We start from the raw sequence: 119,186 nt of genomic DNA on the forward strand, positions 1-119,186 counted from the left end.
CCGAGGCAAACAATTCAGAGACTCAGACTTCTTCTCTCACGCCAAAGCCTAAACGCTACTTCCCCTTTTTTTTTCTTCTTTCACACCAGACTACTAGAGCACCAGAAGTTAGAATTCTAGACGTTGTCGCCAATGTCCTAGTCTACTTCACATTCTCTCTTCATCTCATTGTTATATTGCCCACAAATTATTAAACCCTAATTTATAAATTTATGAAATTGAAGAGAAACTTCCGAATCATAAAGACAATTCAACTTATCAGAGTGATGTAGACTTCAATCAAAGTAAGATATTTACTAATTTAAGTATATTGACTTGAAATTTGAAGATTTGGGTATTTCTCATCTATGATGTTTTTTTTTTCTTTTGTACTTTTCAAGGCAAAATCAAGAGAAAATGAGTCACAAAAAATCGCTAGACGCACACGCATTACGAACTATCAAGTTTCAATGTTTATACTTACTATAATTTTATTATTATCTTATTTGAGATAAAAAAAGATGACTTATAAGAAAGGCCCCTTTTATGAATTTTGCACATGCCCCTGAAATCTCAGAGCGGCCATGACCTCTCATGCTCCTGTTATCGAAGACATGTTAGCCACCAACCTTAATGGGTGAAAAGCAGTAAATGGAAGCTTTATTCGGATTTGGGTTTTCAAATCAAATTGAATAGCTGGCTGGAAGAAATGTGGAGAAATTTGCTATTGCAGCTCGCTTAAATGCCTAATAGGGCTTTATTGGCATTTGCCCAAAAGTTATTTCTCTCTCTCTTTCTTTTTTATTATTTCTCTCTCTCTCTTTTCCTTTTTTTTATCTCTTATGTTCCCTTTTGCCCGAAAAAGGGTATCTCCCTCTTTCTTTTTTCTTTTTTTATTTCTTTCTCATTCTCCTTCTTTTCCTTTTATTTTTCTCTCTTTTACTATCTTTCTCTTTCTTCCTGTGCCTATCTTTCACTTTGCCCAAATGGGCTATATATTATATTATATATTAGAAAAGACACAACAAAGAAAAGAAAAAGTTGCCCGAAGTCTTCATTTTTCCTTGCTCCAAGAAAAGAGGGTTGATCTTGGATGAACGGTTGGGAGCTTTCTTCAAAGGCCGTCAGGGCTTGATCTTGAAGAATTGTTGTGTAGATTTGTTGATGTTATTGATCCAAAGGGTCGTCGGGGCTTGATCTTAGGATGAACAGTTGTATGGATTTGGTGATGTTGTTGATCCAAAAGGGTCGTCGGGGCTTGATCTTAGGATGAACAGTTGTGTGGATTTGTTGATGTTGTTGATCCAAAAGGCCATTAGGGCTTGATCTTAGGATGAACAGTTGATGAATAGATCTTCAAGGGCTTTTGGGCTTTATCTTGAAGAACGGTTGGATGTGTGGATTTGTTGATGTTGTTGATCCGAATGGCCGTTGGGGCTTGATCTTAGGATGAACGGATGATGAACGATGAATACTTTCTTCAAGGGTCGTTGAGGCTTGATCTTGAATTGGTGGAAGTTCTTCAAGGGCCGTTGGGACTTGATCTTGAAGGAGGATTTGACGAAGAACGAAGAGGGCTTTCTTGATCTTTCGGGATTTGTTTAAGAGCTTTAGAGTTTCAAAGCTTCAAGGATTTTGGATGTGTGGGGAGTATTCTCTTCCATTTTGGGAGTAGAAAAATGTATTTGTGAATTTTAGGATGATTGATACCTTGATGGAGAAGCCTATTTATAGGCTTTGAGAATGAATTACCACCATCCATTTTTTTTTGTGAAGTGAGTGGATGTTGTAGGTGAAGTGAGTGTATGATGTTGGTGAAATGAATGGAGGTTGTAGGTGAAGTGAGTGTATGATATTGGTGGAATGAGTGAAGGTTGTAATTTTAATGCGTTGGTGAAGATTTATTTACCGAAATTTCGATGTCTACAAATGCCCCCACTTCAAGACGCGTCATATACATGTGATTGTCACGTGTAGGAGATGCGTTTTGAAGTCCCTTAATGTAGATGTCGATCTAAGGGCCATCGAGACTTGATCTTGAATTAGGCTGGAGATTTCTTCAAGGGCCGTTGAGGCTTGATCTTGAATTGGGCTGGAAGTTTCTTCAAGGGCCGTTGAGGCTTGTTCTTGAACTTTGTTTGAAATTTCTTCAAGGGCCGTCGAGGCTTGATCTTGAACTTTGTTTGAAATTTCTTCAAGGGCCATCGAGGCTTGATCTTGAAGGTTGAAATGGACCACAAAGATCTTCACGTGGTAGATGATCTTTGGCTTTAGTAGTGGATGAATTGGCACGTATTTTGTTGTGCTTGTTGACTTTCCATAGCTTTGATCTTGAACTGGGTTGGAGGATTTTCTGGATTCCTCCAATTGTTGACTTTCCACAGGCTTATTCTTGAACTGGGTTGAATGACTTTCTGGCTTCCTCCGATTGTTGACTTTCCACAACTTATTCTTGAACTGGGTTAGAGGATTTTCTAGTTTCCTCTGAAGGTCTAAACTTACTCTTATTTTATGTGGAGCTGAATTTGATTCAAGGGTGATGAACACTTGATTTTGAATCGTACTTATGATTTCTTCAAAGGTCGTCGAGGCTTGATCTTGAATTGGGCTGGAAGCTTCTTCAAGGGCCGTTGAGGCTTGATCTTGAAGGTTGATTCGAACACATGGCAAGCAAGCACGAGGTGAAGGTGACGGCCTGTTTCTTTGTTCAATTTTTCTAATTCACACCTGAGCAGTTTGGTCAATGGTATGATCTTCAAGAGTGATGGGCTCTTCTTCCAGTTGGTGACTTGATCTTTTAAGATTTGATTCAAGGGTGGTGAATCGACACGTGCAGCTCACAACCCCTAGTGAGTCGAACCAAGAATTTGAAGGTCAAAACGAGTCCACCAAACCCAGAGTGATTGCAACCCTAATATGAGATACTTTTGACTTTGAAGAAATAGCGGATGAATCGGCACATGCTTTGTTGTGCTTGTATCCACATGCTTCAATGTATCATTTTCCCTTGCCTTATCTGTTCTTTGGGCAGATGTGGTATCTTCTCTGGAAGCATAAGATGTTGAAACAATGGGTACTTAAAGAGTAGTGCTAGGTAAGCAATCAGGGAAGGGTTTCAGGTAGTCGGTTCCTGACTGGGAGTTTGAGTGGAGGTTCCGACATATTGCTTACTTTATCCTTGTCTTTGCAGGTAAGAACAAGGATAAAGAAAATGACAGGGAGATTGCATGATATAAGATACTCTTGCTTTCTACCCTGATTATATGAGATACTTTTGCTTTAGTGTCATTTGTTTGCAGAGGTATTCCCGGAAAGGAAGAAAACTGAGTATTTCAAGAGGCTCGGCTGGGAGTGTACCCTCGGAGGTGAGGAATGGTTGGGCATTTTGCCAGGTCTACCTTGCTATGGACGACGAAGGTCGACATATATAGGAATTTTTCAACAGCCAGTAGCAGCACTATTCCTTTACTCTTGTCGGCAACCGTTGAGTAATTGAAACAGTAAGATTCAAACATTTTCGACTTCGTCAAAAATCTTTAAAAAAGTTGCCCGTGCTTTCTACAAAGTTGAGGTTGCATGTGAAGGATGGTGACAAGTCCTGAAAAGCCGGTTTTTTTGAAATTCGGAGAGCAATGCCTCTTCGATCCTCGAACCGGTGGCCTTGTTGCCTCTTCGATCTCTGAATAAACGGCCCAGCTTTTGAAATTCAAGGAGAGGTGCCTCTTTGGTTTCCAAACGGCCAGGTTGCCTTTTTTATTTCTGAACAGACCCTGTTGCCTTTCTTTTTATAGAGGCAATAATCGTGTTCAAAAACACACTTAGAGAGTTGCTACCTGTTAGGAATTTCCCTCATTTTGTATTTCTAAGAATTCGACTTACACGACCTCTTCTTCTTTCATCATTTTTGCAAATGGCTTGCCCATCTGATCTTCGTCTTGATTTGAATGTTGGGGAATATGTTGATATGTTTTCTCCAGACAACATATGGCGCCCGTTCTTCTTATCCGCCACCAGTCCTCTTGCAGTTGGGGACTCTGTGATGAAGAATGACATAACCACTACGGTGGTAGCTAGAAATCTTTTCACCCCCAAGGACAATAGGATCATTTCCAAGTGGTCTGATGAGCTGGCTGTTCAGGACTCTCTGGCTTTCAGTGTCCAGTGTGCAGTGTGCGGGCTCTGTATCGAATATGGGCCAACGCCTTCTTGCTCGTACTTGCCAGGTCGAATCCTTGATGGCTGAGGTGGTGAGTCTTAAGCAAGAGATTAGAGGGCTTAAGCGTGAAAACAGAGAGTTGCACATGCTTGCCAATAGTTACTCGACGAGCATGAAGAGAAAGTTCGACCAGCTGCAGGAATCCGAAAGTCAGATTCAGATTGACCATCAGATGTTTGTGGCTTTACTCCAGAGGCACCTATTGCCTTCGTCTTCTAGAGTTTTACCGAGTGTTGAGGCTCCAAACAATCAACCTCCGGCACCTCTACTTCCTGGACTTCCGCCGAATGATGAGGCGCCACCTGATCAACCTTTGTGAAAAATCCCTCTTGTTTTTTTTTTGTACAAAGAAATTGTAATAAGATTGACTTTCATTAGTCAAGTATTTAATAAAACCCTTATTTTTATTTTGATATGACTAAACTCGAAAATTGAATGTTCGAGCTGCCTACGTACCCCTCCAAAGAAAAGATCAAGTCATAACGTAATTCAAATACATTTTTTATGCCGTACGCATTTTATGCTCTTGCGGGCCAGGAGCGTTTGGTGCCGCTTGTAGTTTCAGCTTGTGCAAGCAATGAGCGTTTGTTGTCGCCTTTTATGCTCATGCGAACAATAAGCTTTAGTTGTCACCTTTTAGGCTCGTGCGGACAAGGAGCTTTGGTGTGGTTCGTGCAGTTTAGGCTCGTGCGGACAAGAAGCTTAGTGCTATGCGGTTTAGACTTGTGTTGGTGATGAGCTTTATGTCCTGCAGTTTAGACTCGTACGGACAATGAGCATTGTTGTCATCTTTTAGGCTCGTGTGAACGAAAAGCATTGTTGCCGTATGCAATTTAGGCTCGTGCAGGCGATGAGCTTTGGTGTCGCCTTTTATGCTCGTACGGAGAAGAAGCTTTGGTTGTCGCCTTTTAGGCTCGTGCGAATAAGAAGCATTTGTTGTCGCCTTTTAGGCTCGCGCAAACGAGGAGCTTTAGTGTAGGCTCATGCAGACGAGGAGCATTTTTGCCGTATGCAATTTAGGCTCGTGCAGGCGAGGAGCTTTGGGTGTCGCATTTTAAGCTCGTGTGAACAAGGAGTATTATGTGTCGCATTTTAAGCTAGTGCGAACAAGGAGCATTGTAACCATATGCAGTTTAGGCTCGTGCAAGCGAGGAGCTTCTTGGTGCCATTTGCAGTTTCAGCTTGTGCAGGCAAAGAGCGTTTGGTGTCGTTTTTTATGCTCGTGCGGACCAAGAGCATTGGTGCCGTCTTTTATGCTCGTGCGGACCAGGAGCATGTGAATTTGTCAAGCGATCTAGGAAAGTCGTTCCTTACAATCTTCATAGCAATGAGCCTTGACTGAGTAATGGAAGAAGTCTTCTAGGAAGAGGTCACACATTGTGGTGGGGATGGACGATCTCTGTGTCAATACTTCATTATCTCCAACACTTTCACATTGTTCTAAAGGTTGACAAGAGCTGTTTTGCCCCCTTTCCGACTGATGAACTTGTGGAAGATATGGTTGCTGCTTGTCCAATTTCTTCGAAGCGATCTTGGAGAGGCATTCCTCGCAATCTTCATAGCAAGGAGCCTTGACCGAGTAATTAAATAATTTTTTGAGGAAGAAGAGATCGCGCATGGTCGATCTTTGTGTCGAAATTTCCTCATCTTCAACACTTTCACATCGCTTTAGAGGTTGAAGAAAGCTGTTTTGCTCCCTTTCTGATGGGTGAACTTGTGGAAGAGATGGTTGCTTCTTATGCAGTTTCTTTGGAGTGACATAAGTTCATCCTTCAACTTCACTGGACTTGACTGTCATGGTTTTGGAGCATGCCCCCAGCGATTAAGGTGAAGATTTTGAGTTGACAGAGCCGGAAGTGACGTCTTCTTTCAGGATTTCGTCTTCTTTGTCTTCTTGGGCCTCCTCTTCAATGCGGTCCTCTTAGGTTTGTTGGAGTGAAGATTGGCTGGTGTAGATGATGGTGCACCTCCTTATCAGTGGTCATTTTGTGTCAACCTCCAAAGTTGCTTGGCACTTCATCCTTGAAGGAATCAAGCTTTAAACATTGTCTTTTCCTGCTAGACTGTCGAGCTTTTCTTCCTTTGACGTTGTCTCCCTATTTCCAGAAAACTTCATGTTGTCTTCAAGTCTTTCCAAAGCTGACTGACGAGGAAAAGAGCTAGCCATCTTGCTTTGCTTCTTAGGTTTTGACAACCTTTCAAAAAAAGAGCTTTGGGATGTTGGCTTGTTAAGCCTCTTGAAGACGAAGGTTCGGTTTTGACCACTAATGTGATCAAGTGCTGACGATCTGGGTCTTGAACGATTCATCCTATCGAAGATTAACATTCGAGATGCGGATTTAGGCTCTTCTTGATCTTGTTCAATGCTCACGCTGATGTGTTGAGTGCTAGCATTTTTCACTTTGCTTGAAATCTTCACGGGTGTATTTGGTGTGAAGCCAAGTCCAGCTTTGTTGTTGTTAACTCCGTAACCATGCTTCTTCAACTTTTTTTGAGTCTCGGTGAAGTCACGTTCTTTATTGTTGACGGTGTTTGAAACCTTCTTTCCAGGATTCAAAGAAGAAGCGAAGTCGTACCCAGCTTTCGACATAAGTTTGTAGGCGTTTGGATCAAAACCTTCTTCGGTCCTCTTGGTTGGAAGAAAGCTTGGTTCCACCCCCTTTGGTAGAGCTTTTACGAAGCTTTGTGGTAATCTTGCAACCTTAACGTCGCTTAGTTGTGTCAGAGGCAAAACTACATTCGTCTTGAGCAACTTTACATTATCCCTTTGCTGCTGTGCATCGGCTTTGCTTGCTCTAGTTTCGAACGGGGATTGACCATTCTTTCTTCTTGACATCGGGATGTATCGGAAGACGGGTGTGTTTGATCCATTTGAAGGCGTCCTGCTCCCTTTGGTTGTTGCAGGTTTAACAAGCTCATCACCATTCTTGCTTGAAGACGGCATAGCTTCTTCTTCTTGCTTCTTGGGCATGGCTTGCCACTCCTACTTTTTAGGTGTTGCTTTGCCCGTGGATTTGATCTCTTTTGGAAGAGCTTCGGGCACCATGTCTTCATCCATGTAGAACTTAGCGTCTGCGAAATGTGATTCAACTTCGGTGAATGGTTTGGTGTCACCATAGATCACCTTCACTCCTTCTCAGTAGAATTTTAAGCATTGGTTAAGGGTGGACGGTACTACTCCATTCGCATGGATCCAAGGCCTTCCTAAGATCAAGCCGTAGGAAGTTCTTGCATCAATCATGTGAAATATTGTACTTGACTTGAGTTCACCAATAATTATCTCCACTCGGATCGCTCTTTGTCTTTCTTGATTAAAACCTTGGATTAGTAGACAACTTAAGGACAGTTCATCCGCCTTGATGCCGATTGTAGTCATTGTTGACTTTGGCATGATGTTTATTGCTGATCCACCATCCACAAGCATGCGGTTGACTTTGTGCTCCCTTACGTACCAAGAGACGAAGAGATGATGATTGTGAGGCTTGGATCCTAGTAGCAAATCTTCGTCGTGAAGTGGATTGGGTCCTCGATGGCACAGCATGTGGCACATTGGTGCGAAAATTTACTTAACACACAAATTTAACCCTCTTTTGACAATTGTAGCATAAGTACAAGTAGGGATCGTTCTGGACCGGGGATTAGGAGGGCTTGCTAATAACCTCTAAAATGACTCAAAAACATAAAACTAAACTTAAAAAATACTTAACAAAACTCACAAGACTCCAAAGCAAACTCAAAATACTCAAAACAACTTAAAACAACTAAATAAACTTAAACTAGACACTAGGAATGACTTTGGACGAAAATTGACTTTTACTTTAATCAAAACATTTAAAAACACAAATTAAAACAGATTCTAACTAATAGACACACTAAAGTAAAGGGGGATTGAGTTTTGGACGAAGTTGAAACAAACAAACAAGTATGAAAAACTAGACAGATTGTAAAACAAATTTGAGAAATAAGATGATGGATGGGATAGCTAAAGGCTTTTTCTCCACACATGACATGTATGCAAATAACTCGATTTCCAGTTACTACTTCATTGAATTATGAACGACAATGCTCCAAATTAACCGTGACATCACTAGTTAAGTCTCAGATTTTCCTTGTTTTATTGGATTGGATGACATCATTCGACAACCCAAAACATTCTTCTAAAGTTCCCTACATGACATCATAATAGAGATACAATAAAAGATCATTACGTTTAATGAAAATCATAAGTATTGACAAAGCACTTGCAACTATGACATCATGTCACTCATGCTAGGAATTGAACTTAACGCGATCGTTTATAAGCGACCTTCACTACATGTGAATATAAGTTTGTAACGATTATGTGAAACTTCCTTATATTCTAGCAACAAATTTATGCATGCCAATTAAGTGTCGACCCTTAATTAACAAATACAAATAAGTTATCAATCAAATAGTTAAGCCAATTGCATTCACGATTCAAGAGTTCATAACTGGAATTTATCAAATTATATTGCACACATAATCATGGCTTTGAAATCACCCCTAGCCAAGAGGGGTTTAGCCACTCATATTTACAACAAAACAAAAGGAAATGAATTTAAACATTAGAAACAAAAGAAAGAAAACACCTAAACGCTCCAACGATCCAAGTTGGACAGCAAGCACGTCCAAGCACTTTCCTTCCCTTCCTTTGCTACGGCACAAAGTGTTGGTGAGTGTTTGAAGGTTTGCTTGTATGGAGGAATGGATGTGAAGATGAATGGATGTGTTTGGGTGAAGGTTGTATTGAAATGGGAATGAATGATCTAACCAAGTATGAACTCCATTTATGTTACACACACTTCCTTTTATAGAGGAAGTGCAAGGCAAAGCATGGGTAAAATGGAGTGGTGTTGAAATGATTCAAAGGTGAAAGTGAAGTGATGATTGATGCAAGAATTAAACATGGATGGAGTGCACGGCAAAGGTTTGTTATGGTACAAGGAACCCTTAATTTGTGTCCTAAAATGCATAGGAAACCTTCAATGTTGTTGGAACTTAGGGACATTTAGGATTTAGGAAAGATCAAACCAAAATAGAAAACCTTGGCTTAACTTTCCTACTTCAAGTAGGAATCCTCATCTTTAGGTCTTCAATTTCGTCCATTCCTTTAGTTCCAAGCATGTGATATTTATCCCAAGCCCAAAATTGCTCCAAAAGGCTCCAAAATGCACATTTTTGCATACTTTGTCCTTAGAACCTGAAATTGTACAAAAATGACTTTAAACACTAAAACTACTAAGGAATAACAACATAAATGCATGAGAACAAGCTAACTCAGTCGCATAAATATGCTCATATCACACATTCATGTGGCCGAAGCTTCAAGCCTTCGTTCTTGCTTTCTTGCACTTCGTGATCATCAGGACTTGCCAAGACTGCTGCCAGTGCTCTTCGCATCTTCTTTGGTAATCGTAGTGCTTCCTCGATGCTAAAGTGTATTTGGCAGACCTTCTTCAAACGTGAAAGTTTTTTCTCCTTCAGTGGCGATAGCTTTGCCTTTTGAGGGCTCTTCCATTTCTACTTCGACCATGTGACATGCAGTGATAATGCACTGTTGGAAGAAGTCATCCTGGAAGTACTCGTGCAAGGAGATAGGAATGCGTGGCTCTTGCTCCATAGATTCCCTAACATACGTTGGCTTAACAGCTTTTATGTTTCTTTTGGGCTTCCTACTGTTGCGGCGATGGTGCTTTCTCCCTTGTTCCACCTTTGGTCTTGTGACTTGTGGTTTTGGTTTCCTTGTTTTTTTATAGGTCACCAATGTCCATCCTTCTTCATCATCGGTATGTGCATCTTGTTCGTTTGCCCCCGGTGATGGTTGCGCAGAAGGTATCGTGCAACTTGAGCATTGATAGGAATGGTCAGGTGTCGCTTGGAGAGGCACGGGATCGAATGATCCAAATGCAATTGTAGTAGTATGTGTTGCGGTCGTGTCTTCGAGGTCGAGCTTGATTTTCCCTTGTTGTGCTAGCTTCATAATGAGTTCTTTGAGGACGAAGCACTTGCTAACAGGATGGCTCACAATACGATGGTACTTGCAGTACCTAGGATTGTTCACGTGATTGATTTCTTCAGGGCACTTGCATTCTGGTAACTCAATCACCTTCTTTTCCAGCAAGTCGTCTAACATTGCATCCATGTCTGAGTCAGGAAAAGGGTACGCCTTCTGCTCCAATTCCCTCAAGGTGCTTTTGTACCTGTCTTGGGTGCGAGGAGGCTCACCTCTCTTTATCTCCTTTGCTTTGGTTTTGGAGGAGATCTTGATAGGCGCAGAGGAGGTCTTGATGGGCGCAGTGTTGACAGTAAAAGCTTCATTGGCGGACTTCTTCCCAGTTTTATCTACATTTAGGGCAAACACCTTATCCTTCTTGATGGTGATTGGCTCTTTTTTTCATGGTGAGCAATGCTCAGCTCCATGTCGTGGGCACGGGTGGCTAACTCTTCAAAGGTCGATGGTTTAATACCTTAAAAGATATAGTGTAACCCCCATTGCATGCCTTGGATACACATCTCGATTGAAGAGATCTCCAAGAACCTGTCATTGCAATCGAGGCTTAGATTGCGCCATCGGTTGATGTAGTCTATGACTGGCTCATCCCTCCATTGCTTCATGTTTGTCGGCTCTAGCATGCTCACAGTGCGACGGGTACTGTAAAAGCGGTTGAGGAATTCCCTTTCCAATTGCTCCTAACTGTTGATAGACTCAAGCTCCAGGTCCGTGTACCACTCAAAAGCATTTCCTTTCAGCGAGCGTACAAACTGTTTGGCAATGTAATCTCCTTCTGTCCTCGCGTTGTTGCAGGTCTCAATGAAATGGGCGACGTGTTGCTTTGGGTTTCCCTTTCCATCGAATTGCATAAACTTTGGTGGTTGATAACCTCTCGGCATCTTCAAAGCGTCAATCTTTTTAGAGTAAAGCTTTAAGTATAGTACGGAGTCATGTGAACTTTCTTCGTACTGCGCCTTGATGGTGCTAGCGATCATCTTCTGCAGTTGCTGGATAGAAAGAGATCCCATGAGTGCCGCTGCTTGGTCCAGCTCTGGCTTCACATCGGCTTTCTCCACCAGAGGCTCATCTTCTTCGTCAGCTCCTCTCTTTAGTGGATTACTCTTTAGGTCTGGTTTCTCGTCCTGCTGCGCGTCCAATTGATTAACGCGTGCAACGATTTGTGAGTATTTTTCTTCCACAATCCGTGTTAGCCTTGCGATCGCTTCATTGATATGAGCCAGCTGCTTATCGATTGAAGTCGCTTTAGTGGTCATGACTTGCATCGCTGAGCTGCTGCTTGAGTCGACATCGGAAGGCATGGAACCAGAGTACTTCCTTAGGTTTTCCTCCCTTAACGCCCTTAGCGAAGCCAGGGTGATCACAGGTTCGTGCCTCATGTGCTCTTATTCCTTCGGCAGAGTTGATGCAGGGGTAGAAGAGGTGGCAGAAAGAGCTCTTGCCTTGCTTCGAGTTGTGACGCCCGAAGTGACACCACCTGCGGTGATGACGCTTGTGTTCCTTGCATTGGTTGCGAGAATAACTTGAGCCTTCTTTGATGCCATTTGTGCTTTTTGCGGATTCAAAGATAGAGATGAGAGGTGGAGAAATGTCCCACTAGGCATGCCAAATTTGTGAACACGGAAATTCCTGAAACAAGAACAACGTGTACAAAGAAATATTTCGGTCAGGTTGATGATTTTGGGGTTACGATCTCTTTTAACTTGATCCTCTAATTCGATCTCCGTAAGGTGTTGATTTATGGATGTTGTTGATCCAAGGGCCGTTGAGGCTTAATCTTGGATGAACGGTTGGGAGCTTTCTTCAAAGGCCGTCAGGGCTTGATCTTGAAGAACTGTTGTGTAGATTTGTTGATGTTGTTGATCTAAAGGGTCGTCGGGGCTTAATCTTAGGATGAACAGTTGTGTGGATTTGGTGATATTGTTGATCCAAAAGGGTCGTCGGGGCTTGATCTTAGGATTAACAGTTCTGTGGATTTGTTGATGTTGTTGATCCAAAAGGCCGTTGGGGCTTGATCTTAGGATGAATAGTTGATGAATAGATCTTTAAGGGCTTTTGGGCTTTATCTTGAAGAACGGTTGGATGTGTGGATTTGTTGATGTTGTTGATCCAAAGGGTCGTTGGAGCTTGATCTTAGGATGAACGGATGATGAACGATGAATAATTTCTTCAAGGGCCGTCGAGGTTTGATCTTGAATTGGTGGAAGTTCTTCAATGGCCGTTGGGGCTTGATCTCGAAGGAGGATTTGACGAAGAACAAAGAGGGCTTTCTTGATCCTTCGGGATTTGTTTGAGAGCTTTAGAGTTTCAAAACTTCAAGGATTTTGGATGTGTGGGGAGTATTCTCTTCCATTTTGGGAGTAAAGAAATGTATTTGTGAATTTTAGGATGATTGATACCTTGATGGAGAAGCCTATTTGTAAGCTTTGAGAATGAATTACCACCATCCTTTTTTTTTGGTGAAGTAAGTGGATGTTGTAGGTGAAGTGAGTGTATGATGTTGGTGAAATGAGTGGAGGTTGTAGGTGAAGTGAGTGTATGATATTGGTGAAATGAGTGAAAGTTGTAATTTTAATGCGTTGGTGAAGATTTATTTACCGAAATTTCAATGTCTATACTATTAGCTGCCAGGTTTTACTATGTGTTCACTTTAGTTTGTGGTTGAGAAGTAGAAAGTTTGGAGCTTCATTTAAATTTGGGTTCCTGGGTTCCCTGCCCGAACTGAAAAGTTAAATATGGAGGAGCATTGAAAAGTCAAGGCTGCACTTTACAACTGTGGCTTGATGGCTTCCATTCAATATGCCTTTATGTTATGGTGGACTTTCAATTCATATTCTCATTTTGAACGTGGAGGGCTATGCAAAGGAATGATGATTTGTTTTTTTTTTTAGAACTTTAACGAAAAACTTCCGATACTGTTTATTTTAACGAAAAATCATATTTTTACACTAAAAGGCCAATCATGGTACTATTCATTTTACCCTTTATTTTGTCCTTATCGTTAAAACTCAAAGTTTTCAAACCTTTTTCATTAGTTTTTCTTTTTTTTATTACTATCGACATTCAACACTTAGAAAATAGGATAATGTTTGAACCTAAAACATAGTAGATTAAAGAAGAAAAATCTAACAATCAAGCCAATTCACCTTTGAAAAGACACATAATATCCAATTTTGGTAAGTTGTAACAAAATGGCTAGCTCCCCTTCATTGTGTTTTGCCCATATGGTTAGCTCCCCCTCATTGTGGCTTTGTCTCACAAGCGGTCATGTCCAAGTGTGGAGTTAGAAATTTATGAGTTAAAATTATTTACCGATCTCTGTGTTTAGACAACAGGATTTAGAAATTTGGACTATTTGATTTAAATTATATGGTCATCATTAGCCTATCTCTTAGCCCACCCCATAGAAAACAGGAGGTGGATTGCATGCCCTCTCATTTTCATACTCTCCCCATGCTCTCATATAAAGTATAGTCACGGTTAAGTCACGTTAACATTTTATATTAATTTTTTATAAAAATAATAAAACAAAAAGTAATAGGAATCTAAAATGTTGACGTGGCTTACGTGACCACACAAACAGGAGGGGATGGGGAGAGTATGGAAATGGGAGGACAGACAATCCATCTCCTAGAAAACAAAGTCCTTGAACAATCCGGATCTCTCTCTCTTAAATAGCTCAGATTTCTAGGTCCGGCTGCTCCCAACACAAAGATCCGGAGAGAATCTCAACTCGGAATTCACATAGGGGTGGCCTAATTTGTTTTTCTTGTAGTATGAAGTGAAATTTAGGTGTTTGGGTAGGCTAAATTCATGTTTTGTCAATTAGGCTTTAATTTTTCCACCACATCCTTACTTTAACACAAAATAAATAAGAATTTTTATTGACACTCCAAAAATTTATTTTACTCTCCAAACTTTCTATAATTTAAAGAAAAATACATTTGTAAGAAGACATAATAGAATTTTTAGAATGCTAATAACAATTGCCAGAAAAGTTCATCTTTGAAAACTTGGGTATGCTAAAGCCAACCCTTGGTCCTGTGTCTCTCGTTCTGGCCGTGTTATTTCACACATAAAAAGTCTCACTTCAAGCTTACCGAAATTTTGATTTGAGTTCATTTAAGTGTTTGCTAACGATGTCAGTCATTGTTTAGCTCACCTCGTAAAATTGGAGAGTGGTACTAGATTTGCACTTCAATTTTTTCTTGTAATTACTTTACTCCTTGGCAATCTTTTAGAGGAGCACGAACTATAATATTCTCCTCCATACCTTAATGCGTATTTGTAGGTCGTTCTTTTGGCAGCGAGTTATGAGAGAGCTTCGAGGAAAGTGAAAAACAAGTCTTATATCCTCCATGAAATTTAGTAAAGTGCTATTTTTAGTTTGTATATTTTCAATATATATTTTTTGGTATTTCTCTAAACTTTTACAGGAATACAAAAGGTTATTGTCAATTACCGATAAAATTCCCACTTCTTAGAGTTAAGTTCTACTCAAATTTAATTTGTTGAAGACTAAATTCACGTATTACTCCATGCTTGACAATGATGACCAGTCAAATCAAGACATCAAGGGGAGTCACTCATCAAACGGAGTTATTCATCCAGGGGTCTTCGACAATATACATAGGCTATACTGGACATAAGTGTGTTATGTTTTTTTTTTCTCTTTGACTAGGCTTTTATCCCATTGAGTTTTTACTGGCAAATTTTTAGTGAGGCAGCATTGCATCCAAAAACTAATCATTATTTCATAAACATGGAGCCCGATTTTATGGCTCAGGTTTTGTCCCACTGGGTTTTAAGGAAGGTTTTATCAAGACAACTATCATTAATAGACAAACATCCAAAGAGGAATGTTGTAAATACTATTAATTGTGTAGTTGTCCACTTAGTGCCAATATGATAATAATTAAGAAAAACTTGTGACAACCCGTCCCTAATTTTTCAATTTTAGTATTTTAAATGTGTGAATTGACAAAAATACCTCTAGTGACGAGACTGTTGACTTTCGTGGACCGCCATTTCATGACACGTACAAGCTACTATTTTACCGTATTCTCAAAGTACACGATGGTACGAACGCGTGGGCGCACTCATGTTTTTAGGCACTGTTAGATTTAAATTTATTCACATTTTCCACATCACTACACTTTATGACTTCGTCATCTTCCAAGTGCTGGCTAGCACAACTCGATTCGAAATCCTTGCGGACATTCCGGATCGGGGTATGTCACTAATGAAAAGGGTTTTAAATCTTTACATTTTAATATAAAAAAATATCCACTAACTTTATTTAATATTAAGGACAAAATAATTTAAAAAAAATAAAAATAAAAAAACTTAAAAAACCAACTTGCATTGGGCGTGTCCCCCCGCCCCCCCCCCCCCCCCCCCGGCTATCCATACTCCAATTTTTTTTCTCCCATTGTCAACTACGTTAATAATTTTTTTTTTTATTTTGCTTAGAATAAGAAAAAGACTTCAAATTGAATCACATTTGCAAGTTTTATTTTTGCAGTATTGTTTCCCAATAGTATCAAGATGACGAGAGATTTTTCAATATACCTGGAACACCAGAGTGATATACCACATGTCTTTATACAAGTTGTGAGATTCTTTAAAAAAATAATAACATAAAAATAAAATTTCCCACCACTTACGTAATAACACGTAATATATCACTTGTGTTACAGGTACGAGGAAAAATTTCTCCAAGATGACACCCAAGCTCAAGAAATTGGATGGGGAGCTACATTTATTATTGTAGGTGTGTAAAAAATATGAGGAAATTTTAATTTGGTAATTAAAAATAGTTCTTTAAATATAATTATTGAGAACATAATTTTCTCAAGGTTTTGAACTAAAGGATCACTTATGGGTTCATTGTTTTTGGCGCAATAGGTGCTTTTACATGACCAAAATGGTCTAAGTTTCAAACCTTATGAAATTAAACCAAGAATCAAACACTATTTATAAAACTTGACCAATAAGTAGACATTATTCATGAAACTAGACTAATAAGTAGACACTATTTATGAAACGAAAACAAGAATTAGGCACTATTTCCAAAACTAAACCAATAGGCAGAAACTATTTACAAAACTGGACTATACACTATTTATGAAACTGGACTAAGAACTAGATAATATTTATGAAACATGACCAAGAGCTAGGCACTATTTATGAAAGTGAACCAATAACTAGGCACTATTTATGAAACCGGATCAAGAAAAAGACACTATTTATGAAACTGAACCCAATAACAATGCACTATCTATGAAACATGATCAAGGATGAGGCACTATTTATGAAAGTGGACCAAGAATTAAGCACTATTTATGAAATTGGACCAATAAATAGTGTAGTACATTCACTTTCATAAATAGTGTTGAGTTTCATAATCGGTGTCTGTGATGGACGCAAGAGTCCCTCGCATTAGGTTTTTTTTAATTGTGTGTGTGTGTGTGTGTATATATTAAAATTGTGTCATTCTCATTAAAAATTAAGTTCTTTTATCCTTTTTATTAAAATTTAAAGGTTTTTTTTAATTAATTTTTTTTTCTTTAAATAAAGTTATGGCATGATTTTTAGTTAAAATAAGCTTAGCCCCAAACTCTTTCCATGAAAATTTTCAATTAATTATTCATGAACCTTTGTATATAAATCGTGTGAGATGGAAAAACACACCTGGATTTTCTCCTCCCAATATTTCTTTTGTTTATCTCTACTAGCATTGCGCACACCCGCGATGCGTGTGCAACTAAATCTACTTTTTAAGTTGCTATACTTTTTCAACAAAAAAAAAAAAGAAACAAAGGGTTGCTATAATTTTGTAAGATGTGAACAACAGCATCGCGTTTTTATTAGGAAATGTACGTGAGCAAGAGCACAACAAAATAACCCCCTATTCTATTATTTTTAGGCTATGACTGAAACAGCCTGAAAATACCGTGTCAAATAAACTAAAATGCTTTTAAAATGACTGAAAACGTTTTTAGAGAAATTCAAGCTGTTTATGGGCACTACAATTCATCAAAGATAGTGGCCATAAGGCTGAATACTGTAGAAGAAGACTGTATACTCCATATGGTAAAATGATATACCTCTGCCCTTTTCGGGCAAGAATGCTAGATCCACCGAAAAGTACGTATACTCGTTATGGTGAAATGAAAAATATAAATAATTTGCATTAAAAGCAACGTACTGAGGTTGTTGCTATTTTTCTTTTTGGGTATAGGAGTTTCTATATAGACATAATGAAACTGCTCTTCTTTGTTTAAATCCAAAAACTTACTGCTCAGATTGTTGAAGAGAATCGTAGAGAGTTGGTACTAAGAGCTACGTCCTGCTCTTCTTCCCTATGAAGAATGGCAGCACAGCTGAATATCGTAACATACCTGCAACTTTAAAACAAGCATACGGAACTTGTAGTGTTCCTACAAGCCTTCCCGATAAAGCAAACATCGCATCAATGAGGAGCCATGATACAATTTCATATTTTCGACCGCACTTTCTCGATGAGCTCTCTTCTGAGGATTTTCCCCGATGCTGACTTGGGGACACTGTTTATGAATGATACTCTTCGTAGTCGTTTGAAAGATGCAACCTGCCACAGGAGCAATTTTTTATCAAGGAAATCAAATTGGATCCCAAATAATCCTTTGAAGTTTCCTACTTACTTGACTAGCAATAAAGCTCTTGACATCTTCTTCAGTTAGAGAACTATTTGGCGTACGTACACAATATGCAGCGGGGACCTCACCAGCTTCAGCATCAGGGAACCTGCAGGACGGAAATAAACCCATCATTCAATTAAGTTCAAGAGGAGGCAGTTAGGACAAGTTTTGTATGTGGCAAACTCACGGGATGACAACCGCATCTAATATTTCAGGGTGAGAAACTAGCAGCCCTTCAAGTTCAGCTGGTGCCACCTAGCAGAGGACCAACCGAGCAAGGAAAACATGATTGAATAATTGCATATGTGTAGAGAGTACGAATCCATTATGAAAAAACACAAACAGAAAGATAATAATTAACTTTTAATCGAATTCTGACAGCATAGCAACCATGATCCACCAAAGTATCTAGTTGCAGAGACAACTATGTTAAAGGAAAATTGGCATGGGGTTTTTTATGCATAAAAAATAGCTTTGCAGAGATAACCAGCAGAAATTTCATGCAGTAATTGTTTAAACTCTAGCAAAAGAATTTACCTGGAAACCTTTATACTTAATGAGCTCTTTGATTCGATCAACTACATAAAGTTGTCCGTCTTCATCAATGTATCCAAGATCTCCTGTGTGTACCCAACCATTTTTATCTATAGTCTCGTTGGTGGCCTGTGGGTTGTTGAAATACCCTGAAATGAGTTTAGTAATCATGGTGTTATAAATTTTTATACCAAAAACCCCATGACACACAAAATAAACTTGAACAAATATCCTACTAATATCTGCACAAGAGGCGAACAAAACAACCAAATTGGAAGCAAGGGTTTGCAAGCTTGTTATATTTGGCGATTATATTGACCCGAGGCATCCTTAACTGACAGTTCTCAATGAAACAGAAAGGAAGAACTTTTCAATGCTAGACAAGATAAATGGTGAGGTAACTGAAATTCAGATGGAAAATAAATTATTGCATGCTTCTGCATTGTTAGTATTGCATGATATTTAGTTAAGGCCAGCAGACCCAACTTAAATTTACACCATGGAAACATTTATAAACATTCCGCATCAGCTCTTCAGTGAGGTAAAGAGTGAACATTTTGCGGGAAGAGAGTGTGATTTATATTGGCAAATGCAATGCCCTGCTTGGGATGAACAAAGCATCAGCACTAGAGCTTTGCTTCTTAAATAATTGATTAGGATACTGAAAATCATAATCATAAACCTCATATGCCACATGAAAATGCTACCGCACTGCACCAATTTGAACGATATCATTACACACAAAAATTGTGACTTCTCTTATATGTTATGCAATGAGACTTCTCTTATAATTAAATGCAGAATAATTTCTTTCTGTGAGACGATTAATACGTCTATGTGTGCAGGACAACTTTTGAATGTTGACAAACACACTTACCAGTCATCATATTAGGCCCCCTAACCCATATCTCTCCCAACTGTTTGGGAGGTTGAGGCTTCAGTGTATCTACGCTGACTATCTGACATTCAACTCCCGAAACAAGCATGCCAGTTGAACCAGTATGTCGAGACCCCGCTAGTGTGTTCTCCACCGAAACAATTCCACAAGTTTCTGTCATACCATAGCCCTGAAAAACCAAGCAAACTTCTGAATCAGTGAAAGAAGTTTTATCCTCCCAGCTACTACATGAAAAAATTTTAACTTCGCGAATGAGGTTGAGAACCTCAAACTCTACCGCCACCCAATTTTCACATTTGACATCAGTTGAATTGTGGCATAAACTGTCATCCACTTACTTCAAACTTTGTGCTAAATTTAATTAGCTACTCAAGGAATTTTGCCTACTCACAGATTAGAAACATGCAACTCTTATAATTTGACTATATTTTAAACTACTCCAATTTATGAAAGGGGATTCGAACTTGTTGTGTAAAAAGACACATGACGACTACAACACATGACTGCTTGAAAACTGCACTTGAATCAAGAAAATGTAGCCTATAGCCATTTGGTTTCAATCAAACACCAAACTCTAAACACAATGCCGATATCATAAAATAACCGAACCAAAGGAATTAATCGCACTTCCAAGTTAAAAACAATCAAAACCAGCAAGATAATTTAGTACCTGAGCTACTACACCTTGAGGAATAATTTTAGCACACTCCTCCATCAACTCTTTCCCCAACGGAGCTGCCCCTGAACCGATATGCTTCAACGACGAAAGGTTAAACTTCTTAACCACGCTGTTTTTCGCCAGAGCAAGCACTATAGGAGGCACAATCCACAGGTGTGTCACCCTATACTTCTCAACGGCCATCAAAACCTTCTCGAGATCGAATCGCCCCATCGAGACCACAGCATTGCCCTTCTGCAGCTGCCCATAGGTGATAATTGCCAGCCCAAACACATGGAACATTGGTAGAACACAAAGAAACACATAGTGCATCTCCCCAGAAAGTTCTTGATCCATTGTGACCATCAGAGACGAGGCAATGAAATTCCTATGTGTCAAAACTACCCCTTTGCTGACCCCTGTTGTACCTGAAGAGTACAACAGGACAGCTGTGTCGGTCTGCTTAATGTTAACCGATGGAAAATCGGACACAGATCCAGCAGACTCGATCAAATCATGGAAAGTTCGAATCTTTGAGGCTGATCCAACGTGGGATTCCCCCGAAAAACCCGTTGATCCTAAGAACACTGTTGGGAGGTTAAAGCCCTTGACTTTATCCCAGAGCTCCGGGACTGTTATAACCAGCTTGGGATTAGAGTCCCGGACTTGCTTGGACAGCTCTGAAACAGTGTAGAGCGGATTGGAGGTGGTGGCAATAGCGCCGGACGCAATAATCCCGAAGAGACAAATGGGGAATTGGATTGAGTTGGGGGCGAAAATGAGGACGACGTCGTTTTTCTTGATACCCAGATTGATTAAGCCATGGGAGACCTGGATAACTTTGGACTTGAACTGCGAGAAGGACAGGGTTTCGGAGGACTCGCCGTCGATGAGCGCGGGCTTATGGGAGTAGGAGGAGGAGTTTCTGAAGAGGAAGGAGACCATTGAGAGATTTGGGTCTCTGGGTAGGACAAGCGGCGGCCGAAGTGACCGGAAAATGCCATCTCTGCCGAACCCAGATTTCTCCATTGAATTGCGCTGGAGAAGCCCAACTGGGTAAGCGGGGATTTTGGGTTTCTGGGATTTGGATAAGGTGATTTGTGATATATGTGATATGTGATGGAGTATCACACGTATCGAGGTGTATTGATTGCCTTCTGTTTTTTTACGGCAGAAAGGGATATGGAGAAGCTAAACACGGCACAAACTCTTGTTGCTCTATGTCGATATATGACAATTTGCGACAAGACAAAAGAGATATGGAGAAGCGGCAAGTATTTCGTGTCGGATCGAAAGACTCGGTCACTCATTCAGTACTTCACGGCGGAAGGGTGGCAATGGAACGCCACGCATGGTCCGGAATTTTTGCTTTTTCCTCTCTTCGGATATGGTCATGGGTTTAAACTTCTGTTTTTAATTTTTGTTAATTTTTTTATATTTTTTGTTATTTTTTCTTTTTAATATCTTTTTCTTTCAGAAGTGACAAGGAAAATAGCAGACGGGCGGCGAAACTGATGGGATTTGTGCAGTAGCAAATGTAAAACAAATCAGCAAAGTTCAACGCTCTTGCATACTAATTTCAGACAAAAATATAACTACATGTGAAGACTTTTAGGTAAGTGGGTCAGAGTAATGAATTGTGACAAGTATAGGTTCATAGGTTCATTAACCATATTTTTCTCATTTTCGAAGACAACTAGTGAAATTTTCTCCGTTCTTCGTTAACAAGTCAGAATCTTGTGCAGTAGATTCGAAACTAATTTATTTTTTCACATTCTTAATGTAAATATATCTTTTTTTATTTTTCTTTATCTGGTTTACTTGTAAGTTTTACTTTTTTTTTTTTTTTTATCTGATTTACTTGTAAGTTTTACAGAGTACACCTTATATACTGTTTTTTGGCAACCCTCTCAATAACTAAGAGATCCTTTAGAGGAACCCGATGACTAGTTGAAGTCCGTACTTCAATTGAGATAATGACAAGTCATTTCACCTTTTAGTTGGGACTTTAAGTGGTTCTCAAAAAAAGATAGCAAAAAAAATTATTCCTAGAGTTGAGACTAAAATGAATGTTTAAACCAATGCTTCCATCGACTTGCTCGATCTGCGATTGGCAGGATTGATGAATTTCAATGGAGGGGGACTACTCCTGGGCTATTGCTAGATACTCTTATGGAAGACAAATCTTTATAATTTTGTTTGTTTTCTCCCTTGGTGTGAGGATAGGTAAAGTTAGTTGTTTGTGCGGGATGCTCTTTTTTCCTTCGATCGAGTTAAAAGCCCCAACAAGGTTTTTATTGAGTTCCATTTAAGCATACTATCCTCCACTTTGTACGTTTTATTTTATATCAATAAATATCGTACTTCTCTAAAAAAAAAATAGTGCTTCCATAGATTCGATCGTGGCTTACCATTATAATTTCTATACCTGCTTATTTGAGATCATCTCATGGATAAATAAAGAACAAGAATCAAAGAAAATGTAGTGATTTAAATCAAGATTTATCTGGTACGTCATCTAAAAATCATATAATTTAGGGACACATATGTCACAAAAAAATATTATAATAAGTGTGGGTTAGTTTTTTTATTTTTTATTTTTTATTTTTTTTAGCAAAGTGTGGGTTAGTTATAACAAAGAAACCTAATTATCTATGAATTCAGTCATTAACTTGCATATTTTTTAAATAGTTTTTCTATTTAATCACCACATCAATTATGGTTAATAAGTTCTATTTAATCACCACATCAATTTTCTCCAATATTTTACTCAATAAATATGTTATCAAAATGTCTGTATTTGTTTGGCAATACCAAAGCAGTACCATCACTTGTCCGCGTTAGTTGACCTAACATTGACGTCTTCTCCTTGTATTCCATACTTGGCTCCACTTTTCTAATTGCTCATATGTTTAATTTAAAAATGTTCCTTTGGACGCAGTGAAGCTTATAACTTAGGGATTAGGTTTTGAGTTTTGGACTCCCAACAATCCGGAGCTAATCTCTAAGCCATAAAGGTTACTTGATGCGGTATATGTTCAAGTCGAAAACAAGAAAAATAGATAAAAGTAGCCAACAGTTATACTAAAATCTATGATAAAGGTTACTTGATGCGGTATATGTTCAAGTCGAAAACAAGAAAAATAGATAAAAGTAGCCAACAGTTATACTAAAATCTATGATGTGGATGTAAATTTCTTTCTCCTTACTCTTGAACAAAATTACACCTACAAAACAAATAACATCTTAGGTCAAGGCCAAGAGCCTCATGCACGCCTATGATGAATGGGGAGGAGGGCTTTGGCTGAAGAATCTTCGATGCCAAAGTTAGAATTTAGAAAGAAAAGTGTTTGAAGAGTTTTTGGGAGTTTTGTAAGAGTGGTGGAACTTAGGTTTTTAGAGAAAATGAGGTTGAATATATAGAGCATGGCCGATCCCCTTAGGAGAGAGGGTAGCCGGAATCTTGTGTATTTTTTGGGTGCGATTGGTGATTTAATTGGCAATTAATGGATTAATTAGGTAATAAATCCATTAATTAGCCAATTAACATAATTTAAAAGTAATGTTTTGGAGGTTATGAAATAATTACTTTGTGAAGAATATAGGGTGAGGATGGATGAAATAATTTTGAATTTGTTACCTATTTGGGCACATTTGACTTGATTGAGAGATGATTGTCCATTGCTCACTCGTAGGAATCCCGATGTGCCTCGAGGGTAATTTTGTCCTTTTAACCCGAAAATCCACGTGTCACCTCTTGATTATTTTTTGCTCCACAAATGCCCCCACACCTGTTGGGCTGCTCGCAGGAAAGGGCAATAAGTGTAGAGATCTTCTTGCTTGAGGAAGCATAAGATTGTTTCCTATTTTGATGTTGATTCCCTCTTTAATTGGAAATTATATCCTTCTAGGAAAGGGAAATAAATTTCTCTCAAAGCCTATTTAAGTCCACCTTATTAAATCAACTTTGGAGAGCAATTTATTCTACCCTACAAGAGAGAGAAAGCTTAAAGGATATTTGTTCCCCCTCCTCTAGCAATCTTCTACATCTTACCCGTGCAAATGACCGTCTTTCGTTGCTTTCTCCATCTTCTTTGTGCCTCACCAAAGTAAGAAAATTTTAATTTTCCTTGTCTTCTTCTTGGATAGTGCTGTCACGGGGCAACCGTAGGGGTGGTGCGGCACGTCGGCTGGCAAAGGCCAGGAGTCTGCTCGGCATGGGCCAAGGAGGTGTTATGGCAAGGACCATTGCTTGGGCCGCTTGGCTTGGCTAGTGCCAAGGGCTGCTTGTGCGGCTAGGGCCGGGAATTGAGGCACTGGGGCACAGTGCTACGCAAGTTGCATGGTTCTTGTCCTTTGGGCTCTTGGTCATAACGCGGGCCAACGCCGCGCTATTGAGAGAAATGAAAAGGTCGTGGGCCTCATGGGCTGCTAGAATGCTGGGCATGTAGGCCTTCTGCATGCTGGTCCAAGAGAAAAAATGAAGGAAAAGCCAGTATGGGTTAAGCTTCCCTACTGAGTACTGTGAATGGCATTGGTTGCTTAGTTCTCTTCGCCCGGAGAATGATGGGCTGCTCTAGAGTGAGAAGGTAAAGAGGATCGAGGCAGATGCATTGACTCGTGTGAACACTGTCATGGAGCCTATTATGAATGAAGGTGGAAAGAAGAGATCTTCCCTGCTTGCTCAATATATGCCGGTTAAGAAAACTGAAGACTTCCTCCGCTGCTTGTGAAGGTCCGCCTACTGCCGAGAGTCCTGTGATTGACATGACTTCTTCCAAAAAGAAGAAAAATGAAGCTACTAGATTTGAGCATGTCGTGCCTACCATATCGAGAATGGCTTGTACGATTACTGATAGTATTGCTCAGTGTAGAGGTCTTGTCATACCCTTAATGCCAAAATCTGGGCCAAGACGTTCGTTAGGAGCAAAGTTTGATTCTCATTCGGAAAGGCTTGCTATTATGAAGAGCAATAAGGTGGACTCTGTTACTAAAATGGTGTTAAGGCCAACTCCCTCTACTGCTGAAACTGATTCATCTGTTGGGAAGGAGGAGGCTACTCGCGTGGGCAATTGTGAGAAATCCATTAAGCCTGCTTCTGGGGAGGCTACTGAGATCTGTGTACTCTTGAAACTAGGTCTTATTGAAGACATGGACGTTTGTGCCAAGTTTGTTGATGGCATTTAGAAAGGTTTGTTTGCCCAAGTTCCTTTGCGAATCATACAACCCAACATAGAATGACTACTCTACTTGCTATGATGTAGATATAGCAAGGTTGCTAAGAAGGTGGCAAAGAATATGGTAGCTAAAGCTTATTCCTCGGCCGATGAGATAAAGAGGTTGGATTCTGAGCTTGTTGCTTTGAAAGGGTCTAATATTTATACCTCCACTTCTCTGCAGCTTAAGACCGCTCACCAAGACATTATTGACTTGAAAACTAAGCTTGATGCGATCCAAGTTAAGTATGAAAGTGCAGAGAATGAGATTGGATGTTACATACCTCATATTCAAGATCTTGAGTTTACAATTTCTGAGCTTCGTTTCACTGTTTAGGCAAAGGATGAAAAGTTGATTGCTTCTTATAATTAAGTGATCCACTTCAAGAGAATCGTCAATAGGCTTGAAGCCCAAGTGTTGGAACTTCAAGGTGTACTGAAGATCAACGAAAGTCTGAAGAATGAAGTGGATGATTGCAGCGCATCCGTGTTGGTCTGCTTGATGAGGATGAGCAGCTAAAGGGTGAGAATGATAGGCTCGAGGTTTTGAGACCTTCTCTATTTCTCCGGAAGACTTACTTGCTTTTACGTTTGAGGCTTTCATTGGTAAAGTAGTTTGAGAAGTTGGTGCCTAGGTTGGGGCAGCCGAGGGTGAAGTGCTGGATGATGCCACTGCTAAAAGCGTTGCAGCTGCTGAATGTGTGGTGACCGAGTAGTCATGGGATGTCCAAGGTGATGAAGTGTAGTCTTCTAGGTTGCCTTTAGGATTTTCTTCATTTTTCCTTGTAGCTCTTGTTTTGCTTGAACTCCTTCGGCCTTTGCTAGTTGTTTATAAAAATGCTTCATTTGCTTTTCTTCATCTTTACTTCTTTTGTTCATGCCCTAACCTTTAGACTTTATAGACCAGTGGCAGGCGTGCTACTTTTCTATAAGGAGACAGGCCCGCGTAACTTATGCAGTTGTAGGTGTTGGTGTAGAACTTTGTAAAGTTGTTAGCCATAGGTTTAGCAGCTGGATGCCTTACTTACATAAGTTAACAAGCCCGCGCAACCACTAGGCTGTTAACCTTGGCTTTGTCCAATTTCCTAGGTTGCGTAGCAAGTATCACAACACTTTAGGACTTGGTGTAGGTTGTTCTGCGCTTGGCAGAGGTGAAGCTTATCGACTGTGTAGCATGTCGACGGTGGATAAAACTTTGTATATGTACGCTAGTTTGTTTAACCTTTCACAAGAATGTGCGGTTGTATAAGTCTAGCGTGGTTTTATGTTCTAGGGCAGCCGTCTATAGGGTGTACTGCGTAATGTGCCTCATCCGTCTCTAGGGCCCAGTTCCCCACGGATTAGGCCAAGAAACCCAAAATCCTTCAATTAGCTAAGCCTTGAAAAAAGACCATTATGGCTACTTCTAGGAATCCCGGCGCAAGCCATCGTGCTTCTAGTTATACTAGGGCAGCCTAACTCATCCACATCTGCATATTAAAAGTGTAGAGTTTATCCTTCTGTCTTGGAAAGTTGACCCATGTGGGTGTCGGGGAATTGGTTTACCCTCTCGTACTGGAGAGCAATTAGTTTACCCTATCGTATTGGAGAGCATGGTTGGTCCATTGGGGGGCGCAATTCCTAGGATGAGTCCCTAAGAAGGGCACAATCATCTTTTGAAGTGCATGAGTGATCAGTTGTTGTAAGTATTCAACCGAGCCAAGTTGTGATTACTTCTGAATTCCTCATTGAAAAACGAGTGAAACGAACGAGAACTTAGCTATAAGGTAGGAACTGCATAACAATTGGATAGTCATCAGCTTGTGAGGTGGTGCCCATCGAGCTATTTGAGTCTTCGGGATTTTATGTAGCGGGAGGTCACACATGGTACTTACTCAGATTATAGGCACTTCACTGCTTTTCGATCTTTTTATTGTTTCATGGTGGTAAAGGTGTAATTACTCTTGCCGCCTACTCTGCTGATCTTGTACAGACTTTCCCAAATGGGATCCATCTTTTTGGAGCCTTCTCTGCAGATAGTGATGAAGGCTTTTTTTAGGACTAGATCTTCGGGCTGGAACTGTCGGATCTTGGCCCTTTTGTTGTAGCTGGAAATGAGCTGTTGTTGGCAGGCTGCGATGCAGGTGATGATGTTCTCGCGTTTCTCCTCTGCCATATCTAAGCTTGTGGTCATCTCCTTACTGTTTTGCTCAATGTTTGGTTGTAGAGCGGTGATACTTAGCTTGATGACATTGGGATGAACGATTGCTTCCGAGCCTAATGCCAAAGAGAAATGAGTCTCACCGGTTGCTTATCTTTTGGTGCTGTGATATGCCCATAGACATCTGGGGAGTTCATCTGGCCATTTTCCCTTTTTGTTGGTGAGGGATTTCTTGAGGCAGTTAATGATCATCTTATTAGATGTTTTGGCTCTCCTACTGCCTTGAGGATATTTTGGCATGGACATGTGCTGCTTGATGTCATACTTTTAGAAGAACTTCGTCACATCTTGGCCCATAAATTGCGGGTCGTTATTGATGACGATGGATTGAGGTATGCCAAATCAGCAAATCCTCCATACGAAGTGCTCTATGTCTGTCTGAGTCGTGGTCATCTTGGGCTCTGCTTATACCCATTTGGTGAAGTAATCGATTGCCACGATCATTATGTCTCTGCCTCCAGTAGCAGGCCACATAGGTCATACTAGGTCGATTGTCCACTGCATTAACGGCCAAAGATTCTTCTGCAGATGTAACTCGCTAGCAGGTAGTAATGGTATAAGCTTGTAACGTTGGCAATGGTCGTACTTTTGTAATAACTCCTTAGCATCTCGGTGCATGGTAGGCCAACAATAGCCTGCGTTAAGAACCTTATGTGCTAATGATCGACCTCCAGAGTGATTTCCACAAACGTCTTTGTGGATTGAGCTTAGAACCTTCAAGTCATCGAGAGGTGCTAGGCAGCGGAGATGTGGTCTGGTATTTTCGGATGAGAATGTCGTTCCACATGTAGTAGCATGCTTCCTTGATTTGGAGCTTCCTAGACTCCAATATTTTCGTGGGGAATGTGTCATTGACCAGGTAGTCTATAATGGAATCTTGTCAATTTGGAGTTATATTAACCTGTGACACATAGGTTTCTGGCTTTGCCTCTATGCTTAGCTAGTCTAGATACTCCATCAGAATAGAGCATTTGAGTTGGTGGTCAAGGGCGGAGCCTAGGCCGGCTAGTGCGTCCACGTGAGCATTATCTGCCTGTGGAACTTGAGTGAGGGTGGAAGTCTAAAACGCCTCAATCAGTCTGGCTAGTGATTAGCTGGGAATCATAATGAATTGCAAGCTTTTTCACCGCCAAGTCTTTTGCCATTCGGAGGCCTGCTAGTAGGGTCTCGTATTCTTCTTCATTGTTGGATGCTTTAAAGCCTAGAATGATTGCATGCTCAGGCATTTAACCATCTGGGTGACAAGGACTACGCCTGTTCTCGAACCTTTGTAGTTGGATGCGCTATGGACATGCAAATTCTAGAAGTCTCCATCGGGTGGAGCAGACGAGGCTAGGGCATGCTCGGCTACCTCCATGACGTCGTTGGGCCGCTCTGTTGCATCGTGAATGCATGGTAGGGAGTTGTGGAGCTGGGGCCATGTTACACACAACAAGAGATGCTCAACTGCTGGTATTAGGCCACTCTAGAGTTGAATTATGGTGTAAGGGTCAGCCGGGACCGTGTGACACGTAGCAGGAAGTGGTGTTCAATAGCCGGTATATAATGCTCCTATGTAGAATCTTTTGGGGCGATGTTTGGGCCCAAAATATTAGTTTGGGCCGAGTATAGAATCATTCTCGGCCCGAAAGGCCTTGCGACATGGGTGCTATGGATCGTTCAGTACGTGGACCTCCAAACCTAGGACGGCTAGGTCATGACGCAAGACAAGTCGAGTCCTGGTGCAATAAGGAGTCTCGGCAGGACCAATAAACTAGAGGTGAATTCGGTTCAATAAAGGACTAGGTTCACAATCATAGTGAAAATAGGATTGGCCAAGTTAGTGTTTTATCAGGAGAAGAAGTCCTAGTCCAAGTAGGGTTTTAACTCGACCTTGAGGGTATCTGTTGCTATAAATAGAAGAGGCTGTACATAGTGAAAAGGCTTTAATTCAACACACAACTACCCTGCGCAAACTCTCTCAACAACTGAGATTTTTATTTTCTCTTTTCGCTGACACATCTTCCGTTGGCATAACAGCATTGTGAAAGCAACCGGTGATATCTTAAGTCGGCATAGATAGCTCTATCACCGTAGAATCAGCCTATCTCGCAATATCTTCCGTTGGCATCAACAGCACTGCGGCAAGGACGGTTGATTACCTATACAAGTCTCGGTCAAGAAGGATTTCTGAATCCTTATTGGTCAAGGTCATCTCATCAGCCTTCTCGACGAAGTGAGGTGTTACAAGTTATTGCATTCGGCACATTGAAAGCCGAATTTGATATTGAACTTCGTAAGAATAGTAACCTTGTTTTCAGGTTCGAGAGCCCAAGAGGCCGAGACGTGTTCCTTTCTCGGCCGCAATCGCAAGATGCAAAAGTCAGCCGCGCACCCAACATCAACAAATTTACTCCTCGATCGAGCTCGGCTGACGAGTTGGCACGCCCCGCATTCACCAAATGACGTAGTTAGCTTATAGATTACTCGACCTGCGCGCCATGTAGGCTTGGTAGTTTTTAGGGTCAACATTTTGGCACGCCTAATGGGACCCAGTGCTAAACTACGAAGTTCATGCCAATTGAAACATGATCGGTAAAAAAGAAAACAGCTATGGGAAAATCAACAGCCGATTTACCAACTCAGAACATAGGACACAGTGTGCCACAGGCGCAGAATCCCATCAGCGCCGTAACACCTGAGTCCACGAGCGTAACTCGCCGAGAAAGGGAAGTTAATCTCGACGGTCAGTTTCGCAGCCTCGAAATCCCCGATAGGAACACGTGCGTCCTCAATGAAGGGATAATAGAGGATTGTGACGAAGATGGTGGCGAAGGATCTGATCCACCAACAAGGTCGTTTCTTCGAAAACGGTTTGACGAATAATCTTGGACGGTTGAACAGACATTTAGTCGAGGAATCGATAAACTTCATGACGTGATACGCAATACCAGTGAGGCACAAACCAAATTACTTGAAATACTGGTTAGTAGGGTCAGTGACGGTAGAACTTTCGATCTTGCCCAGCATTTGCCACCGAGGAATAATTTATTACCAAGTGCACCGGCCGAGCCAATCCCTGCTCGGCTTAAACCAATTAACTTGGAGAGAGGAGGAGGATCGAATAGTAGGTCAAACGGATCCGACCAGAGAGTGGAAGCAACACCCGTCGATATGACCGAGGTCCAACGGATGATCGATTCGGCCATGAAGAAAAGGCCGAAGTTCCCTAAGTTTATACACCCGTATCCAGCTTATGTGGAACAGTTCGAATACCCTAGAGGTTTCAAAATCCTGGATTTTAGCCTTTTTGCCGGAGAATCATCCTTATCCTTGTTAGAACATGTAGCTCGTTTCACCGCGTAATGCGGAGACGTCAATAGTGACTTTCACAAGCTACGACTTTTCAATTTCTCGCTGACTGGTTCAGCGTTTGCTTGGTATATCAACCTCCCACCAAATTCCGTCCAGAGCTAGGAGGAGTTGGTCGAGAAATTTCATGAGCAGTTTTATCGGCCGGGGATGGAAATGTCAGTATCCTCGCTAGTAAGGATTGCTCAGGCATCCGACGAGTCACCAATGGATTATCTTACCAGATTTAAATCAGCCAGGAATTGGTGCCGAGTACCTCTCCCCGAAGTCGAATTCGTCAGACTTGCTCTGAACGGTCTTGACGTCGAATACAAAAAGAAATTCTTGGGGGCAAACTTTCAGGATATGTATGAATTAGCCCAATATGTCGAGCAGTATGATTATTTGCTCCACGAGGAAAAGATTTCGAAAGCTTCATCTCGAGGGACGATTTACAAGAATCCCGCTGTCAATTATGCATCGACCGATGATGAATGTGTTAGCGTGGATGCAGCTGAGAAAGTGATAGATAAGCCATACGTTTGCAAGGCACTGACTCAAGTTGACTCTAAGGAAGTCAAAACCCGCTCGACCACTGAAGGAACACTGAAACCGTCAAAAGTTTATACTTTTGATATTACAAAAGCCGATGCAATTTTTGATCAACTGTTATCAGCGAGGATCATCAAACTTCGGCCTGGGCACAACATTCTCAAGGCCGAAGAGCTTAAAGGAAAGATATATTGAAAATACCATAATTCAAGCAAACATACGACAAACAATTGCGTCGTGTTTCGAGACAACGTCCAAAGCTGGATTGATAATGGCAAACTGAGATTTCCAGAAAAGAAGATGAGCGTTGATACTGACCCGTTCCCCACGGCAACAGTAAATATGGTCGATGCGTGCCTACCTAAGGACAAAGGGAAAGGGAAAGCCGAAGCTGTTGCGACGCAACGCTTTCAGAATCAGAACTCTCGGCCACATTTCATGGCCGATTTTCGTTCAAACGAACCACCTACAGCTTTAACGGGACCCGCTATTGTCAAGCCTATGATGGATTACAGTACTGATGAAGACAGTGGGACGACGATTTTATGCAGTAAATGTAGAGCAAAGGTCAACATTAAGCCAGAAGGAAAGTCCTCTCCGCTTATAATGGAATAACCTACAGCTGCAACCCAGCAAAAGGTGACCAATGTAGGCCAACATCAAGGGGTTTTTTATAGGCTCGGTCCTAAAGTGGGGATGGAAGAGACACCTTCAGTCAGACGGTGCCTCAATTTTGATGCTTCATTTTATGACAAGGACTACTATATATGTAACTCTAGCAGCTCGGAATCATCGCTGAGCCAAAAAACTTTCAAACCTCCCGAACCTAGAGACCAACGTTGGTATACATATCATTCTTCGAAAGGCGTCTACACTGCACTGTCCAAATCCCAGAAACACCAGCACCAAATAATAGATTGCATGGCCCGCCAACGGGCAACCCAAAAAACTGCGGTCCATAAATAGCGGTCGAAGGACACAATTTCTATCGACGATGAACGACCACCTCCAACGATTATGACGGAGTTGGTTCAAGGGAAATGGCTGGTCAATCAAGATATCGAAACCATGTTCGAAGAGGTTGATAAACGGATCAAACTTCTTCTTCGGCCTGGGGAGATGAAGGCACGTCTCGAGCATTTCAGGCAAGAAGCTGAAAGCAAATTGACCCCGCCAGCCACACAAGAGCCTTAGATCAAAATTCGACGGAATTTACATCCACCATTCCTCAAGAAGGCCTTGGAATATATGCGAGAGTTTCATAAGAAACATTCGGCCAACGATTTGTATGGTTTGCCGAAAGCATGTCAGGACACAATAGATCTTGTCCTAACTTGCCCAGATGCCAAGCGAATCATTCAGAGGACTTCAGACCCAGGATTGAAAGCTAGGTTCCAGCACATACGGGAAGCTCGTGTCCTTGGTTTTGAAGTCGACCCATATACTGACATCGATACAGCCGACCTTCCTTTCTCCATGGAGGACCTTCAATATTTACGATACCACTTCAAAGTTTTTTCGGCCGTTTCTCTCTTCGGCCTCACAGCCGATGAAATAACACGAGTTGCACGGTTGGATGCCTACCTCGACACCAGGGATGCCTGTATAATGTACCAAGAGCAAGCTCGTATCCTGGCTTCAATCCCAGACGCAATTCCGATTTCAGACGCACCGAAGGTATCTGCACAGAACAAACAGGCTTCTGAAGAGACACTGCGAGAACAAACCATTGAAGAAGGCGCAGAAGAATCTCTTAGTACTACTCCACCGCAAGTAGATGCCGCAGTCGGTAACCAGGAGTGAGAAGAGGCGGACGAGGATGATGGTAACCCGATGGGCCCGTCGGTCCTGGATAACATGGAAATCAGTATGGTCCATGTTTTGCCCAATGATTTTCAGTCGAGCACATCCCAACCAAATTTCCTTGATGGTGACGTAATTGCCAAGGAAGCCGGTCACATTGATTTTGTAACTGTTGCTAATGACGACTCGACAACAAAAGATGACAACATCAAAGCAGCTTTGGCCGAATTGTTTCCTCGTGCATCATCGGCCAAACTTCATCATTTAAAGCCATTATATGTCACGGCCCATATCGAAAGGTATCCAGTCTCCAAAGTTTTTGTCGACTGCGGAGCCACGGTCAATATCATGCATGTAAACATCATGAAGGCGTTACGTCGCTCCAATGACGAACTCATTCCCTCTGGGATCACAATGAGCAGTTTCGTCAGAGACAAATCCCAAACCAAAGGGGTGCTTCCTTTAGTGGTAAATATTACCGACCGTAATCACATGACCACCTTTTTTATCGTCGACTCCAAGACCGAGTATAATGCACTGCTCGGTCGAGACTGGATTCATCAAACCAGCTGTATTCCTTCATCATTATATCAAGTGCTAGTTTTCTGGGACGGTAAATCAGTCATCGTTCACTCGGCTGATAGTCAGCCCTTCGAAACTAACATGATCCAAACACGGTATTATGATGACCACGTCGGCTATATCACCCTACAGGGTTTCAATGACAAAGGACGGTCGACTCGGATTTCTGTTTAAAAAGCTATCGAGGTTGGCACCGAAACTGTCCATCAGGATTCGACGAGGCTCGATTTAGCTAATTTCATCCCCGACCCCGATGTTTGACACCGATCGGGAAAAACGTAGGGCCACGGTTTCATTTACTATGGAACGACTGCTGGCCCATTGGTATACTATATCTAAACAACCAAATTCGGGCGTTAACCTCTTCGAGTTCCTCGCCGAAGGAGATAATGGTTCTGTCTTATTTCTTGACAAAATTCAAGCCGCCCCGGCCGAGCTCGAAGATAATCGACCCCAAGTCAAAGATCCCTTGGAGGAAATTAATGTTGGGACGGCCGATGACCCACAGCCTTTATTTGTTAGTGCTTTACTTCCCCAACCTATGAAGGCCGAACTTCGTGCCCTGCTTGAGGAATTTAAAGATTGTTTTGCTTGGAGCTATCATGAAATGCCTGGCTTAGATCGTACTCTCGTCGAGCATGAGTTGCGTATTAAACCTGGATGTAAACCCTTCCGTCAACCACCTCGACGCTTCTCGATCGAAGTGCAACTCGGTATCAAGGATGAACTAGTTCAGCTTTTGAAAGCCGGGTTCATTCGGACAGCTCGATATGTTGAATGGTTGGCCAATATCGTTCCTGTTTTAAAGAAAAATGGTGCATTGCGCATTTGCATCGATTTCAGAAATCTGAATCTGGCAACTCCCAAAGATGAGTATACAATGCCGATTTTGGATCTATTAATCGATGCCGCGGCGAATCATGCGATCTTATCCTTTATGGATAGACATGCCGGGTACAACCAAATTTTCATTGCCGAAGCTGATGTGCACAAAACTGCTTTTCACTGCCCGGGGGCACTCGGCACTTACGAATGGGTTGTTATGCCATTCGGCCTCAAAAACGCCGGTGCCACATACCAACGGGCAATGAACACCATATTTCATGATTTAATTGGAACCATCGTCGAAGTCTATATCGACGATGTTGTAATTAAATCCAAACAACGGCAGACTCATCTGGATGATCTCCGACAGGTTTTCCTCCGTATGCGTCAACACAATCTCAAAATGAATCCTGCCAAATGTGCATTCGGTGTGTCAGCCGATAATTTTCTTGGTTTCCTAGTGCATCACCGTGGGATTGAAGTGGACGAAAATAAAACACGTGCAATCATCAGTGCTCCACCCCCGACGACGAAGAAACAACTGCGGTCCTTACTCGGTCAGATAAATTTTCTCCGCCGATTTATAGCTAACTCAGCAAGTAAAATGAAAGCGTTCTCGACGCTTTTGAAACTTAAGGACTCAGATAAATTTGAGTGGACCGACGAGCATCAGGCAGCGTTTACACAAATCAAAGTTTCCCTTACGACACCATCTGTCCTTGTTCCACCCCGGCATGGTAAACCTCTCAAACTATATATCTCGGCAGCTGAAGAGTCCATCGGCTGCCTCTTCGCCCAAGATAACGATGACGGGCGAGATCAGGCTATTTTTTACCTCAGTTGAAATCTTAATCAACCAGAAATCAATTATTCTACCGTTGAGAAGCTTTGTCTCGCCGTGTTCTTCACCGTCTCCAAGCTTCGGCATTACATGCTTCCGTCGGTCACACAAGTCATTGCCCAGACCGACGTTATCCGGTACATGCTTACCCGGCCAATTGTAAAAGGTCGAATTGGGAAATGGACAATGGCGTTGTCCGAGTTTAGCTTGCAATATGTGCCCTAGAAAGCTGTCAAAGGCCAGGCATTGGCAGACTTCCTTGCTCAACACCCTTCCCCCTACGATTTTAGGGACACCGACGTTGAAATTGGCATGGTTGAAACACGCGACAACTACTGGACGATGTATTTTGACGGTTCAAGTACTTCATCCTCGGCCGGCGTGGGCATTGTCATTCAATCTCCTAACCATGATCGTTGGTATTTTTCGCTCAAGTTGGATTTCGACTGCACCAATAATCAGGCCGAATACGAAGCCCTTATCATCGGCCTTGGCCTCCTTCATGACTTGCGGGCCCCCCGTGCCCTTTTCCTCGGCGACTCTGAACTTGTGATTAACCAACTTAATGGGTCTTTTCGATGCATGAGTTGCACCTTGGCACCCTACCACATGGCCGCCAGCTATTTGGCCGAATCTTTCGACGGTATTACATTTGAACATATTTCTCGGATCCATAATACCGACGCAGACGAGTTGGCTCAAATCGCCTCCGGTGCATAACTTCTGGGGGGCAAGCTAGGTCGAGAAATACCCGTGTTACGACAGCTATACCCGGCTTTGGTTAACCAGCAAGTCCTCCGACGTGACAACGTGATACGTATGAGAGTCATGTCCTTACCTTCGTTGCTAGACCGACAAAACTCTATAGAGGTTTGTGCCGTCGAGGCAATACCAGATGATTGGAGAAAGCCCATTATGCAATACCTTGACAATCCCAATGGCAAACATAACCTCAAGACACGAGTTCACGCCACAAATTATGTCACGTACCAAAATGAGATATACCGAAAGGGCGATGATGGTCTATTACTGCTATGCCTCAGCCCCCAGGAGAGTGCTCAGGCAATCACAGAAGTCCATGAAGGGATTTGCAGAGCTCATCAGTCCAGACGAAAAATGCGGTGTTTGCTTCGACGACACGGTTATTTTTTGCCACGAATATTGAAGGATTGTATCAAGTTCGCACGAGGGTGCATATAGTGTCAGATTCATGGTCCTATACAGCGGGTCCCGGCCGAATCATTACATTCGGTCACTAAACCATTGCCGTTTAGAGGATGGGCCATGGACGTAATCGGCAAAATCACACCATCTTCCGGGGTTGCCAAACACGCATGGATACTGGTAGCAACCGATTACTTCACTAAATGGGTCAAAGCTAAGTCATATGCCGAGCTAACATTTAAAGAAGTTTGCGACTTTGTGGAAGAGCACATTCTGACCAGATTCGGTGTACCAGAAACGATTATAACCGATAACAGCACAATCTTTACAGCCGAGAGGTTTCAAGAATATACGGCGAGTTTGAAAATCCAGCTTGAACAATCTACACCCTATTATCCACAAGCAAATGGGCAGGCCAAGGCAAGTAATAAAGTGTTGATCGGCATTCTCAAGAAAATAATAAAGGAAAGGCCCGGCATGTGGCATTTAAAGTTGAATGAGGTTTTGTGGGCATATCGAACATCACCACGATCGGCGACCGGAACAACCCCGTATGCATTAACCTACGGACACGATGCAATGTTACCAGTCGAGTTAAGCATAAATTCGATGCGACTAATTGAACAAAGTAGTTTGTTCAGCGCCGAATATAATCAATCCATGAGCCAGGAGTTAAAAGATTTAGAGGAAGCCCGACTTGATGCCTATAACTTACTGGTGGCACAAAAACGGATTGCCGAGCGCGCCTATAACCAAAAGGTACGACAAAAAACATTTGGCGAGGGAGAATTGGTTTGGCAAACGATGTTGCCAGTAGGACTAAAGGACCCTAGGTTCGGCAAATGGTCGCCAAATTGGGAAGGGCCGTACGTTGTACATAAAATATACGGCAAAGGGGCATATCATCTTAGAGACTGGACTAGTTTAGTTCACAAATTGCCAATCAATGGGAAGTTTTTAAAGAAGTACTATCCAGTCACATGGGAGATGCAGGAATAAAAAAATTTCATTTCATTAAGGCCGATGAACAAATTACAATCGAGGTAATCGATCAGTGTACATTTAAGGTGAAGAAGGAAGAAGGGTGCCGAGAAGAGCCTTCAACTCCAGCCACTGCACCTCGCCCATTATGACCTCGGCCTGCCGGTTCTTCTTGTCCATTTTTAGCTGCTCGACCCATTTTGTGCTCGCCGCATACTCGGTTAAACAAGCTTTGCCGCCCGACTCGAAATCCTTAGCAAGCTCAGAAGCAATGGCCAACCTTTGTTTCACTAATTCGGCCATTTGACGGTCGAGATCAGCCAAGGCCTCTCCTTTTGCCTTCAAAGCATCAATCTTTGGGCGAAGAGTATCTTGGACGGCTGTGGCAGCTTGTAAGTCTTGTTCGACCTTCAGAGCGTTTTCGAAAATACTAAAGGTCTCTCGAACCTGCTCAAAGGCAGACGACGCCTGAACGATAGCCTCGCCGCTCAATTGACCATCGGTTTCGAGGTCGTTTAAACATGCACTGAGCAAGTCAAGACCTTTGCATTCAAGTACTTGCGACGCCAAAAGGGACAGGACCTCTCGCAACTGAGCTAAAGTAGTTGAGTCAGCAGCATCAGTTGTGGTGGCCGAAGAACCAGCCTTTTCAGTGGTGCTGGACAAGAGGGCTTTAAATTCTATTTCCCATGAAGCCTGCACACAAAATCAGGTTAAGCTCAAGGAAATCATAAAAAGACCACAAGAAGGTTTTGTTTTAAACCTGTCGAGATGAGACTTCGGCCATGTCTTCAGGATCGTTGCTCGAACCTAAAGAACTTAATGGTCGAGCCCAGTATCTTAGATTGCTTCTCAGCTCACGCGGCCGATGGAGGTTATCTACGTTCGATGGCCACTGAGGCGGCCAAGAGACATAGATAACACCCTTCGGTGCATAGAATTTTTGATGAAAACAGTGTACAGGCACCTGACAGTTAGTACTTTCCTGGTTTAGAGTTCTAGAACAGGAAAATAATCAAGGAAATGCGGTGAGGACACTTACGAAGGCCGAGGTGGCTTCCTACGGAGGAATATCGAGGTCCTGGTCCTGAGGATGAACGAGCGTTTCCACCTTCGCCTCTGGCTCTCCAACAGGTCGTTTGCCACGGTCGGCCGTAGAAGGGCCGATCGGGACAGCCACTTCAGACGAAGAATGGAGGTTCTGGTCCTGTGAAGGAGCAGGCGTTTCTGTCGCCGCTGCTGGCTCTCCGGCCAGTCGTTTGCCACGGTCGGCCGTGGGAGGGCCGACTTGGGCAACCACTTCGGACACAAGAGGAAGTTGATGACGGGAACGAGGGCGACTCGCCAGTGGAACCTCATCACTCCCTTCACTCTCTTCCAAAATGAAGATCGAGGGTTTTGGATTTGCAGGGGAAGTTCTCTCGGTCGCAGGGACTGCCTTTTCCAGGACAGGTGCAGCTTCGACCAAAGGAACAACGGTGGGTTTACCAACTTTAGAAACAAGTCGTTCTTGGACTATTTCTTCAGTCGAAATTGGCCATCTCTCAACCAAGGTTTAGGCGATGGGAGGAGAAAGGGAAACACTAGGAGTCGTCTCCCCCGTGGTTTGGCTGGAGATAACGTGAATCTCCCGTTCCCCTTTCTTCGCAAGCTTTTTGACTCGCTTGGTGGGCCGAGGAGGTTTGATAGTCGGCTCGACCTCTTGACGAGGCCGTTTGCTTGACGGGGCCTGCACAGCGGTCTTTTCCCTATTCGAGACGACCTATTTTTTCTCGACCGCGGCGGCAGCGACTACTTCCACCTTTTTTAAAAACCTACCCACCTGTGAAGGTAAGAGCGAGTCAGCAAAGCCGATTCATAGTTCAAAAAGTTAAAGGAAAAAGGTAGAGATAAATCGTTACCCTGGGCTGGATGGGCAGAAACCTTCTTAGGTCGACCACCAAAGAGTTTGTTCAGAACGGTTTCGACCGGAACACCAAAGAACCGTTGGGTATATTCTTCCCACCAATCACCGAAGGTGTCGGTGCAAAGGGACTCTGAAGTGGCCAGTCGAAGGCAAAATTTCTGGCACCGCTCCTGGAACTCTTTTTTGGTGTCGTGGCACTCCTTCTCTGAAGAACCAGTTTCGAGCCCGTGGCTTAGGACGGACCATGAGGAGAGAATGAGGACTGGGCAACCTTGGAGGTAGCCAAGTTACCAAGCGAGAAAGTTGGGATGGTACACTTCCCAACTCGCCCGGCGACCTTCACAGCCGAGAGGCAGATCGCGGGCAAGCACGAACGACCCCCAGGATTGACGAAGGTTAGCATCTTCGTCCTCACCCCACGCTGCTGTAAGAAGTCTGATTGATGAAGGGTATTCCCGACGACGACAGACCATGAATTCGTCATCAGAAAGGTCGTCGAGAGCGAAAAAGTATTTGAACACTTCTTCGGCTTGGTGAGGAGGGATTGGCCGAAAAGCCAGCTAAGGGCCAAGCGATTCTTTGGGCGAGAAATCAGCAATCGTCGGCCGAAGAGGAGCAAAGTAGACCTGTACCCAGAGTTGGAAGACCCAGAGGGGACCATTCTGCTGCGGGTCGACCTTATCCAGGGTCATGTCAGCCAAGCAGCGTAAGAGATATGCGATAATGGCCGGGCTGAGTGCCAGAGTGTGACCACTAGCTAGGGCTTCGGCCACTGGCATATTCTCGACCAGACACTTGTTGGATTTGGTACAACAGATAAACTTGTTATACCAATAGAAGAGGAAGGCATCGTGTTCTCCTTCTCGCAGCGCCTCTTCTCCTCGGCCGGCAAAATGGAGGTAGAGGGTGTTATAGTTGAAAAAGTTCTTGTGAAGCTTGTGAACCTCTTCTTTTGGGGGTGTTTGGCCGTCAGCGCTTAGTGTCTCAAGAGTCCGTTTATCAAAGAGCGTTCTCAAGTTAAGATTTGACGGGTACCCAAAAAGGGCAGAGTCGACTGGGATTCCAGTCGGGGAAGTCCCCAGGATGGCAGTAAGATCGAGGATTGTGGGACCAATGGGGCCGAGAGGGAGGACCATGGTGTTAGTGGCCGAACACCAAAAGCATAAAACCGCTAGGATGAGCTCCTTGTCCAGAATGATCTCCATAGATGAAAGGCGAATTGCGTCGTAGATGCCTAGGGCTTTCCATTGCTCACCGAAGATTTTTTCCATTCGAACAACCCAGGCTGCCCAGGTTGTAGTAGTCGAGGGCCAAGAGCTTTGGGGCCTCGCTACCTCCCACTTCGACCAGTCAAACCCTTGTAGCAAGGGTGATAAGCAATGCTCCTGGAGAAGTGCAGTAATGGTCGATGACACCGCCGCCTTAAAGAGAGAACCCAAAATTTGATGAGGGGTGCTCATGTCGCTCTCAAATCGGATGGTCTTGATTGAACTCCGATCGATGATCTTCTGGCATTGGTCGTACTCCTTGGAAAACTTGGAGATAAAGGAGGCAATGATGAATGGTTTGAAGGAATGACAGGAAAAGAACTTTCTGAGTTAAAGGTTGAAGACGAAAATTTGGAAGGAAGATATGCACGGGAGAGCAATGGCAAGAAATTCAGAAAATTGGAAAGCGTAGAAGTACAAATGAGAGGATTTCGGTATTTATAGGACGATGGAGGGAAGGGCAATTGTTCGAAATTTGAAATGAAGGGTAAAATCGACCAGGAAATTCGCTAATCATTATGAACATTCAAAATATCCAGTTGAGAAGACCGAGGGTTTCGTATTTTAGGAGACGCACGATTGCATGTGACGGCGAGAGTTATGATGAAAGACGATTTAACGTCTGTACGATGCTGAATGGTTCATAAATCGAGGTGGCATGGTGGTGTTCAGCAATAAAGCCATGATGATATGACGGTTCAGGGAGCCGCACACTTCAAACGTCATTATTAGGGATTAGCCCTATGAAAGAATGCCACGTAGTGTGGTGGTTAGCAGGATCAAGATCGTGCAATCGTGCTCAATAAATGCGCCTTGGAAATAGAGCACTTGGGTTCTGAGTAGTAGATTCACTTCTTCAAGGTCGAGGCTCGACCAAAGAATTCAAGCTGAGGACCTCAGAAGCGAGGGGACAATGTTTGGGCCCATAATATTAGTTTGGGCCGAGTATAGAATCATTCTCGGCCCGAAAAGCCTTGCGACATGGGTGCTATAGATCGTTCAGTACGTGGACCTCCAAACCTAGGACGGCTAGGTCATGACGTAAGACAAGTCGAGTCCTGGTGCAATAAGGAGTCTCAGCAGGACCAATAAACCGGAGGTGAATTCGGTTCAATAAAGGACTAGGTTCACAATCATAGTGAAAATAGGATTGGCCGAGTTAATGTTTGATCAGGATAAGAAGTCCTAGTCCAAGTAGGGTTTTAACTCGACTTGAGGGTATCCGTTGCTATAAATAGAAGAGGCTGTACATAGTGAAAGGGCTTCAATTCAACACACAACTGCCCTGCGCAAACTCTCTCAACAATTGAGATTTTTATTTTCTCTTTTCGCTGACACATCTTTCGTTGGCATCAACAGCACTGTGAAAGCAACCGGTGATATCTTAAGTCGGCATAGATAGCTCTATCACTGTAGAATCAGCCGATCTCGCAGCATCTTCCGTTGGCATCAACAGCACTGCGGCAAGGACGGTTGATTACCTATCCAAGTCTCGGTCGAGAAGGATTTCTGAATCCTTATTGGTCGAGGTCATCTCATCAGCCTTCTCGACGAAGTGAGGTGTTACAAGTTATTGCATTCGGCACATTGAAAGCTGAATTTGATATTGAACTTCGTAAGAATAGTAACCTTGTCTTCAGGTTCGAGAGCCCAAGAGGCCGAGACGTGTTCCTTTCTCGGCCGCAATCGCAAGACGTAGAAGTCAGCCGCGCACCCAACATCAACAAATTTACTCCTCGGCCGAGCTCGGCCGACGAGTCGGCACGCCCCGCATTCACCAAAGGACGTAGTTAGCTTATAGATTACTCGGCCTGCGCGACGTAGGCTTGGTAGTTTTTAGGGTCAACAGGCGACGAGGACAAAACTTATTTTCGAGTGTGTCCTTCCAATGTTCGTCTACCCTTGGCGTGTCTTTTGGGCAGAGTTGTTGCATTCGTCAGAAAACTTTACATCCACCAGGGTCTTACGCCTTTATCATCGTGTGTTTGGATTAGGCGGAATAGTGCGTCATGGGGATGATTGCATGCGTTTGAAGGTAAAACTTGAGCTTCCAGGTTACAACAACTATTGCCAAAGTTAGCTTTTGAATTTCTAATAGCATCGAGGAAAGCTTTTGAACTGTAGAATACAGGTAGTCGGGCCCCCAGCTCTTCTCGCATTATGGTAAAGCTTACTGCTGCTTTAGATACCGTCAAACATGTGAATAAGTCACCTGCTACTTCCAGTTTGGATAGTAGAGAGGTGATGTTGGGTACTTCTTCAAGTCCTTGAATGTGCATTGGCAAGCCTCGTCCCAAAGTGTATACTTCTCTTCTAGAGCGAAAGAATCTGCCAAAGTTAGATCTTCTTTCATGATCAATTTTTCGAATAGCGAGTGGTCTACTGTAAGTCATTTTTGGACAAATGTTATAGTTATCGAGTCGTTGCAGCCGACTATCATTGCCTTCTCTGCTTTGAACCTCTTCACATAGTCGCAAAGTGACTCCTTTGGGTTCTTCTTGACGTTGAACAAATGATTTGACTTCTTTTTTATTAAGCGATAGGATGAATATTCTTTAGTGAAAACCAAAGAAAGTTCGTCGAAACTCCGGATGGATTGTGGCAGCAGGGTGTAGAACCAATCTTACGCCTCGCCTTGTAGAGTGGTGGCGAATATCTTGCACATGAGATCATCATTGTTTTGATAAAGGATCATTGCGCTTCGGTAGTGCTTTAAGTGTCTCTCCGGGTCTTCATCCCCTTTGAAATATATGAAATGTGGCATGCTAAACTCAAGTGGAGGCTCTACCTGCTCAATCTCGTCTGTGAAGGGTGACCTACTTATGTTGGTCATGTTCCGTCGTAGTGCCTCGTTGGGGACCTTGTTGTGTTGGAAATTACCCAATCGCTTGGTCAATAGTCTCTCTACTTCTTCCTGAATTTGCCTTTGTTAAGGTAGCGGAGCTCTCAGCTGCCCTTAACCTCGACTTGCTGGTCTATGCTGCTCTTCCATATGTTTGGCTCGTCTAAGCCTGGATGCGGTTCATGTGGTGCGTTCCTAGCATGCGAGCAAGTTCTTCATAGGCTGCCGATTGAACTTGAGCCGGATTGAGTGACTGCTTCTCTCCGTTCTTCATGCTGTCTACTCCGATGTAAGGTGGATGATGCTCCTTCCAGGCTTAGTCGCAAATGAACATTCGCCTGAAAGGTTGCTCATGTTGACTATCGGAGTGTGACCCCAACCATGAATGTACGCTCGTCCGTGAGCCTAATCGAGAGTGCATGCTCCTCCACGCGCTAAAACAAGAGTATACGCTATCTCGAGGGCCCAATCGGGAGTATAAACTGCCTGAATGCTTAGTTCGTGGCTGGTCGAGTGGTTACTTGTCGAGACGCTGCTAGAAAGGTTCTTTGTCTGCCCTTGTCCTACTTCGGGACACTCGTCTGGGCCACGTTGCATCTCGGTGCACTGCAAGAATTGGTTCACCAAGGTTGTCTGTTGTGTGAGAGCGTTCGTCAACTCTATGACTTGTCGAGACAAGTGTTATTCTCTATTTGGGTTGGAATAGCTTGGAAGGAATGCGTCTCTTTGAGTAGTGGAAGTGTAGTAGACTTCGGGTGCGAGATTTGAGTTGGGAAATGTTAAATCTGAAGAAAAATATGGTGAAAATGATCCTGGTTCGATCGTCGGTCCGGAAATTTGGAGCTGGGACGGTTGAACTAATCTTGGATTGATTTGGGCTGCTTGAAAGGCCACAGAAGCAGGCTGGGCCACGAGAGCAGGCTGGGCCATGAGAGCAGGCTGGGCCACGAGAGCAGGTTGAGCCACAAGAGTGGGCTGCTCGGCGAGAGCAGGCTGGGCCACAAGAGTGAGTTGCTCGGCAGGAGCAGGCTGGGCCAGAGGAGTAGGCTGCTCGGTCTGTGGCGCACGTGGATGAGAGGCTAGGGCTCGGCTTGGCAACGCGTTGGGCTTGGAGTGACATGGCTTGGGTCGTGGCTTTGGTGTTGTGGGTCGTGGATGGCACGGCTTGGGCCGTGGTAGTGGTGTCATAGACCTCGCCGCGGGTGGTTGTTGTGGTGGCCACTGCGATGGTTACCATGGTGGAGCCTCGTAGTGGTGATACTGCTCTACTTATTGTCACATTTAGCCTCGTGGTTTGTCGCAGTCTCATCTCTTGAATATTGGAATTTTCACTTGTTGAATTTTCTAAATTTCTAGCCATTACTTTTCTTTTACGTTTTATCAAAGAATTTTTGCAAATAAAAATTTCTAAAAATAAGAACGTACGAAAAATCTACAAATGGACAAGAAAATAGAAAACATTGGATGCGAGAGTCTTCTACGAGTGTAGGACTCAACTCTCAATGAAAGCACCAATTTGTGGATGCAAATTTCTTTCTCCTTGCTCTTGGACAAAATTGCACCTACAAAACAAATAACACTTTAGGTCAAGGCCAAGAGCCTCATGCGCCCATGATGAATGGGGGGCTTTAGCCGAAGAACCTCCGATGCCAAAGTTAGAATTTAGAGAGAAAAGTGTTTGGAGAGTTTTTGGGAGTTTTGCAAGAGTGTTAGAACTTAGGTTTTTAAAGAAAATGAGGTTGAATATATAGAGCATGGCCGGTCCCCTTGGGAGAGAGGGTGGCCGGCCTCTTGTGTATGTTTTGGGTGCAATTGGTGATTTAATTGGCAATTAATGAATTAATTAGGTAATAAATCCATTAATTAGCCAATTAACATAATTTAAAAGGAATGTTTTGGAGGTTATGGAATAATTACTTTGTGGATAATACAGGGTGAGGATGGATGAAATAATTTTGAATTTGTTACTTATTTAGGCACCTTTGACTTGATTGAGGGATGATTGTCCACTGCTCGTGCATAGAAATCTCGATGTGCCTCAAGGGTAATTTTGTCCTTTTTACCTAAAAATCCACCTGTCACCTCTTGATTGTTTTTGGCTCCACATATGCAACTTAATTTTGCACCCAAACACGATTTTCAAAATGCTAACCTACGTTTCGCATTCTCACATTGTCCAAAGGTTTTGAAATTGTATCGATGTGAAATCTTATTCCCGAATTTCACTGTTCAATTATTGTGCCTCACAATTTTGTGAAATTATTTTACTTTCATTAATTGATTTCTAGCTTCTTAAAGTTTGATTTTCGTAAATAACAATAAAAAATCCATTGACCTTTTGAAATCACTCTTAATATTTTTGGATAGAGCTCGATAACACAAACGTGCAGGCGAAAACCGTTTTGCCAATCGGATTTGTAACTAAAGAGATATAAGCTTGAAAAGGCAAGGGCAAATTAATCTTTTACGCACTTATATATAGCTAGAGAGGGGGGGGAGACAAAGGGGAGGGACTGGACCCATGTGCGACTTGGACTTCTTCTTCCTTACCAAGGTTTAACCCATTTTCTCGACAAATTTCAGGGGGCTTTTCTAACCGATTCCGAGGATGGAATCTGCCCCCTCCACCACCATTTAAACCGTCTCACCCTCATGAACAAGAAATACCCCCAGGTTGCCCCATTTGGCCTCATTTTCACGGCGAGCCAAGCTTCACCTTTTTCCCAGATTTTCGTTAGCGATGATCGTCCTCCTCTGTGCATGTCAACGTCATCCACCACAACCAATCAATTCATCTTCACCCCAACAGCAAAACCCAACCACAATTCAAGCTATTGGAGCACCGGTAACGTCGAATCGACGTTCATCAATTTTGAAGATTTCTGATGGTCCCTTGTCGATTTCATGATTTTTTTTTTGCAGAACTAGACTCCGGCGAAGGTATAGCTCTTGCTCCACTCCTCACGATATTCATTTTGGTGTATTTGAGTCATTTTGGTGTTAGTTGGAAAATCCAGCAAGTCCGGGGCACCTATTGCCGCTTGGCGGTGGCTCGTGGGCTTGATGACCTATCTTGTCTTCCTAGGCTAAATTTGGTGCGTTGAATCTAATTTTGATATCTGTTTGATGAGATTTGACCAATCAAATGAGGCCACATGACCTTTGTAGATGAAGATCCAGTTGTTGGTTTGTCATGAAATTATAATATGTGATTATGTGTAATATTTGAGGATTTTGGGAAGTTACAATAAAAAATCTAATGTGTGGATCTTCCGGATTAGACTACGTAAGGTTGTTGATCATATCGTTAACTACATTGATCGAGGGCTAACTTTTTGTCAAATGTCTTGAATCACTCTTAAATATTAGAATTAGTACTACTAGAGACCCAATAGAGTTTAGCAGACCTACTCTAATAAGCAAGCCATTCTAGAGATGTGCACCTTGGTTTGCATGCAAGTGGCACCTTACTATTGATTTACGTGTTTGTTAAACTTCTAGATGATATAAACAATATGTGTGAGAGTGCTAGTATGAAAATATGAGCCAAGTACATATTAAAAGCATCATGTAAGACTTGTATGTCTGTATGATAAGATATATGGTTTTGTTGAAATATCCCACATCGACAGTATCTTGGTGAAAAGAAGAGTTTAAATATGCTAACCTCACTCCAACCAGTACCAAGGCCTTTTATGGTAACACATCACATTTGACGGATTGTGCAGGTGGTAATTATCAAGTTGGGGACAACATCGGTGTTGTTGGAAGTGGGCCTTTGGCCCGTGTCTCTGATAATTCTACAGGTTTGTCATGTGGAATCGATAGTGTATGTGTTTACAATTGTGATTCGTGTTGTATTGTTGTATGATGTACGATGCGTGATATAGGATGTATGATATATGATGTATAATGATATAACTGAACTATATAGCAATATCGTATATGAGTGGTCCTACTTGGTTAATCCACATTGGGGGACCACTCCATTTGATGCATGGCTATGATTTTGCTTGATTAATCTGTATTGGGGGACCATACGCATTATAGGGGTGACTCTGCTTGGTTCTGCACTGGAGGGTCACTGCCTACTTAGGTACATGGTACTTATTGGTGGTTCTACTTGGTTAATCCGCATTGGTGGTCATTGCCTATTTGGTAACCTTGTTCCCATAAGTGGTCCTACTAGGTTAATCTACAATGGAAGACCATACTTTTGGATATGTGCCTATGGTTCTGATTAGTATATTCGCAATGGGGGACCATACACATTTTAAGAGTGATCATGCTTAGTATATGCGCAATGGGTGATCATTACCTAATACTATAAGATACGGTACTACTTGGTATATCAGCAATGGGGGACCATATATATTCTATGGGTGATCTTGCTTGGTATATATGTGATGGGTGATCACTGTATACACTATTAGACTATGTTTATAGTTCTGCTTGGTATATCCACAATAAGGGACCATACATATTCTAGGAGCGATCATGCTTGGTATTTTCACAATATGTAATCACCTAGTATTCTAGGATACAATCCTGCTTGATATATCCTCGATGGAGGATCATACATATTCTAAGAGTGATTATGCTTAGTGTATCAGCGATGGGTGATTACTACCTATACTATTATACTATGCCTATCGTTTTGCTTAACATATTTGCAATGGCGACAACTTCCTAGCTGGATTCCATTGAGTGGTCTAGAATCATTTTCCTTATTCGGTTTTATTCAATTGTCTGGTACCTTACCTTCGATTGGGTTTCATTGAGTTGGTCCATAATTCCATTTCAATTTCAGTTCCGTTAAGTTAGTTTGGAATCCTAAAATCTTGTGCATAGAAGTTACTCAAGTTCACGTTTGTGGTTGTAACGTGGGTTACAATGTTGGATACTTGGATTTCAATAGCGAAATATGGTAAACCTTATAGAGGTTGGTTTTATTAAAAATTAGTGGAGTGATATTTGGTCTTGTTGGTTGATTAATGTAGTTAAATGTTAATATTGTGCAGCTTGGATTCATGAGATCAATTATTTTTCGTGATTGTGGAATTGTGTTGGAAAACATGTGATGCATGTGGATGACAAAATAACAATCTTGGCTACCATATAATTTCATTATGTAGTGTGGAATCTAGTGACTCATGTTGCTTGAGTTTCATTGAGTGATTCTAGAACCATATGTTTTTTCTGCTAGAAGTACTATGAGAAATGTCAGAGTTTAATAAACGGTGAACTACGAATGGCTTGATCATGTTTTAGGGTATGTAGACAGTCTAACACAAAGGTTAGATGCAGTCATGATATAAAAAAAAAAGTTAATGCGTTGTTGAACCATTGTTTTTTTTTTTGTCATGTCTCAAAGCAAGGCATGATAGCATATCTTGAGATCGGGAACTGATAATACATGTACACCTTTTGTCTAATGAATCCTTTGAATTTTCATTAAATTGATGACATGGTGATGGAATCCATAACTGGGTCACATTTGAACGACATAACCTAAAAAACTGATCAATGTAAAGGATAATTAGACGTTCAAATATACAAGAGATGCAAATTGAAACAATTTCGAAACTTTAGGGAGCAATTTGAGAAAATTGAAACTTTTTGGCCCAGTTTAATAATCATCTCAAACCTTGAGGATGTAAAATTTAGGTATCCCTAAAATCTAATATAAGTTGTGACTGATTCGACTACAATGAAATAGAAACTCCGATGCAGAGTCTGAATAAGCAGAAGTGCAAAATAGAAATTACAATACAGAGTCTAAAGCCTAGTCGACCGACCCATCAAAAAATATAAAAATTTTGAGGAAAACGTTGCCATCTCTACATGTAACGGCACTAGTTTGTAATTTTTCAAGTTTAGCTGCATTTATGTCTTTGAAACTCTATTGACCTTTTGTTAATTAGGATAAATATGGTTGTTATATTTCTAATATTGTAAGTTTTGATCCATTTAGAATCAAACATACCTGTATTTTTTAAGGGGTGTGCTATCCACACATCATTTTTTACGTCTCATATATCTTTTGTTAATTTCTACTCTTTGAACTTCTTTAATTCAATTGGATCCGACGGTTACAAATTATGAGGATGTGTAGGAAATAAAATGAAGTGTGTGGATAGCACATCCTTTTTTAATTAGCGAAACATGCTCCTTAATCCTTGCTTTCCCTTCCATATCTGTGCTTCATAGTTTTGTACCCTATTGTTGTGATATTTGTTTTTTGGAACAGAATGTTTATTTAAACATTATAGTTGTGACAAATATAAGCAAAATTTCAAGCGTGGCATAAGAGAAGGTTTTGGGCTAACGACTAGCAATACAATCTCTTTCATTTCTTTAGTAAACTGTTGATATGGTCTCTGAATTTAAGATTGATTTAATTTTTACTAGAATAATAATTTAAGGACAAAAATAAAGGGAACTTTCATGAAAATGGCTTGTGCTAAGTTTATTTTAACAAAAAACCATGTTATAACTTTATTTAATGAAAAAGACACAAACTTTAACGAAAAACTATTAAATTTTAATAAAAATGACAAAAGAACTTAAGTTTTAATGAAAAAGACATAATTTTAATATTAAAAAAAAATTTAAAAAAACTAACACACGGGACCGGGCATCCTCACACATACTATTTATGAAACTTACTACATTTTTTATGAAACTTATTACACTGTTTATAAAACTTACTACACTGTTTATGAAACTTAACGGTATTACACTGTTTATGAAATTTAACGGTACTACACTGTGTATATATGTATATTATTTCTTTTGCCTTAAGTAAGTATGAGTGAAATCAACATATATCACTTATATATATATATATATTATTTATTATATATATGAAAATACACCTTACGAGATTATAATACTAGACGTGTGTTTGTGTTATCTTGTTTTGTCAAGGGCCTAAAAATGGATGTCATCATTGTTACAATTAGCTAATTCATACATAATATAATATGTATGTGTATTTTCATGTACTTTTTCTTATTTAATTATATTAGGGGGAGGGAGGCAGGGGCAGGGGGCAGGGGGAGGTGGGTAAGGGAGGTTGAGGTGGGTAAGGGAGGTTGGGTTTTTCTAAAAATAAATTGATTTCAAACTTATCATCTATGAAATTTATACATAAAACTTCATTATCCATATGAACTAACTAGTAATGCATTTTCGTGATATATCTCTTAACTAGTGATAGGCCTTAGATTCAACTAACTAGATAATGAGAATGTATTATATTTTGAATTTGATCCTAATTATCGGCCTTGCTCAGTCTCCTCCAGCTGGAACTAGATTATTAGTTAGAGTAAAATATTTTTGTATGAAAAAAATAAATAAAAAATCATACAAAGGAAAGAAAAAGCTTTTACCTAAAATAGTCACTGATATTAGTATAATTTCTCATTTTGGTTCTTGATATTTAAAATCAATAGAAATAGCCCCTACAATTGTTCACTATCAATTATTTTGGTCATTCTATGAAAAATTTCTATTAAATTAAATAAACTACAAGTTTAAGAGGAAGGATGATTTGAAAAAACCCTCAATTTGATGAAAAATTCTCACAGAAAAATTAAACTAATTGACAGTAAACAATCTCAAAATCACTTATATTTATTTTAAGGGTTGATTTGGTATTTACGTGCTTTGAAAAAAAACTGATTCTGCTGTACTGTGAGAATAAGCTCATTTTTACTGCTTCATATTTTCGGTATTTTTTCACCCAAAAATATGAAAATAAACTATTTTTAAATATTTCATAAACACTTTTTGCAGCTCAACTTTTGATGAATCTCACTTTTTTTTATAAAAGTACCTGAATAAAATCTCAGAGCAAATTGATATATATGCACCATCTTGCGAAAAAGCCGAAAGAAAATAAAGGCACATAGAGACCTCCAAAATCTCCCGCACGAGAGAGCCCTGTCCTCCTCTGGTTTCCTTTCTCGCACAAGGTAAAATCACTCTCTCTCTCTCTCGCACTCACAAGTCACAAGAGGCCTCCATGGCTTCTTCTGCTTCTGCAATCACAACCGTCTTTTCCCGCCTCTCCCTAATCCGATTGGCACCCAAACCCTCCCCATCATCTCCTTGTACAATCCCATTCTTTTCCCCCAAGCCCAAGGTCCAAATTCATCTTACATATTCTATATCCTTCAGGATTCGATAGTTCGGTTGCTCTCATACTTTAGTGTGTCTTTGCAGGGTCTGAATCCGAAATACCGATTCCGATTGTTTTCTTCAATGGCGTCCGAACCGAAAGAATCTCCGGCCAACAATCCGGGCCTCCAGGTCACCCCAGATGAAGCCACTAAGGGTTACATCATGCAGCAAACTGTATGCAACCGCCTCCCTTTGAATGAATAGATACAAAGTTTATATTTTTGTTTTTCTGACACTTGCTCTGTATTTAATTTTGCTGTAGAAGTGGATTTTTATTGTGAATTTTGATTGCAGATGTTCCGAATAAAGGACCCAAAAGCCAGTCTTGACTTTTATTCGCGTGTGTTGGGAATGTCGTAAGTTTTTGTTGTTGTTTACGGCGTTTTGATTGAAATTCTTTCTCTACTGTTTATATGCTTTTGTTGTGTTAAGTATGAGTTAAGATTGGCATTTTCTTTGTTTAAGTTGAGGAGTTTTTCGGTTCGTGAAATTATTGTGTTTTTGTGTCTGGAGGGTAGAGTTGATTAATATCTAGGATTCTAGTGCATCAGACTTTGAGTGCATTGGTTGTCTTTGTTATTAGAAATCTGCACAAATAGTGGAGCAAAAGGAAGAACAGGCAAATCAATATCGGTTTAATGTATCAGGATGTTACTCTTGATGTTGAACTTTGGTGGGTTTGTCTATGGATACCTCACAGCTTCTTTGGATTTATTGGGACATGATAGCAGGATTTCAGTTGGGTTGTTTTTGTGTTATCATGAGATGTAGTGCCTCTTTGATTGGTTTTGTATGAGTGTGTATGTAAACATGCATGTATGCACTTTGCTAAAGCTGGAGATTCTGTAACCGGATGTTGTTGTTCAAAAAATTGACTCCTTAAGTGGAAATTGATGGTGATTTATACTATTGTTCAGGCTACTTAAGAGGCTCGATTTTCCGGAAATGAAGTTTAGTTTGTACTTTTTGGGCTATGAGGTAAAATTCATAACGTCCCATCTGCTGTAACAGAAATTTATACTAGGTGCTCTTGTTGGTTTTACAGTTGTAGTTGGATTACCATATTTCCATTCCCTCAACCATCTGACACATCTCTGACGTCCCATTTAATGCTTCTTCGTAAAGCAGTTTGGCCTTTCACATTTTAATCTGTCAAACCCCTATATGCAATTAAAGTGTGTGATAGTATGTCTCTAAAAATTGTCCTGGTGTTTCCAGAGACGTTCAATTTAATTTGGTTTTTTTTTTCTGGAATAGGACCCTGCTTCAGCCCCAACTAACTCAGTTGATAGAACAGTTTGGACTTTTGGTCGAAAGGCTACAATTGAGTTGACACAGTGAGATTCTTTTGTTTTTCCTAGATGGAAAATAAGTACAATTTTTGTTGAATGCTCTCGGTAATATCTGACAATCACTTCTATTTCCAGTAATTGGGGTACTGAAAGTGATCCAGAATTCAAAGGATATCACAATGGGAATTCAGAACCTCGTGGCTTTGGTATGTAACGTCCTATCAATGCATTAAAACATACGGTTCTTATTTTTATGTTTTATAGCGTAGTTGTTTCTTCCCTTAGACTTTGATTAACTATTCCATTTAATGCGAAATGCCAGGTATTATGTCATTTCTTCTTATGCAGCAAGTATTGATGGTTCCAAGAAATGCTTACATTTGGACTCTCTCTGAACCATGAACTTAAAATACATTCATAATGCTTAGTTCTGCCAATAAAAAAATTAGGATACATTTTTCAACAATTGAGCATAGATTGAGGCAAGAGACACGGGTTTCGGACAACCAATTCGGGTTCATGCCAGGGCGCTCAACCATGGAGGCAATCTATCTCTTACAAAGATTGATGGAAAGATATAGAGATGGGAAAAAGGATTTACACATGGTCTTTATAGATTTGGAGAAAGCGTATGATAGGGTCCCAAGAGACATTCTTTGGAGGATTTTAGAGAAGAAAGGAGTACGAGTAGCATATATCCAAGCTATAAAGGATATGTATGAAGGAGCAAAGACTGCCGTAAGAACTCATGAAGGACAAACTGAAAGCTTTCCCATAACTGTAGGATTACATCAAGGCTCATCCTTAAGTCCTTACCTTTTTGCGTTGGTAATGGATGAGTTAACAGGACATATTCAAGATGATATTCCTTGGTGTATGCTTTTCGCAGACGATATAGTGTTGATAGATGAAACTCAGGAAGGGGTAAATGCAAAGCTTAACCTTTGGAGAGAAGAGTTGGAATCTAAAGGTCTTCGCCTAAGCCGATCAAAGACAGAATATATGGAGTGCAAGTTCAGTGCAAATGGAGGCCAAAACGAGTTAGGGGTGAGGATCGGAGATCAAGAAATACCAAAGAGCGACCGTTTTCGTTACCTAGGATCTATCTTGCAAAAGAACAGAGAATTAGATGGAGATCTCAACCATAGAATACAAGCTGGATGGATGAAGTGGAAGAGTGCATCCGGCGTGTTGTGTGACCGCCGTATGCCACTGAAGCTCAAGGGAAAATTTTATAGGATGGCAATAAGGCCGGCGATGCTGTATGGCACAGAATGTTGGGCGGTGAAGCATCAACACGTACACAAAATGGGTGTAGCGGAGATGAGGATGCTTCGTTGGATGTGTGGGCACACGAGAAAGGATAAGATTAGGAATGAGGATATCCGGGGTAAAGTAGGAGTAGCCGAAATTGAAGGAAAGATGAGAGAAAATCGGTTACGGTGGTTTGGACATGTGCAAAGAAGGCCTACTGACGCTCCGATTAGAAGATGCGACTATGGGACAGAGGTTCAGGGCCGAAGGGGTAGAGGAAGACCTAGGAAAACTTTGGAAGAGACTCTAAGAAAAGACTTAGAGTACTTGGATCTAACGAAGGACATGACACAGGACCGAGCACAATGGCGTTCTAAGATTCATATAGCCGATCCCACTCAATGACTTGGATTTTCCAAGTCTCCAACCGAGAAGTTTTCCTCACTCAGGAAATTAAGGGAACACTACCTAAACCTACATGCTCCACTCACAAAGCTTCAACAAAAAAAAATTCAAAGAACTTAGCGAAGAAGGCTTTGGTGTATTTAACACAATACGTTGAAATGAAGGAGAGCTTATTTATTGATATCCCCGATAAGCTACAAATATGTACATATACCTAAGTCAAAATAAACAAACAAGAGGGAGCCTTCACAAAGGTTGCTTAGGAGAAGTCTCAGCAGTCGGTAGAGCCCCAGAAAGAGAAGGCACCGGAGGGGGATCATTTGGAGCCTCAGTACTGGACAGAACCCTAGAAGGAGGAGGCATCAGAGGTTGATCATTTGGAGCTTCATTACGCGGTACAGCCCCAGAAGACGAAGGCAATAAATGCCTTTGGAATAAACCCACAAATCTTTGATGATCAAGTAAAACCTGACCATCAGATTCCTTCATCTGGTCAAGCTTCCTCTTCATGTTTGTAGCATAGTCATGTGCGAGCCGGTGCAACTGTTTATTCTCATGCTTGAGCCCTCTAATCTCCTGTTTGAGACTCATCACTTCAGCCGCTAATGATTCAACTTGGCGGGTTCGAGCAAATAGGCGTTGGGCCATATTAGACACAGAACCTGCACACTGAACACTGAGAGCCAGAGAATCCTTAATAGCTAACTCATCAGACCGTTTGGAAAGTAGTCTGTTATCTTTGGGAGTGAGAAGGTTCCTGGCCACCACCGCAGCGGTCATATCATTCTTCATCACGGAATCCCCAACGGTAAGAGGACCAGTAGGGGAGACGAAGGATGGACGCCATATGTTGTCAGGAGAAGGCGGGGCTGCCTTTTCAACAAGGTTCAAGTCAAAACGACGGTCGAAGGGGCCAGACATTTTCAAAGGTGTTGAAGAGAGAAGAGGTCGGACAAATCAAGATCTTAGAAGTGCAAGAATGGAGCTTCTACTGGTGGAGATTCAAGGGTGCTTTGGAACCTAATGTCAGCCTCTATAAAAATCTGCACTCGACGGAGCTTCAGAAATCGAAGAGGCGCCTGCTCAGAAATCGAAGAGGCGTTTGCTTTCTCAAAAGCAAGGTTGCTCAGATACCACGAGGGTCGATCTCAGAAATCGAAGAGGCGTTTGCTTTCTCAAAAGCTGGGCTGCGCAAAGACCACGAAGGCCGATCTCAGAAATCGAAGAGGCGCTTGCTTTCTCAAAAGTTGGGCTGCTCAGAGACCACGAGGGCCGATCTCAGAAATCGAAGAGGCACCTACTTTTCCAGCCTTGTCAGCACCTGTCACACGCACTCAGCTTTGCGGAAATTATGGGCATTCGGTCGAAGACTTCTGGTGAAGTAGAAAGCACATGAGTCTTACTGTTCAATCACCCACTTCCCACACGCAACAATAGCTCATGGGTACCACAGATAACTTTGCCAAAGTTCTCTGCCAAAGTTGAACACGTGAAGCTTGCAGCTCCCACTACATCGCTCTGACCAAGAAGGGTAAAAGAATAGCAAAGAAACAACACTAACAAAGTTTAGACACATAAACTTTGAAGGTCTAGCTACCATATTATTACCCACAAGGGTAAAGGAACAGTACCACCACTGGATAATTGGAAAGTCCCTGTGTGTCAACCTCTGTGCTTCGTGGCAAGGTAGACTAGCAAACATGCCCAACCTTTAATCACATTCGAGAAAACACTCCCAACAAGATTGCTTGCTCCAAAATCGAAGAGGCACCGTCCTCCGAATCTCGAGAGCCAGACTCCCAACATGCCTACTTTCTCAAAAATCGAAGAGGGTAAAGGAACAGTACCATTGCTGGATAATTGGAAAGTCCCTGTGTGTCAACCTCTGTGCTTCGTGGCAAGGTAGACTAGCAAACATGCCCAACCTTCACTCACATTCGAGAAAACACTCCCAACAAGATTGCTTGCTCCAAAATCGAAGAGGCACCGTCCTCCGAATCTCGAGAGCCAGACTCCCAACATGATTACTTTTCCAAAAATCGAAGAGCCACCGCTCTCCGAATCTCGAGAGCCAAACCCCCAGCATGATTGCTTTCTCAAAAATCGAAGAGGCATCGTTCTCCGAATCTCGAGAGCCAGATCCCCGATAGGATTGCTTGTTCGAAAACCGAAGAGGCAACACTTTCCCAACTTCAAGAGCCGGATCTCCTTGGATAAAGCTGTCTGTAATCTTCACACGCAACATCAGCTTTCCAGATACCACAAACCACTTTTTCAAAGTGCTCTGACAACGTTAAAACATGTGAAGCTGGCAGCTCCCACTACTGTGCTATGACCAAGTAGGGTAAAGGAATAGCATTACTACTTGTTGTTAAGGAGACTCCTATATATGTCGACCTCCATCTCCAACGGACAGGCAGACTTGCAAAAATGCTCAATCCTTCCTCATATCTGAGAGGGCACTCCCAACGAAGCCTTTCGAAATATTCAGCTTTCTTTCCCCTCGATAATACCTCTGCAAACAAGCTATACTAGAGCAAGAATATCTCATATCATCAGGGTTAAAAGCAAGAGTATCCCATATCATGCTTTTTCCCTGTCTTTTCCTTTGACCTTGTTCTTACCTGCAAGACAAGGAGAAAGAGAGCACTCAGTCAGTACTTGGAATCAAGCTTCCAGCCAGGAACTGACTGCCTGGAACCCCTTACCTGATTACTTACCTGACATTGCTCTCGAGTACTCATCTTCAACATCTTATGCTTCCAGGGAAGATACCGCATCTGCCTGAGGAACAGATAGGGCAAGGGAGAAGGATACAAGGAAGCATGTGGAGACAAGCGTAACAGCACAAGTGCCGATACATCCATTACTCTGTCAAAGCAAAAGTATCCCATATCAGCAAGGTCGAACGTACTCTAGATTTGATGGACTTGTTTTGACCCTCAAATTCTTCAGTCGGCCTTATACTCTGGAGGAAACCAGAAAACCCTCCAGCTCAGTTCAAGAATAAGCATGTGGAAAGTTATTTCTTCAAAAGCAAAAGTATCCCATATCATCTCTTCTCATTTTCTTCTCTTTATCCTTCATGCTGCCTGCAAGATAGGGAGACTGTGAGTTGGACTTTCTCTCGGACGAACTGCGAAGCTTTTGGAAATCAGAATCAATCTGGAATTGTCTAGCTTAGCTATAAAGTGCAATCAATCCAAGAGCAATCCCTGCGCCTTAGTAATGATTGAACCTGCTGAATTAGCATGCGTTGACCACTTTATCTTGATAGGGGCCCTGCTACCGATGGATCAACATATGCTGCCTATAATGCCACTAGCGCTGCTGGTGGATATGCCACTGATGTGGCTGGCTCTTCACCGGGTACTCGGAGAGGATAAAGAGTAGAGTTGTTTTGCCTTTGACTCATTAGCATGAAAGAGTCTGTTCCCACGTAACTTCAATCAGCCGGAGCTATGATTACTTACCTTGTCTGTCACCTCTTTCAGCAGATCCCCTAGCTCGGCGACTTGGGGGACTCCTACTACATGGTTTGTATCGCGCTTGACCAAGCCTGAAACTATAAGTAAGCTTCACCGGGTACTCGGAGAGGATAAAGAGTAGAGTTGTTTTGCCTTTGACTCATTAGCATGAAAGAGTATGTTCCCACGTAACTTCAATCAGCCGGAGCTATGATTACTTACCTTGTCTGTCACCTCTTTCAGCAGATCCCCTAGCTCGGCGACTTGGGGGACTCCTACTACATGGTTTGTATCGCGCTTGACCAAGCCTGAAACTACAAGTAAGCTTCAAGTGAAATTGATACATTACCTTGTGCATCTCCACCAGTTAAAGATACCACCCCTGGATGGAGGAAGAGTTCTTCCAGAGAAGATGCCCCATCTATCTATGAGACAGATAAGGCACGTCAAGACGATACCACACTCCGATACTTAGAAGTTTCGTGATTACGAGATCATTCTCCCACAATATTTCCTAATGTCATTTGTACTAAATCATTCACTTGTACTCACTAAAGGAGAGCTTGAACCTATGTACTTGTGTAAACCCTTCGCAATTAATGAGAACTCCTCTATTCCGTGGACGTAGCCAATCTGGGTGAACCACGTACATCTTGTGTTCGCTTTCCTATCTCTATCCATTTATATACTTATCCATACTAATGATAGGAGCAATCTAGCGAAGATCACAAAAAGCGACCGTTTTCGCTACCTAAGATTTATCGTGCAAGAGAACGGAGAATTAGATGGAGATCTCAACCATAGAATACAAGCTGGATGGATGAAGTGTAAGAGTGCATCCGGCGTGTTGTGTGACCGTCATAGGTCACTGAAGCTCAAGGGAAAATTTTATAGGACGGCAATAAGGTCAGCGATGTTGTATAGCACAGAATGTTGGGCGGTGAAGCATCAACAAGTACAAAAAATGGGTGTGGCGGAGATGAGGATGCTTCGTGGGATGTGTGGGCACACGAGAAAGGATAAGATTGGGAATGAGGATATCCGAGGTAAAGGAGGAGTAGCCGAAATTGAAGGAAAAATGAGAGAAAATCGGTTCCGGTGATTTGGACATGTGCAAAGAAAGCCTACTGACGCTCCGGTTCGAAGATGTCACTACTGGACAGAGGTTCAGGGCCGAAGGGGTAGAGGAAGACCTAGGAAAACTTTGGAAGAGACTCTAAGAAAAGACTTAGAGTACTTGGATCTAACGGAGGACATGACACAAAACCGAGCGCAATGGCGTTCTAGGATTCATATAGCCGACCCCACTTAGTGGGAAAAGGCTTTGTTGTTGTTGTTGTTGTTGTTGTAAACTTTTTTGTATGGATTCGGTGTGTATCGTTATATAAAGTGTGGTATAGAGTGAAATGTTTTTGTGTTTAAGCAAAAGATATGAGAGCTTCCAATGCTCAGTTGGTCTAATTATCAGGAAGGCTCGATTTGTGGACAGGATCAGCAACTACTGAAATTCATACTGGATCAGCAACCTTAAACCCTAAGTCATATATTGCTGCAAATGTGAATAATATGAATATTCCTCAAGTCATTTTTCCTTGTAGCTTTGCCTGATGGTCATTGGTAGTGGTTGATCAAGCATGATACATGTACTTTTTCTACTTTGTACATAGTGATTCTGACAGACTCTGTGCCTTAAATCAATTCTACTTTCTGGCATTCACAGTGGCTGGCCTAACTGTCTAATTTTGTTACTCAGGACACATTGGCATCACCGTTGATGATACATACAAGGCATGTGAGAGATTTGAAAGTCTTGGGATAGAATTTGTGAAAAAGCCAGATGATGGTAAGAACACTTATATAGTAGAATCTATTAATAAGTATGAGATGTATCCTGGAAAGCTGGACCTCATTGAACTTTAGCACATATAATTGGTGGGGATTGATTGGGTCACCTTAGATCCTTTTTATGTAAATAAACTGATAATTTTTAATATCAGTTTGTAGGGAGTCTCTGTTGTATACCGTATTTATAAGTAATGCAGATGGTTTCAGTTAACCAAAAAGATCATCACTTTCCTGAATTAACAGCAGCAATAATTCTAAGTTTGTATCAAAACCCTTTGAGAAGCATTATGGTTTTTAAGGATGTATGGATGTATGTGCATAGTTAGGTGCGTGCTCATATATGCATGTCTGGTATCTTCTAGTTCAATCATGCGTTTGGTTGCAAACTTACAATAAGGAAAGAGCAAGACATGTGTGTTTCCTTATCTTTGGGTGGATGACCAAGACCATTACTTTTCATTCTCACTTACTCCTTGGTTTTTGGATTTTTAGCACACCCCCTTTTAGATTCCTGCACTGTTTTATTTGAAGAAATACAGAATGGGGAAATATTTATGTATTTCTGGTTCCTTAATTTTGTGATGGTGATTGCAGGAAAGATGAAAGGGATAGCATTCATTAAGGATCCTGATGGTTATTGGATCGAGATCTTTGACCTTAAAACTATAGGAAAAGTCACAGCTGATGCTTCTTGAGTTCATGGCACCTGAATTGCTGGTTAGTTTCAATTTTCTTATTCATGCTTTTAATTAATTGTACAGGATTTGATTTCAAAAAAATTTTGGTTTACTGGCCTACCGCATCATGTGTATCGTAAGCATAACAATATTCATCTGCTAACCACTATGTTAAGCATTTTATTTTATTACTAGATTCCCTACCCTCCCTCAGAAACATGATCAGAGGTTGTACTGATTCATGGTACTTGAGCCATTCACAGTGCTTGTATTCAAGTGTTTGTGCATTTTTATGCATTTTTATTTACAACGAGTATGGTGCAAGAGTAGACTTAGGTCTATCCGATTTGTTAGGAAAAAAACTTCTAGGGCACCAGATTGCAAGGACTACATTCATCTTGTGATAGGGTTTGGTTTGGCCATTAATACATATGGTGGTTCTGAATGCTTTCTTGGTATACACAAGCCTTGAATCTCTAGAAAACGGGCACAAGCATTTTGTAATATCATGCATCTAGAAGTATATAACTTTTCTCCTTGGGCACAACACCTAATTTACTCCGGTGTTAATTAGGTGTTGTAGCTTGTATATTTCAGACATGAATTGGTTACATTTGTATCTACGGGCTGTGGATTTCATTTAACACTTGCATTTCTTGGTTCGATGTCGAAGGTTAGAAACTTGCATAGTTATCAAAAGATTCAAAACAGATGTATTTGATATCAATGCAGGTGAGCGTAGGTGACAACTTGCAGGCGCAGCGATTCTTAGTTTTTCCTGATATACTCCGTGTCCAGATGTTTTGGCACTTTTTCTTGTGTGTTTGTTTTGTTTCTTGTTTCTATGGAGTGTGGAGTTTATGGGTTGTGTAAGTTGGTTCTTGGTACAAGTTACCTTTGTTTTTGTTGTCTACTCGACTGTTTCTTTATTACAAACTTAGTCCTTCTGATCTCAATGTGCAGCTTTTGCAAGTATTGGGTTTCTAAATCCACCATTACTCAAGCAGTCAAATTCATAATATTTATACGAATTGAGTTTCTTGTATGTGCACCCGCATCATATTAAGCTCAAGTGTTTAAGAGCATTTATCTTTGTGTCTGCATTTGTGGTTCTATTTGTGATTCTCCGTCGCCCGCTATTTTGCTTGTATCGGGGAAAAAAACACTGCATGGCTATCATGGTCACCGAGCACAACCCAAATCTGTCAGCAGATTCCATCACACAAACGAATGGGATTTTCTTTTGTGTTGAGAGGAGTGCATATAATTTTACTAGTATTCATACAATCAATAAATTTCCCTTGTACATTGGAGGTTAAAATCAAAAGTAGTAGTCATACAGAAAATTGATGCCGTTCATATACAAGAAAATACTGGAGACATGAACCTGAACGGATTAATAGTTTGGACATTAGTTAGTGAGCAAAAGAATTGCGACTTTGTAGTCCAATAGCTTGTGGTCCCTCCTGCAATTTTTTTTTTTTTTTTTTTTTTTTGTGTATGGCACCGACTTTGTAGTTCTCAAATACATAGAAGCTAAGAAATATAAGCAAACTTACAAAGAGATTCTTAGTTAGGGGTGAGCACAGTGAGGTTTGGTCCGATTCCACCCTCAAACTGGAATCGGAATATATTAACGGTTCGGAGCGGTGTGGTTCCGTTTGAATTTATTACCAAAACCATACAGTTCGGTTCAAGGCAATTCCGGTTTGGTTCATGTTGGTTTACGATTTCGAATACCAAAGGATATGAATACCAAATCAAAATGCTATTCAAAGTTTATTTGTTGTTTACAATTTTTTTGCATGCATGCATTCCTAAACGTCTTCTAAAATGGTTATACAAAGTTACAAACAAAACAAATCATTTTCAAATACTAAATCAAAATGCAAATATCCCTGGCACTTTGACAGAGAGCAAAAAAAAAAAGAAAAAAAACCATTCACCCAAAAATGGAGAAAAAAACCAAACCCAAATTCAAAAGATAGATAACCAACATCATACAAAGCTACATTATCGTACTAATTCACCCTTAGAGAAAGTAATTTGAATAAATTTTACTCCCCTCCAATTTGAATAACATTACTAATTCTCCCTAGGTCTTAGTATGCACCATAAGCAAATCAACTTTGTCCAAAAAGGTGAAGGGTCAATCTTCCTTTTATAATGTTCATCATTCTCGCGGCCATCCCAGTTTCTAGTCATTGCACCATTCACTAATAAGAGTAAAAATAATCAGAATCCTCAACACAAGTCTTATGAAACCTAATTGAGAAGTAAGTCTGAGAAATGCTCTCATGCAATCTCACTAAGTGAAACCAATTTGGTTTTGACCACTCATCTGGTGACACATGTATACAATTAATAAGTTTAATTAGTTATTTATATTCACGGTTCGATTTGGTTCTTTGCGGTTCTACAAGATGAAAACTAGAACTGAAATAGGTATGAACGGTTTGATTTGGTTTCACGATTCCACAGTTTTTATGCCCACGCCTATTCCTAGCTTAGAGATGAACCCTTTTTTGAGATTCGTTATTTGCATTTTAAAATTTTTATTTTGCACTCTAAATTTTCTATAATTAGAAATAAAAATACACATACGAAGAGTGCAAAATGATATTTTAGATTGGTAAAAACGGTGACCTTTTTTGAGAGAAAAACAAACTTACAAATAAATTCTACATGAATCCTATTACCAAACTTGTCACAAAGTAACCTAAGAACTATTACGTGAGGAAAATTATTAAACCAAACACAAGACTAGATATGGTAATGTACTACATTAGCAAAGCCATGAGCAGACATGTTGGCTTCTCTAAACATATGCTTAATCGAGTAATGTGAAATTTGCTCTAGTAGATGTCAAATATCTTCGATGAAGGATGAAATTTACCACGAAATTTGCATCTGCTTTTTTATTTTTAGAGTCGTCTTTGATATCAACTTTTGCAATGCACATTTGTGTTGGCCATTGAAGAGCGTAAAGTTGTAGCTTCAACCTGCAATATCAAAGATGTAATGCTTGATTGCACGTACAAACACATGTAACATGTTGGCAACTTGTACAATTACAAAAGAAAAAAAAAAAAAAAAGAGAGAGAGAAAGAAAATGATATTTTCCTCTTCTAATTCCTACTAACCCAATTATCATTACAAATCGGAGATTACATACCACAAAAGAAACTATTACATAATAAGCTCATCTCCTTTTTTAATTGACCTCCTACTTCCCTTGGTTAGGGGGAGGTCATGCTCGTGTGTGTGTGTATATATTTTTTTCTTTCTATAACGATATATTTACTATAAAGAGTGGGGGGAGGATACCATTCACAAGATTTAAATCTAAGACTTTCACTTACAAGTGAAAAGAAATATTATTAGATTGTAGTACTAATTGCAATAAGTAATACATTTATGTTTTTAATTTCATCACATTCTAATTTCGTAGTTGATGGTGAAATTTATTAGTTTCTGTATAATAAAATATTAGAAATTATCGTATGAAAACGCTAGATAACTTTCAAGACCAACCTTATCGTATAGATGCTACAGTAGCATTTTATACATGCAATGCAAATCAGTATTCATTCTCATCCGAATGTCAATGAAAAAGAATAAGCTTTTTCTCTAGGGAAGTGTTATTGTTGTAACTCTAAAAATCTCATTCTACACTCTTCACAAGTGTATTTTTCTTTCTAAATATAGAAAGTTTGGAGTGTAGAATGAGATTTTTAGAGTGCCAATAACAATTCTCTTTCTCTAATATGGACAAATGGAAGTTTAACTAATAAGTCCTAAAGAAACACCCCACAAAACAGTCCATCAAAGAATATTGTAATGTTTGTTTTTAGAATAATGAGACGCTTGATTCTTTTATGAAACAAAAAAATTACAAAATCCCATGAATATGGAAGTAGTATGCTTTTTTTTTTGGACAAAAGATAAAATAATTTATATTGAATTTTTTTTTAAATTACAAGGAGTGAAATTCAATATTTAAGTAAAAAAGAAGAGCATACTGTTTTAACCAACTTAACTATAGCATACTGTTTTAATCAACTTAACTATCTAAATTTACGTAGAAGCACAACATGATTAAAGTGGAAGGATTGTTGTTTACATCTTTTGATCAAGTCAACTGCTAGCTAATGTATCTCTTTTCATGGTCTAAAATATCCATAATATCCCGATATTTCCATCGAAATTTCCGTATTTTTGGACTACCGATATTTTTTTGGACTACCGATATTTCCGATATCATCGATATTTTAGACCTTGCTAAGTCACTCATGTATCTTACCATGCAATGTATAAAGTGTAAAATATTGTACTAATTCATTATATATAAATGATTATGGTGTGTTTAAATTTCTTTCATTAATTACTACATATTTTCTACACTCACAATGTTTGTCAGCTCGCTATAATCACTTAAATCAGTTATATCTATCATGGAATGCATTTCCTTCCAATTTTTTTGTGATAAACTAATAGATAATTGACTAAATAAACATCCTGCAAAGTTTCAATAAAAATTTCCAAGTTTTTCTTACAATTTCCGTGGTTTTTATTCAATTTTTATCGATATCGATAATATTCCGATATTTTCATCGAAATTTCCGTGTTTTTGAACTACCGATATTTCCGATATCATCGATATTTTATACCTTTTTATGTAATGTTTTTATCAACGGATATAATGATAAGAATTTCACTGGGGAAGATATTCTAACGTATATAGATTTGGTATGTTTGTACTCAAAGATGATCGATTTCATTGAAAAATGTGTGACATAAATAGCTAGTTTATAACCAGATGATGAAATCAAAGTCACGGACAACTTGGAGGAAACAAGCTACAAACTGTTCATATAATTTAATACAGTGGCTCTTTTCTGTTTTCTCAATCTAATAGTTTGGGGAGATTTTCGGTATGTTCAAAACACAAACATATATTTCATATGTTATATACAAATAGAGGGATATTTGAAAAACAAAAAAAATTTATCTTCACTTATATAATAACATATAACGTATTATTCAGTGATACTGACATATTAAAAAATCTCCCCTTGATTTGGATGTGCAAACTTCAATACCCAATCTGTGAATCCTCTACGTTTATTCACAACAGATCATCATCATCCTGTAAATAATTACAGAAGTTTTTAAAATAATTGAAATTAAAATATTTGAAGTGTCAGACTGGCAGTAGGTTCCACACTTTTTGACCTAACATTTTCACTAGAAAAGACAGTCCTAGAAATGCTTTCCCCCACTGTTTTTAAATTAATCAAGTTGGAAAATCAATTGATAAAACAAAACCTTAACCCTAACTGGCAAGTGGCTATTTGTTTAATCAAATTGAAGATGCAGATTGACAAATTATGTGGTGATAAAGTGGAGACGTCACATTCTTTTACTTCTATAAGTAGTGAGATTTTATTGGGATTATTGAAATTTTCACTAAGAAAATGACAAAATTATTGAATAATATTAGATGAAACAAATTTTCAAGGCTGCATCTTCAATTGGCCACACGTCAACTGCTCCCACTTTAATAAATCCGGGGCGTATGACTGACAGAGATATTGTATTTGCATCATACAAATTTGGAGAGCTGTGGACTGCTTCCCGATAGGGATTCCCTGTCACTTCAATAAAATACAAGTCTAAATTGAACTCTGCTGGCTACAATATTGAAACCCCCCTTGTTACTTAACTTTATTTTCATTTCAGGAAGGCTTCATGCATGTACAAGATATGGTAGCTGATGTGGGTAGAGGAGATCAATTCCCCAGGGGCTTGTGTTTGATATACAGACTTTACGTCAATGACTAACATCTCCACTGGTGTAGACTATTAAAGTAGATAAAATTAATGGTGGGCAAATGATATTATCTACACTAAGGGGGAAGGGTGGGCTTAGCCTCACAATGGGCTAGCAATAATGAGATTCAATCAATTGTTTATTAAATATTATTTTCTCTATTCTTAATGTAAATTCTATAGAAACCGATTTTATTATGTGAATTCAGCTGTTTTAATTGGTTTATGAGTGGTTTCTTCTAGCATGATCTAAGATTATTCATTTACTTCAAATATTTGACTTTCCTTTTGTCAATTTACATATATAAATACATTTAAAACATGCAAGTCGCGTGTAGCACTCCGTGATTCAAAAAATAACGTGCATGCATGAAGGCTAGCAGAATAAGTAAATAAGTAGTCAAACTCATGAAGGCTAGTAGAATAAGTAAATAAGTAGCCAAACTCTTGCTCATGCAATGCGATAGTACACATGTTGCCTCTCTTGTTTCTCAACAACGAAACCCATGTAAATAAATTTGCTTTTAGTTATAAAAAAAATTTTGCTTTTAGTTAATTGTTTGTCTTTTGGCTAAGCGTTTCTATTCTCCTTTAATTAAATTCTATGATCATTTGGCAAAAAAAGAAAACAAAAAAACAAAATTTTGATGGTTAAGATTTTCGTTACCATAAACGGGTAGAAGAATCATGCTGTGTGTTACATGTTAATTTGATAAACTCAACAAGCCGTATTTTTATTACAGGCATGTTATGTTCATTTCCTCGAGGATCCTTTTCCTAGGGATCCTGTGATCGTAACCGTTGATCGTATATCGTACGGTCAGAAATTATTTAAAATTTAAAATTTAAAATTAAATATAAATAGTACTTAACGAAAACTGACCACATGATATATAATGAACGGTCACGATCACGAAATTCCCGAGATCCCTAAAAAATGAATCCGGTGAGAATCATTTTCCCATTTCCTCTGATTTAACACTGTATCTTTACAAGACACGGCTTATTCATATGAATTGTCACCCCTAATCATGAGTTGTTTAATTTCTTTTGAAGAATGAGAGGTGGTTGGCCTTGAAATGTGTTCTGTTTTTTCCCATTGGAATTTAACATCTTCACAAAAGAATATTTTGCACATGCATGTTAAGCCCAATCGCTCAAAGAATTTTAAAACATTTTGGGTAGGACTATTAGAAAAGAAAAAAAAAAGCCATTCAAAACTTTTTTTGATACGCCTATTAGTACTACAATCTAGTGATATTCTTCTTTGTTTGTAAGTGATAGGTCATAGGTTCGATTTTCGTCAAAGTCGAATTTGAACTACATTATTATGACAAATCCATTATAAGACTGAACTCACTCTTTCACCCTCTTAGTATAGACATTATCATATGTTAAAATAATAAAGATAAAAAGTAAAGAATTTTCTTTGATACACAAAAACATTTTGGATGAAGGATTTGCATGCATTAGGAAATTTAAAAGAATGAAATTTAAAAGAATGAAAGGAGATAACAGTCTTCGACAGCTTCGAGGGAATGTTTGGCCGGCCCGCATTTGTTTTGCCGAAAATAATGGAGTGCAGTGGTATGCGAGGTTTTGGGTTATTGTGTGTAGAGATAGATATATCGATTTTTATTTTTTTATTTGTTATATAAGGGTAAACTTGAAAATTTAGTAGATAGAATTTTTTAGGGTAAATTACATAGAAACCCTTCAGGTTTGAGGTTTATTACAACCTCATACAACATCTTTAAAACATTTCACTTTCATACCTCACGTACTATTTTATTTCAAAACAACACCTTCGTTAGATTTTCCATCCAATGGTCTGTTAAATGCTGACATGGCTGCCACATTTGTGATGATGTGGCTGCCACATGGTAAAAATAATAATTTTTTATACATTAATAATATTATAATATTAACCCTATTTAAAAAAAAAAAAAAAAACCAGAAAACCTGAACCAGATCCCCTTCCCCACATCTCACCCCCACCCCCTTACCCATATCTTCCTTCCCGTCCGTCCGTCCCCACCCCCTTACCCATCTCTCCCACTCTTCTTCTTCCTCCACACCAACCCTAACACACTCCTTGTCACCCTTTTTTCAATTCCCTCATTCCCTCTCCCTCTCTAGGGTTTGAACTTCGAATTCCACCCCTCTCCCGCCTCTTCCCCCGCCACCCTCTGCCTCCACGCGTCTCCTTCCCCCAAAACCCATATCCCCTTCCACCTCTCCCACCTCAAAGCCCCCACCTTTAATCATTTATCTGTTTTTTTTTTCACTAGTTTTCTTAGAAACCCCTGCAACCCACTGCCTGAAAAACCACAACCCACAACCTAAATACCTGCAATAGTCGCATGCGGGGGTCGCGAGCTCATCGTCGAAGGTGGGTCGTCGTGGCAGAGGAAGGCAGGTGGGTCGTCGTCGGGGGGGGGGGGGGGGGGGGGGGGACAGCAGGTGTGTCGTCGCGGGGGGGTGGGAGTAGGTGCGTCGTCGCCGGGGGGGGTGCCTCGTCGCCGGAGGGGGGAAGTAGGTGCGTCGTCGCGAGAGGAGGGGGAAGAATAGGTGGGTCGTGGCATGCCGGCGGGGGACGGGTTTGGTTTCTTCTTATTCTGGGGGAAGGGATTTTTACATATAGGTGAGGGGAAGGAAGGGGACTGGGTTCGGGTTTTTCTGGTGTTTTTTTTATTTTTAAATAGGGTTAATATTATAATATTGTTAATGTATAAAAAATTAATTTTTTTGCCATGTGTCAGCCACATCAACACAAATGTGGTAGCCACGTCAGCATTTAACAGACCATTGGATGGAAAATCTAACGGAGGTGTTATTTTGAAATAAAATAGTACGTGAGGTATAAAAGTGAAATGTTTTAAAGATGTTGTATGAGATTGTAATAAACCCTCAAACCTGAGGGGTTTCTATGTAATTTACCCAATTTTTTAGTTGGATATAGAGATAAGAAAGTGGGTCTAAATAAAATTTATCTTCTCCATTGACTAATGGTTTTTGAGTTTAGAGTTAAAGTAGTTAAAGGTTGAGACACTAAATTTGTTCATAAAGTTTTATTTATCAAATAATGGGCTGATATTTTTTTTTTTCCAAAAAGTAACGTGACAATAATTGATTGATTTAAATTTGAATTCAGCTTTATTATTGACAAGTAAGATATATAGTGAGTCATAAGCTGAGATATTATTGGTGAAAAAATTGGTGCATACATTTGAAGCTTTTAATTCAAAATGGTCTTTGAGATAGGCACAACTCATTGCTTTAGTTTCAGACAATGAAAATTGATAGAAGCGGTTCATGATTTTATCCATTGTAAATCATTTTGGTCTTTCTGTAAAAAATTTGTCAATATGCTCGTTGAATTGTCACGTGAAGAACCAAGTGACCACCTTTTTAAAGGTATTTTTGTCAAACTAACTCCTCCTCTTAATGAGGATATTGACATATATTTCAAGAAAAAATATTTTACGGTAGACAAACTCAGAGACCACTTCTATTGATTTTTATTGCTAAGAATCAAAATGAATAGTTATGCTAATTTCAATGACCATTTTTAACTAAAATGAGTAGGGGTGGGTTCGGTACGGTTACCGTACCAAAACCCTTATACCAATTACAGTACCAAACTTTCGGTTTGGTAAAATCTATTACCATTACCGTACCAAACTTTCGGTATTGCCAAAAGTTTGGTTGGCAGGGTATGGCAATGGTAATTGCCATTTTGTTTTGGGACAAAATATGTTTTTGTTTTTTTAACCCAATTCAAGGGCAAAACTTTTTTTTTTGTACCTTTATCTCATACATTATAGATTAAATTCATCTATTATTCATCATTTACAATTCACACATTTTAAATGACTATCATTGGCTAAATATTTTAGAAACCTTCTTTTGCTTTGTTTTTTTTCTTTTTTTTTCTGGTTTACTTTTGAGCTCAAACAGTTTTTCCTTTCAATGGACAATATTATTTATTTTTTGTTTATAAAAATACAACTTATTTCAAAGAACCTCGCGATTGAGTATCGCCTCCCCAAATGTTGTACAGTCTAATCAAGAGTACTCATTACTTCGTTTCTTGCAGAATCAATTTTATTTGTAGAGTCCAATTTATTAACAGTACTACTGTTCCTGGCAACCCATTCTTATCATCATGGCATTGGCATGCCGACTTACAGACAAGAGACCTGGAAACTTTGTCAAAGTAAATTTTTTGTGTAAACTCTTTGACATTTTATAATCTAACGTTAATTTTTGTATTAATATTATAAAATATTATGTATAAAAACATGAAATAACAAAAAATACAAAGAATATATAAAGAAACTTACTTTTAAAGGGTGTCTTTACAAAGACAATCGGTTGTGGACTGATCAACCGCCCTTGGGTTTTAACTATTGCACAAAATATTTTATGAGACATATTGTTAATAATATTTTATGAGACATATTATTAATAATAAACCATATTTTAGAGCTCGAGCCTTTTGGCAAAAGTCCAAAATTTCCGGCATCAACTTTTTGTCTTGTGTTACTTAGTGGTAGTGAATAGCGAAGTCAAGAATTTATGTTAAATAGAATTTAGATTGGATAAAGGAATTTTTTTTTACAACAAAAATATATAAAACCGTAGTCTCGTTTTTTTGGTCATTTTAGTGATTAAGGATGTATAATTGCTCACAATTGAATTTGATATCAAATGTTAAGAATAAAGTATTAAAAGTACATATTAATTTATATTTATTCTTGATATCAAACTCAAGATTGAGTAGCCATGAATTTCTTTTCTCATTCTGACCAAAAGAACATTTTTCATCTTTTGTATGTTCTTTCTAGCTTTCATGACACATTTTTTATTCTGAAGACGTTGCAGTGAAGGACCGTACAACAACATATCATCTTAATCATCATCAGCATTCACGTACTCTCAAAATGAAATGCACAAATTAACAAAATAAAATGGGCTTCACCATGTACTGTCAAAAAAAACAAATCATCGCATATATCAGATTCAGAGTTCAGAAACATATAGATTAGAGGTCCACTGAGTCAATCTTCCTGAATATCTCCCCCACCCCCACTCACCATACCCCATCAAATCCTTCTGATCATTTTACTTACAACAGTCAGTCAGTAGACTCAATAACTCTTCAGCATTCCGAAGCTACTAGCATTCAATAACTTCAGTAGAAATACATGACCTCCTCATCATCTTCTGTCTTGCTTTCATCAACATTGAATAATAAGCAGTTAGACGTAGAGGAACCGTTAATAATAGTATCATGATTATTAGTATTTTTACTACCAGAACTAATCAGCTGCTGCTTAACATCTTCATCCAGATCAGTAAACTCTAATGTGTTGTTTTCTGCTTCAAAATAAAATCCATTTGGCCTCTCAGTCCATTGGTTGCCATAGTTAAGCATCATGAAGCTCTGATGATCAAAACCCATTTCTTCTTGTTTGATGTTATTAATCTCTGATCTGCTGCAGTAGTCATAGCTGATCTGGTTATTACAGCTTCCAGCAGATGAAGTACTGCAACTTCCTTCACTTCCAAACATGAGGAGGTTATTGTTGTTATTTTTCTTCACTCCAGCTGGGTAATTTAGGGTTTGGAAAAGAGAAAAGGAGTTGGTGGAAGTATTTGAGAAATTACTGGATGTCAGTGAAACTTGTGGTGGCAGTGGCAGTGGCACTTCAAACCCTAAGAAAGATCTGTCGTAATTGCTTAGGTCTTTGTACAGTGATGAGAGAGGTTCAGATTGAATCAATGATTGGTTTTGGTAACTGTGATGAGAAGAAGGAAATGGAGGAAATGGGGGAGGTTTTGGTAAATTTCTATGGTGGTGACGAGCTGGAGGAGAAGCCATATGCATCCCCATGAGCTTCTTCTTGAGCTTGGTGTTCCAATAGTTCTTGATATCATTGTCAGTCCTGCCTGACAGCTGTGCAGCTATAACTGACCACCTGTTGTTAATTACATATATAATTATTCAGTAAGTACCAGAAGAAGCAGAAATTTATTCTGGCTTTCCCTTAACAGCTGTAAGTGGGTGTTGATGCTAGATCCAAACTTGGCATGCTCAGTGAAAATATCCAAAAATAGCAGATTCTTGATATATGCAGTAGTTTCTATAAACAAGATAAAATAAGGAAAAAAAAACATGACATAATCTTTGTCTTTTCTTTTTCTCCTTTTTTTCCTTTTCTTTGGTACTGATTTTGGATAGGTCATCAACATCTTTCATGATAGCAAGTGATAATTAAAGGAAAAAAAAAGAGTAGACTCTAGAATATAGCTTTGGAAATTAGGTAAAAAGAGAAATTAATTAATATATTTAGTAAGAGTAGAGTAGAGAGTTACCTGCTTCCAATGCTAGCATAGAGGCTGCATATTATTCTGTCCTCCTCATCAGAGAATTCTCCATGTTTGATGTTTGGCCTCAGATAGTTAAGCCATCTCAATCTGCAGCTTTTCCCACATCTCTTCAGACCTGATCCAAACACCCAATTTAATTAACCCAAACATAAATAACAACACACAGAGAGAGAGAGAGAGAGAGAGCCGCGGGGGGGGCGGCGAAGGGAGAGGGAGAGGGAGAAGAATTGAACCCTTACCAGCTTTCTGTGGGAGAGCAATCCAATTCCCACCAGTCCCATATTTCTCTATGTACTCCTTTAGCTTTGAGTCTTCTTCTGGTGACCATGGTCCCTTCTTCACGTTTGCTTTGTCACAACAAGGAGCCCTCCCCATCTCTCTCTCTCTCTGGGAGAGAAGTCTAGCTTTTGATCTCTTGGGTATCAACTAAACTCTTTTGAGGAAACAAAGGTCTCACACCTTTTGAAATGGACTTTGGTTGGGGAGGTGATGATATGCCTTAATAATGGTATAGAAGGGTTTGGACTTGGACAGCGTGGTACACTAGAAAAAAAATATTTTATTCAGTGGTAGGCTTTTAAGTCAAAATGAGAGACAATGTTCAATCATCAGATTTCTAACTCCTATGCCAATTAGCTTAGCTAATCGAACTTTCTAACTTTCTAACTTTCCATCTCATATACGTTGGCACCCCACAAAATCAAATCATCATTTATCATGATCATCCTTCACTCTCATACGTCTTTTCTCAAAGAAAGTATCCAAAGTTTTCTACTAAGTAGAAACAAAATATATATGCAATTGAAGTTTAAATTTTCTTCAAAATTTTGGAGAAAAAAAATGAAAACAAAAAAAAAATATAGGCAATTGAAGTCATGGCTAGAGGCCTCCGTCATTTTTGACATTTTTCCAAATCACGGTCCCAAAGCAGTAGCCACAAGCTAAATAGACATAACTTGGTATGGAACTTCAAAACTAAGAAAATCTTTTTAAAGAGAATCAACATGATATAATTTTTCGGGCTAATAACATTTTATACCTAAATCAAGTTTGGAATAGTTATAAAAAGGATCAAGTTTTAGTTTTCACACATCGCTTTATAAGATTTGAAAATGTATCCATTTTTGTCTTATTTCTATTTGACTATCTTGTGCTTTGTTGATGTTATAAATGTGAGACATATCAAATGTGAAAACCATATACTTGTAGCATATGGGCCAAAACTAGTCGTCATGGAACTTTGGCTTCTCTTGTAGTCAATGTTCATTGTAGATAACTAATTATACAGTATGGCCCTAATATATGTATATGTAAGTGTGACTTCTATGCAGCCTAGAAATGGATCCCACATCGTTTACTGCATCCATGTAAAAGAGGATCGTCTTGTGAATAAACGACAAACATAAATTTGTACGATTTAAAAGCTCATGATGCAAGATGATAAAATTGGAACCTTTTAGCATATGTTGAAAATCACTTAAGACGAGGGATGACATAAAATATAGTTAGCTCCAATTTTTCTCTAATTAATTGTATTAATACACAAATATGTAGTCAATATTATTGATATTGTCGATAACTTGATTTAAGGGTTGTTAGTTTGATTGACGATCTGTGGCTCATATATAAACTTGACTAGAAAAGTGCAATTAAGTTTAACACAGTTTAAGATACATATAGGTTTGAATTCATATTCAAAATAATGAATGAAGTTCTTCATATATAATCCTTCAATGTGTTTTTTAATTTCAAATTTCATCATTATATCTATTAAACAAGATCCACGTGATAACATAAAATATGTTAAGAACCGATTTAATTAATATTCATATATGTGAAACAACTATATATATACATAACGCATCACAATATCACTTTTTCGTATCAAGATATTATATTTGTCCGAAGGTACATGATGATGAAATTATTACAATATAATTCACTTTTCATATCAATGATCATATTGCATCTATGTTGTGGATACACTATATTGGATTCTTGATACAATCTAATACAATTTGGTAAACTTGTATTACCTAACCTAATTTTCTAGACACGTACGGTTAGGTTATATATAGAAGAGTTATGTTGTATGCGAATTTTATATATATATATATATCTCAGTCACTCTATATAATGGATGAATCAAATGAAAAGAAAATTTTCTTCTTCTTTATTATTTCATTTGCTATATCTTCACACATCTCAATGTAGTTAGTTTGTGATCGTTCTTACTTATTTCCAGCAACACAAAAACTAGGGAAAAGGAAAAGAAAGTTGTCTTTGTACTTCCAATTAACTTGCTATATGATATGCACTTATTAAAATATACGGATTTGCAAGTGCAAAATGAAAAAGTGATGGATTCTCAATACAAATATGACAATCACTTTAGTTACATAGAACCAAGCGGTGCGCAAAAAAAAAGTTCCTAAGTAGCTTAAAAGTTGAAGTAAAGATGGGGTTATGCCTTCTTATTGTTTTTAGCTTTTCTTATCAATTGTATAAAATATCAAAGAATCATTACACAATAATCATGATCTTTGTTATCTAGTAGCTAGAGTACAGTACATGAGATGCACATGCAGAGTAACTGATGAGAGTGATCATATAGTTCGGACCCATCAATCAGAACCTTTACCCTTAAATTCATCTGATCAGGTGCCGGGGACCGTAGAGGCTAATCAATGCCTCCTCCTTGGATTGACGATGCATCATAGCTATTGTCACAACTAGTTTAAAACAGGCAAACAATCTTCAGAGATAGTTCTCGTACATTGTAGCATTTCCTCACTGGGATACATCGATCATAGTTGGGGTATACCTAGGTTCACTATTTGGGTTTCTGAGCAACCCATTGAAATAGAGGCCTAATAATGGATCACTCTGAGGGACCCTACCTAGATACATGATGTTGCAAGCCAAAAAATACAAAATTGTTTGGTACAGGAATGATGACCACTCTACATTGTTATAAAAAGAAGAAAAAAATTGTAATTTTGTATGTATAACATCTTCAATGTTACGTAGTACTAAATGTTATATGTGGTTTAAAATTTTAATTTGATTTTTACATCTATTAAATCTTTTATGTTTTGTTTCAACCATTTATTTTTCGTATCACCTAATGCACAACTGCATAATAAAAATTGGAAATGCATAGTCTGAAATCAGGTTGACCTATTGAAAAATGTGCTGCCAACTGTAAATGTAAGGGCTATGGGTTGTAATTTTGTTTGGTTCGGTGCATTAGTGAGAGAAAATTTCGTTCATATATTTTTTAATATTATAAATTTTGATCCCCTAAAATAAAAAATATATACATTAGGGTTTTGGTTGTTGTAAACATTGGGTCATTTTGGGTTTTATCGTTAAAGTGGTTATGCATCAAGTCATATATAAAATGTCCGAAGATTACCAGAAAATGATCATAAGAAATTGATAGGGTATCTGCATGACCATAAGGAAGTGTTCAAAACATCAATCCTAAAATTCCATTGATGTAGTTCTCTTGGGTTTGTCAGGGAGAGTGAAAATTACTTCTTTGTGTATTGAACTGTGTACAGACTCATTTTCTATTAAGCACTAAGCCATTAAGGCATTACGAAGTTACAAGACCCTGTGGAAGGAAAATATGCAGGCGTACTCTTCACAATAAGCTTCTCCAAATTTCTTTTGATAGTTTACATACATGTGAAACACATGTTAAAGAAAAAAAAGCCCTAGGCTTGAACCAAACTACTATAGCACTTAGATTATTATTATTGCATCTGACATTAACAATTGATTCTTGCGTATGTGTTAGGGGAGAAAGGAAGAAAAGGGGAGGGACATTTCGCTTTTAGTTTCGAGTGGTGTTGTCTACACACGCATTTTTACCTCTTAAACACTCTCTCATTTTCGTTGTCGGATCAAATGAATTGAAGAAGATCAAAAGACAGAAATTGACAATGAATATGTGAAATGTAAAAATAAGTGTATGAAGATAGCACCATCCTTAGTTTTTAGTGCTAAATCTTGAAGGAAGTATGTATATGCCGATATGCGTTAGAAAGATGGTGGAGGGAAGGGGGGACTAGGAAAAGAGAGAATATAATATATATATATATATATATGTATGTATGTATGTATATGCAAAAATAAATCATTAATCTAGTATTCTCTACGTACATTTTTGCACAAATTTTCCTCTTATCATATTTCATCTCTCAATTTTTTCATGAATTTTGTTGTTCTCCTCTATCCCAAACAGAACTGAAGTGTTTTTCACAAAGATACACTAATCTAACCACACACACACACACACACACATATATATATATATAATAAGGAAGCATGCTATATAAGATATAATACGAAAAAAAAAATACTATTCCCCAACCAAATTAAAAAATTAGTGACATGAGTGTCATTACATTGACCATTAGTCTTGGACGTGCATGCTTGTGTCTTCATCACTTTCTCAACGGTTGGCAAAACTAAGCTAGACAAATGTTGCAGGCTTAACAATTACAAATTTAATAACTGAAGTGGCCTTCTAAAAAGTTAGGGTTCCATTTGGATTTGGTGGTACTTGAACCTTTTATTGGTCAACCTTTTTGAGTTGTCTCTATAAACTTCTATTGTTCGACCCATTACACTAATTTAGGAAGTTATCCCTACTCTCGTTAACTGTGGGAGGTATCACAAATACTCATTATTGCATCGATCACTAGAAATTTGATGAGTTTTTTTTCTAACAAGTTATCTTGCACTTATTTTTGGTGTGAAAAATAAAAAAAAAGGAGACCACTTTTAACGCTAAAATAGATGCAAACTAGAAGGAATGACCAAATTGATTAGCGGCAACCAATCTTTAGGACAAAATTGATTGATTTTTAACTCTAGGAGCCAAAATAAGGAGGCATGCCAATTCTAGAGACCATTATAGAAGCAAACATACTCCAGGAACAAAAATGAGGACCTTTATATTTAACAGGGATTTTCGGGCCAACATGACCACTTTTAGTGCTAAAATGGGCGGAAACTGGACAGAATGTCCAAATTGACTTGTGACAATCAATATTAGGGATGAAATTGGTCAATTTTGAAATTTAAGGACCAAAACAAAGAGTTATACCAATTTCAGGACCATGTAGAAGCAAACCTACTCTAGGGATCAAAATTAGACTTGGCATTTGTATAGTGTTTCCTGTGTTCGTGTCGCTTTCGTGACATACCTGATATCTTGATGGGTTGTTTCATGTAACACTCGTTAAAATAAACAGGTAATAGGACCCGACCCGTTAATATTAACAGGTAAGATGACCCGGCCCATTACCCGTTAAAGAAAATATATTTTAAATCAATAGATAATGAAATGAAAACATAAGACTAAATTAGTATTTACATATCACATTGTCACATATATATTATTTCAAAACATAAAAACATATTGTCACATATTATTGTAGTAACGTTTTTAATAGTTTTTCAATTAATATAGAAGAGTGAATATATAATGCTCATAATGACAAGCTCTATAAATTTCGTGAAGGGCTCAACTCCGAAAGCCGACACCATAATCAATAAACCATAGATTTAAATGTAACCGTCAATTGTCATTTTACGCTTTATTCTTCTCATCAGATTTAGTTTTTTTTTTTCACATTTCCTTTTTTGAAAACATGATTTTTGATTTAGTGGATGCAGAAAAATGAACTATTCAAATTGTTCATATCAAGTTCAGATACGGTTAGTGAAAATAATGCTCAAAGTTTATAAAGTTTCTACAAATTATATAATATTGACTCATATTTCAATTAACTGTAAACCCCAGAACGTGATATCCACTATTCAAATCGTTTATTTTTCTACATCCACTAAAAGATCATGTTTTCAAAAAATAAAATTTGAAAAACGAAATTTGGTGAGAAGAATTAAGCGTAAACGACAATGGACGGTTAAATATAAATCTATGGTTTATGGATTATGGTGTCAGATTTCGGAGTTGAGCCTTTCACGAAAGTTATAAAGCTTGTCAGTACGAGCGATTGTAATTTTTTTTTAATTTTTTCACACATCTACATTAATTATTATGAATTTTTATTATTTTGCACTCAAACAAAGAAACTATTTATGAGGGTTTGGAGGGTTTTAAAAATCTAAACGACGATGTAACCATTGTCTAAGGGTAGAGAATCAATCACCTGCGTTTATATAATCTTTTTTCAACTTGGACATTAATCAGTATGAATTTTATTTATTTTGAACTCCCCCTAAAAATACTATTCATGAGGGTTTGTAGGTTTTAAAAATTCAAATGACGATGTACCCATTGTCAAAGCTTAAATGATGTGACCCCAAGTATTTGCATTTTTTTTTCATATTTTTAACACTTGTAATGACTTATTGTGAATTTTTTAAACTTGCTTTGGTATTTTTAAATTGCTGTGTATTTTTTAATGTGCTTTGGAAAATTTTCCCACTTATATGAGATTAAGTACTATGGCTATCGTAGTAACTAGTAAGGTTTTTTTTAATAGTTTGTTTAAAATTATCAAACTAACCTTTTTATTAATAGGTTATTCGCGTGTAAATTCGTTAAGAATATGTTATTAATAGGTGATTCGATCCTATTATTAATCGTGTTGACCCGAAATTTTTTTTTTTTTTCGTTATTTTCATGGTGCATTAATAAGTCGTGTGAAAAATGATCGAGTTAACCTAAATGAGAATCAATTTAATTAACTGGGATTTCGACTCCAGGATCAGCCGCCTCGGCTGTCTAGCTAATTAGTGACATCACAAATTGCGACAGCCATGGCGGGAAGCATCGTGTTCAAGATTCGCGCTACGGCCTCAGTGGCTCACCGCACGAAACGTGTCTTCGTTTGGTGCATCGGGCATCGTGCTGCCGTTGGTTGGAGTTTTCTAGCATTTCTTATATTACTAATGTCAGGGTCGTATGGCGGTATGAGTGAGTCAGGCTAAATGGGAAGGGGGCAGTGGGATTTGGTTGTTGAATTGCATGGCATTTGGGGTGGGTTGGTTTGATGAGAATTGAGATTTGGTTCTAACTTCCACGGATTAGAGGGCTTGGGAGAGGAAGAAAAAGCAATCAATCTGTCAAATCTCTAAGGCATTTAGGGAGCTACGAATTTGAATGTCAATCGAGGGATTATTTATGGGAGGGGTGGTGATATCCACACACCTCATTTTACTTCTCACACATTTTTTTAATTTTCGGCCGTCGGATCGGATGAATTGAAGAAGATCAACGGACATAAATTATCAAAGGTGTGTAAGAAATAAAATAGGATGTGTTGATAGCATATCTCTTATGGGAGTACTATTGAATATTTCGAGTTTTTCAACTACTAAATTTTTTATCAAAATTTTACGATTAAAAAGTTTAAAATATCATATATATCTGACATCATAGAATATTTTATTAAAAAATACTCAAAAACAAATGAACTACTAAGTTCCGCCATATATTTTTCAATTTGTGTACATGTTTAATTTATTAAACAAGTTAAAGTACATCTTTTAAACCCTTTTTCTCGGGTGGTTGAGGTTGGTGTCTATATAGTTAGGAGTTTGACATTGCGGTAACAAAGATGTTTGAGAACAAGATCTCATATCGGGTATATAACAAAATAATATAAAATTAATATATGAAAGTTTTCCCTCTAATATTATTGAGATCTTTTATGATAAAACTCAACACTTAGTAAAAAGTGGTTAAGTAAGGACCATATTGGTGATATCAGTGGTTGCCATGTTGGGTCTATAAAGTTTATCATGGTAATAGAGCAAACTATTCTTTCAACATGTCTTGTGCCAAATTTATTGAGCTCAAATCTGCTTCCATAGGTTGGGCTTTCGAAAAGTTGCGGTAAATCTAGCTTAAGGATATTGAATGACTAGGCCCTCAAAAAGTTGTGTTGATTCTAGTCTCTGAATGATGACCGACTTTCGAGAGGTTGCGTTAACTCTGGTATAATGACTTGACCAGTTCTCGATGTGGAATTGGTTTCCCATGTGACCCCGTGTGAGGCCACTCGTGAGGAAAAGTGTTGTGGAATAGGATCCCAAATCGGACATATGACAAAATAATATGCAATTAATATATGGAAAGGGGTATGCTCATATATAAAGCCCTCAATCCTGATGGAATTATTCAAAATACTAGAAACTCCTGAGGACTTGCCTAAGTTTCCACCCTTGACATCACCGATACCTTTTGTGATAAAACTCAACACCTAATAATATGTAATTAAGTTGAGACAATATCTTATGTTAGTGGTGGACCATGCTCAGTCTATAAGGTTTACCAAAAGAATGTTAATTTGGAATTTTTCTATAGTAGGAATTCGTACCTTAAACATTTTAACTATAAATTCCTCAGGTTTTAGTAATGATTGAATATGCTTTGTTGAGCTTGAACTTGGTAAAGAAGCAACTCATTTGATTGTGATTTTCATTAATCAAGTATATGAATTTGTATTGACTCATGCACTTATTAATTTGATCAACTATAACATGTTTTTTGATCAATGTATGTTCAATAAACTCTAAAGACTTCATTTGGTTGGGAGGAACTTCTAAGAAATTATTTGAATTTGACAAGAAGGATAACTCTACCATAAAGGATTAGAAACTCTCTGCAAATTCCAATGAATATGGTTTGAAATCCATTTATTTGATTTGTCTCCATTCTTATTCAAGTCAAGATTGGTATGCATGCATGGAAAGGTTCTTTATCATAGAATAGGCTATTATGGAATGCCTGATTGCATTTGCACATGATTCGTAACAAACAGTCTTTTCGAATGTGAATGTGTGATAGTCTAAATAAACAATAGTACTTCTATCATTTCATATACATTCCTAAACTTGAAATCACTTCATCTAATCCCTACAAGAAAAGTTGACAAGCCACTACATTAATTGTACAGAATGAGGTGTGTAAAAATTTATAGTAGCTTACACAATGATACAAAGCATTTTATTTCTTTTATTTCTCTATTACATATAAAGTCTGTCCTTGATATGTTGATTTTTTCATACAAACAATATTGGAGAGTGAGAAAACTAACAATAAAGAACCTCGTGTGAATGTCTATATACTCTTAATTACGATGTCGCTCAACAAAAATCGATATTTATCTCCACAACTAACTAGGTACATATTGCATGATTGATTGTGCGTCATGGATCAACGTGATACCTCAACATTAATTGAGAGATTTTTTAGTGTGATCGGAACACGAGATAGTACATCACATGTCTCTATATAAATTGTGGGATATGAGTATAAAAAAGTTAATAACTTTAAAAATAAAATTTACCACAACTTATATAAAAACATGTGATGTACTATTCGTGTTCCGGTCACAATGAAAATTTTTCCCATGTTAATCGAGGACTACTAATCCTTAGTATGCGCACGCAGCACAAGTTAACAGCTGACGATAATCTTTTTCTTATTGTGTAAAATGAAGTGTTGTTCGTACCCTTCTAGTTCTTGCAACACACTCTGTATTACAAGGAATACATACAGCAGCACTTTATGAGAAGGATTTGACGATTTATACCGTCGGACAAGAGTCGTGGCTAGCCTAGCTACTAGGTCATGCATGGCAGTATCCAAGATCTTTGAGCAGAAGTAGTGTCTCTTCTCAATCGTCTCCAATTACTTGATTTGTTTTAACATGTTTCCACTAGGTTTAGGCCCACCTCCGAAGAATATATTTCATGGCACCATCCTTCATCTTCAACCTTTGTTTCAAACACGACACTGTTATATTCTCTCTCGGGGCTTCTTCTAGTGCACATCAAGTTTGAACATTTAACTTACACAATGGAACAAAAATCATTAGACCAATTGGTCTAACACTGATCCAACGTTTTTGTTCCATTGTATAAGGTGTGCAAATTTAATGTGTATTCGAAAATTTTCATAACCTGGTGAAATTGGTCATATTAAAGTTAAAAAAATAGTAAGTGCTCAATTGCCCTAATGATTAGATTTTTCTCTTCAACTCATTGTGTTCCAAGTTCAAACACATCATCCCTCCTTCTAACTATAAATCAGTGTAGAATATCACTTTTACTATAAAAAAAAAAAAACACTTTCAAAACAAAAAACAAAAACAAAAAAATTGGATGCATACATTAAAGTAAATTTGCGGGTCTAAAGCTTGGGCCTCATTATTATTTATTGTGGGTCAAAATATTGGTCCTCATTTTTTGTATGGATCGAAGCTTGGGCCATTTTAGTTCGTACACATATGACCCGACACAAAATATGGAAAAGAGAAGCAAATTCTGGGTTGATGCCAGCAGTTGTGGAGAGTTTGAATTTGGACACATAGAGCACCGGCGGATCCATTAAGGGGCGGGGGTCAGCTGACTTTCCGAATTTCGATGAATCTTTATGAATGACTTGGAAGCTGCCTCTTTGAAGGTTGGAGTTGTCCTTCATAACATGCCCTATAACTGCTTGATAAAATACCTGAAAGAAGAGTTGTCGTTCTTATTATTATTTTTTTTAAATATCAATTTGAGTATTATATTCTTGCTATGCGTTCAAGTAGTAAATTTTCTCAATTGAAAGGAACTGGTAGCCTTGCAAACATAAAATGGTGGAAACAGGGAGGAACATAGTATATAATCATGTGTATTTGCTAATTATAGTGGCTTCAATTCTATTGGTTGTCACTAATTTAGTGGAAAGAACCTTTTTTTCGCAATGAAGTTCATTGCATAACCTAATGAGGATTCAATAGTTGAGTGTTAGCATGGTGATTTATATTGAAAACGTGTCGTGGACAATTGTAACTTGTATTGTTATTTGTTCTATAATTTATGAATGATGAAACTATGGTTTAATTTTTAAAGTTATCATATGTCTAAGAAATTTTTGAACTTTTAAATATAACCCTTCAAATAATTTTTGCTGGATCCGCGACTAACAATGAGTTCAAGAAAAATGTTCTAACTATCTGAGCAATCTACCACTTGCAGCAATTAATGGGGTTGATTACACCTACAGCCACAAAATTCTTTGAGGGTGAAATAATGGTCTGTCTCCTTGAGCTCGAAACCAAAATGGAATCAAACGTGCTAATAAATTTGTGGTGCTTTCTTGTCGTCACTTGTGCTACGCCGCCGCACACTGGCATCTATCCGTTCTCCCCAGTTTTAGCAAGGGTTTAAATGACGACCTCTATTTGATGGATCAAACACTTCATGCACACCAGACCAATTCACTTGTTTTGTGAATCTACCAACTCAAATGATATGAGTCTTGCTCAAGTCGAACATGAAACGTTCGACCCGATCTATAGCCTTATCCATTTCATACCAAGTTGATATGTTTCGTTAATTGATTCATTGCCTCAAATACTGACTCTCACCAATTTTAATCGAGAAAAACTTAGGAGCCGTTTGATAACTATTTCATTTATATTTTTTAGTTTTTGGTTTTTCAATTTTCATTTCTTTTGAAACTAAAATCTTGTTTGCTAACTACAGACATTAAAATTTCGATGAAATAAATATTCACTAACAAATAAATTTTGACTCACTAGGACTTATGTGGCGCACAGTATGGCTCTCGCCAAATTGCACACATTAGTTGTGACTCACCAAAACTGAACAAATCATCGAGAGTGACACATGTTGACATCTAAGACCTACATTAAACAAATCAAATCATCAAAAGAAGAACAAATTAACCCTAATTGATCAAACCAAATTCACGCACATCCGCAAACGGAAGCGAAATCCAGAATAAATTATACAAAATGCGTATCAGAATGATTTTCGAACTTTTTGTTGATTTGGAGCTAGCCAAATATGGCTAGTCCTACTTGTTTGTCTCTTCAAAGATTCGATTTATCAGAGTTCCCCTGGTTGGAGTTCCAAATTCATAGCTGAAAAGCTGGATGCTGGACAGAACAAGCCTATATATTCCTGGAAGGACTTGGATGCCTTAAGAAATATTTTGTTAAGTTTATTTTACTCAAGTCATTAAGCATGTTAGAATAAAACACTTGTGGACTTTTCATCATTTGCTTCCTTATCGTGGAATATAGTTAATCCGACAATCTTTCCAAAGTCAACTAACTTCGAAGTGAGGAGTACTGAGGTGAAAAACAGGTAAGCTTGTAGGCCTGGGATAGGGCTCGAAGCTCCCCTAAATAACGTTGATTCAGAAAAAACATCACCTCCCAACCTCTCTCCTACCACGCCGCTGCTACCCCTGACGCTCCTCCCTATAGTCGAGGAGGATTCTTGGAATTATGGTAAGACATTTCCACTTCAATGTTATGGGCTACATAAAATAGTTGCACTGGTAACAATTCTACTTGTTTTTAGCTTATGAACATCAAAGCACTACACCAATCAATCACTGAAGCTACTATTACCCAAACTCGCAGCAATGCAAACTTTGTTGCTCATCGCCTTGCACGGACTGGACTCTCTTTGAGCCAAAGCTGTGAATGGCATGGTTCTCCTCCAAGTATTCTTATTGATCTACTTGTAGAAGAATGTGTTAGGTATTGATTCAAAAATTGTACACTGTTTTATACTCTTTTTGATGAAATGAAATCTACAGACATGGCACGATTCTGAAAGGGAGGTAATGCCGTAACGCTACACCGGGGTTATGATAAATTATGCTTAGTCCGTGCCCATTTCATCGTCCTCCTATAATGCTTGATCTTATTTGTCTTCCTGTTTATTCGAACTTTATGACCATGAAAAATTGTTGATGTTACACACAAGTAACATCCGTATAGCCCAAATAAAGTTATCAAGCTACGAAACCGAATGTAAGGAATCCATCAAGATCATTGGCGATTGCACTGTATATAAAGCACAACACATTGCATATCTTTGGAGAATGGCATTCCACAAAAAAGAAGGAAGTGATTGAAGTACTAAACAGTATGTATCAACGTCTGCATAACTAAAATTAAAGCAAGAAGCTAGACGAGCATTTGAACCCAACAATCCAAGCAGCAAGGCACCACATGACATCACAAAGACCGAACCTCATAATTAGGTAATTTTGATGTCGTGAAGAAGGCGCGCAGCCATTGAGCCATATCTTCTAGCTTCCCAATCAGTAAGTTTATCATTCTGAAGCCTTGTCATTGGCTCACAATCTTCCTCAACATTTTCATCGAGGGAACCAGTGTCACCTTTTTGCTTATGGCTCTCAGCTTCAACTTTCTGATCAATCACATTAACGGCGTTTTCTTCACTTGTATTTGCTTCATCAACTTTCAGATCCATCACCTTATCCGCTTCTTCTGCACCAGCCTCCACTTCATCCTCATTCTGATCAATCACCTCAGCTGCGTTTTCTGCGTAACCCTCCGGAGGCTTTAATGTCATAATGTAAAGTTGAATATCTGGATGTTGGTAGGTACTGTCCATCTGCAGAGTTCGAAACAAAAAACACCCTGTATTTAGGAAAATCAAACAAAGGTAAGAGTAAACCTTCTCCCAAGCTCAATCTCATATGTGGTGGTGCATCATGAATGACACAAGACCCTGCAATAAGTTAGCCCCTAAGAAAATCAATAATTCAATCCATATACTAACATCAAATGTAATCAACGCCATAGCTCTTATTCGGATATTAACTACATGTCCCAGGTACCAGGAATTTCACTTGCAAACCACATGCAGAAAATGTAAATACTGATAATTATTTGGATCTATATACTGTGCTAGAGGATCTAAACTGTACCTTTGAATTTGGAACAGTTTTCACCTCGAAGTTTCTTTTCCACATTTGAAGCATTTGTTCATGGACACTTGTAGATCGAATCTCATACCCCATCTTCCCAAAATTGAAGCAAACCAGTGCATCAATAACAATGTTTAGAAAGTACAAATTAAAAAATAAATCTAAAACCTATGAAGTACCATACCAAAATTGTAGTTTTCGGGCCTGATAATGCATGTATTGTCTGCAACAGTGGTTCCAACAGATTTTCTTTATAGACCTTAAATCCAAACAAGTAGAAAATAGATCAGTTAAAACTAATTAACAATGTTAAAAGAGGACTATAACATCATACATGACGTTTTAAGGACCGATGTTATTCTGGAATCCCTAAACAAATAGAAGGAAAATAGAATGGGAGGAGGAAAAAAGACTTGGGTGATCGGATCCTAAAGCAAGTGCATAAAATGAATTCGAGAAGCAATATCAAGAAAGAGTGCGACTGAGTTACTCACATATGAAAGTTTTATTTTTCTTTCTAAAAAGAAGCCATTACTTAAATCCCTAAAAATAGAAGTTCAATCTGGATATCTGGGCATGATGCTCCGTTTCCAGTATCCTTAGGAAATGAAAGCTAAAAGAATGAAAAGATTGAACTCTTCATCTTGGTGAAAAGGACATGGTTTGGTCGACCAATTAACGGGTCATTTCTGTTTAAAACCTTCCATACATTCAGGGACTCCAGCCTTACCCAGATGTAATTCATTACAAGCCCTTCACACTGAAAACTAATGAAACCCAAAACTATCATGTCATGATAAATACTTGAGATATAACTATTTGCCATTGTAGGTCCATAAACTACCGAAGAAATTTGAAGTTTCAATTTTCAGCTGCAACCAAACGAACTTACAACATCAGTTCCAATGATGTAGTCAAATGGTGGTTCAACAGCTCTTACATGATCATCATTTCCCCAGCTCAACTCTGCTGCCTGGATCGACCCAAATGAGTCTAAAAAAAAAAATAGCTTACATGAGTTGTGAGCAAAAACCAAAATGGGCAATTAAACTGACTAAACCAATCAAAACTTAAAAAACAGAAACAATTGGTGCAGTTGGAGTGTTGAAAGACTTATACTTCCTACATGGAACAGACTGGACATAAACAAAACATTTAATTGCAAGCAAAGTCAGAAAACAATATTGGCCCAATTTACTGTAATTATCTTCCTAACTGCTCTACACCATTTAAATCTTAACATATAAATAAAGGCTGTTATGGTGCTTGTTTTGGTGAAATCTCTCAGAAACAACGAGTTCTAGCCCTATACCTCTTTTGATGGATACAAGTAGCATAACTACCCAAATTTTATTGATGTATGGGTAGGCTCCAAGACTCAAAGTAATGCCCTCCGACAGCTAAATAGTTTACTAATTACCGCACTGAGGCACACCAAATGCATGTATATATATAAATACACTCACATGCACGGACACATATACAAGAGCTAGTACATGCACAAGGTATTAAAAATTGTTCAGAAGATTCAAGGCAAACTAGAACCAGAATTCATCTGTGTGATCCTTGAAGTGTTCCGTTCAACATTTCTCATTAGCAACGGCAAAACCTCCACTTGATCTGTCGTAACCACATCACACCCCAGTAATGCCATGCCTGAAAGAGAAAAACCAGATAAAACAGATGAATAACACTTGAGAAAGAAAATTAAAATACCAAATTCAAGCAGGGAAAGCCTACAAAATCATACAGATAAAATTCAACATAAACTTAATAAGAAAAAAGGAACTCACCAAACCCAGCTACTCCACAACCTGCTCCAAGTTCAATGACACGTTTTCCTTTCATTTTAGGTGGTGAGAACCTTCCCTTTCTGCAATTCTTTTCCTGAAATAACCAAAAATGTCACATTTACATTCATAAAGAAAAATCTGCCATGGAAGTACAGTATGTATGAACAAATGATGTGCTCAGGATCCAAAGAGAATCCAATACCTAACCAAAAGGGATAGGCTAACACCACCGACAGCATAAAAATCTATACCTAGAGTACAAAAATCATTTTATCAACAGGGACAGAGTATCAAAATTTTCTGCCGAATCAGTAACGTAGCAGCCTTAGGGATTGCCAGCTCCTCTGAGAAATAATCTCCGGCTCTGCCCAGGAAAATGATGGCAACAACATAAACGAAGGGTCCATGTGGTTGCTCCCCCTTGTTAGTCAATGGAGCAGCTGGGGCACCTAAAGCCTCTTTCGATTCAAAAACTTAATCTATAATTGTAGTCCCTTTGGCCCAAAATGAAAGAGTTGAATAATCCTTTGATATTCCTAGGAACCAAAATGATGTTAAATAGCAGCTACTCAATAATATGTTTGTTATTGGTTTTATCACTTTATTGTTTTTTCAGGTTTACAGAATCATTTAGAATAAAAATGGGAAGATCATTACCTAAACACCTTGGTTGTTTTTTGTTTCCTTTCGTTTGATCAAATTCAAAATCATCAATGCATATTGCATAAACACATCTATTTTAAGTATGAACAGCCCTGATGTTCCTAAAATATCCAAATATTGCATTCAACAAGGTGCAAAGGCCTCAAACTTTAACAAAGTTAAAAGTCACCTACATGCATCATATCCCATGCGTATTTTGCGAATTGTGGAAACCAAAATGATCGGAACTTGTACAAGAGTGTCTAGGGGGGATCACAGTCATTACCAGAAACTTGACAAAAACCAATGAGGCATCCCAAACAGTAGTTCCTAAATGCTTTGAATTGGGATCCTACGGAAAAGATAAAACATTCCACGGTCAGGGAAGAAGTTATTAGGACATACATGATTACAAAGCCAGTATTAAAGTTGATAACAGGTAATTCATGAAACAGAACATAGGATACCTACAAGCCGTGGTAGACGGTAAATGGCAAAAATAATCATACAGAAAAGTACAGGGCGGATTCTTCCAAAAGCACTAACCTTAACAACTTCTGATTGCAAAGATCTTTCTTAGCGCGTAGCAATAATCCGAAAAGAAAAAAACAAACACAAAAAAGGGAAAAAAGAACAAACCTGAGCAAACTGTAAGTCATGGCCCAAAACTTCCAAACTCATAGTAAACGTGGTGGGCGAGTTTAATCTGCAGCACAAAATCTCACCACCCTTAACAAACAATTACCTTTCGGAAGGTTTGATTTTTCGAATTGCATAAGCACTTTGATTTTCTAATAACAAATCCAAAAATTTCAAAACTTTATATAAAAATGTAACAAGTAAAAACAATTAAATAGTAAAGATTGCCCATAATATTAATACCTGTCAAGCTCCATTTGATTGCTACAATGTTCCCCAAGAAAATTGATATTCCAGTGCTGAAAACCCAACTCAAATAAGCAAAATGAAGTGCCTCCCTACCATAATATTCAAGAAAAAATTGAGCTTTTCAGTGTAATTAAGCAAGAAACTTTCCTTACATTAAACAAAAAAGAACAAAATTATCACTTTCAGTTCCAATTAGATAACTCTTAAACTCGATCTTAAACTCTTTTTGTACTTTGCACCTGAGGAATGAGAAAAAGAAGATCAAACTCAAAGTCGAAGTGAAGAAATTACCTGAAACTCAAGTGTCTTCTGAAACTCTGAATCAAATGGACCGAACCGATGATGTTACCTTCGAGTTTTGGGAAGACAAGTTTTAAAGAGAGGCGACAGTAGAACTGAACTAGAGAGGTGTACTTGGCCAAAAGCCCAATGCGGTTTCGACCCTGAACACTTTGAGGTCACATTTTTCAGGGCCATGATGGGTTTGGATTCTTTTTTTGTTGTCAAACATTTTGGGTTTGGGCTTGGATTGCAAATGGTTGCTAAAATTTTTATCCATAGATTATAAGAACCGCCACGGTAGCTCAGTGGATGAAGATAATTTCAAGTTCGTATGTCCTAGGTTTAATTATTGGCGTTAGTAAATAGCACGATGGTGATCATGAAAGACTAAAATGGGTCCGTAAGTTTTCTTGACTTCTAAAAAGTGAATTAATGTAGCTAAACCACCAGATAGTACCCTCTTTCAAAGAAGAAGCTATAGATTATTAAATTTTGCAACTTGTAAAAAGGTTCCTCTTTTCCTACGAATCTGAAGGATATTGTAATCGTGTTCATTTATCCTACATCTACATCGTGCAATCAGTTTTTGTTAAACACTATTTATATTTAATTTTAAATTTTAAATAATTTGTAACTTCCTTTACCAGCTCCGAAGTTTTCATTTTCCCCGCAACTTTATTTCGAGAAAAGCAGTGAAGTAGGTGAAGCCGTGAGTGAATGATGGAAGCCGATAAGCCAACGACGATGATCTGCACATTGCTAGCAATAGACAACACCACCGGCTTCTCCTACAGAGTCTGCTCCGTCTGCGAGCGGACTCTCCCCGACAACCCTTCCTCCCTCTGCAAATTCTGCAGCGTCAATGCCTTCAACCCCCGCTTCCCACGCACCAAACGCCTCTTTCGCCTTCTCGTAACTCCCTACCCTTTTCTTGGAAGGCTGTTTGCCCATTTCAAAAGTGCTTTTCAAGAATTGCTTTCTGTTGATTCGTATTGGGTTTCTTTGGGTTGTTTTGGCAGATGTCAATAGCTTCAGATACAAAAGTGCTTAATGTGATATGCTTTGATAGGGCTGCCAAGGTTCTGTTTGGTTGCTCTGCTGATGAGTTTTTTGACTTCGCCAAGTTTCACCCTTTTGCTGGTAAATCTCCTTTTCCCACTTCAGATTTTCATACCGATAATCCCATTTATGTGAATTTTTGTGTGCTTTTACTGTTCAGGAATAAACACCACTTAAAATTCAATCTTTTGCTTTGACAATGCGATAAATCTATTTTAAGCTAATCTAATTACGTGGAGCCTCTTAGTGCTACGGTATAGGGCTAGTCCTATTTACCAGTAAGTGGAAGATCTTATGTTCGATTATCACCAAAGGTGAATTTGAACCAAATTATTGTAACCTATTGTGAGGCTTAGCCCACTCTCCCACCTCTTTAGTGTAGATAATATCGTTGGTTCAAAAAAAAAAAAATTACGTGGAGGGGCATCTGAGCTCCGATGCCGTGTCCAACTGGCCTAAAGCTCACATTTGCCACTCAAAATTTAATCTTAATGTTGGTGTGCTTATGTATTCTCCCATTTTGACTTATGTTTTGATGCTTTCGTAGTCAATTGCAATGTGGTGTGCTTCTTTGGAGAAATACGAATGTAGTAAAATTTTCTGATGATTTAAAATTAAGGTTGCTTAGGAGAAGTCTCAGCAGTCGGTAGAGCCCCAGAAAGAGAAGGCACCGGAGGGGGATCATTTGGAGCCTCAGTACTGGACAGAACCCTAGAAGGAGGAGGCATCAGAGGTTGATCATTCGGAGCTTCATTACGCGGTACAACCCCAGAAGACGAAGGCAATAAATGCCTTTGGAACAAACCCACAAATCTCTGATGATCAAGTAAAACCTGACCATCAGTTTCCTTCATCTGGTCAAGCTTCCTCTTCATGTTTGTAGCATAGTCATGTGCGAGCCGGTGCAACTGTTTATTCTCATGCTTGAGCCCTCTAATCTCCTGTTTGAGACTCATCACTTCAGCCGCCAAGGATTCAACTTGGCGGGTTCGAGCAAATAGGCGTTGGGCCATATTAGACACAGAACCTGCACACTGAACACTGAGAGCCAGCGAATCCTTAACAGCTAACTCATCAGACCGTTTGGAAAGTAGTCTGTTATCTTTGGGAGTGAGAAGGTTCCTGGCCACCACCGCAGCGGTCATATCATTCTTCATCACGGAATCCCCAACGGTAAGAGGACCAGTAGGGGAGACGAAGGATGGGCGCCATATGTTGTCTGGAGAAGGCGGGGCTGCCTCTTCAACAAGGTTCAAGTCAAAACGACGGTCGGAGGGGCCAGACATTTTCAAAGGTGTTGAAGAGAGAAGAGGTCGGACAAATCAAGATCTTAGAAGTGCAAGAATGAAGCTTCTACTGGTGGAGATTCAAGTGTGCTTTGGAACTTAATGTCAGCCTCTATAAAAATCTGCACTCGACGGAGCTTCGGAAATCGAAGAGGCGCCTGCTCAGAAATCGAAGAGGCGTTTGCTTTCTCAAAAGCTGGGCTGCTTAGAGATCACGAGGGTTGATCTCAGAAATCGAAGAGGCGTTTGCTTTCTCAAAAGTTGGGCTGCTCAAAGACCACGAAGGCCGATCTCAGAAATCGAAGAGGCGCTCGTTTTCTCAAAAGCTGGGCTCCCCAGAGACCACGAGGGCCGATCTCAGAAATCGAAGAGGCACCTACTTTTCCAGCCTTGTCAGCACCCGTCACACGCACACTCAGCTTTGCAGAAATTATGGGCATTCTGTCGAAGACTTCTAGGGAAGTAGAAAACACATGAATCTTACTGTTCAATCACCCACTTCTCACACGCAACAATAGCTCATGGGTACCACAGATAACTTTGCCAAAGTTCTCTGCCAAAGTTGAGCACGTGAAGCTTGCAGCTCCCACTACATCGCTCTGACCAAGAAGGGTAAAAGAATAGCAAAGAAACAGCACTAACAAAGTTTAGACCCATAAATTTTGAAGGTCTAGCTACCATATTATTACCCACAAGGGTAAAGGAACAGTACCACTGCTGGATAATTGGAAAGTCCCTGTGTGTCAACCTCTGTGCTTCGTGGCAAGGTAGACTAGCAAACATGCCCAACCTTTACTCACATTCGAGAAAACACTCCCAATAAGATTGCTTGCTCCAAAATCGAAGAGGCACCGTCCTCCGAATCTCGAGAGCCAGACTCCCAACATGACTACTTTCTTAAAAATCGAAGAGAGGGTAAAGGAACAGTACCATTGCTGGATAATTGGAAAGTCCCTGTGTGTCAACCTCTTTGCTTCGTGGCAAGGTAGACTAGCAAACATGCCCAACCTTTACTCACATTCGAGAAAACACTCCCAACAAGATTGCTTGCTTCAAAATCGAAGAGGCACCGCCCTCCGAATCTCGAGAGCCAGACTCCCAACGTGATTACTTTCTCAAAAATCGAAGAGACACTGCTCCCCGAATCTTCGAGAGCCAGACCCCCAGCATGATTGCTTTCTCAAAAATCGATGAGGCATCGTTCTCCGAATCAATCGAAGAGGCGCTTGCTTTCTCAAAAGCTGGGCTGCTCAGAGACCACGAGGGCCGATCTCAGAAATCGAAGAGGCACCTACTTTTCTAGCCTTGTCAGCACCTGTCACACGCACTCAGCTTTGCAGAAATTATGGGCATTCTGTCGAAGACTTCTGGTGAAGTAGAAAGCACATGAATCTTACTGTTCAATCACCCACTTCCCACACGCAACAATAGCTCATGGGTACCACAGATAACTTTGCCAAAGTTCTCTGCCAAAGTTGAGCACGTGAAGCTTGCAGCTCCCACTACATCGCTCTGACCAAGAAAGGTAAAAGAATAGCAAAGAAACATCACTAACAAAGTTTAGACACATAAATTTTGAAGGTCTAGCTACCATATTATTACCCACAAGGGTAAAGGAACAGTACCACTGCTGGATAATTGGAAAGTCCCTGTGTGTCAACCTCTGTGCTTCGTGGCAAGGTAGACTAGCAAACATGCCCAACCTTTACTCACTTTCGAGAAAACACTCCCAACAAGATTGCTTGCTCCAAAATCGAAGAGGCACCGTCCTCCGAATCTCGAGAGCCAGACTCCCAACATGACTACTTTCTCAAAAGCGAAGAGAGGGTAAAGGAACAGTACCATTGCTGGATAATTGGAAAGTCTCTGTGTGTCAACCTTTGTGCTTCGTGGCAAGGTAGACTAGCAAACATGCCCAACCTTTACTCACATTCGAGACAACACTCCCAACAGGATTGCTTGCTCCAAAATCGAAGAGGCACCGCCCTCCGAATCTCGAGAGCCAGACTCCCAACATGATTACTTCCTCAAAAATCGAAGAGACACTGCTCTACGAATCTCGAGAGCCAGACCCCCAGCATGATTGCTTTCTCAAAAATCGAAGAGGCATCGTTCTCCGAATCTCGAGAGCCAGATACCACAGACCACTTTTTCAAAGTGCTCTGACAGAGTTAAAACATGTGAAACTGGCAGCTCCCACTACCGTGCTATGACCAAGCAGGGTAAATGAATAGCATTACTACCTGTTGTTAGGGAGACTCCTATATATGTCGACCTCCATCCCCAACGGACAGGCAGACCTGCAAAAATGCTCAACCCTTCATCATATCTGAGAGGGCACTCCCAACGAAGCCTTTCGAAATATTCAGCTTTCTTTCCCCCCGATAATACCTCTGCAAACAAGCTATACTAGAGCAAGAATATCTCATATCATCAGGGTTAAAAGCAAGAGTATCCCATATCATGCTTTTTCCCTGTCTTTTCCTTTGGCCTTGTTTTTACCTGCAAGACAAGGAGAAAGAGAGCAATCAGTCAGCACTTGGATCAAGCTTCCAGCCAGGAACTGACTGCCTGGAACCCCTTACCTGATTACTTACCTGGCATTGCTCTCGAGTACTCATCTTCAACATCTTATGTTTCCAGGGAAGATTCCGCATCTGCTTGAGGAACAGATAGGGCAAGTGCGAAGGATACAAGGAAGCATGTGGAGACAAGCGTAACAGCACACGTGCCGATACACCCATTACTCTGTCAAAAGCAAAAGTATCCCATATCAGCAGGGTGGAACGTACTCTAGATTTGATGGACTTGTTTTGACCCTCAAATTCTTCAGTCGGCCTTATACTCTGGAGGAAACCAGAAAACCCTCCAGCTCAGTTCAAGAATAAGCCTGTGGAAAGTTACTTCTTCAAAAGCAAAAGTATCTCATATCATCTCTTCTCATTTTTCTTCTCTTTATCCTTCATGCTGCTGCAAGATGGGGAGAAGGTGAACAATCAGTCGGAGCTCTGATTGCTTACCTTGTCTGTCACCTCTTTCAGCAGACCCCCTAGCTCGGCGACTTGGGGGACTCCTACTACATGGTTTGTATCGCGCTTGACCAAGCCTGAGACTACAAGTAAGCTTCAAGTGAAATTGATACATTACCTTGTGCATCTCCACCAGTTAAAGATACCACCCCTGGATGGAGGAAGAGTACTTCCAGAGAAGATGCCACATCTACCTATGAGACAGATAAGGCAAGTCAAGACGACACCACACTCCGATACTTAGAAGTTTCGTGATTACGAGATCATTCTCCCACAATATTTCCTAATGTCATTTGTACTAAATCATTCACTTGTACTCACTAAAGGAGAGATTGAACCTATGTACTTGTGTAAACCCTTCACAATTAATGAGAACTCTTCTATTCCGTGGACGTAGCCAATCTGGGTGAACCACGTACATCTTGTGTTTGCTTTCCTATCTCTATCCATTTATATACTTATCCACACTAATGACCGGAGCAATCTAGCGAAGATCACAAAAAGCGACCGTTTTCGCTACCTAGGATCTATCTTGCAAGAGAACGGAGAATTAGATGGAGATCTCAACCATAGAATACGAGCTGGATGGATGAAGTGTAAGAGTGCATCCGGCGTGTTGTGTGACCGTCGTAGGCCACTGAAGCTCAAGGGAAAATTTTATAGGACGGCAATAAGGCCAGCGATGTTGTATGGCACAGAATGTTGGGCGGTGAAGCATCAACACGTACACAAAATGGGTGTAGCGGAGATGAGGATGCTTCGTGGGATGTGTGGGCACACGAGAAAGGATAAGATTGGGAATGAGGATATCCGAGGTAAAGTAGGAGTAGCCGAAATTGTAGGAAAGATGAGAGAAAATCGGCTCCGATGATTTGGACATGTGCAAAGAAGGCCGATTGACGCTCCGGTTCGAAGATGTGACTACGGGACAGAGGTTCAGGGCCAAAGGGGTAGAGGAAGACCTAGGAAAACTTTGGAAGAGACTCTAAGAAAAGACTTAGAGTACTTGGATCTAACGGAGGACATGACACAAAACCGAGCGCAATGGCGTTCTAGGATTCATATAGCCGACCCCACTTAGTGGGAAAAGGCTTTGTTGTTGTTGTTGTTGTATTGTATTCTCCCATGGTTGAATTTTTAAGTTCATCTTCAAGAAATTTTCTTATTGATTATTATGCCTAATTTGTTTCTGTTTTGGGATGTTTTGTGCAGCTGTTAATGCTAGTAGAATTCTGGACGGAGAGATGTTTAAAATGACACTATCCAAACCAAAGAACGGGAATGCACAACATCTGCGAGCGGTTCAAGTTGTTCCATTGAGGTCTGGTTTTCGGCCAGCAATTGTGAGCTTGAGGGAATTGTATGGAGTAAGAAGCTCTTAACTTTTGTTTTCATTGACTGTATATTGCTGCGAGCTTGCAAATACAACTGATTGTCATTTTTTATTTTCATCAGTATTGAATTGCACTGCGTTCTCAAAGCACTTAACTTTTTTTTATTGCCTGCCTTTATACTAGGAAAAATTAAGCAAACGGTACCAGTTAGGTGTGTGTCTAGCAATGATCCATGGCATGGCTTTTTCATAGTTCTCCAAAGAATCATCTACCCAATTTTGCAATATATGGTTGTTAACTTTTAAAAGAGTATGCTGGTTTTGCAAATACCAGATAAGTTGAACTTCCCAAAGACAAGAAACACTGTTGGAAAAGTGAAATAGTATGGTGAACCGTTTTTGTACAAACCCCGGCTCTACATTAGGATTTTTTTCCGGTCAAATCAAGCATGGTAACTACAGTTATGAACATAATTCTTCCTGCCCAACAGACACCGGGTTAGAAACCATGTGGTAGCAGGCTAGGATCTGAGGGTATCAGTTGGGGCAACTCTTTCACCTGACTTGGCCACAGCCATATTTCCTTGCATCCAGTTTGTAAGCATCTGTAATGCTGCTTCTGGTTGATCCATTGGAACCATGTGACCAGCGTCATGAACCTGTTTTTGGTTGCATACCAAATTTTCCGAAGTTACTATTTGTAATCAGAGAGAGAGAGAGAGTTGAAAGAGAGGGAGAGAGAGACCTTGAGGAAAGCCAGAGGTCCATGGCTTTTTAGCAGTCCAGCTTCTGCACCTGCAACCTTGAATGGAACAGTTTGTGCTGCTCCGAATGCTTTCTGACCAGACCATTCCATGGCATGAACCCACTTTGAATTCCCTGAAAAATAGAGAGACGTCGTAATATGAAAATTATCGGAAGTACTTTATCCTCTCTTAATACATTGCAACACGAGCTTTTTGCTGGAACAAAGAAGCTCACCAAGCCAATTGCATATGAAATCGTACTCCCCAGCATACACAAGCAGCTTTATTCCATCTTCAAGAAGGGCAGGAATTCCCACTTCCAGATTTCTCATCCAGTCATTCTGCATAGCATCATATACCGTAGTGCTGCATGAAACAAATTCGATGTCCCCAACTCCTAGGGCATCCCTAACCGGTTGCTTGTTCAAGAATGTCTCCATGTTCGAGAAGTCATAGCACAAGCTCCCCTCACATTTCTTCCTAATATCATAGTACTGCATATATCCAAAATAAAGTAGATTCTCAGCATACTTGAACTTGTTTTTATGTTTGTGTAGAACTTATAGCTCTGCCGATGATAAATATTTTGTGTTTTTTCTTACATTTGTATCACTAATTATTTGCATTATCTGGTTAACTATGCTGTTGCAAATACTAAGTGAATTCTCACAAGCGTCTCCACTCGTAGAGGCGGCTGACAGTTTGAAACATCAGAAAAGTACATGAGTCAGATAATCTTGTTCAAACAACCATTAAATCTCATTTGATACCGTAATCAACAGGTATGTGAAGAACAGAAATGAAGAGGAAATACCGCAAGCCTTCGCTGACTCCTCGCAGTCTGGAATTATCTGCGATATACTGTCGTAGTCAGGTTTTGTAATCAACTTCATTTCCAGTGCATAATCACGGTATGCCTTGTACTGGATTTCTGGATTGGTCAACCCATTACCTATGGCAAAACCCTGTTCAACCGGAGGAGATAAACCGATCAGATCAGAACTACCATAGGAGATAAAGCAAATGCAGTCAGCCCTTTGTAAGTATTACAGATACCTTGAGGTTTATGTGAGCCCCTTCCTTTGCTTTGTTTCCTTTGTGAACCCGAGAAGCAAGCGCGGGAACGTAGTGCCCAGCATATGACTCTCCGGTAATGTAGAAGTCATTTTTAGCAAATTGAGGATGTTGAGTGAAAAATTCCTGTCGCCATGAAGAGAAGCTGGTAAATTCAAGGTCTCTAAGATTGATAAAGGAAAACTTCACTTGATTCAGTTGCAATGTTGATGGAAGTGCCTTCGTATGTATTTACGAAGGCAATTTTTAACGACAGTTGTTCACATGTGCGAATGATTATCATTCGTTGATGCATATGATGGATTATTTCGTATACATCAACGACAAGTGCATGTCTGTTTAACATAAGGTAATCATTAGGACCTGAAGAAAGTCATATAAATCGTTGCTGACGCCTTCTTCGTCGTGACGAATGTCAGCCGAATTTGTAGTATAGCTGAAACCAGTTCCAACGGGTTGGTCAACGAAAAGAATGTTCGATGCCTGCCAAACAAGAACTCGTTCAGAAACACAAACGATCGATAAACGATAAGAAAAAACACCTCGGCCAAGCACCATTACAGTACCTTGTCCCAGCCGTAATCATTCCAAGTGAGTGACAAGTTCTTTTGAATGCGGAAGGGACCATTTTCATAAAACAAAGCCAGTTCACTGCTACATCCCGGCCCTCCAGTCAACCATATCACAACAGGATTGTTCTTGTTGGTCCTCGATTCGAAAAATAAGTAGAACATACTGCAAAAAATATAGGATTCGAGTAAAATTCAGAGTTTCCAGTTTCCCAAATCATATGTGATTTGAATTACAGTTTAAGACCAACCCTTCTGCTCTTACCTTGCAGCGTTCGAGCGGGGAAGGCGGTAGTAGCCGGCGTGGTGACCAAGCTCTTTAACAGAAGGACCCAAAGCGGCGTCAAGAAAAGGCATTTGGAACTGCTTCTCGACAATCTTAGCACCAGCATCACTCTCAGCATCCAATAAAGGCCTGTGGGGTAAAGTGTTGATATCATCCTTTGGGAACAAGTTGAGGGCTCTGATGAACTTCTCCGCTTGGCGTTTTGCGGAGAAGGCGGGGGAAGACAAGCGAAGGCGGTCGCTGGCGGGGTTCGACGCAGATGATAAAAGTGGGAGGAGGAGGAGGAGAAGGAAAAGAGAAGAGAGGGAAACGTGAGAGAAGGTAGGAGATGTCATTGTTGTTGGTTTGTTTTGTATGGGAAGAAAAGTGTGGGGGTTGGAGGGAATATATAGTGTTGGATGTAAACAAGAAGGAAAAAACAGAGTTGGCAAAAGGATGGACTCTGGAGTATGAAAATGTCCAACCCTCTGTGGCGGAGGTAACGGTCTTTGTATTTATTATATTTTAAAAGAAAATTTGTTTTAAGAAAAATAATAATAATTTTGCTGCTGTGTCACTTAGTACTGCGATTTAATGGTATTCATCTTCACTTGTACGTCAGGTATTTTAGGTTCGATTCTCGTCAAATGCAAAGTTGAACCATATTATTATGGCAATCTCATTGTAAGGCACTCTTCCAAATATTATCGTTTGTTAAAATAATAATAATTTTGCTGGTAAATCTTCATTTAATTATTTTGTTTTCATTATATTATGTTTAAATGAGATTGATTAGATGATATTTGACAAAACAAAAAAAAAATTTGACAAATGACGAGATTTACAAAAATTAACTTTATAACATATATTTTATTATCTAATACTTATCATAATAAACAACTTAAAATTGACCTCGTTAGAAATATAAATATCGTAGTTGTAATCATGTGAGCTGGACTTGATACATATTATCTCATAATGTTCATGTGTAATAGTTGAGAATTGAATAATTGATGGGGATTTAAGAAATCATCGGACCCCATTCAACAAAGAAAGAAAGAAAAAGACAACAAAGAAAGAAAGAAAAAGAAGGGGCTCTAAGACAAGGAAAGACATAAAAGAAAGAAAAGAGCAACTTAAGGACCAACTGTCACGCATTTTCCCTTAAGAAAAAAAAATGTTTAGGCAGTTAAGGCCCGTTTAGTATCTTACTAATTTTTTTTTTTATTAATTTCAAAAATATTCTTTGAAAAATCATTTCTTATAGTTTTTTTAATAAGACTCAAAAGACTTTTTTAGTTTAAAATTTAAAATTATTTTTAAATCTTAGCAATTAAAGAAACAAGAAAGGGAGAGACGGGAGAGAAGGGAGAGAGGACCGAAAGAAAGGGAGAGAGGGAATCCGAAGTGAGAGAGACGACAGATACAAATACAAAGAGAGGGGAGGGAGAAAGAAGGGATCGAGAGAGAGGAGAAAGGAAAAAAAATAGAAAGTAGAGATGAGAGCGATAAGTTTAAAAGTAGACTTTTTGTTTTTCCATAAGCAAGCTAATTTTCAAGTTCGTTTTGAGTTCGTTTTTTTTCAAATAGTCATATTAAACAAGAATTATTGACTTGAGACTTAAAAACTGTTGCTGAATTAAAAAACCGAACTCAAGTTGCAAATCAAACAAACCTTAAGTTTATGAATTGATATTCCGTGGACAACTACTTTGTTTTATACTTTTTTTTCGCAAATACAATTTCGAATAGTCCTAATTTTACAAATATGTGCTAAGCCTAGAAATTATAAATTTGTTTCTTACAATAAAAAGTGGCTTTTTACCAAATTGTTGTACTTGCGTGTAAGGCATTGTTTGCCTGCACACCAAAAATGTGTTTTCATAATAAAAAGATAAGAAAATTCTTTAAAAAGCCCCAAATAGGAGGACGATGCTTTGAAGAAATTGTCATCCCAAATCCCAAATGTTGGAGTGACTTTAAATAATGGTAATCTATCAAGAAATAATGGTCGACCAAAAAAAAAACATATTAGAAATAGCTAATTAAAGTAGATATGAGTTTAGCATTTAGTACTACGGTCTGTTGGTATTCATCTTCACTCGTAAGTGAGAAAGTCTTAGGTTCAAGTAACAGGAATGACGAGTTTGCAACCAATTTAGTGTAAATAATTAGTTGTGATTGACTCATTAAGTGGCTTAGCTCAAATTCTCTCTCCCCAACAGAGTAAAACAGATGTGAATTAAGCTAATTGGGTAGTATAGTTTGTTCGCATTCACTTGAGTTTGAATTTGCCTCTTTTCGTATATTAGAGTAGTTTAAAACATTTGCATTCTTAGTAGAAATAACTAGATAAAATATCCAAGAAATTAATAATTTTTGCATACGGGCCAAACTGCAAGGGAAAGAGCCAAGTATTTTCCGCAGCAACATTTATGCAAGAATTTAATTAATTATATGTTGACTAGTAGAAGGGGGAATGAATTTGTTTTGCTGCATGATTGCTTAACATGATAGCGTGATAATTAGGGTCCATTTCCAGCTATGTCAGTTAAATCATGTGTTAACACTAAGTTTGACTCTGGAATCTGGAATATGGATCCAGCTTCTTGTGACAGCCAAGAACCACGTCCTTTTAAGGCTGGTTTGGTATTGCTGTGCTTTGAAAAAAAAATTGCTTCTACTGTGCTGTGAAAACAAGCTTATTTTTGCTACTTCACATTTTCAGCTTTTTTTCACCCAAAACTGTAAAAATAAGTTATTTTTAAGTATTTACCAAACACATGTTTAAGCTGAGTTCTTTTTAATACCTACTTTTTATAAAAGCACTTGAGTACCAAACTAGTACTAATAATAAGCACTTATGTCGAAGCACTATCCCAACCAAAATTCTTACCCACTTTGCTTTGACGACCATCTACTACGACCTAATTTGGCCATAAAGTCTAAAAAGGAGAATTGGATAATGATAGGTGAAATATGATGCAACCACAAGTTCCTAAAGCTAAATGGGGTCATTGAAACGGTAACATGTCCGTATGTTATGTTCCAAATTCATGCGTTATCAACACCTTATTGCTAAAGAACGGATAACATGTAAAAAGAACGGATGATGCATGAGTGCAATACTCTTCATGCGTAAATTGCAATCCGTTTTGAGTACAGATATTGAGCGTAAATACAGGGAGAAAGTAGATCGAAGCTCCGGCCGCAGTTACCAACGATAGAAAAACATACGCAACGCAATACACAGTGATACTAGTTTGGTTGCAAGTTTCACGAAATGAGTTTTGCATTTGAATATTGCACAATAACAGCTTACCTGTAAACTCTTTCGGAAGCTGCTTCAATTTAACATACAGTAGACAATACATCTCTGGTGTCCTCGGTCAGTGGTAAACACGGGCTTTACTGCAGAATCCGGTCAGATAAAGAAGAATGGCTGAAGGGCTTCAACTTATCTTATGACCTAACGTTTGCAAGCCGGGCCCTTATTTCTTCCAACTCTGCCTCATCATCGACACCCTCAGCTATTGCCTCTTCCTGAAGAAGCAAAATGATGTATCATATTGTTCGGCTTCTTTGAAAGGTAGAAACTTATGACTGGAAATGGGACTTCATGATAGTCACGTCACACATACCTCCTGTCTAGCTTGTGCAGTAGCAGGTTGCTTCAACCTCTCCTTCCTGACCGCTTCTGGAAGCTGGGCAGCAGTCTCACCAGCTATAGAAGTCAAAACTTTGTCGACTTCTTCTTCTATCTCTTCTTCTATGTCCTCGGAGTCTAGAGCTGTGTCAAGACTATCATTCACCACCTCTTCAATTACTCCTGCCTACAAATAAACAATATAACCATTGCTTATTGACCAAAATACCTTACAAGTTACGAGGTTAAATAAACTATGGGAACAACTTAATGAAAAGCTAGTTAAAGCAACAAACATAAGTGATGATAACATTTAATTCTTCCAGCAGGAAACATCTATATACAGTCGACAAACAAATAGATCTAACAGAGACCATAATTTAAGAAAACTATTCTCCCAAAACCTATTATTTGTGGTTACATTTTCCCAAAACTTTTCATCTGGGAAAAAAAGGGAGAAGAGGAAGAATATTTGGACAAATAACGAACTTTCAAATTCCAAAGCAATTCTGTATACACATTACAGAAAAAATAATGTTGCTATGAGCATGATAAAACTGCGACAAACAAAATGAAAGACTGTCATGTTTGTGCTTCTGTGTAAGTGAAAGACAAATAACGTAGTACCTTGGTCATCTCCTTGCTAAATTCTTGCATCGTAACAGCCACTTCAGGAGCCTTCATGAGGTTATTGACAAGCTTCATAACCTCAGAACTCTTGGATAAATGCCCCACTGTACGGGCAATAGCTGCAGAATCAATGACAAGCATAAAAATGATCAAACCAACCACCAATACTCATGTTAAACAAGGAAGCGTTCGGAAGGTGATGATTAATTAAGCATATTAACAACAACAAAGCCTTTTCCTACTAAGTGAGGTCGGCTATATGAATCCTAGAACGCCATTGCACTTGGTTCTGTGTCAATTAAGCATATTACCAAACGGGGAAAAAAGGAAAAGAGAAAAGACTCCAAGAATATATTATCAGAAACCATAACCAGACCAGACTGAGTTAGTCCACAAAACAAGAAACTGTGTAAATTATTAGTAATCATAACCACAATAATGAAAATAAAAAAAAAGTTTGCTCTTGCAACCCCCTCAATATAAAACACCAGTCCTAACTCACTAGTTTTACCAACACGTCCTAGCAGAACATTTAACTTTTCCCATATTAAAGATAGTTCATCTTCAAATTTGTTACGAGTTAACTTCACGTTGTGTTTCCTGGTTGCTAGTCTAAGAATCACCTCCGATAAGGAGGCCTAACTTCCCATTGTGTTGCAGGGTTGCACTAATCTAAGAATCATCTTCTCTAAGAAGGCATCAGTTGTCATTTCAATCCACTAGCATGTAACAACCTAAAGAGATTTCTAGTTTAAGACATGCAATGACATTAGCCTATAATATCACATACAGCTACAATGTTCAAGTTATACAATAAGATTCCAGTTTTAAAATCCAAAATAAACTACTCTACTTAAACAGGTAAACATGTGATAACGGGAATCTGAGGTTATTACTAAAGCAGCACTTCCAATGGTGATGGAATGTATACAACCATCCTGAACCATAAGCTTGCGTATTACAGACTTACCAACACTCTCCCCAAGGTGCATTGATATTGAATTCAGTTGTGCCCTATTTTCATGAAGACGGTTCACTGTCCTTCTAGATCTCACAATTTCTTTAGCAAGTGACTGAAATAATTAACACAAAGTAGATAACTGAATATACAGAAGGGAGAAGGATGACCGCATGGAATGTCAAACAACAGCCGGTAATTAAACTAACAAACTAATCTAAGATAAGTTCTGTCAATTTATAAACTATCATACAACACAGAAACCGATCGCAGGGATCATAATTAAATTGACAGCCACTCATCTCCCTTCATTAACATTTAATAGCTATAAGTACAGAATGAAAAGTTCAGTTGTATAAGTTCACAGTCCGAGTAGAAAAAGCAGAGCAATATTATAATGGCTGGACTGGACATTTCTATCCCATTTCGATTTCGTTCAAATTAACCGAAACATGTACTCTGTGGAGCCTACTAATACTATGATTTGGTGTAAATCAAAGGAAATTCAGAGACAACAAACTCATCAAAGTTAACAGAACCAAAATAAAATGCACAAATTTGGAGAATTTGGAGTTCAAAGCCTTGGCTCAGAACCAAATTTAAAAGGGGAAAAAATAATACCTTTGCAGAACCCATGTCATTTCTCTTGGCAGCCTCTCTGATTGCTTTCTGCACACTTTTCTCTTCTCTTTGTATATCTGAAGAAAACCCATTGCAGAACAACCAAAATTAAAACCACCCAATAATCCGATTTCCTGATCCATGAACCTAAACCATCATAGAAATTAACCCACAACCCAAAAGTTCGAAGAAAACTGAAAATTATGGTAAAAATTAGAGCTGGGTAAGTTAAAATTTACCTCGAATTTGTCGTTCGATGTTGCGGCACTCTTGGCGAAGCTTGCGCTGCCAATCTCTCAATTGCTGCTGTGGATTTGGCTTTGGCTTTATTACGTTCATCACCCTCTCCATATTTTTATCACTATTATAATTTTCGAATTTGAAAAGTTGTGGTTTCTGATTGATGGTGAGGAACTAAATTCGGCGATGCTTTGCTTGATTTTGAAGCGAGGACGAGGAGGACGATGATCGAACTCAAAATTATTAAAATTAAATTGTGAAAAAGGAAAAAGGCAAAACCTATCCGGGTTTTTTTAGCATTTGAGGATGAGACAACGATGGAACATGTTCCGTTTAAAGCCCATACACCTTCAATATTTTTTGGGTCCGTGTCGTCGGTTTAATATCAATTAGCATGGATCGAGTGACTACAGCCCAAAATAATTTTGTAAAACCCAAAGAAAGATTTTTTGTTTTTTTATTTTTTTGGGTATTGGGAGATTATCTCTACTAATTAATAAAACCTCTTTTGTCAATCAAAAGAGGATGAAAAGACAAATTGTCTTCTATCACAAAAAAAAAAATGATGGGTAATAATGTAATTTCACAGGTCCAAATTTTACTATTTTTTATTGAAACCGCACCTACATATGATGTTAAAATACCTCCAATATTAAAAAATAAATAAATAAACCAAAAACAAAAACCCCCAACTCCCCCCACGTTCTCTCTCCCTCTATCCTTCTCATTTTCTACAAAAATGTGTTCATACACACAAAATGTGTAGGCAAATGCTAGTTATATTTAAAAAAAGTACAACGTTGCCAATTTTAAAATTACACATTTTGCAGGTGATGGTTTTATGATTATATAAATTTTAAGACGGTGAGGGGTGGTGATGAGGATGATGTTGCGGGTGCGACAAGGATGGCGGATGGTGGCAATGGTGGTTAGGGTGGTGGGGTATACGTGGTGGCAATAGTGGGGTGGGGAGGGTAATGGTGGTGCGAGTTTAGGCTCCAGGTGTGTTGTCCTTCTAAAGTGTGTTTCATTTATGTCTTCTTACTAATATGTTGACACATGTCCTTTAACTTAGCTTAAAACTTAACTCTGTTAACTTTATTTATTTAACATTTAAATTTTTAAAAAATCCAAAATAATCAGAAACTGTTGGGTTAATGAGGTAGCAAACCCAAATAGGATTCTTCATTTTCTTTTGCATGGCTGTTGAGTTGCCTAGGCGAAAAAACTTCTCTGTTCAAGCTTTTGGGTAGACAATGAGATTAATGAAGACAAGCTTCGGCGTCCCAACTAAAAGGTGACCAAACTTTCTTTCCAAGGTATGAATCATGTATGGAGATATACACACACATTGAAATATTCATGTATAAATTTGACTCTTATATATATTTATTTCCTAGTATTGCTCTTTTGTAATCTTATAATTAAGTACCTCCTTATGGAGAAGAATAAAGTATTTGAGAATTGTGATATTGTAGAAAATTCTTATATTTGTCATAAACTCTTTATTTTCAACTTGGTATCAGAGCAGAGTTCGATTCTTGGTTGAACTTTGATGTTAGCGCTTCCTTGTGGGTGCACGAAGCTTCCTTGTGGGTGCACGAAGCTAATTTTCTTCATGTACCCACATGCCCTGAATTTGAGGGTGAAGATTGTCTACTATTGCTAAACGAAGAAGAATGGTTTCTGCTACCATGAAGAAAAAATAGAAGAAAGAAAAAAGTTGTAGTTTTGCTGCCTTGCAAAAGAGATTAGAAGAAAGAAAAAAAAAAGTTTTGTCAAGGTAGGATACGTTTCCTATCATGAAGGCTTGGGTTTTGTTTTATTTATTTAATTTTTTTTTTTAATTTAGTCTAGTTATGAGTTTAGGGAAGAAAACAAAGAAAACAAAAACAAGAATGAAAAAAGAATTGCGGGAAAAAAGAGATTTGCTGGTTGGGGTTTCCGAAAAGAGTTGTTAACTTCAGTTGAGCTTTCGAAAAGATTAGCGTTTGTTTGAACTGGACCCTCAAAAAGAGCCGTTGGTTCCAACATATCAAGAGATTTATTTATCGGGCTTTCGAAAAAAGACGTTAGTTCTAATTCTAGTTAGGCTTTCGAAAAGAGGTTAGTTCTAAGGACTATGATTTGCTCGTTGGGCTTTCAAAAAGAGATGTTTGTTCTAGTTGAACTTTCGAAAAGATTGGCGCTAGTTCCAATTGTGCATTCAGAAAGATGCGTTAGTTTTGACGGATTGCAATTTGCTGAGCTTTCAAAAAGATTGACATTAGTTTTAGCGTAGAAATGAAGATTTCCTTCTCGACAAACTCATGATTTCACACCATGAGTTTTTGGAGGGGGGAGAAGCGGGGTTGAAAATAAAAAGGGAAAATATTATAGGGATATGATTTAATTAGGTTTGATATGATTTGATTTGGTCTAGATTTTCTTGTCTTGTTGACAAAAGATTGTTTTGATTTATTTCCTAGTATTACTCCTTTGTAATCTTGTAATTAAGTACCTCCTTATGGAGAAGAATAAAGTATTGAAGTAGTATTTGAGAATTGTGAGATTGTAGAGAATTCTTGTATTTGTCATAAACCCATTATTTTCAACTGTTGATTCTATTTGAATTCATTAATTCAATGACTAAAAATATAAAAAATATTAAAGAAGAGGAAAAATACGTGAAAGTTACTCCCCTAATGGTTGGTGCTACGTCTCCATTGTTTCAAAAGTTTCTATCAACTACATGCATGATATGTACTAAATTTATATAGAAAATTTTATTTGAACCCATATAACTTTTTTCTACACCCAACTTAAGTTTTAAATGTGAAGTGTCTTTTTTATTCTATTGCATAATTACCGTAAAGTATAAGATAAAATTAACAATAAAACTAAAACGTATCAATAAACTCACTCCCAATAATCAAACCATTACTATCACACAATCTTTCTCTTGTGTTCTATTCTTACTAAAATCCTAAAATGCCCTCATAGAGAATAAGCTCTTTATGACAAATGGATATTGATTTTGAAGTTTTCGATCCTCCAACTAGATATGAATTGATTTATGAGTTTTTATTTTATGAACTAAAAAAAAAAAAATCGATGTGCCATCATTGGCGCATCTCAGGATATGATTTTCTTGTAGCTATGTAAGTCTTAAGCAGATGGACTCCCATTCCTCAAACAATTCTTTCAATCCCTCAAATATGGTTTAGCTTACAAAGGGTCTGAAGCATTACAAGATAGCTTATATTGTTTGTAGCGGGGAAAGATTACTTGATCATTTTCCACACCCTTTGACCTCACCTAGATTAGAAGTGCAAGCATGGATGCTAATAAAAAAATGGTACGGCTCGCGTTGCTTTAGGATTTCATCATTTCTTCTGACTTTTTGAGGGCTTGCTCTGCCTTATCAAAAAGCTTTGCGTTTACATAGATGGCAGCCAGGTTACTATATGTTGACCAACTGCATTTTTCTACATCATGTGTTTCCATTTCCTCCAGGACTCTTTTTACTCATTCAAAATCAAGGGCACATAGCTCTGCATCCATATATTACAAGTAAACATGCCAAATATAAAAGAGAATGAGAGAACTTAAACTAATGAGTACACGCCCCATCCAAATGGTACTGCACTCTCAGTACCTAACAGAGAAGAGATGCTTGGTCTCTTACACAAATTGACGGCACCTAGTACAAATGAACAAGAAGTTTCTCAAATTCTCACCAGTTCTTTTGATTTTGATATATATTTCTATTAAATCATGAAGAATTTGAAGGGAAATACGACAAACTTGATGGAAGGAGAGAACGTCAAAGAAGAGAAAATGTATGCTTTGATTTTGATTTTTATCTTTTGAAAATGGGTGTAAAGATAAATTTACATATTGAATTAGGTTTGTGAGAGTAATTTAGGTAGTAAATTTGGGTTTAAAAAGATATTGATGGTTTAGCTAAAAATAATATGGGTGTAGAGATGTTGACCCTAAAAACTACCAAACCTACGTGGCGCGCATGCCAAGTAATTAAAAAGCTAACTACGTCTTTCGGTTGTGTGCGGAGCGTGCCAACTTGACGGCCGAGCTCGGTCGATGAGTAAAATATGTTGATGTGGCGTTGAGCGCGCTGCTGACTTCTTGATTTTGCGATTGCGGCCGAGGAAGGAACATATCTCGGCCTTCGCGTTCTAGAGCTTGAAGACAAGGCTACTAGTTCTGTGAAGTTCAATATCAAATTCGGCTTTCAATATGCTGAATGTAGTAACCTGTAACACCTCACTTCGCCGAGAAGGCTAATGAGATGACCTCTGCCAATAAGGATTCGAAAATCCTTCTTGACCGAGACTTGGATAGATAACTAGTCGGCCTCGACGCAGTGCTGTTTATCCAAACTGAAGGTGCTCCGCGGTCGGCTGATTCTATGGCAACAATGTTGTTTATCCAAATTGAAGATGTCACCGGTTGCCTTTATAGTGTTGTTTATTCAAACTGAAGATGTGTTGGCGGAAAAAGAAAATAAAAATCTCAAGGTTGTCGAGAGGTTTTGCATAAAGCGAGGGTTTGCGTAGGGCAGTTTTTGTGTGTTGAATTGGATGTCCTTTGAATGATGCACTTCTTTCTCTATTTATAAGAGTGACCTCTTAGGCACTGAAACATTCACCATCCTGATGCAACATCATAACTTATGTGAACCACTACAGAATGATTATCACACGCTTTCGTGATAAACATTCACCACCCTTAGCCAAGTAATTTTCCACGTGCTCTTCGTATAAGAAACTCAATTAGCATCAGTCTAAAATACTTAGCTAGAGATAAGCCAGGTGAAATTATTCCAATAGCCTATGCAACCACATTGAAATCCACGTGTGCGAAGCCCTACTGATGCATGGCAAACTGACTTCAAATAGAACTCTCCCACTAGTCACACGGAAAATAACTTTCAGTTCCTCCTTTGCTAATTACCAAGTGTATGCGTCATCTCTATTTGTCCAGATGCATTCATACATGCAACGCAAGTTGCAAAATAATTGCATCAATTCACTTGCATTATCCCATCTTTTCCAAACTAAATGCAAGCCATGCATTATCAAAAGGTTCAATCTAATCACATCTCCCACTTTTGCTGCCATCTTATCCCTAAATCTTGATAAGTACTGATTTTTTGCATTGATCAAGCCGCAAACAAACCAAGCTGCACAACACATAACCACATAGAGTCCTTATTGCAATGTAACCGTAAGATAAATCACCATATTAAAATTACTAATAAAATAGTAACATCTAATATAGTTCCCTTCATCCAACGGCTTTAAATATACGGGCCGAGTGAGTGCAAAATCACGGCCTCCTAATGTTCGGAGTCATCCGACGGCCTAAAATCTTGCTCATTCAACGACCTAGATTGCTCGGGTCGATGGCCGATATTGTAAAATCGGGTCTAAACATTACCATAATATTATCTCTTAACAATAGCAAATTATCTTAACTTTCTTATCCGACGATTAAGAACCATGCTTACTCAACGACCTCGATGTTAGGAATGTCGATACTACAAGATAGAGAATGCACAAGGTAAAGTAGAAAATTGACACCAAGAATTTATGTGGTTCGGCAATTTATGCCTACGTCCATGAAACAAAGATTAATATTCACTATATGAAAAAGATGAGTATAACAAGAGTAGTTTTACCAAGCCAAAGACAAGGCTTGATGGATACAAAAAAGTATGACACACATTTTCTATCACTCTAAACTTCACTCACAATGTGTAGTGGAACACTCTCACTCTCACTCTTGGAGTGGAACTCTAGCTTTGGACTTGATCCTTTGCTACTCACACTTGGTTCTTAATTGGTTACATCACTACAACATCACACCCATATTTATAGGTGAGGGCTTAGCATTCTACTAGTTTCTAGTTCCTTCTACAAACTAGAACTAGTTTCTAGTTTCTAGTGTATTCTTCAAACCTCTAGCATGGATAATTCTAGACTACCCACAAAGTTGTAGCTTCTAGATCTTTCCATTTGCAACCAAGGAAGCTAGTACTCTCCAGCTTCTTCCATCAACTTAATAACATGCTAGAATTGTCTAGCATGCTCTAGCTACCTCACTTGCTTACTAGAATAATCTAGAACATTGATCATGGGCTGGACCATATACCAACACTCGATTGCTTGGGCCGATGGTGTAAAATCAGGTCCAAACAAGAGAGTAAGCTAAGTATAAAAAAATGTTGCATGGGTTTAAATAAAATTTCCCAATTAATATTGTGTGATGAAAATGAAAGGCAAGTGAAATTATTCCAATAGCCTATGCAACCACATTGAAGTCCATGTGTGCGAAGCCCTACTGATGCATGGCAAACTGACTTCAAATAGAACTCTCCCACTAGTCACATGGAAAATAACTTTTAGTTCCTCCTTTGCTAATTACCAAGTGCATTCGTCATCTCTATTTGTCCAGATGCATTCATACATGCAACGCAAGTTGCAAAATAATTGCATCAATTCACTTGCATTATCCCATCTTTTCCAAACTAAATGCAAGCCATGCATTATCAAAATGTTCAATCTAATCACATCTCCCACTTTTGCAGCCGTCTTATCCCTAAATCCTGATAAGTACTGATTTTCTGCACTGATCAAGCCGCAAACAAACCAAGCTGCACAACACGTAACCACATAAAGTCCTTATTGCAATGTAACTGTTTGACTCTCAAGATGTAATCGTAAGATAAATCACCATATTAAAATTACTAATGAAATAGTAACATCTAATATAGTTCCCTTCATCCAATGACTTTAAATATACGGGGCCGAGTGCGTGCAAAATCACGGCCTCTGAATGTTCGGAGTCATCCGACGGCCTAAAATCTTGCTCATTCAACGGCCTACATTACTCGGGTTGATAGCCGATATTGTAAAATCGGGTCTAAATATTACCATAATATTATCTCTTAACAATAGCAAATTATCTTAACTTTCTTATCCGACGATTAAGAACCATGCTTACTCAACGACCTCGATGTTAGGAATGTCGATACTACAAGATAGAGAATGCACAAGGTAAAGTAGAAAATTGACACCAAGAATTTATGTGGTTCGGCAATTTAAGCCTACGTCCACGAAACAATGATCAATCTTCACTATATGAAAAAGATGAGTACAACAAGAGTAGTCTTACCAAACCAAAGACAGGGCTTGATGGATACAAGAAAGTATGACACACACTTTCTATCACTCTAAACTTCACTCACAATGTGTGGTGGAACACTCTCACTCTCACTCTTGGAGTAGAACTCTAGCTTTGGACTTGATCATTTGCTACTCACACTTGATTCTTAATTGGTTACATCACTACAATATCACACCCATATTTATAGGTGAGGGCTTGACATTCTACTAGTTTCTAGTTCATTCTACAAACTAGAACTAGTTTCTAGTGTATTCTTCAAACCTCTAGCATAGATAATTCTAGACTAGCTGATGAGTAGATTTTATATTATATATTTTACCCTAATCTTAGTATATTTTGGTTAATATTTTGAAAGAATTTTGATACTTTGAATTGTATTTTCAACATAGGACTTTCGAGTTCCTCTGGAGAAAAATAGGACCAAATGGACGAATTTTGGAGTAATTCTAGTTAGAGGACGTTCGTGAGTCACTTAACTTGATCGTTTCAAAATTTGGGATTTTTCCACCAAGCAGTTATTTTCTGACGATAAAATAAATGAGCGATGCGTGGTGCTGGAAAATGACATTTCTGGGCTTAAATTGCGTTGTTGGAGCCCAAGATGATGTCGGATGGATTTTTGGCCTTCTAGAGAAGTGTTCAGATAATTCCAAACATTAAATCCAGCTATATTGGGCCAGTTTTGGAGCAGCTTATGGGTTCAAAACGTTTTGGCTGTTCAAATTTTAGGCAAATTTTACCATTTATTTTAGGGTTATGTTTCATATTTTATTAGATTATTATTCTTAGTTTCCTAGGGGAAAAAAGACCTGTTTTTAGGGTTTGTGTGGGGGGCTTAGCAGATATATTGCTTGGCCATCTACAGTTTTTCTCTACGTTTTTTTAATGCAACTTTGGAGACAGAGAGAATTGCTAGGGTTTTTGGAGATTTTCTACTCTAAGGTGTTTTCAATCATTTTCTTAGTAATATTTTCTATGATTTCAATTATGAATATACGTAACTAATTTCTTTTGCTAGGGCGAAGCCTTGAGCCTTAGCATGAATATGTGATTTTTATTTAATTGCTTATGATTGATTGCATGCATACTTTGAATTGTTAATCACCGGAATAAAAACTATCTAATTGTCTTAATGCTTGATCACTATTAGGATATTTAGAAAAGTAATTTGATGCAATTTTTGTTGGAAGGTTCCCTGAAATTGACACTGGCTTCTTGTGATTAATAATTGTAATTTCACTTAGGATGAACACCACGTCTTAAAGATTGCATAATTTTTCAAAGGGTTTTCATAAAGCATAATGAGTCTTTCATGTTCAGATTTGATCCGAACGTCCGAACGGGTTGCAAGTTAGATATACGTTCTATGTTGGAGGTTCCAAGTAGAATATAAATTAGGAAAACCTAACCTTCAAAGTGGCATGTGTAGATCATAAGTAATTAGTAAAAGTTCATAGGATTGCTAGGTGATGGTGGAACCCTAGTGCTTTCTTAATTTGATTTCTCCCAAAACTGTTTTCTTCTCCTTCTAGTTTTAATATTGCAGATTGTCTTATTTTTATTAATTAAATTCGTTTTTAATTTAGGTAGGTTATAAAATCAATCATCTCAATTTCTACTTTACAATAATTATTTGGAATTTGGTTTGTTTCGAATTATTTAATAATCCATGTGGAAAACGACCTTACGAGATCCGTTTATACTACAACAACTTTGTGATTTTTGCAAGTATAATAGGAGTTTTTAGCCCGTTCACGTGTGTAGTAAAATCCCTATCACTAACCACAAAATTGTAGCTTCTAGATATTTCCATTTGCAACCAAGGAAACTAGTACTCTCTAGCTTCTTCCATCAACTTAATAACATGCTAGAATTGTCTAGCATGCTCCAGCCACCTCACTTGCTTACTAGAATAATCTAGAACATTGATCATGAGCTGGACCATATACCAACACTCGATCGCTTGGGCCGATGGTGTAAAATCGGGTCCAAACAAGAGAGTAAGCTGAGTATAGAAAAATGTTGCATGGGTTTAAATGAAATTTCACAATTTATATTGTGTGATGAAAATGAAAGGCAAGTGAAATTATTCCAATAGCCTATGCAACCACATTGAAGTCCACATGTGCGAAGCCCTATTGATGCATGGCAAACTGACTTCAAATAGAACTCTCCCACTAGTCACATGGACAATAACTTTTAGTTCCTCCTTTGCTAATTACCAAGTGCATTCGTCATCTCTATTTGTCCAGATGCATTCATACATGCAACGCAAGTTGCAAAATAATTGCATCAATTCACTTGCATTATCCCATCTTTTCCAAACTAAAGGCAAGCCATGCATTATCAAAAGGTTCAATCTAATCACATCTCCCACTTTTGCAGCCGTCTTATCCCTAAATCCTGATAAGTACTGATTTTCTGCATTGATCAAGCCGCAAACAAACCAAGCTGCACAACACGTAACCACATAAAGTCCTTATTGCAATGTAACTGTTTGACTCTCAAGATGTAACCGTAAGATAAATCACCATATTAAAATTACTAATAAAATAGTAACATCTAATATAGTTCCCTTCATCCAACGGCTTAAAATATACGGGCTGAGTGCGTGCAAAATCACGGCCTCCTAATGTTCAGAGTCATCCGACGGCCTAAAATCTTGCTCATTCAATGGCCTAGATTGCTCGGGTCGATGGCCGATATTGTAAAATCGGGTCCAAACATTACCATAATATTATCTCTTAACAATAGCAAATTATCTTAACTTTCTTATCCGATGATTAAGAACCAGGCTTACTCAACGACATCGATCGCTTGGGCCGATGATGTAAAATCGGGCCCAAACAAGAGAGTAAGCTAAGTATAAAAAAATGTTGCATGAGTTTAAATAAAATTTCCCAATTTATATTGTGTGATGAAAATGAAAGGCAGGCGCCTACAAAGTTCGAATGCGATCGAGGGGTTACCACCACTACCACGTTGTATTGAAGGGCACCGGCAGTTGAGCATATATATTGTCGGTAGGACATTCCCTATTCGATTAGTTGAGTGATGTATTATAATTTCAAATTCAATTATTCCTATATTATAGTCTTATTCCAAGTTTCGTTCAAAATATTAAAGAGACATAATGTTGGTCTTAATATAGCAAGTTTTTCTACGTCGTGGAAATTATGTTGGTCTTAATTTAATTTCTCGTGCAAGCGATTGTTTGCAAGACATCAGCACATGCCCCTCCCGTCCTCCCACTCCAGTGCCATAGAAAAATTTTGGTCTTGCAGAAATGTCTGACTAGCGACTGCTGACCAGCATATTTGATTAGGAAAATCCAACGCATTATTTCCGTACAATATGTTGTGTGTGAACTGTGTGCATGTAGTTGTAGTATTTAAGATATGACATATAGGGCAGGTAGGATATTGTGTTTATAGATTCGGAGTCGGTCTTATATGTTAAACTGGTTGTATCACAAAATCTGGAGAAAATATAACGTGAAAGCGAAGTATTTAGCAAGAAAAATCGACCACAAATCAACTCAAAAAATAATATAGTGAACCAAATTATGGATTAAACATTAATATGATAGAGCTCAAAACTGGTTTTAATACGTGGTGGAATTGGTAGTTCGTTTGGGGAAGCAAAAATACAAAGACCTATCTCATTGTTTATGTGATTTGCATATATCTTGTGGGATCTGTTATATCATTAATCTTGTCAAGATTTTAGAGTCAAGTCAATGGTCCACTATTAATCAAATCAATATTATCTTAATTAACCGTTTAAATAGACCGATAGATGTTGAGTTATTCATAAATTGTAAATTTTTTTTGTCAAATTCTGATGTGTGATTGTATTCTTTAACAACAGTTAATATTAGTTGAAAGATATTTTCTTTCCATTAATTTCTAACTTGCTACAAACAGACTCTAAGTTAGTGATTTCTTAAAAGAAATAATGGATTGTTAATTTGGCGTGTGGAAAATTCCATGACAATTTCTGCATTTGATTTTTCATGGTGGACTTAGAGCTCGTTTAGAAGTGTATTTAAAATGATGGAAATCGCTTTTAGAAAACGTTTTTGGGTTCCAAAAGCACTTGAAGTGTGTTTTTTTGTAGGAAGTACTTCATGTGTTTTTTTTTTAGAATTTACTTGACATTTTTACTAATGTTTGTTTACAAAAATATTTTCACTAAAGACACTTTCAGTTGTTTTAAAAACACTTCCAACGAGTCCATAATCACAACACATTCAAAGTTCTGAAAAATTGTGAATTTTTGAAAAATGATTATCACAAAAAGAGAGGGGTGTGGCACATAGAGAGAGAAGAGAGAGATGTGTAATTGTAAGGTGTGTTTTATATCATTACAACTCTAATAGGATAATATTTAGTCTAAGAGATATAGTAGAGTCCAATAAGGATATCTAGATATATTAGGATTTACACAATTACATTTCTAATTTAATAGAACTGCAACATGATCCATTTAGTTGGGGAGTCCGTCTAATTCAACCATCCTAAGGGTATGAGGATACAAAAATACCAAGAATATTTGATACGATGTTTTTAAATTGTACCGAGATAGATAAACCATGAGACTGAACCTCACTATATGTACTTTTCAACTTATGTAATTACCTATCTGGGATTGGTATAAGATTTCCCTTGAATTCATTCCGTCATCTCTCTGTCACTACAGTGAAAACTAGAGTATTGGTGGCCAAATCTCCTTATCTTGTCCTAATCCTGATATAATTTCTACAATGAAAGATTTCCAGAAACATATTAATAAACAAAATATTTAAATATAGAATATAAAATTAAAGAAGATTCGGATGACGATTCAAATACAAAGAACTCATTCAGCTTAAAAATATGGATAATTAAGGATTAAGTGATTTCATGATGTAAATCGAGTTAGATGGATTATATATGGCGAAAATTGACCACCAAAAGCAGCAGGAAATATCCTCACATACGATTAATCTTTTATTCAGTATAGCAAACTTAAACAAAATCTTTTCCACACAATATTGAACTTGGGCTCCCATCAATTTGATAATTGACATGTTGTAAGTTTTTTTTTTCTTACAAAAAACTATAATTATTAAAACTGAAGCAATTAATTAAAGAACATGAAAATAATTTGCAGGAACTGGAATTAATAGAAGGAGCAGCCCAGCCTAGTAGAACTAATCAAGCTGCTAAAAGGTTGAAAACGGATGATCAGCCAAAATCACAAGAAATTGTATAACTTCGAATTAAAATTGAGAAACTAAGTCCAAAGGGTTTCGAAAGGTCGCACAATAAATTTATTTTCGAACATTACATAATATTACGCTTATGAAAAATTAGATGATAATATATTTTGACGACTATACTGTAATTTTATTACAACAAAGAGTATCGACCGTACATAATAAGAGGCTTTGGATTTGTCGGCCAACTGGGGCCATGCATTCAATCACGTAGGTCACTGAGGCCAAAATAATCAAACACACCCTTTTCATTTGTCTAATCTCATGCAAGTTATCAATGTGAAAAATATATATTCATGGCTCTGGTTGCTGTGCTCCAAATTAATGATTGAAATGATACTTTGTGAAAATAGTTGCCTCCTATAAAATTATAACATCAACACCACCTAAATATATATCTTATATATGTAGCATGCAATGGCACGGACCTTACACCCCACCCGAAAACAGATACAAAGAAGAAAAAATCTATGTGTGCAGACAATTCCAGCCCACCCCAGCTTCCAGTTGGTCTTCTCACTCTTCACCATTAGCAAATGCTCAGCTGCCGCTGCCTTCAGTAGACAGCGGGGCAATTTATATGATTAGGGGTTCAAACTTATATTTTTCCTAACGAAGAAGACGACCTGCAACTATAAGGCTGCAGCTATAGTCAAAACTGATTTCCTTTTTTGAATTTATTGGATTTAATGTTGTGATTTACGGCTCAAAATTAAAGTGTCGGAATAAGAATATGAAAGAGGCTTAGTTTACTTTTCTACCATTTTAGTGTAGATAATATCGTTTATCAAAAAAAAAAAATAGTCTAGATTATTGTAATCATTTTAATTTGTAATGACTTATCTTATTATAGATGTTATGAAATGACATATCCTATGCTTCTTCGGTTATATATGTAAAATTAGTAAAAACAAAAGAGAAAAAGCTGAAAATTTGATTGAGAAAAAAATTAGCTTAGAAGTTCACAGCCCACTCCACTTTTCAATCCTGGATCCAAGGCTCTACGATTTTATGCCACAGAGTGCTGCTCTTTTAAGATCTTCATTTTGACGATTTTT

At 38.9% G+C, this 119,186-nt stretch overlaps 9 protein-coding genes across 15 annotated transcripts; 3 read left to right on the plus strand and 6 right to left on the minus strand.

Moving 5' to 3' along the window:
- Positions 1-17,290: 17,290 nt before the first annotated feature.
- LOC126589549 (probable CoA ligase CCL7) lies at positions 17,291-21,372 on the minus strand. Its single transcript, XM_050254876.1, has 6 exons — positions 20,011-21,372; positions 19,320-19,509; positions 18,446-18,591; positions 18,096-18,163; positions 17,912-18,014; positions 17,291-17,838 (listed from the first exon to the last, which is right to left on the minus strand). Exons 1-6 carry the CDS (start codon positions 21,025-21,027, stop codon positions 17,725-17,727), a joined length of 1,638 nt encoding a protein of 545 aa, XP_050110833.1. The 5' UTR covers positions 21,028-21,372; the 3' UTR covers positions 17,291-17,724.
- A 24,729-nt stretch (positions 21,373-46,101) lies between these two features.
- LOC126590244 (uncharacterized) lies at positions 46,102-48,589 on the plus strand. The gene is made up of 4 exons (XM_050255748.1): positions 46,102-46,353; positions 46,431-46,448; positions 47,237-47,337; positions 48,530-48,589. The coding sequence occupies exons 1-4, from the start codon at positions 46,161-46,163 to the stop codon at positions 48,587-48,589; spliced, it is 372 nt and encodes a 123-aa protein (XP_050111705.1). The 5' UTR covers positions 46,102-46,160.
- Positions 48,590-51,337: 2,748 nt separating this feature from the next.
- On the plus strand, positions 51,338-61,680 carry LOC126590207 (lactoylglutathione lyase). 2 transcript variants are annotated; one of them, XM_050255728.1, is made up of 9 exons: positions 51,338-51,487; positions 51,738-51,869; positions 51,990-52,051; positions 52,613-52,673; positions 52,953-53,032; positions 53,123-53,193; positions 59,867-59,956; positions 60,553-60,675; positions 61,368-61,680. In XM_050255728.1, the coding sequence occupies exons 2-8, from the start codon at positions 51,777-51,779 to the stop codon at positions 60,651-60,653; spliced, it is 558 nt and encodes a 185-aa protein (XP_050111685.1). In that variant the 5' UTR covers positions 51,338-51,487; positions 51,738-51,776; the 3' UTR covers positions 60,654-60,675; positions 61,368-61,680. The 2 variants fall into 2 exon arrangements, with proteins under 2 accessions (XP_050111685.1, XP_050111684.1); XM_050255727.1 differs by having other exon boundaries at positions 51,407-51,657.
- A 9,696-nt stretch (positions 61,681-71,376) lies between these two features.
- On the minus strand, positions 71,377-73,367 carry LOC126588593 (transcription factor RAX2-like). Its single transcript, XM_050253698.1, has 3 exons — positions 73,103-73,367; positions 72,849-72,978; positions 71,377-72,451 (listed from the first exon to the last, which is right to left on the minus strand). Exons 1-3 carry the CDS (start codon positions 73,236-73,238, stop codon positions 71,665-71,667), a joined length of 1,053 nt encoding a protein of 350 aa, XP_050109655.1. The 5' UTR covers positions 73,239-73,367; the 3' UTR covers positions 71,377-71,664.
- A 12,324-nt stretch (positions 73,368-85,691) lies between these two features.
- Positions 85,692-90,376, minus strand: LOC126591383 (uncharacterized). 5 transcript variants are annotated; one of them, XM_050257058.1, is made up of 10 exons: positions 90,231-90,376; positions 89,934-90,028; positions 89,691-89,757; positions 89,338-89,403; positions 88,410-88,503; positions 88,162-88,272; positions 87,557-87,609; positions 86,801-86,875; positions 86,617-86,709; positions 85,692-86,300 (listed from the first exon to the last, which is right to left on the minus strand). In XM_050257058.1, exons 2-10 carry the CDS (start codon positions 89,945-89,947, stop codon positions 85,920-85,922), a joined length of 954 nt encoding a protein of 317 aa, XP_050113015.1. In that variant the 5' UTR covers positions 89,948-90,028; positions 90,231-90,376; the 3' UTR covers positions 85,692-85,919. The 5 variants fall into 5 exon arrangements, with proteins under 5 accessions (XP_050113015.1, XP_050113012.1, XP_050113014.1 ...); XM_050257055.1 differs by having other exon boundaries at positions 87,509-87,609; XM_050257057.1 differs by having other exon boundaries at positions 87,509-87,609; positions 89,934-89,989; positions 90,231-90,348.
- Positions 90,377-90,865: 489 nt separating this feature from the next.
- LOC126588903 (uncharacterized) lies at positions 90,866-98,877 on the plus strand. Of its 2 annotated transcripts, none has more exons than XM_050254053.1 (4): positions 90,866-91,133; positions 91,241-91,361; positions 96,808-96,962; positions 97,113-97,390. In XM_050254053.1, exons 1-4 carry the CDS (start codon positions 90,939-90,941, stop codon positions 97,179-97,181), a joined length of 540 nt encoding a protein of 179 aa, XP_050110010.1. In that variant the 5' UTR covers positions 90,866-90,938; the 3' UTR covers positions 97,182-97,390. The 2 variants fall into 2 exon arrangements, with proteins under 2 accessions (XP_050110010.1, XP_050110011.1); XM_050254054.1 differs by lacking the exon at positions 97,113-97,390 and adding an exon at positions 98,457-98,877 and having other exon boundaries at positions 90,868-91,133.
- LOC126588902 (uncharacterized) lies at positions 91,880-96,051 on the minus strand. Its single transcript, XM_050254052.1, has 2 exons — positions 93,533-96,051; positions 91,880-93,314 (listed from the first exon to the last, which is right to left on the minus strand). The coding sequence occupies exon 2, from the start codon at positions 92,564-92,566 to the stop codon at positions 91,895-91,897; it is 672 nt and encodes a 223-aa protein (XP_050110009.1). The 5' UTR covers positions 92,567-93,314; positions 93,533-96,051; the 3' UTR covers positions 91,880-91,894.
- LOC126588899 (serine carboxypeptidase-like) lies at positions 97,248-100,239 on the minus strand. The gene is made up of 9 exons (XM_050254049.1): positions 99,583-100,239; positions 99,315-99,483; positions 99,112-99,231; positions 98,731-98,874; positions 98,489-98,639; positions 98,277-98,368; positions 97,910-98,168; positions 97,674-97,807; positions 97,248-97,587 (listed from the first exon to the last, which is right to left on the minus strand). Exons 1-9 carry the CDS (start codon positions 99,936-99,938, stop codon positions 97,450-97,452), a joined length of 1,563 nt encoding a protein of 520 aa, XP_050110006.1. The 5' UTR covers positions 99,939-100,239; the 3' UTR covers positions 97,248-97,449.
- A 2,440-nt stretch (positions 100,240-102,679) lies between these two features.
- LOC126588901 (vacuolar protein sorting-associated protein 24 homolog 1-like) lies at positions 102,680-105,951 on the minus strand. The gene is made up of 6 exons (XM_050254051.1): positions 105,677-105,951; positions 105,438-105,514; positions 104,829-104,931; positions 103,856-103,977; positions 103,224-103,415; positions 102,680-103,125 (listed from the first exon to the last, which is right to left on the minus strand). The coding sequence occupies exons 1-6, from the start codon at positions 105,786-105,788 to the stop codon at positions 103,045-103,047; spliced, it is 687 nt and encodes a 228-aa protein (XP_050110008.1). The 5' UTR covers positions 105,789-105,951; the 3' UTR covers positions 102,680-103,044.
- Between the last annotated feature and the right edge of the window lie 13,235 nt (positions 105,952-119,186).

The sequence above is a fragment of the Malus sylvestris genome, chromosome 11 (assembly GCF_916048215.2).
Source record: "Malus sylvestris chromosome 11, drMalSylv7.2, whole genome shotgun sequence".
Lineage (NCBI taxonomy): Eukaryota > Viridiplantae > Streptophyta > Magnoliopsida > Rosales > Rosaceae > Malus > Malus sylvestris.

Excerpts from the sequence above, each read along its gene's own strand:
- LOC126589549 (XM_050254876.1), bottom strand. The coding sequence starts at position 21,027 with ATGGAGAAATCTGGGTTCGGCAGAGATGGCATTTTCCGGTCACTTCGG. Across the intron at positions 19,510-20,010 it reads CTCAAGGTGTAGTAGCTCAG|GGCTATGGTATGACAGAAAC; the intron begins GTACTAAATTAT and ends TTGGTTTTTCAG. Across the intron at positions 18,592-19,319 it reads GGGGCCTAATATGATGACTG|GGTATTTCAACAACCCACAG; the intron begins GTAAGTGTGTTT and ends AACTCATTTCAG.
- LOC126590244 (XM_050255748.1), top strand. The coding sequence starts at position 46,161 with ATGAACAAGAAATACCCCCAGGTTGCCCCATTTGGCCTCATTTTCACG. Across the intron at positions 47,338-48,529 it reads TGTCATGTGGAATCGATAGT|CTTGGATTCATGAGATCAAT; the intron begins GTATGTGTTTAC and ends AATATTGTGCAG.
- LOC126590207 (XM_050255727.1), top strand. The coding sequence starts at position 51,538 with ATGGCTTCTTCTGCTTCTGCAATCACAACCGTCTTTTCCCGCCTCTCC. Across the intron at positions 52,052-52,612 it reads TCGCGTGTGTTGGGAATGTC|GCTACTTAAGAGGCTCGATT; the intron begins GTAAGTTTTTGT and ends ACTATTGTTCAG. Across the intron at positions 53,033-53,122 it reads GCTACAATTGAGTTGACACA|TAATTGGGGTACTGAAAGTG; the intron begins GTGAGATTCTTT and ends TTCTATTTCCAG.
- LOC126588593 (XM_050253698.1), bottom strand. The coding sequence starts at position 73,238 with ATGGGGAGGGCTCCTTGTTGTGACAAAGCAAACGTGAAGAAGGGACCA. Across the intron at positions 72,979-73,102 it reads TGCTCTCCCACAGAAAGCTG|GTCTGAAGAGATGTGGGAAA; the intron begins GTAAGGGTTCAA and ends TGTTTGGATCAG. Across the intron at positions 72,452-72,848 it reads TATGCTAGCATTGGAAGCAG|GTGGTCAGTTATAGCTGCAC; the intron begins GTAACTCTCTAC and ends AATTAACAACAG.
- LOC126591383 (XM_050257055.1), bottom strand. Across the intron at positions 87,610-88,161 it reads GATCACACAGATGAATTCTG|ACTCATTTGGGTCGATCCAG; the intron begins GTTCTAGTTTGC and ends TTTTTTTTTTAG. Across the intron at positions 86,710-86,800 it reads GCCCGAAAACTACAATTTTG|ATGGGGTATGAGATTCGATC; the intron begins GTATGGTACTTC and ends AATTTTGGGAAG.
- LOC126588903 (XM_050254053.1), top strand. The coding sequence starts at position 90,939 with ATGATGGAAGCCGATAAGCCAACGACGATGATCTGCACATTGCTAGCA. Across the intron at positions 91,362-96,807 it reads CAAGTTTCACCCTTTTGCTG|CTGTTAATGCTAGTAGAATT; the intron begins GTAAATCTCCTT and ends TGTTTTGTGCAG. Across the intron at positions 96,963-97,112 it reads GCTTGAGGGAATTGTATGGA|GAAAAATTAAGCAAACGGTA; the intron begins GTAAGAAGCTCT and ends CCTTTATACTAG.
- LOC126588902 (XM_050254052.1), bottom strand. The coding sequence starts at position 92,566 with ATGTCTGGCCCCTCCGACCGTCGTTTTGACTTGAACCTTGTTGAAGAG.
- LOC126588899 (XM_050254049.1), bottom strand. The coding sequence starts at position 99,938 with ATGACATCTCCTACCTTCTCTCACGTTTCCCTCTCTTCTCTTTTCCTT. Across the intron at positions 98,640-98,730 it reads GGGCTCACATAAACCTCAAG|GGTTTTGCCATAGGTAATGG; the intron begins GTATCTGTAATA and ends CCGGTTGAACAG. Across the intron at positions 97,808-97,909 it reads TTTCATATGCAATTGGCTTG|GGAATTCAAAGTGGGTTCAT; the intron begins GTGAGCTTCTTT and ends TCTATTTTTCAG.
- LOC126588901 (XM_050254051.1), bottom strand. The coding sequence starts at position 105,788 with ATGGAGAGGGTGATGAACGTAATAAAGCCAAAGCCAAATCCACAGCAG. Across the intron at positions 103,978-104,828 it reads GCACCTTGGGGAGAGTGTTG|CTATTGCCCGTACAGTGGGG; the intron begins GTAAGTCTGTAA and ends TTGATTCTGCAG. Across the intron at positions 103,416-103,855 it reads TTAGCAAGGAGATGACCAAG|GCAGGAGTAATTGAAGAGGT; the intron begins GTACTACGTTAT and ends GTTTATTTGTAG.